The 141,901-nt window shown below is 50.7% G+C and overlaps 4 protein-coding genes across 5 annotated transcripts; 2 read left to right on the top strand and 2 right to left on the bottom strand.

The window, feature by feature from the left end:
• The first annotated feature begins 30,678 nt into the window (after positions 1 to 30,678).
• Positions 30,679 to 40,845, top strand: CCR9 (C-C motif chemokine receptor 9). The gene is made up of 3 exons (XM_080817649.1): positions 30,679 to 30,785; positions 37,604 to 37,709; positions 38,869 to 40,845. Exons 2-3 carry the CDS (start codon positions 37,689 to 37,691, stop codon positions 39,952 to 39,954), a joined length of 1,107 nt encoding a protein of 368 aa, XP_080673775.1. The 5' UTR covers positions 30,679 to 30,785; positions 37,604 to 37,688; the 3' UTR covers positions 39,955 to 40,845.
• Positions 40,846 to 51,158: 10,313 nt separating this feature from the next.
• FYCO1 (FYVE and coiled-coil domain autophagy adaptor 1) lies at positions 51,159 to 122,750 on the bottom strand. Of its 2 annotated transcripts, none has more exons than XM_080827459.1 (18): positions 122,650 to 122,750; positions 112,091 to 112,227; positions 108,708 to 108,814; positions 107,003 to 107,128; positions 103,123 to 103,229; positions 101,625 to 101,768; positions 98,175 to 98,265; positions 94,483 to 96,801; positions 93,275 to 93,367; positions 92,496 to 92,614; positions 89,868 to 90,035; positions 87,226 to 87,375; positions 86,278 to 86,489; positions 83,384 to 83,522; positions 66,062 to 66,157; positions 62,436 to 62,646; positions 56,531 to 56,640; positions 51,159 to 54,873 (listed from the first exon to the last, which is right to left on the bottom strand). In XM_080827459.1, exons 2-18 carry the CDS (start codon positions 112,143 to 112,145, stop codon positions 54,798 to 54,800), a joined length of 4,323 nt encoding a protein of 1,440 aa, XP_080683585.1. In that variant the 5' UTR covers positions 112,146 to 112,227; positions 122,650 to 122,750; the 3' UTR covers positions 51,159 to 54,797. The 2 variants fall into 2 exon arrangements, with proteins under 2 accessions (XP_080683585.1, XP_080683584.1); XM_080827458.1 differs by lacking the exon at positions 122,650 to 122,750 and adding an exon at positions 112,794 to 112,861.
• CXCR6 (C-X-C motif chemokine receptor 6) lies at positions 72,995 to 78,255 on the top strand. The gene is made up of 2 exons (XM_080827485.1): positions 72,995 to 73,093; positions 76,349 to 78,255. The coding sequence occupies exon 2, from the start codon at positions 76,370 to 76,372 to the stop codon at positions 77,390 to 77,392; it is 1,023 nt and encodes a 340-aa protein (XP_080683611.1). The 5' UTR covers positions 72,995 to 73,093; positions 76,349 to 76,369; the 3' UTR covers positions 77,393 to 78,255.
• Positions 122,751 to 130,361: 7,611 nt separating the features above from the next.
• Positions 130,362 to 131,357, bottom strand: XCR1 (X-C motif chemokine receptor 1; the record flags this gene model as incomplete). The annotated part of the gene is made up of 1 exon (XM_080822237.1): positions 130,362 to 131,357. One exon carries the CDS (start codon positions 131,355 to 131,357, stop codon positions 130,362 to 130,364), a length of 996 nt encoding a protein of 331 aa, XP_080678363.1.
• Between the last annotated feature and the right edge of the window lie 10,544 nt (positions 131,358 to 141,901).

Below are 141,901 nucleotides of genomic sequence, written 5' to 3'. Positions count from 1 at the left end.
GAGCCCCGCATTGGGCTCTCTGCTCAGCAGGGAGCCTGCTTCTCCCTCCCCCTCCCTTTCTACCTCTCTGTCAAATTAATAAACAAAATCTTTTAAAAAATGCAATATTTCATTGACTCCTCAAAATAACCCCATGAGATAAATACTATGATTACTCTCATTCCTGAAGGGACAAAATAGAGGCTTAGGGAGTGTACGTAACTTCTGCAAGGTTGTGGGGCTGGTTGGTGGAGAGGCTGGGACATGGATGAATGAATGTGTGGCCAGGAGCATGGTCCCCCAGCCCTCCTCCAGAATGGACAGTTTCAACTGTCTCACTTCACACGTCCGGGCAACAGGGCCAGAGCGGGTAACCAGGACACCTTCACTTGGAAGCTCCAGGTGGACTGTCCCTTCCTTCCATCTAAATTCTGATGCCCTGATTCCTAAACCCCTTGATCCCCATTCAATCATTTCGGGGTCCCTAAAGTGCTCATTGGCTACCCTAATCAACTCTTGCTCCCTCCCCCCTGCTTCCTCTGTGCCCCGTAGAATACACGTGCCATTACCTGATGCCCTCAGAGCAGCAGATTTTTCCCTTGAACATGACTCGTCCAAGAGGGAGCTTCCTCCTTGGACCACCCCTCCCCCAACCCCACACGCCATGGTAGGACAGGTGTGCCACAGTCACCTATCGACCCCTTGACCTAGGCCTTCCTCAACCAGCTTTTGCCTCCAGGGACCTTACCACTGCCTGTCTCCCATCAACCACCTTCCACCAACCTCTGGATCACTCCTCCATTCACGCACATTCCTTGAGGCCCATGACATCTGGCTCCAGCCTGTCTTGCCGTCCCTGGTCCTGCTTTGTGAGCTGCCAGCTGGTGGCCTTTGACTCGATGTCGCCTTAGCACCTGCTCTGCTTCCCACACCTCCTCGGAGCCAGTGGCTGGCCCAGAGAACTGTCCCTCTGTGATCATCACCCGCTGTCTGAGCACCAGCTCCTGTCCTGTCACTGTCCCCCAGCCTTGCCTCAGACCCAAGAATGACCCATCTGTGATCTTTTTTTTTTTTTTTTAAGATTTTATTTATTCCACAGAAAGAGTGAGAGAGCACAAGCAGGAGGGGAGCAGTAAAGGGAGAGGGAGAAGCAGGCTCCCTGCTGAGCAGGGAGCCCAGTGTGGGACTCGATCCCAGGAACCTGGGATCATGACCTGAGCCAAAGGCAGACACCTAATCAACTGAGCCACCCAGGCACTCAACCACCTGTGATCTTTTCAACCTTTGGCTTTTTTCTGCCCTCTCATCCCTCCTCCTTGACTTACTTCTCTCGGTCCCAGCTCTAAAGCTCCAAGTCATGACTCAAGCATGAGAAGTTTCTTTTTCTCACCTATTGACTCACTGTTAATACCAACCCAAGTGATTCCAACGTGAAATTCATCTAGGCTCCTTGTCCCCCACCCCCAATGTCCTCTGGGCAATATAGCTGCTTAGACATTTTGGGTCAGCTCCCATCCCTCTTCATCCAAGGGGCTGTCCCTTAAAGTTTTCCTCGTCCTCAAATATTCTTCCATCTCTCCCTCTTCAGCCCCAACAGATGATTTCCCCTCCTGCTTTTCCAGAAGGGTAAACTCTCCCGATGTCTCTGTATTGCTGTTCGAAGTGAGTTCCTTCATCAATGAGTGAGGAACTATTTCAGGATTATTAACACTCAGTATTGCCTAGGGTACAAGGAAAAAAAAAACCATTAAAAACAAAAGACTTTTCGGTAGGAGGATAAAATAGTATGGCTTTTTTTTTTTTTTTTGAGAGGGCAAACTGGAAATTACTATCAAAACTGAAAATGCACACGCCCTTTGACCCAGTGATTTGCCTTCCCTCCTAAGTGTTTAAGAAAAAACAAGAGTGCAAAGATGTGTGTATGAAGATGTTTACTGTGGTTTTGATGTGGTAACAATCTTGAGGTAGGTGTGAATGTTTCTCTTTTGGCCCAATGACCAAATAAATGATGCTATAGGTAAATGGGATCTTTCTGCAGCTGTCACAAAGCAGGAAGAAGAATCCACGCCCAGTGGTATGGAAAGAGATTCACAATACACAACGAAATGAAAAAATCGAGCTGGAGAAGGATAGTCATGGGGGGAATCCACTTGCTTGTAAATCCACAGACAGAGAAACTCAGAAACTATTGAACTCAGAAACTGCTCGAATGCAGGCAGGGTGATAGAATGATGACAGGCGTTTGGGGGTGTTTGACCTCTGCTTGATACACACCTGTAATTTGGATTTTGTGATTGTGTGGGCATTACTTGTGTAATTCAATGATCAAAGAGAAAATAAAATCGCAGCCCATACAAACACAGTCTTTGCCACATCTGCCATTGTCTTAGCGCTCACCACAACCAAGGCACCCTCCTTCAAAGGCCCGGGCCTCTTTCCTCTTCCCTTGCAGTCAGCAATCTCAGGTCAGAAATTTCAGGTCACCAAGAGCCCCGGATAGAGACCGGCTAAAGGAACATGCCCTTTCTTTTTTATTCTTCGCTCCAAACGTTGTTGCTAATGTTTAGATGTTTTCACTTTGGTTGGTGCCCCCTGCTGTGAGCTTTCTTCCCTTCTCTCCAGATGGCCCCGGAATAGCCCTAGGGTCTCCCACACTGGAGGTGAGGAGGGTGGAACCAAAGGGAGGATTCTACTAGCCCTGGACTGATTGTTGCATAACCTTGTTCGTGACCTCTCTGAGAAGGAATGTCAAATTTCTGTCTGATTTAAATTAGGTTAACTGAGCAGGTCCCATTCAGATATTTTATAGCAAAATTAAGCAAGAAGTTGGCATATATCTTTGGATACAAAGATGTATCTTACGGGAATATTATAATCATTAGGGTCCTTTCCTTTTTTTTTAAACTGCCTTACGGAGGGTATCTTTTATGGGAAGGGTGTATTTCAATTTCGGTGTGACTTACTTTGAGAACAATGATGATCAGTCACGATTTATTATTGTCGACCTTTTTCCAGAAACAGAAGACAAACTTAGGTATGTATGTCAAGTTTCACAGGGGCCACAAAGAGAATCTAAGCTCTCATCCTATCTTCTAGAAACCCCTGTACTTCTCCTGGCTTCACTGGTTCTTGGAGGATCTCCTGTCCAAGGCTAAGCAGGATCCTGTTCTCATGGCCCCAGCCAACCCCTTCTGCTTCCCCGGGAGACCCAGCTCCATCAATGATCCCTTCACTTTTTTTTTGGTAAGCTCCTATACCTTCATTCTCTTCCTCTCTCTTTGCCCCTTCCACTGTTGAAAATCAGGCTCCTTCTCCTCCCTATTAAAAACAAACCAAAACAATGACAAACAACTGAAAACCCACCCTTTCCTTTGTTCAAACTTTACCTAGCATTGGCTGCCCTAACTTGTTCCTTCAGCTTATAGTGGCGGGGGGGGGGGGGGGGGGGAGAAGGGGGGCTTCCTACTAACTGTGCACGCCTCACCTGTCAATCACACCTTAGTCTGGCTTTCCCCCTCTCCTCCCTCCTGACACAGACTTCCCACCAAACCCTCAAATGATCCCCTCCTTCCTGAAACAGATGCCTCATCTGGCGGCTTTGAGACCTTCACCGTGAAACCATGTCCTCCTCGTTGACATGGCTGTTGGCTTGCTTGGCTCGCATGGTTGGTTCCTCTTCTGCTCACCTCTGACTAGCGGTGTCCCTTGGACCTCTGTCCTCAGCGGCTTTGTCTGCCCACTGTACCCTCCCTGTGTATGTCATTTCACTCCTTCCCCGGGTTTCATCTGTCCTATCTGAGGATGACCATGAAACCTTCCCTGTCAGCCCCTGCTTGTCACTTGTGTCCTCAATTCATAGTTCCAGGAGCTGACGGTCTTCAAAGTGACAGGTGAATGACAGGATACACCTGCTTACATTTTTACCTTGTGCCATGGAGATAACTTTCTAATATCCCTACTATCTTTCCTATCCTTTGTTAAAGTCACCATCACATGCCGTATTTTGTAAACTCTACCCGTATGCTATATATATACACCATAGAAGTAAAAATATATGTATTTTTAAAGTCACCTCAATGAAAAGGAAATCTAAACCTGGAGAGAACGAGGATACCGACACTACTTCTTTGAAAGAACCTTTGTTTAGATCCAAAGGAAAAGCCTGGGGAACTTTATTAAATCCTTTTTTATCTCACCATCAAAAGGGTGAGTCAGTCTTTACTCAAAAGGCAAAGAGAGTTCTTGTAATGCTATCATTAAAAAAAAAATTCTAAGAATTGTTGATTTGAGCCTTGAGGTCGAATATGGTTTTCTATGGGATGTTTACTATAGACACCGATGTTTATTCACTCCGAGTTGTAAATTGTGGTTTTCAGATGAGGTCGATTGACTTCGTCATCCCTGAGATGAACCCACTGACTATGAACTATGAGCTGCCAGGACGCTCTCTGAGAAACAGGGACACAGGTGGGAATACTGCTCCTCATAGAGATTATTTGTGGGGACAAATAAACAGTGCTCTAACAGAAAACCAAGCTGAAAGACAAAACACAGAATCTTGCCTCTTGGGACTGACTCAACATGCAGGGCAGAAATGAGAACTGATCTCTTCCTGTGCTATTTTTCTAAATTTTTATTTAAATGCCTGTTAGTTAACATACAGTGTAATATTAGTTTCAGGTGTCTTCCTGTATTTTAGAAGAATATGCTGTGCCGAAAGAATTTTTAATTTTTTAATCAACCTGTAAGTCAAGTCTAATTTTTTTTTTTTTTTTACTCCACTCGCACCCATCAGAAGAAGGACGTGTGACTCAGGCCCCGGGTTTACGTGAATACTTTCATCTTGCACTGACAAAAGACACCACGGGGCTGAGTTCTCCTTCCCAAATGGCAACACTGGTAATGAATGGATGAATGTGGTTCTTTCACAGAACATTACGTGGGATACTTATTAAATAGCGTGCAGGATTGAAATAAAATTCACTTCCTTTTTGAGAAGTAAGAATGTGGGAAAGAATGAAATCTTGCCATTTGCAATGACATGGGTGGGGCTAGAGAGAATAATGCTAATGGAAGAAGGACAAACACCATATGATTTCACTCATATGTGGAATTTAAGAAACGAAGCAGATGAACATGGCTGGGGGTTGGCAAATCATAACACAGTTTCTTTCCCATGGGGAACAAACTGAGGGTTGCTGGTGGGGGATGGGCTATAGGGGTGATGGGCATTCAAGAGGACGCTTGCTGTGAGGAGCACTGGGGTGTTTTAAGAAAGTGATGAATCACTAAATTCCGCACCTGAAACTAATATTAGCCTGTATGTTACCTAAGTGGAATTGAAATAAACACTTGAACAAAAGAAAAGGATTTGGGAAACCTGAAATGGAATGGCATATGAATTGTACGTTAATCACAGAATATGGTGCCAAGAGTCTCCAAGGATCATGGCATGATGAACACTCTTGTTTTAGAACGAGAAAATAAAGATTCAGTATAGATTTAAAAATTTGCACCTACAAGTAAGAATTTATTTGAGAAATTACGCCAAGAATGAAAGATAAGTGTGTGCCTGTGTGTGTATGCGTGTATGTGTGTGCATATATATGTGTGTGTATGTGTGTGTCTCTATAGATGTGTGTACGTGTTGTGCATGAATGTGTGTGTGACTGTGTGGGTGTGAGTGTATGGGTGTGTATGCTTCTGCACGTGTGTGTGTACGTGTCATATATGAATGTGTATGGGGTGTGTCTACATGTGTATGAGTGTGTGTGTTGTATATAGGTGTTTGTATGCATGCATATGTGAACATGTGTGTATGCTGTGCATGAATGTATTGGCGTGTGTGTGTGTGTGTGTGTGTGCGGGTGCATGTGTGTTAGTGGGGAAGAACAAAAGGGAGAAGGAAAGGACTTTGGAACCCTAAAATAAATCAGATGGTGGATGAGAATTTATCAGAATCTTATCTTAATACCTGCCTTTTGTAGGTGAGGAACATAGTCACATTCGTGATCGTAAATAATCTACTTTCCCAATCATAGAGCTGTGGAGTTCTCTTTGGTAGGCAAAGGTTTTCTGTGCCTCGGATTAATCTTTTATTACTTTAGATTTTGGCAACATCCCCAGGCCAGGCTCCAATTCTGTAAAACACCACTCTGCAACATTCAAAGCAAGTGGAACACATGAGCAGTTTTGGAAATGGACCACAAAGGCCAGACGCAGCTCCCAGGGTGCAGGGGGGCCCTCGGGGTGCAGGGAAGCCTGAGCTTTCATCTGTTCTCATAAATGCCGTTTCTCTGTTCGTCTCTGCTTCGGGTGGATTTCTTCCGGGTCTTTTACTGGGGATAATTTTTAGGGAGAAAAGTAACTCTCTTTAGCATGGGGTCCAAGCACACTGGCCTCGCAGGAGGGTACCGAGGCTGGAGAGGTTGACACCCCTTCTGGGAAACCAGAGAGAGTCCAAGGGGAGCATTTATGCCAAACCACTTAATCTCAGTACAGATACCACTTGTGGGTAATACAGTTATTTTGAAAGAATGCAAAGAAGCAAAAAGGGAAAAAAAAAAGCCCTTCATAGGTCAAACCTTCAGAGGGCAAAAGTTCAAGGGAGGATTTATTTTTAATGTGAAAAGGGAAGACAGATCGTGAGTGAATTCGAGAGCACTGGTAAAAATGCGAAAGCTCAGAGAGCCCAGAAGGGCCATTTGGTTTGCTAAGTGTTTGTTTCTTCCGGGGCAATAAGCTAGTCAAACAGATTTGCCTGATTCCTAAAAGGTTTTTCTAACTGGCTGCCAGTCTCAGATAAAAACCATATACTATAACTTCAGGAGTGTGTGTGTGTGTGTGTGTATGTGTGTGTGTGTGTGATGCCCGTTTCTTTGTAGATACAAGGAACAGAATCACAGATGAGTGAGACCCTGGGTGGGACCATAATGCAACATGATCGGCATTTTATGACAAGCTAAAGCAAATAACCGATTTGAGTTCTTCTACTTTCTTAGGTTTCCCTGACTATCCCTCTCAGTGTAACCAACTGGAGGGATTTACTCACCCCTTACCTAAGGAAGACAGAAGTGGAAAGCTGCGAGGGACATTCATGTCATTTATTATGAACCTGTCTTGGGGACAGCAGAGGTCTAGCCCAAGGAACCAAGCCACTGACAAAGCATTTTATTCCCCACTGGTTATTATGATCATCGTTGTTTCGTGCAGCTCATTTTTCATGGGAATATAAAATTATATATGACCAGCTATGGACTTTTGGATGCCAAGTTCATTCATCTGTTCATCAAATGTATATTGAAACCCAGTATGTACGTCAGGCACACCTTAAGGCTCTGGGGTCACAATAGTAGGGAAAACAGATACAGTTTACACTCTTGGGAGGTAAAGTGGGTCTTAACGCTGTGTGAATTGGTTCTAAGGTTTTGCTCTTCCATTGGGGAAGCCTGCAGCTTCATTGGAGGCTCTGTTGCTTCCATTCAGAACGGCTAGGGATGTGAGCAACAGCCTGGGAGATGGTCTCAGCCTCTGCCGAAGGGGACCAAAGCATGGCCGTGCACAAGGTGAGGGTCTGGGATACTTGACTTCTTTTCAGGTGAGTCTGCTCCCCAAAGAAGGGACAAGGAGTGACCCAGGACGAGATGAAAATGCAGACTTGGGAGACCATGCTGGCCGTTGAGGAGAGAGGGTTCCACAACACACCCTCCTCAACAGTTATTTTAACAAAAACAATAACGACATCGCTTGGTTCCCCTCCCCTCCTCATTGTTTCTTTTTCAAACTGTGGTGGGGAAACCATGACTTGGTGAGGGTGGGCTCTGATCCTCTTGTTTCTACCATCTGCTAGATCAGAAAGAAAGACCCTAGACCGGGTGCAAGTAAGAAAAAAATTTTAGTGGTTATTGTGGCTTGGAAGCATCTGTAAGTATGGGTCAGTCAACTAGCTCTTGAATTTGAGTGTCTCTAAGTGAACATAACAGGTATAAGCTTGCAACCCTCCTTCAAGTACACATTTGGAACTCTCCCATATCTTGAAAAGGAGGAGAGAACATACATGTGAATAAAAATGATAACAGTAATTTATTAGGTTATCTTACCACTGTTCTCTTAGAAAGTAGCGCTTCCTCTTTCCAGAATATGTGAAGGTTATATTTGGAATATGTGAAGGTTATATTTGGAACTACCCTTGTTTTGAAACTTAGTCTGGGCTGGGTTGGGTTCTGATGAGAATAGTCTTATCACAGGAGCCAAGAATAGTTCAATAAAAACACACTCAGTGAGTATACGAAAATTCATGAGTCTGTAATGATACTCAGAAGAAAGCCAGCAGAAACTCATTCGAGGCAGCTAGCACTGACTCCTTATTTGGAAACTATGTGATTAAAGGGGAAATACATTTAATGTCTTTTCAGTAGGGACTTTATGTCAGGATAACCTAATAGCTCTCATTGACAAGACACAACTATTTTACAGAAGGATGCCAACTAGATGTAGAAGGATAGACTTAGAAAATCATAGTCCTGCCTTTCCCATGAGACTGCAGATCCAAGAAAAGACTATCAGCTTGTGTGCAGGACATGAGGAGGATAGTTGATGGGACCTGGGCATTTCTATGGATCCAAAGTAATGTCACAATGATGAGGTTCCGGTCATTGGGAAAAAAAGATAATTGTACAATGGATGGCTCAGACTGCCATCACCCTAACCAGTGGTTGATCTAGGATCAGAAATGGTGGGACAACCGGAGAGTCCCTGTTCTCCTGGTACCATGCATTCTGAAGTCACAGAATCCCCCGGGATGCAGTAAAGCCAACAATATGTACCAGGGGTCTAATCAACCCGTAAATGTAACTTCTGGGAAATACAGAGGAGAGAGGAAGAAGCTAAATGACACCACAGGTTAAGCAAGCGGGAGTGGGGGTGGGGCATATAGCAACCACATGGAATGTGTGGTTGGGACTTGGTCCTGATATGAACAAAAAGGCTGTGAAAGACATGTAGGGGGACATTTGGGGAATTTGAATATATATCCACTATTAGAGTATGATTATTAATTTTAGGTGTGATCGTGCTATTTTTTTGTTACTTAGGCCAGTATTACTAATTGATTAGAAACGCATTTTGAAATATTTAGGAGGTCATGTCATGACATCTCTAGTTTATTCTTTTTTTAAAAATATATTTTAATTAATTTTTTTTAAAGATTTTATTTATTTGTCAGAGAGAGAGAGAGTACACACAACCAGGCAGAGAGGCAGGCAGAGAGAGAGGAGGAAGCAGGCTCCCTGCCGAGCAGGGAGCCTGATGCGGGACCCGATCCCAGGATCCCAGGATCATGACCTGAGCCAAAGGCAGCGGCTTAACCAACTGAGCCACCCAGGCGTCCCTAATTTATTCTTTACACACATACTGTTTTATCCTACAAATACACAGACTTGGAACCAACCACTGAGACTGGCAAGTAATGTGTAATGATAAGTTGCTATCAAATAATGAGCAAAAAAATGTTACAACATTTTCTAAAGATTGAAGTCTTTGAAGTGTAACATGTAAAAGACTAACATGAAAATTTATTCAAAATAATAAGGAACGCATAATCATGAGAAGAGAAGTTAAAAAAAAAAAATTCAAGACCTGGTAACTAACTCGGTTTTTAGTACTGCCACAAGAACCTAATTCCCACAGGGTACAATGAAGACTTTTTTATAACTTGTGTTCACTTAGTGCTCCTCAAATTTCTCATCTGCTAGTAAAAATTGATCAGCGGTAAGGGAATAGTTAGATAAATTACAGCATATGCCCTTGTCGGAAATACTGTGAAGTCATTAACAATCAATTTAAATTAATTTAATTTTTATTAATTTAAATTAATTAATTAATTAAATTATTAATGCTCGGAATTCTATTTAATAACATGAACACATTCTTACCATACAATGAGAAGTGGAAGAGCTACAACTCTCTTACCAAACAGTCACGATTTTATGTAAGTGTACATGATTTAGCCCCACATTATTGCTGAAAGAGGATAAAGAGGGAGCATCTCGTGTCACCCTTATACCATCGTGACTGTTGCAGGAAAATAAGAGGAAAAAAACCCACAGAGGAGACGGTAAAAAAAAAAGCCTATAGCGTTTACCAGGCATGGATTACCCTGTTGTCTATTTCAAGCAAGAGCGAGATGTCTCACCACATGCGGCAGATGTGGTAAATTTGCTGTCATGAGAAAAAGAACCCCCTCATTTTACTCATCTCCAAAACTGAAAGTTGAAGAGTTGAAGCCCTTTTGCCCTTCAGAACAACTAAACTCAAGAGAGCCTCCTCGCTGCCCGGCACAGGACCAGACGGCTGACTGGAGAAGACGATTTTGCCCCGACAAACCTGGGAGAAGCAGGCCCATAACACGTGGCAGAGCTGTTGAAACATACGGTCCACCATTTCGTTGTTCTGGATCATTCTCTCACTCTCCAGGGGAACGGCCGATCCTGTGGTGCTGCCAGGAGATCGGGATCAACCGTGAGAAATGGACTTCGTTCTCATGGGTGGTCTTCCCTCTGTTCGGAGAAGAAACAGTGTCAAGTTCATTGGCAATGTTGAGGAGACCCACCTTGTTCATGGGATGGGGAAATAAAAGTCTAACTATGTCAAACAGCCCCTACCAGTCCCAATTATGGAGGTAGGATTCTCTGCAAGAATTCGCAAGTTTGAGGTAAAGCTTCGTGCAAGAATTCGCAAGTTTGAGGTAAAGCTTCGTGCACTGGCGAGGAGAGATCTCTGGGCTTCCCTCTGTATCGCTCGGGTGAAGCCAGAGCCAGAAGGAACGACCTCACCGAATCTCGCTTACACACCCACACCTACAAAGAACAGCCTCTGGATGAACTCACACCAAAATTTTAATAATAAATATGTATGAGGAACTAGGAAAGGAATGGAAGAAAAGAGAACTTGACCTTTTCTTACTCTCTCGATTTCTGAATTAAAATATTTTTTTTTCTGGGGCGCCTGGGTGGCTCAGTGGGTTAAGCCTCTGCCTTCAGCTCAGGTCATGATCTCAGGGTCCTGGGATCGAGCCCCACATCGAGCTCTCTGCTCGGCGGGGAGCCTGCTTCCCTCTCTCTCTGCTTGCCTCTGTGTCTACTTGTGACTTCTCTCTGTCAAATAAATAAATTAAAAAAATCTAAAAAAAAAAATATTTTTTTTTCTTTCTATAACTGCCGGTATTTACTTATTTCTTGTGTACTTTAAAAAAAATAAGCAAAGATGAACTCACATGCCCCTGGTAAAAATATAAAAATGGTACAGTCCCTTGAAAACCGTTTGGCAGTTCCCCAAAAATGATACATAGAGTTACCATGTGACCCAGCCATGCTACTCTGAGGTGTTTACCTGAGAGACAAAGACATCTATGTCGGCAGAAAGATTCGCATGTGTATAGAAGCCCATTCGTCATGGAAAATGGAAGCCACCAAAATGTCCACCACCTGCTGAATGGATTAGCAGACGTGTATGACGTGTGCCTGAATGTTGTCCAACGACTGACACACACAGCAATTTGGATGGATCTCACGATCACGACCCTCAGTCAAAGAAGCCAGACGAAAAAGAGTCCATGCCATGGATTTCAACGGATAGAAAATTCTAGAAATGCAAACCAGACCCTGGTGACAGAAAGCAGATGGGTGGTTGAATGGGGAGGGCGAGGGGGGTGAGGGGAGGAAGTCATTCCAAAGGAGCCCAAGGAAAGTGCTGGATACGCTCACACCCTGCACTGGGCTGATGCTCTCACTGGTGTAGCTACGCCAGCATTTACCCAACTACACACTTTAAACAGGTATGGTCAGTTATGTGCCAATTATACCAATGAATCTGTAAAAAAAAAAAAAAAAGTCATGCATGTTTAACATAGGAAATTTGGAAATAACCTAAGAATGAAGAAGAAAAAGAAATAGCACCTTTACTCCCTTGAGAAGACAACAGCTGACAGGTGGGGCTTTTCCATACCTACCGGACTGTGAGCCCCATGAGGACAAGTCCACGTGATTCGGCAGCTGTATTCCCAGCACTATGCTGGAGGAGTGAGTGTTCCAAAACTATTTTGAATAAATAAGTGAATGAGAAAATAATCTACTCTATTGCATATGATCTCCTTAGAACTTTTTTTTTAAAGAGTTTATTTATTTCACAGAAAGAGAGAGAGAGAGACAGCGAGAGAGGGAATACAAGCAGGGGGAGTGGGAGAGGGAGAAGCGGGCTTCCTGCTGAGCAGGGAGCCCGATGCGGGGCTCGATTTCAGGACCCTGGGATCATGACCTGAGCTGCAGACAGATGCTTAAATGACTGAGCCACCCAGGATCCCCTCCTTAGAACTTTTTCATGTCACTGAAAATTCTTTGAATATATATTTGTGACTCTACACCCTTCCACTGTCTGGATATATATTAAGTTTAATTTTGGACTTGGGTCGTTTACCAGGTTTCAATGTCACCAGTCGCATGCTGTGATATTCTACTCTGTGGGCACCTGCTTGGGTGTGTCATGGAAGGTTCGTCTCTATGGCAGCCAATTCCCAAACCATGAATGGACCCGAGGAAGCGGGCTAAAGGCTTAATTTTACACGGCACAGGCAAAAGTTGAGACAGTTACATTTCCCATCTTTTAAATTCATTTGTTGAGAAACATCTCCTTCCCTCAGTTTCCTCTTCTGTAAAATGGAAATATAATAGTCTCCACCTCTTGTGCATTAAAGGCGAGGGTGCAAAGCCAGTAAGTGCCGGCACTCACGGGTCATTCTTGTTTCAGAATTGTCCACGGTCCCCTCTCGGTTCCTTCAGTTCAAATTCTTTATCTTGGGATCTGCCTGTTTAAGAGCATCTGTCAGCCTGGCTTGAAGAATCGTTGGGGTAGTTTTTTTGTTTCCCTTTAGACCACCTTAGAATACTCATTTTAGCCAAAGATAAACACTGGCCCCAGTGGGATTCCAAATTCTAGAAAGCTCTGGTGATCAGCAGTGAAGCAATTTTCTTTCTCCAGTGGAATCCCCCAGCTTTCTGCTGAATTTCATGGGTAGGTGATTCTTAGTTGAAACCAGTAGCTTCGTAGAGTCATGGTAGCAAACCGTAAATCATTCTGGGTTTCTCAAGCTCTATAAATCTTAGAAAACCAGGTGACTCTTGACAGAGCTGTTTTATTTATTTGTTTGTTTGTTTGTTTATTTATTTATTTATTTGACAGAGAGAGAGAGAGAGATCCCAAGTAGGCAGAGAGGTAGGCAGAGAGAGAGGAGGAAGCAGGTTCCCTGCTGAGCAGAGAGCCCGACTCGGGGCTCTCGATCACGGGACCCTGAGATCATGACCTGAGCCGAAGGCAGAGGCTTAACCCACTGAGCCACTCAGGTGCCCCTTGACAGAGCCATTTGATTGAAGAGCTTTCGTGTGGATTTTTGTGTCAACCTCTGGTTCCAGATCCCCAGCGTTGAGCAGAAATCTTTAGTGAGCTAAACACACACACATGCAGATAAGATTCTTATTCCTTTAGATAAACTCGGAAGAGGAATATGTAAATACATGTTGACTTAGAATATCTGCAAACATATTTTCATTTAAATGATTTTTATTTAAACAATCACCTCCCATTTTATAGCTTAGGACACTGAAGCTTAAGGAAATCGAGTGACTTGTTCAAACTGCCCTTATTAAGTGTCGAGAGGGAGGAAATCCAGCCCTGTCTGAATCCAAAGTAAGTATGTAGTTTACATCATATAAAGTAGCAATAGTCAACATTTTCCTCAAACACCACAGTTTGCAAAACCCTTTAGGGACATTGTCTGTTTGGGTCCTGACAGCTATGCCCTGCCAGGTAGCTGCTGTGATGCCGGGCTTCTCTCTACGTGTCCCGAAGTTAGAAATAAGACCATTCTCTGACTTCGTGCTCCTTAAAGTGTGGTCCTCGCCCGGCAGCACAGACGTCACCCGGAAGCTGGTTAGCAATGCAGACGCTCGGGCTCCATCCAGAATCTGTATTTTAAAAAGCTCCCCAGGGGACTTGTGGGCACATTACAGTTTGAAAAGCCCTCTCCGGTGAGCCATCGTAGGTCTGCCTCCTGAATCTGTCTGGCCAGAGCAGAGACACACAGAGTCATTGAGACAGAGGGTACCCCCAGGCTGGTAGGTCTGGTGTGACACAGGTTTGAAACGCTACAGAAAACATGTGTGTGTTGAATCGGGCCGGTCAGGCAGGGAGGACTAGAAAGGGATGTCACAGAGGTGACCGCGGGCAGGCCAACCCAGCAGTGCTCGTGGATGGAGGCTTCTAGCTGATGGTCAGGGGTAAGGTCAGTCCTGCTGTGCGAGGCACGCACCAGGCATCCAAGCCTGTTGATACCGCACCTCTGTCATGCAGACCTTGGGACCATAGGATAGGGGGGACTCGAATTCATTTTCATTGTTCAAGCTTCATGAAGACCTCCCTGGAAGAAGGGGAAAGAAGATGCCATGTGTGCCTGATACCAGCCTAAAGCTCCTCTTTGCTTACAAACCACATTGACGTACGCTTTTGTGTCTCTCTTGGAGGAATTTGTCCACGTTTCAAGTGACACAGGAGTGGTTGGATGTCACCCTGTGTCCACGAATTCTCTCCTCCCCTGCCTGGGATAGAACACAGCTGCAAGGCGGAGCATACCCTCCGAGCTTCACCTCTCACTTTTTTTTTTTTTTTAAAGATTTTATTTATTTATTTGACAGGCAGAGATCACAAGTAGGCAGAGAGGCAGGCAGAGAGAGGGGGAAGCAGCCTCCCTGCTGAGCAGAGAGCCCGATGTGGGGCTTGATCCCAAGACCCTGGGATCATGACCTGAGCCAAAGGCAGAGGCTTTAACCCACTGAGCCACCCAGGCGCCCCTTCATCTCTCATTTTTAAGGGAACATGGCCAACTCTGAGCTTGGGATTGTTCATACCATTCATGAGCCCCTCCTCTGTGGAAGGGGGTGGGAAGCCTTGTGGGTCGCGTCTGGGGGTGTCTTGGCCACAGTCCTGGTAGGAAATGAAGGTCCCAAGAAGGCTTTGATGGGTCTCTCTTTGGTGCCCTAACATCCCCATCTCATTGAAATCAAAGGAATTCAGATAGGACAGAGAGGGGAGGTCATCCCAAAGTCCGACAGAACACAAGCTGACATTTAGATCACCTTCTTACCTCTTGTCTAAAACCATTTCCTCCAGACTTCTCATTTGGCTTCCCCAGTGGGGCCGCCGGCGGAGAGCACTTACGCCAACCGACATACTCAAGACACTCGGTTTTACATCTTCCTCCAAATTTTCACGTCTTTCCATGAGCCTCACTGAATGGGACATACATTAGAAAGTTATAATGAAGATCTTCCAGAGGCTACTTCTGCCAGACCAGCCGCCACCTAGGACTCCCGTTATCACCCCGGTGCCCGTTCCGCTGCTCAGGCTGGTGCGAGGGATGGGCTAGGATGTTACAAAGATGCTCATGAGGCCACATGGGGAGCCATGTGGTTTGGGGTCAGGAAACCAGGTGCCTGCTGTCAGGCTACACCCACAAACTTAGGCACCACTACCAAGTCAGGTGCTTCTTGATTCTGGCAGCTCAGAAATTATGAGCCGACAGTCAGGTGGCACGGAAATCTGTCAACAAAGTTATCAGCTAATCAGAAAAATGTGCTTGGATGTGGTTTTAGACATCCTGAAAGTTAGCCCAATGTGGCATAGGGTGGAAATTGCTATGCCCAGGATGAGTGATGGGGGATGTGTGTGTGCGTGCATGTGCATTTGTGGTTGAACACAGAGAACCTACCTTTGTTCTTAAATGATCAGATGAATGATGAGAGATTTCGACAAATGGGATGATTTTGTAATAACTCTCTACAGGGAACTAATCATATATTTGCACAAATTCAAAGCGTACATTTAAGACAACTTTTTGTGCTCTTCAACAGATAGAAACACTTATCAGAATCTAAAATGTTTAGTATTAATTATTTAACTATGCGATTTAGTCCTAAATATACTCTCCTAGTAAAATATTCAGTGGTTATAGGCAAAGCGAATTTCTCCCTTGACCACCTCCCACCACCCCCTAATTTCTTTCCGGAGGTAAGCAGTGTGGTCATTTGGGTATGAAAGTTCTTTCTCTGCGATGATAAACACGTACATGCTCCTAGACAAATTGTCATTTCGGTGTTTTGTTTTGTTTCCAACAGAAATACCATTATATTGAGCATGTCGTCTAGAATTTTTTCTGTTCATTCAGAAGCACACCCTGGAGATCTCTCCCTGTGAATACATAGAGATACACCTTGTTCCTTTTTTTTTTTTTTTTTTTTAAGATTTTGTTTATTTGACAGAGAGAGAGAGAGAGAGAGAGAGAGAGAGCGAGCTAGAGCACGGGGAGCCGCAGGCAGAGGGAGAAGCAGGCTCCCCGATGAGCAGGGAGCCTGATGTGGGACTTGATCCCAGGACCCTGGGATCATGACCTGAGCCAAAGGCAGACGCTTAACTGACTGAGCCACCCAAGCTCCCTGACCTCATTCTTTTTAAGTGCTGCATCGTATTCCATAGAATGACTTTACCAGCCTTTGCAAAATCATTATCTTATTAATGGACTTGGAGAATGTTTTCTGTTTGCACCAACACAAGTGCCTTTGTTGCAATACCCTCTCGAGAGCATGCATGATTATTCTCTAAAGCAGACAGCATTGTGGGATGGCTGAGACACAGGGATGCGAGCTTCGTACGTTAACACATCCTTCCCTGATCCGCTGCAATGGCTGAACCAGTTCCCACACCCTCGGGAGCACAAGAGCCGAGCTCCCCTCTCCAGTGCTCAATATTAAACTTACGAAGATTTGTCTTTTGAAGAGTGAAAATACTGCTGTTTCACTTGCATTTCCCTGATGATGAGTTAGAGAGAGCTTCCTTGCAAGATGTTTTGCTTCCCTTCTCTGGGAAAGGCCTGTACACACTTTCGCAAGTTTTAAAAATTGGGGTTATTTGTCTTTTTCTTTGGGGTTTGTAGGAGCAACGCTCCTCTTTGGAGAGATATTGCAAAAAGCAAATAGTGACAGACAGTTTTTTCTCTCTTTCAGAAAGTCATGAAAAGTATCTGCTTGCAGAGAAACAGAGGGAAAAAAAAGCCTGTGGTGTATGTCTTCGTCTGTGTTTTTTTCCATAGCGTGACTTCAACACCCACACACATTTTAGTTAAAACGGAGTGAAGCCCCCAAAGATTGCAACGGCAAAGATGAAAGACAAAGAAAAGTAAGGTCGTTCTACTAGACGCTTAATAACAAGAAGGGCAATTTTCAGTCAACAGGTGAAATGTGGCTTTTTTGTGTTCCGCCCAAGGCTCGCTTTGCTATCCCAGGGCTGGCTCCTTGGGCTCCTTCCCGTAGAAACCTTTTCGCTACCGGTAGCTTAGGATCTGGGTTTGTGCCCGGCAGTTGCCCATCTAAGGAAGTGACGTAAGTCTGTGGCCCCCAGCCGGGGTTATCTGAGAGGCTCATCACCCCTGGCAGTGACAGACACAGAGGAGCGCCAGATGACAACGGGGAGTGGCAGCCCAGGCTTCTTGACTTACCCTCAACCACAAGGGAACTTATCTCCACCAGGCATCTTCCTGGGTGAAAGCTAAAGTATGGGGGCTTGAGGAAGCAGGGCACTTAGGGGGTGCAGAGGGGCTGAGGAGGAAGGGGGCAGGACAGCCATCCTCTCTGCAGTCGGTTCTGATGGGTGTGTGTGGTTGAGGCCCAGGAGCAGATTTAAAGATCATCTCCAGAGATGGGGGTGGTGTGGAGTAGGGTGCTGGGGATGAGTGGCAGAATCCCTTCAGCCCTCTGTTTTATGTATCGTTCAAAAAGACTCTCAAGGGGGGAGGCTCCAGCCATTTTTCAAAACAGGCTTGGGAGAGGTCATGCTTCCAGCCTTTGTGAAAGTGGTTAGTGAGATAAAAGGAAGCCCAGCTGAGGTGCATAGCCAACAGACCCCAGACGGAGCGGGGACAGCTTGGCAAGAGGCAGGACCCCGCTGGACAGCTCCCGGGAGCACGGATTAGGGGACACATCCCTATAGTTTCTGGTTCGGTGATGTACCCCCGCAGCATTAACAAATGTCTGGGTGCTGCTGCTCCTGCTCTGGGGAACTCACTTTGACAACCACTGGGCTAGAGAGAAGTTGCCAGAGAAACCTTTGATCAGGGAGAAAACAGATGCCGAGAGGTATTTTACACGGTTGTGTCTGTGATCTCTTCTTTGCCTGATGGGGGGAGGGAAGTCAGAGGAGAAGGGTCAGTGGACACAAATGCAATATGGCAAAGTCTGCAGATGGCAGATGATGGACCACATCTGCCTGATGAGCTTCTAAAGGCAAGGGAGGGTCAAGTCCCCAGAGGTTACCTGCTATGGGGCTGTGATGTCTTAGAAGGATCACCCTAGTCGAAACCGAGGGCCAGGGCCAGGATTAGACTAAGCTGGGATAGAGACCACATATCACCCAGGAATTTATTATTTTAACCATTAAAATCCTGTAAAATTAAAGTAATAAATACTATGCGTGTGGCCACATAAAGGTCAAGTCATTCTTTGAAGCCTGAAGACAAGAGACTCCTATTCCTGGTTTCTTTTTTCCTGGCTTCCCGTCCTATTCCCCCAACCAACATTTCTGTGCTTCCCAAACTTTACAGAGTGCACAGAGCCTGTGGGAATCTTTAAAATGTCAATTTGACTCAGCGGCTCTGGGGCAGGGCATGAGATCCTACATTTCTAACTAATCCTCAGGTTATGCTGATGTTGGTCTGTGGGCCAGACTTTGTAGTGGAAGGTTTTAAATCTTTCTTTTAATTCTGTATTCTGGTATAATCAATTTTAGTCATTATTCATATGCTTCTTACTATAGTAGATTAGGATTTAAAGGCTTATTTATTTTTCCATCTTTATGATATACTCTTATTCAGTATCTTTACCGATATTAATAGACCACGTTTATTTATAGTGCTGATCTAAAGTTGCGGGGCACCTGGGTGGCTCAGTGGGTTAAGCCTCTGCCTTCGGCTCTGGTCATGATCTCAGGTACCTGGGATCAAGCCCCGCATCAGGCTCTATGCTCAGCAGGGAGCCTGCTTCCCCCTCTGTCTCTGCCTGCCTCTCTGCCTACTTGTGATCGCTATCCATCAAATAAATAAATAAAATCTTTAAAAAAAAAATAAAGTTGCTCAGTGAAGAGCCAAGTAGTGAACGGTTACTGCAGTTCCTTTCTTACAAAGCCTTTTGTTTTACCCAGAGTTTTGAATTGTCTTTCTTTTCTTCTTACAATGTCTTGCTCATCATAATCTTCTGTTTTTCCTCCAAAAGCTCTCAGAGCAGATATTCTATGTAGTCCCCTTTTCTCGAAGACTTCTCTACCTCTATTCACTTTAATTCTTCCCTAAATCTAAAAACAACCACTTTCTGCCCCAGAGCAGCCTTCAAGCCATTCACTCTTAGAAAATCATCCCTTCGCCTAAAATCTTCTACGTGCAACTCATTGCTCAACTGTAACACAACTTTCCACAGCTATTTAGCTTCTTTACCCCCATCAGTAGAGATGTCTCTCTCTGCTTTTCTTTAACTCCCTTAGCCCTCCATTGTTTATCTGCATGTGCCTGAGTTCAGGCACACACACACTAGTATACTTCTATACGTACATGTGTATATACATACGTGTGTATACCTCATGGTGTTTTCTTATTCTGTCTTATGTTAATTACTTGGTATTTGCTTTGTCTCATGTGATAGACAGTGACCACTTTAAGAATTTACCAATGGTTTACCACCTTTGCTTCCTCCTCTCTTTCACGTCGCTCTTTTTTTTTTTTTTTTAAGATTTTATTTATTTGACAGACAGAGATCACAAGTAGGCAGAGAGGCAGGCAGAGAGAGGAAAGAGGAGTAAGCAGCTCCCTGCCGAGCAGAGAGCCCGATGCGGGGTTCGATCCCAAGACCCTGGAATCATGACCGGAGCTGAAGGCAGAGGCTTTAACCCACTGAGCCACCCAGGCGCCCCAAAGATTTTTTATTTATTTATTTGACAGAGATAACAAGTAGGCAGAGAGAGGAAGGGAAGAGAGGAGGAAGCAGCTCCCCGCCGAGCAGAGAGCCCGATGCAGGGCTCGATTCCAGGACTCTGGGATCATGACCTGAGCCGGAGGCAGAGGCTTTAACCTACTGAGCCACCCAGGCGCCTCTCACATTGCTCTTTTAAGAGACATCGTTCTCTATGGAACCAAAACTAATTCATGAAAATAACAGCCACCGGAAAAACTTCCGGCTTTCAGCATCCATGTGGTGGTGGGGGCAGTGAGCATGTTGATGCTGTGTTTGTGCTGTGCCGCTCACCTGTGTGCCGGCTGTTAAGTCCTTCGTTTGCTGTATGTCTATCTAATAGGTCTGTGTATGGGATGTGGACATTTGGTGATAGCGTTTGTATCTTTTATAATAACTTTTTCCTAGAGGAAGCTTCTCCCTGTGTCTTGGAATGGCTCTTCTTTTCATACTTTGACATAAATGTCACTAGCTGGTATCCCCAGTTAATAGTCTCCCTTTATCCACACCCTTTGAAGTGGACTTGGCAGCTGTCCACATGGAGAGGTGGAGTTGATTTCCCCATTGCCCGAATCTGGGCTAAACTTATGACTTGCTTTGACCATTAGGATGTGGATAGAAGTGGCCATGGCCAGCTCTGAACCCAGATCTCGAGAGGTCTTGTGCATGTCTACACTCTCTCTTAGGACCTCATCCTCACCAGGTGTCCAGACCCAGGCTGGCTGGCTGGAGAATGGGGGACCACGTGGGTGAGCACGAAGGCCGTCGTGCACAGCCAACCCCGGTCAACTTGTTTGACTTGTTTGCGGACACAGATATATGAGCAGCCCCAGCTGAGGCTGGCTGTGGTTGGTTGAGACCAGAACTGCTCAGCTGAGCCCAGTTGAAACTGCAACTTCTAGAATCAGGAGATAAATAATAATCATCATGGAGTTGTTCGTTAGGCAGCAATAGCCAACTGATACACCTTGTTTATTTCCTTCAGAGCACTTCTTGGGGAGTTCTGCTAGCTGCTCAAAGACTCTGCTTTCCCATCTTTAGAAAGGACACACTCTATCTTGTAGAATTATTGTGATACTTCATGGGAAGACGTTTGTAAAACTCCTGCGCAGACTAGGTGCCCAGGACATTTATTTATTTTCTCTTGCCCTGGAGCAGAGTGGGGATCACAGTCAGGAGGAAGTCTGAGCTGTTCTCCCTCAGGAACAGGAGAGAAGGTCCTGAGAAATCCCTGAGAGACTTCAGAACCACAAGAAGAAAGGTTGCTGGAAAAGGGGAGCCAGACAAACAAACAAACAGAAAGCAGAAATAGACCCATAAGTACAGAGAGCAAATTGATGGTTGCCATGGGGGAAGGGGGGTTGGGCACAATGGGTGAAGGGGAGTGGGGGAAGACAGGGAAACTCAGGGTGAGAGAACAAAGCAAGCAAGCCTGCTAATTCCCCTGAATTAGAGTCATGTTCTTGCATCGTCATTAATTGGATTTCTCTGTAACGTTGAGAAATGAAGTCTTTTAACAGAAGAAGGACGAGCACTGTTGCTTCTGTACCTGCAGAATGCCAGGCAACCATAGGGCATAGATATTAACGTCCTCTTTTACAAAAGAGTAAACTGAGGCTCTGGGACACAGACCGTGCAGTACATGTAACATTGGACATTCCCAGATATAACTGTAACTCTGTGATGACACCCTCCAACAGCAAACCCTGCTCATGAGCTCTGACCAGGTGCCAGGGTGTTGCCCGTGTTAGCTCTTTTGGCCCTGACAGCAACCCTCTGAGGGGCTGCGATTGCTACATTTTACAGATAAGGGAAGAACTTGCCCGAGACACACAGTAAGCGGCTGTCACCCCAGCACTCTTCTGCCGAGCGTGGACCTTTCAGTCTCTTTCTTGGCCACCCCCAGAGGTGGGGGTGGGGGTTCTAGAAATCATGTAGGTAGTAGGAGCCTTGAAAAGGAAAGAGAAATGAGTGAAATCTTTGAGGGCAACAGGAAGGAAGAAGGGGTCATCTTAGAGGTAGTGTTGGGACTGAGGAGTAGAAGGAGACCTGTTCCCCAGCCTCTCCTCATAGCTCCCTGGATGCAGGACAGCAGATGTGTCCTTCTTATATCACTTGGAATATAGGGAGAAAAGTCTTTACCAATACATGTCAGAGAAGGGGACAAGAAGAGGGGTCCCAAAGTCTTGCAGCTTGAGATAGATTGAATAAAATGTTTAACACCGTGGAAAAACAAATTCCAAGTTTAAAAAATATCAAGCAAATTTCTCTCCTGCAGGACTCCTTAGAATCTTCTCTCCTTTAGGGCCCCTCAGAATCTTCTCTTCTGCAGGACCCCACCCCTCGCAACCTTCAAAACGCTGCTTTGTCTGTTTTGCCAACAGTTGCACCTTTTGCTGAATACCTACGCACACCTTGGGTCATGGGACTCGACCATGTTGTTTTGGGGCATATTTTTCTAAACATGGTTAATATTGAAAACTGGATGACTATTTCTTAGATGGAACCCTGTGAGCAATCGAGGCCCGGGATGGCTCAGTCAGCCCCTGTGTGCCGGGCGGGTGTGCGGCTGAGAAGAAAACAGGAGCCTGGAGGCCTCTGGGTCAACTGCCCCTCCCCCACCCCCAAGAAGCTCTTCTTTGGGCTCCATTATAGGGACGTGAGCCTCTGATGTGGTTGTTTTGATGTGGCCATTTTGAAACTGAGGACATTTTGACACAGCTATTTTAATGCCGTGGAAATTTTCTGACTTTTTAAAAACAACAGCCATTTTGAACTTTCAGCTTGTGAAAAAAAAAAATATCAAGTGTCAGTGCGGCATGGGGTCAGGCACAGGGCGAGGGTCCGCATCGTGGGGAGGACAAGGGACAGGATGAGGCTGTGGGGTGGGGGTCCATTTTTGTTTACATTTCTTACCGGAAAAAAAGACTTGAAAAGTTTAATGGTCTCATTTTTAGGGTCACCAAAAAGTCCCCATGTGTATAAAGCCTGCCGGTCATCAAGATGGTGTGGTATTGGTGAAAAGAATATGCAAAGAGATCACTGGAACAGAATAGAGAGCCTGGTGATCGACCCCCATAAATACAGTCATTTTTGGCAAAGGAAATCCAACGGAGCAGAGACAATCTTTCTTACAACAACCTCTGGGCATCCATGTGCAAAACAAGATGAATGAACGAGTCTAGACTCAGACTTGTGCCTTTAACAAAAATGAACTCAAAATGGATCACAGATCAAAATGTAAAATGCAAAACTCTGGAACTCCTAGAAGGCAACACTAGAGTAAACCCAGGTGACCTTGGGCGTGGTGATGACTTTTTAGACACAACACCAAAGACCCAAACCGTGAAAGAAATCATCTGAGAGCTGGAAACTGACTCAAGTTACCAACTCCCGCTCTGCAAAACACGATGCCGAGAGAAAGAAAATAAGCCACAGCCTGGGAGAAAAGGTTTGCCAAAGATCCAGCTGGTAAAGGACTATGACCCCAAAATATACACAGGACTCATAAAACTCACCAATAAGAAAATAACCTGATTTAAAAAGGGGCCACAGGCCTTAACAGACATCTCCCTGAAAAAGAGAGACGGATGGCAATCCTACAAGAAGATGCTCCGTGTCATACGTCATCAGGAAAATGCAAATTCAAACAACAAGGCATCACTACGCACCTACGAGAGCGGGCAAGATCTGGGACATGGGCGGCACCGGTCGCTGGTGAGTCTGTGGGGGGACGGGACCACCCATTCAGCGCTGCTGGGAAGGCAAAGTGGTACAGGCGTTCCGTAAGACGGTTTGGTGCTTTCTCGAAAAAACCCAAGTAAACATATTCTTACCTCCCGACGGAGCAATCGAGCTCCTTGGTATTGACCCAAAGGAGCTTAACACTTACTCCCACGTAAAAACCTGCACATGGATGTTTATAACAGCCTTTCTCATAATTGCCCAAACTTGGAAGCAACCAAGATGTCGTTTAGTAGGTGAGTGGATAAATGAGCGATGGTCCATCCAGATGGTGGAATAGTTTTCAGTGCTAAAAAGGAAAAAAAAAAAAAATAAAAAGGAGCCATCGAGCCATGAAAAGGCAGGAAGGAAATTTTAATGTGTTTTATTAAGTGGGAGAAGCCAATCTGATAATTCTACACCTGGTAGGGTTCCAACCATAGGACTAGACCGGGATGGGGAAGAGACAAACAACGGAAACAATAAAAGGGGTTGCCAGGGGTTGGGGGTGGGGGAAGGAGGGATGAACTGGGGGGCGGGGCGGGGGGAGCAGAGAGGATTTTTAGGACAGCGAAACGATTCTGTAGGATGAGACAATGGTGCATACACGTCATTACAGTCTGCATTTGTCCAAATGCATAGTGAGTGCAACACCAGGAGTGAACCCTAGGGTGAACTATGGACTTGGGGGATAAGAATGTGTCCGTGTAGGTTCATTGATTGTAGCAAATGTATCGTGGGGGGCAGGCTTCTGATCGTGGTGGGGGTTGCTTCTGCGTGGACACTGGGGATATGTGGGAACTCTGTGTAAATCCTGTTAGTGCATTGGACTGCATCATTGTCATCGTTCACTTCCAAGTTTCCCCAGCAGTTAGCAGGGGCCCTCCCTCCATCTGGGGTGTGGGGAGGGAGGCAGGGAGGAGGTGAGCACTTTGAATTCACCTCACGCCTCCCAGAGGCGGAAGTGGGAGAGGGGAGAGCCTTGATAGAGCCGAGCTCTGGCTCCTGTGGTAGCCCAGCAAAGGGGAAGCTCGAAGGCTTCTGGCCAGTGGGAACTCATGCTGCAAGCCCGCCCAGAAACCTGGTTTTACTGTTTCTCCTGAAGTTTCCCATGCGGCAGCCCATGATCTATTAGAAGTAGAACCTGGGTCATGTCGTTTTGCCTACATGAATCCCTTCGGGGACTTTCCATCACACCTGGCATCAGATCAAAACGACAGCCTCTGGCCTCAAGTCCCCACACGGTCGGGCACTGCCTGTTTCTCTGGCTGCCCCCACATCTCTCTGTCCCCCAGCGGGTTGGTCCTCTCATCCTCTCACCCCTCAGGCTTCTCCCGCCACCTGTTCCCACTGCTGGGAATGGTCATCCCAATCTTCACCTTCGTGGGAGGGTCTTGGGATTCGGATCTTAAATGACACCTCCTGGGCACCTGGATGGCTCAGTCGGTTAAGCCTCTGCCTTCAGCTCAGGTCATGATCTCAGGGTCCTGGGATCAAGTCCCATTGCAGGAAGCCTGTTTCTCCCTCTACCTCTGCCCCTCCCTCCTACTTGTGCTCTCTCTCTTCCTCTTTCTCTCTCTCAAATAAATAAAATCTTTTTTTAACCTGTCTTAGAGGAGTTTTATTTATTTATTTTTGTTTTATTTTATTATGTTATGTTAGTCACCATACGGTCCATCATTAGTTTTTGATGTAGTGTTCCAAGATTCACTGTTCGCATATAATATCCAGAGCGTCATGCAATCTGTGCCCTCCTTAATATCCATCACCTGGCTAACGCATATCTCTGCCCCCTTCCCCTCCGAAACCTTTAGTTTGATTCCTGGAATCCATAGTCTCTCATGGTTTGTCTCCCTCTCTGATTCCACCCCCCTTCATTTTTCCCTTCCTTCTCCTAATGTCCTCCATACTATTCCTTATGTTCTACATATGAGTGAAGCCATATGATAATTCTCTTTCTCTGATTGGCTTATTTCATTTTTCATAATCCCCTCCAGTTCCACCCATGTCGATGTAAATTATAGGTATTCATCCTTTCTGATGGCTGCATAATATTCCATTGTATATATGGACCACATCTTCTTTATCCATTCGTCTGTTGAAGGGCATCTTGGCTCTTTCCACAGTTTGGCAATTGTGGACATTGCTGCTATGAACATTGGGGTGCATGTGCCCCTTCTTTTCATGACATCTGTATATTTGGGGTAAATACCCAGTAGTGCAATTCCTGGGTCATACGGTAGCTCTATTTTTAACTTTTTGAGGAGCCTCCGCATTGTTTTCCAGAGTCACTACGCCAGCTGGCATTCCTACCAACAGTGTGAGAGGGTTCCCCTTTCTCCGCATCCTCACCAACACTTTTTTCCTGCCTTGTTAATTTTTGCCATTCTAACTGGCTTAAGGTGGTATCTCAGTGTGGTTTTGATTTGAATCTCCCTGATGGCTCATGATGTTGAAAAGGAAACAGTCAACAAAACAAAGAAAAGAGGCAACTCACCGAATGGGAGAAGATATTTGCAAATGACACTGCAGATAAAGGGCTGGTATCCAAGATCTATAAAGAACTTGTCAAACTCAACACCCAAAAAGAAATAATCCAGTCAAAAAGTGGGCAGAAGGGGCACCTGGGTGGTTCAGTGGGTTAAGCCTCTGCCTTCAGCTAAGTCATGATTCCAGGATCCTGGGATCGAGCCCCACATCGGGGCTCTCTGCTCAGCGGGGAGCCTGCTTCCCCCTCTCTCTCTGCCTGCCTCTCTGCCTACTTGTGATCTCTCTCTCTGTCAAATAAATAAAATTAAAAAATCTTAAAAAAAATAAAGTGGGCTGAAGACGTGAACAGACACTTCTCCAAAGAACACATATGAACGGCTAACAGACACATGTAAAAATGTGCAATGTCACTAGCCATCAGGGAAATTAAAATAAAATTGTTTAAAAAAGAAAAAAAAGTGACGTCACCTCCTTAGTGAACCCTTCCTAACCACCCAGTGTCAAGAGGTCTCTTAGCCGCTTCGTCACCTCTCTCTTCTTTAATTCCCTGCAATTTTATTTAACATTATCTGTCTTATTTCCTGCCCCATCCCTACCTCTGAGATCAGAGCCAGCAGGCCGTAGGAACTGGACCAATCCGCTTTGAATGAAGGATTGCAGTGAGATCTTCAGGGAGACAGAGAGGGGCAGAATCTATCACTCATAGCTGGTGCAAATAAAATCACCAAGCCCGCAGCTGGTCTCACGATCCACGTTCATATAAGCACCGAATCTCAGGGGGTGTGGATGACCTTTGTTTCTCTTCTACGTAGCTTGTGTCCTGCAAGAGCTTGGCAGCTGCCCCGAGAACCCATAACCTGCCCTTGAGCATCTATACTTCTGCTGCTGACAGGGACGCCCCATGCATCCCCTCTCTGCTGAAACCGACATTTCCTCTCACTCGCCCTCTCTAAGAAAGCTGCCCACGGGTCTCCAGAGCCTCCGAATGATCTTGCTCCCCCCGCTTCTGCAACAGCTCATCATTTGCCGGCTCCCGTGGGTCCCGTGTCTCTCCCATCCCCTCCTTGCTTCTGCTGCTGGGTCCCCTACTTCTTCCTGCCATCTCTCTCTCTTTCTCTCTCTGTCTCCAAGCATCAGCATCATAAAGAATCTCCAGGTGTCCTGGAAAACCAGTGGGACGCAAGCCTGTGCTGGATTTAAGCCTGCTGTGGTAGGAGGGACCTCCGCCTTCTTCAAGCCCCTCTGAGGTCAGGGAGGGGAGAGTGGCTCTACCCTGGGCTGGCTGCCCCGGCTTGTAGCAAAATGAGCCATCCTAAGGTACAGATACTAGCGACAACATAGACCTGTGTGGGTCACTCTGTGGCCCCTAGCCACCTGTAGTTATTTACATGTGAATTGAAACCAGTTGCAAGACAACAAATACGATACAATAAATCAGTTTCTCAGTCCCACGAGCTACGGTTTAGGTCCTCATCCGCCCCCTGTGGCTGGTGGCTGCCCACTGAACTGTACAGATAGAGAACATTTCCACCCCTGCAAAAAGCTCTGTTGTTGGATGGCACTATCCTGGACCCCCAGCGCTGACGGGAGGTGTGTCTTTTCCATTAATATAGTCAAAAGACGATTTGTGAGCTCCTAGAATGGGGTGGTTGGCGGCAACTGTGGCCAAGACCCCACGGTCCCTGTCCTCGTGGAGTGAGTGGACAAAGAGGGGTCATCACCAACTTTGTCCCTTGGAAGTTTGCCCTGAGACTCCTTATACCTGCAATGATCAGACCCTCACCACCAAACCACTTCGAGATGCTTTGGGCTTCCCAAGTTGGCGAGGCTTTCCTTGGTCGATGATAAGGAGAGATCTAGCAAGCCTGCCTCCAAAGACCCCACCGGGCTTTTGGAATACAACTGTCCCACTCTGTATGGAAGGCTCGGGAAGGAGTCAAGATTACGACTCCAGTTTAAGCACGGAGAATCTGGGAAGCAGAGGATGCAAGCAAAATGCATTTCCTCTCTGCTAGAGACTGTGTCAGACACGTGGAAGGGGGGGACCGAAAGGAAGGAACCCAGAAGCGGCTCTCCCGCTGGCCCCCGCCATGAGGTATTTGGGTCCTTCTTCTGCTGCAGGCAGCAGAGCTTGTGGGCAGCAGGATCCGTGCCCCAGGGGCTCCCTCAGTCGGCCCTGGCACCAGGGGACACGCACACATACTGCCCTACCCTCTAGAACTCTCCTTCGTCACATGTGAGAACACAAAGAGAGACATGCCCTCCATCAGAGGACACCTGCAACCTCATAAACACCCAACTCTGACTTCCACCTGCACACGGAGACACATGGCGAGGGGGACAGAAGTCGGAAGTCCTCCCCGTGAGGAACGAACCCACATTGGACCACAGCGAAAGGAATCACGTTGCTCTTGGCTCCTTGGAGAACATCATTTCTCTCTTCTTCACGTCTCCCTGCCTCCCCAGCCTCGAGCTTCCTCTCCGCATCCCTGGGGAGGGGGCTCGGGTGTTCTAGAACTTGGTGCTGCCTGAGCGTCCCTACTTCATCGGGACCACGAGGGACCACACAGCAGAAGACATCACCCCACGACGGTGCATTTATCCTTCTCTTCTTCCCCGACTCCCCTCCCTGACTTCCCTTCCTCCTGCCAGCCTCATCCCATCTCCCTGGGATGCCCTTACCTGGTGAGGCGATGGCTTGGTCCCGAGGAGGTGGGAGCCGAGCGTCCTCCTGGCTGGGGGCTCCCGCACCCATAGCACGTGTCTCAGCGTCCTGAAAGCGTTCCTAGGCCCCAGGCCAGCCCCCGGGGGGAAGAAGCAGGTGCACGGCTCCCCGCTGGCCCGAGGACGGCCAAAAACCAGTTCAGGGAGCATCTCTCCTGTCTATTGCTCCTTCTTTTTTTCTGTCCAGAATTGCCAATGTGGAGGGAGAAATGGAAGACCAGAGCCCTTGGCTAGGGTACCGTTTTAGACACCAACACTCAATGACTCTGGGCTGAGAGCAGGGAATTCACGGCCCCCTCAAGGCTGCTGAATCAACCAGCGCTTTCATTCTTACTGCTCATGGTCTGTAACTTTTGTACGTGCTGTTCTTTGGCCTTTCCCATGGAGACAGTCAGCCGAGCTGCTGATGCCTCACGGTGCTCTGTGTGAACGGACGGTGACCGATGGGCCAAGCATCGGGGGACAGCCACCCTGCCGTCCCGGTGAGCCCACGGGATGAGGAACGTACTGGAGAGAGGAAACCGGTCTCCACGAGAGTGCTGCTGTGATTTTCCCCCAGAACAAAGATAAAAGAGAGGTCTTCTCTGTAATGACAGCAAGGAACTGACTTGGGTCTTTCCTCTGTTAGCAGAGGTCACCGGCTGCAGCTTCTTTTCCACGATTACCCCCTCCCCCATGCGCCTCTCCATTGCCAGGCACAGCCCCTGACCTTGGGACCTGGGAGGGGGGCCTCCACGTCGTGATCGAAGGCCCTACCAGAGCTGGGGGCCGGAGAACATCTGTAGGCCTCATTAAGAACATACCATTTCGTATGTTTAGGTTTTTACAAAACGTCATCAAAACGGCCATTGTTAATCAGATGAAACGTTGTTGTCAGTGTCCGTGTATCTGATGGAGAGTGGTTACATCGAAATGAAAGCTTACAGTATCTGACCCCAACTTTAAGGGGTCTGTGACCCACCCCCCCCCCAATGCTCCCTGGCTTCCTAGACAGGCATCACACGCATGACTTTCTAAAGGAGCGTCATTCAGTAGGATTTTCAGAGACCTGTGCTGTCTGCTGCAGAAGCCACTAGCCCGCGGGGCCATCGAGCGTTTCCAGTGGGGCTGCTGCGACCAAGGAACTAGTTACATTTCAATTAGTTTGATTTTGAAAAGGCTCCTGTGGCCAGTAGCGACTGTGTCTGTGTCTGGTGGGAGGGCTCTGTGGGTTTGGGTCAAGTTGTCAAGGCCAGAAAGGGTGACGTGGTGATGTGCCGTGCTGGGTGGGGGTGCTGGTCGCCGGCAGGTCCGGCCAGACCCCGTCCCCCTCCCCAGCCCAGGGAGACCTTCCAGGTGCACAGCCACGGCAAGCTGGCGAGGCTGAGCGCCCTCAACAGCCCCTCTTTCCCCCTTTCCCTGCAAGCGGTTGTGCTGTCTAGGAAAAGACTGTGTTCTTAGCCTCTCCCGTCCATAGACAAGTCTTCAGAAAAGATGGTTTCCCTTAGCCCAGCGGTTCTTGGTTTTTCACTTCTGGTTGCAAATCATCAGGTCTGCTGATTGCTGGAGCTACAGCTGGTGACTCCCTGTCCCCACCCTCCTGGGCCACCCCACCCGTGACAACACTTAGGCGAGGGGGGGGGGCTGACTTCCTTTATAGTGTTTTTGCAAAGTTGCCTGCACAGAACCCACAGAAGCCTTGTCCCTCATCCCAGGCAGAGAGCAGACTAGCCTTCTTCCTCCACACGGAGCTGGGGGGGCCAGCTTCTCCTGGAGCCTCGCCCGCTGCCCTCCGCAGTGAGTATCACCCTTCTCCTCTGCACGTTCCCAGGTCTCCCGTGCCCTCCCTTGTGCATTGCCTTGATGGCTTTCGCTTATTTGTCCAGTGGTCATGAGCACCAGGCACTTCGCTGGAAGCTTCCAGGGAAGCAAAGGTGAATCAGGTAGAGGCTTGCCCAGGCTTTAAGGATGAGTAATAAAACAACTTCCCACCCACACATGGGAAGGAAAGATTCAAGGCAGTCTGTTCTGTGATTTGTACCCTACAGGAGGGAGAAGCCAGCGCTTGGGACAGGTGACAAGAAGGGGGTCAGGACTAGGAAGGTAAAGTCCCCAGACAGGCCTTGGGTTTGAGAGTCTGCCCCATGGAAAGGATGTCTGGGTCGGCATTCTCTGGAGCAGCGAGAAATTAGAAACAAGCAAACTTTGTACCAAGATGTGACTGGTTAAGTGAACTGTGGTGTAGGCAGACGATGCAACACCCCACAGCTGTCAAGTCTGATGACAGCTCCATGTTAATTGGCAAAAGTGGGCTGGAAAAGAGTGTTCACTAGAAAAGCCGGGTGGGTAATAGTTTGTGCAGCCTGAGTCCCTTCCCATTGTGTGTGTTTGTGTGTGTGTGTGTGTCAGTTTATGTTGCAGAGAAAATGTCTAAAAGGATACATCTCAGAAAGTGACCAAGAGCCAACCCAAGAGAGGGCTGTTGGAGTAGTTTTAATTGTCGTCATCGTCTCGATTTGCTCTGGGGCTGTTGTTGTTGTTATTGTTTGTGTGTTATGAAATGTTGAAATGTACAAAATCTCCTTTAGAATCAGAAAAAAGCAAAGCTCCTTTATTTTTAAGGACTCCTCAGTGACTACGGCTTTGTCCTTTCCAACACACGCACCCTCTCCAGTTTCCCGGCAGCTGAGGCTCTGCAGCTGGCCAGGGCGGCAGGTGAGCTGTCGCCAAGCCCAGAGCTGGACGTGGGGGGCAGCCGCCAGCCTGCCGGAGCCCGTCTCCTCCTCCCCCCAGCTGAATAAGCCCCTGGGGCTAGATGCCTCTTTTCTCCATATCTGTCTGCTCTGAAACCCCCCACCAGGACTCCGGGCTCATAGGCTACTCAGCGCAGCGCCCACAGCAGGGCAGGGGGCGGGCACCCGACCCAGGCTTGGCCTGAAGACGGCCCGGTAGACAGCTCAGAGACCCCGGTTCCAGGCCTACCAAAAAATGCAAGCGATGATTCAATCTCGGTGGAGCAAAGTTAACAGAAATCAAAGCAACACCCACGTTCCTTACATTAGTGTCTGTATCCAGCTCACCCGCGACGGTTGAGCAGGGGGGCTGGGGCTCCATAGTGATGTTTTTCTCAAGTAAACTCTACACCCAACATGGGGGTTGAACTCTTGACCCGGAGATCAAGCATCCCAGTGTTCTACTGAGTTAGCCAGCCAGGAACCCCTCCAGGATGATGTTCATGTCAATTACTTAAGGACAGCAGAGAAAAGAAAAATAATGGTTGGATAGTAATGGATGCCAGCCTAACTTTTCTCAGAGGTACTTTTTTTTTTTTTGGTAAATTAACAGCTCTCTCTTCTTTCTACTACCATCAAAGCTCCTGTACACATGTCCTGTTTTCTGACTTTCACGCCTTTGTGCATACCTTTCCCTGCCCTCGATCAATGTTCTCTCCCCTCATTGCACATGCCGATCCTCTCCAGCCTTCAAGAGTCAGCAAAAAATGCCACCTCCTCAAAGAAGCCTTCCTGGGTTTCCCCCATGCTGGAGTCATGACTTCCTCCTCCTGATTCCCAAAGCAACTGGTAGCATTTAGCACTGCTGGTATTTGCCTCGGTGACGTATCCATCGTACTTGAATGTCAGCTTCTTGAGCACACGGATCAGGTCTTACACAGTGTTTAAGTGGAAGAGGTGCATCCGGTGAATCCAGTGTCGAGACACATTGAAGGAGCAGCTAGAGGATGAAGAATGTTCCCTCCTTCTCCCGTAGCCCTCTGCATTCTGCAAAGAGCGTTGCACTCGCCCCTTGCCACAAACCCTCGCAAGCCAAGGAAATCTAGGCTCGGTGAGGACATGCCCCACCTTGCTAAGGTCCCACATGCAGAAAGGGATGGACCCAGGGACAGCTGGGGATCTGTCGTGCTTCCCCTCACCGCACCCATTATGCTGCAGGATGCGGGCAGGCCTTTCAAATTTGAGCAGTTGTAGCCCCATAACGAGGCCATCCTGAGCACGGTGAGGAGAGACTGGGGCAGTGCTGAGCCAGAAGCTGGGGCCCTCCCAGCAGACCCGAGAGGGGCCCGCTTTCAGTATGTTTTGTTATATGTGGGTGTTTGCCTCCTTCTCAGGGGTGACAAGAAAATGAAAGCGAGCCTGGAGATTTTGCGATTGGTGCAGTAATTCTGATGGGAGAGGGGAATTCTAGCTGGAGGGCCCTCGGCAGTGTCTTTTGACGGTGGCTCTAGGGAGGACTATGTTTCGATTCTACACTTTTTGGCTCTCCCTAAATTTTCCATGAGCCCGAAACACATTGAGAGGCGGCAAGATAAGCTTTCCCAAAATGCTCCTGTAGGAGCTCAAAGTTGCAAAAAGTAGCCATGGAGAATTTAATTACTTTTTTTTTTTTTTTTTAAGATTTTAGTTATTTGACAGAGAGAGGGAGAGATCACAAGTAGGCAGAGAGGCAGGCAGACAGAGAGGAGGAAGCAGGCTCTCCGCGGAGCAGAGAGCCTGATGCAGGGCTTGATCCCAGACTCTGGGATCATGACCTGAGCCGAAGGCAGAGGCTTTAACCCACTGAGCCACCCAGGCGCCCCTAGAGAATTTAATTACTTTTAATTACTAATCGTGGCTACCTTCCAGGCCAAACGGAGCGGGCCGTGAGGGCCTTCTGGGGCCGAGCTTGGCAAACAGGTGTATGGTGTAGGGAACGGAAGCACACTGGGGCTTCTTTAAAAAAAAAAAAAAAAAGGTGACAGGTTATTTTTACAATAGTTCCTAAAATAAAATTTCAAGCACAAAGTAAAATATTTAAATAGTTTACAAAACCTGAAGGGAAGAAAAAATGAAAGTCTCACTTTCCGCTGCTCATGATTGTTCAATCTCCTTCCAGAAAATGTTTCAGTACTGATAAGCAGTGAAGTGTGTAACTGTTACATATATTTTTTTAAAAAAGATCTTGCAACATAGTTTTCTCTCTTGTATTGCTACCTAATACTCTCGGTGACCTCCCTTTATCCGTGTGAGGTCTAGTGCATTCTAGTTATGGACTACTTGTGTGTTATCGAAGGACGGATCAAACCATTACCAATTGCTGGTTATTAAGGTTGTTTCTCTCATCTCCCAAGGTGTATTTTTATGTTCTTTTGTGAGAATAACAATAGGGCATGTTTCCAGGATCAAGGGCAGAGTCAGAGCTGTTGTGCTTTGTAAATTTTGACAAGAGATAGCTTTATCCTCTGAAAAGGTTGTGCAGGGCAAGGACAAGAGGGCAGGAGGGGTGCAAATATCAACCATTCTGTCTCTGTCACCAGAGAAATCTCAGAGGGCTTCACTGAGGGAGGTGACATTTTTTTGCTGGCCCTTAAAGGCTGGAGAGCATGGGGACACATGATTTACACTCCCCACTAACTAGCTATAACTAATCATAACCAATGCCATTCTTTCTTCTTTATGTGATTTTTTTTTCCCTTGGGAGTTTATTTTCTTCCATATTATTTCTTAACATTCAGTCTTCTTCTTCTTTTTTTAATATTTTATTTATTTATTTGAGAGAGAGACAGTGAGAGAGAGCATGAGCGAGGAGAAGGTCAGAGGGAGAAGCGGACTCCCTGTGGAGCTTTGAGCCCGATGCGGGACTCGATCCCGGGACTCCAGGATCATGACCTGAGCTGAAGGCAGTCGCTTAACCAATTGAGCCACCCAGGCGCCCAACATTCGGTCTTCTTATGCAGGTAGAAAGAAACCCAGTACTAGAAATATATAAAGTGTTTTCTGGCTAATGTCTCAAAAAAACCCATTTTCCTCTTTCCCAACCTGTAATAGAATTACATGAGCCGAGTTGGGAATTTCCACACTTAACCGGGCATTTAAAAAAAAGAGAGAGAGAGATTTTCCTTCTTAAGGGCACGATTCAGAAACAAAATAGAGGACAGTAAAGTCAACGGGACAATGTGAAATTTGGGGGAGGGGGCTATCCTCTGAGATGCGGCCAACATCCCAGCTCCCAGCCCAACATCCATCCACTAATTTCAGCAACCATTGGCGAGTTTCCAATCCCAGGATTCCTTCTATATTTAGTAGCTAGCACCTTAAAAAGAGCTTTCTCTCCTCTTCATTTATTTTGTCATTCATTTGTGTCAGTATGGACTCCTGGAGCCTCACAGAGTTGAATGAACTAGAACGATTGCCACCATTACTTAATTTGGTGCCCAAATCACCTTCGATTCGGCTAGTGGGAGCCCAGAAGGTTGGCACCTACGTCCTTTTGACAAGTCCTCATGGTTCTTCAAACACTTGCTTCCTGATGCAATAAATAAATAAATAAATCAGCTCCAGGTTCATCTTGCAGTTTTCCTGCCCCAGCTCTGGAGTTAGACATTTCTCTAGAGTCTGCTTCCTTTTGGTGGAAGAAGGTATTTAGAAACTAAGATCTGAGCGATGACGGCTTATTCTGTTGTGTCATTGTTCTTGGGTTCTCTCAGGAGACAATACACGTGCATCTACACACAAGTTATCTAAGCTTTAAAAACATGAGTCCAGGAGCGCCTGGGTGGCTCAGTGGGTTAAGCATCTGCCTTCAGCTCAGGTCATGATTGTGGGGTCCTGGGATCGAGCCCCGAATTGGGCTCTCTGCTCAGGAGGGAACCTGCTTCTCCCTCTGCCCCTCCTCTCTGCTCATGCTCTCACTTTCATAAATAAATAAAATCTTTATTTTTTATTTTTATTTTTCTAAAGATTTTATTTATTTGACGGACAGACAGAGAGAGAGAGAACACAATCAGGGGAAGTGGGAGAGGGAGAAGCAGGCTTCCCACTGAGCAGGGAGCCTGATGCAGGCTCGATCCCAGGACGCCACGATCATGACCTGAACTGATGGCCAACTCTTAACCGACTGAGCCACCCAGATGCCCCTAAAATCTTAAAAAAAAAAATAAAAACACTGTTCATCTTGAGCCCTCAATTCTAATAAATAGCACAAGGCACTCCAAGGCATACGCTGCTGGCAAGAACGTTGCAAGGAACCAGTTCGGGCCACCTTCCTCCTCGCTTGCTAAAGGCAGGAGAGGACTCTGGGGAGGGAAGAAAGCCAGAAAGCTTTCATGAGGATTTCGCTGTTTTTCCTTTCTTCAGTTGAACCACTGTTTTGGGGTCCAACTACAAAGAAACTGCACATAATCCAAGTGCAGAATGTAAGTCCTGACTTATGTATATGCCCACGAAACCTTCCCACGATGAGCATAGTGAACATCTCCAACACCCCGAAAGGCTTCCTTGTGCACCTTTGCACCTCCCACCCCCACGCTCTCCCCTGCCTCTTCTCTCTCTTACCAGGAAATCACTGGTCTGAGTTCTCTCATGATAGATTACTTTGCATTTTCTAGAATTTCATGTAAGTGAATCACAAAGTATGTGCTGCCATGGTCTGGCTTCTTTACTTAACCTTGTTATTTTGAGAGCCGTCCGTGTTGCTGTGTGTATCCGTTGTTCATTCTGAATGCATTGTGTGGCCATGCCAATGTTCGCTTACCCCTTCCCGAGACTTGACGGACATTTGGGTTGTTTCCAGTAACGGCTCTTATAAATAAAGCTACTAGTGTGTATATCAGTCTTTTGTGGCCACATGCTTGCATTTTTCTTAGGTTTAACTTTGGTTTAACATGGTTACTTGATGATTAGATCACACGGTAAGCGTTTGTTTAACTTTTTAAGAACCTGACAAACGATTTTCCAAAGTGGTCGCATCACACGTCAGGTACTGAAAACCACTATACTTTCAGAAAAGGAGGCTGAGTCACGATGTCGTGTTATGGAAAGGAAACCAACAGGATAGGGTTGGATCTATGAAGGGGAATTGTTTTCTTCTAGAAACTTAGGGTGAGACACTGGACATGGTTCTTTGGAATATACTCGCTTCAGGCGTACAAAGAAATGCCTGGCTCAGGTAGAGAGACCCTTCCTTGAAGAGAGGCAAGCTGGTATTCCCTGAGTCATATCGGGTGGGTTTACAGAGCTTCAAAGCACATGCGAACAACAGCTAAGATTTATTTAAGTCAGCTTGGAGGCCCTTTGTGTTAGGGAACTAACTAGGTTTTCTTTGCTAAACAAAGCCTGGGACCTCCTTTTCCTGCTGGAGTCAGGAGACGGAGAAAATAGGGTCAATTTCCCTATCCTGGGTTTGTAAATAGAGCATGTAGGCAGGTGCTAGGGCTCTGAACCCCTCTGGGAGAGGGACCCAGTCCATGTCCCCCGTGTCCTTGCCACCTGGTTATCCTGCAGAGTCTGGGCCCAGATGGTTCTCAAGTTGACCTCCATCCTGCGATCTTTAGGAGCCCCCTGGTTGATAAAATAAGGGTGGGACATTTAGCAAACCAGACCATGATTGCGAAGTTGCGTCAAGAGAAAAAGAACTAATGTGAAAAGGACGTGCTGGAAAACGTTAAGGCCCCAAAGGGCTCTCAGAGGAGAGGTCACTCTTATTCCTATGTTAATGACCAAGGTCATTTTGAAATCGAGAATATTTGGTTTGACATCAGTGTCAAGTGGACTCTGACTTTTGCTTGGGATTCTTTCTTTTCTTAAGAACAAACGAATTTAACATTCAGTCTTCGTCTTCAGGTGTTTATTGCCGTTCTTTTGCGAGGCAGACCCCTTTTTGATTTGCGTCCTCTCTTTCGAGAAGCGAGCTTGAATCTTATCCATCATGGTGGCCACAGAATTCGCAGTGAGTACATCCCCATTCCTCACGCTCCTTGAAACACACTGTTGTCTTGCCTGTTTGTGGGGGGCGGGGGGAGGTTTGTGGGAAGGAAACTGCTGCGGGGAGCGATTTCTCTGCGTGGTTTCCCTGGGGTGAGATCTCTGCTGAGCTGTGCCCTGGAGGGGCCGTTGACGCCAGCACAGAGGGCTCTGCAAACACGCAAAACCAGAAGAGCTTGGGGGTATGTGGCGAAGTGAGAGGAAAATGCTATTTGCGATTTTATTAACAGGTAAGGGTGTTTACGATCTTTAACTAGATGTGCTTGCTTCTGTGTGTCTGTTCTGAAATTGAGACAAACAAGGGTGAGGGATGATCCATAATTTGGTTCGAAAAAAAACCAAATCCTTGGTGAGCCCATTGCTTAGGCTTCTTGCCTAACAGGACAGAGCCTTTAGAGAGACCACAGAATGATACGTGAGTGCTCAACCTGCACAGCTGTACAGGGCCCATACTTAGAAAGGCCACTTGCTTGACTTCATGCTCTGCTGTCTTGAAATTCTTACCAAATTTTGAGCAAAGGATCTGAAAATGACATTGCTTGTACCAGCACTTGTGTATGTGTGCACACGGGAGAGGGTATGGATGTGAGTTTGCGTGTGAGTGTGTTGGTGATTCATGAGCAGAAGCTACATAGCTCTCAGAAGACTCAGAGGAATCTGGTCTTGGAAAGGTTTAGGAGCCTCTGAGGACCCCTTGGGAGTAGGGAATGGAGAGGAGATATCAGAATCATTCAGAGTTTGATAAAAGTTTTGTGCCCATCATGGGTCCCAAAAGGGTCTGAGCACTTGCCACATGTCCTGTCACTGTTGGTTTGCCTGTGTGTGCCCTTGCTAGGACGTGAGTTCCACAAGCGGGAGCCATGTTTGACTCAGCCGCAGCTGCGGTGTTAGTGTGCACACAGCTCCTGACATAGCTTCAGCGCATGATAACCATTCATTGAATATATAAATCTGTCGGGTGATCCAGACAGATGCTCTCGGAAATGCCTACTTTCCATGCACACATGTCTTTGGCTCATCATAGACTTTTGGGATGGGGAGGACCACGTGGTCCATGCCTCTGTCATCCCGCCATCTTCCAAAGGCTTGTCCTTAACCAAACGGTATCCGATATCTCCTTGCAGACCTTCTTCTCTAACATATCTGACGACTACAGCTACCACTCCACGTCTTCCGTGGATGATGACATGAATGGCCTTGAGAACTATTTCTGTGTGAAAAGCCACGTCAGGCAGTTTGCGAGCTACTTCCTCCCCCCCTTGTACTGGCTCGTGTTCATCGTGGGCGCCGTGGGCAACAGTCTGGTCATCCTCGTCTACTGGTACTGCACACGGGTCAAGACCATGACCGACATGTTCCTCTTGAATCTGGCAATCGCCGACCTTCTCTTCCTCATCACCCTTCCCTTCTGGGCCATCGCCGCCGCCGACCAGTGGCGGTTCCAGCCCTTCCTGTGCAATGTGGTCAACAGCTTGTACAAGATGAACTTCTACAGCTGCGTGCTGTTGATCATGTGCATCAGCGTGGACCGGTACATCGCCATCGCTCAGGCCATGAGAGCCCAGACCTGGAGGCAGAAAAGGCTCCTGTACAGCAAAATGATTTGCCTCACCGTCTGGATAGTGGCGGCCACACTCTGCATCCCAGAAATCCTGTACAGTCGACTCAAGAGACAATCGAACATTACCATCTGCACCATGGTTTACCCCAGTGACGAGAGCACCAGAGTGAAGTCCACGGTCTTGACCCTGAAGGTCCTCCTGGGCTTCTTCCTCCCTTTTGTGGTCATGGCGTGCTGTTACACCATCATCATTCACACTCTGTTACAAGCCAGGAAGTCCTCCAAGCACAAGGCCCTGAAGGTGACCATCACGGTCCTTACGGTCTTCGTCCTGTCTCAGTTCCCCTACAACTGCATTCTGTTGGTGCGGACCATCGATGCCTACACCACGTTCATTTCCGACTGTGCCGTTTCCATCAACATTGACATCTGCTTCCAGGTCACTCAAACCATCGCCTTCTTCCACAGTTGCCTGAACCCCGTCCTCTATGTCTTTGTGGGTGAGAGATTCCGCCGGGATCTCATGAAGACCCTGAAGAACTTGGGTTGCATCAGCCAGGCACAGTGGGTCTCGTTCACGAGGAGAGAGGGAAGCGTGAAGCTGTCATCCATGCTGCTGGAGACGACCTCCGGTGCTCTCTCCTACTGAGGGGTCTCCGCTCTGACATGCATGGCCCTTTTTGGAAGTCACGAGAAATATGGGTACACCTGCGCCAGATGCAACTGGAGGGAAACCAATGAAGAAGAAGAAAAAGGAAGTGGGGAGAAAGAAAAACCTGGAAAGGGATGAATTTGGACAATTACTTTAGTTCGAATTTCCAAGCCAGAGTTTTCCAAACTGACTGGCTGTCCCATGAGACCGTTGCTTGGCTCTTGGCTATAATGGCTGCAATCTTCAAAGGAGGACTGACAGACAGTCCCGAGGACCCCCCTGGCTTTTTGCCACCTGCCGGAGCATTAATGCGGCTGACCTCGGGAGGATTTCTGTAACTCCGCACCTGCCTGCCGGGTTGACCTGCCCAAGGACTCCGCTTGTCCACTTGTGTCACAGGGGTGGGTCAGCCTGCACAGGGACCCCGAGAGCCCAAGATGGCAGAACAGGCTCTGGCTCTGTCTTGGGCTCACTCTGCCGAGTGGCTTTTGGAATGGTCTGCTTTGTCTCCTCCCTATAAAACGGGTTGGTGTAATTGAGCCTTTTTTTCCTGAGCTTGCTGGAAGGATATCTGCCTCCCTGCTGCTTCTCCTTTTCTTATTGTACAGTGCTGACCTGTCCAAAGGCTTCCAATTCCGAGACGAGGCTGAAAAAATAAAGTTATGCAGTTCACTTTTGCTTTGTGTCTTCTATCTGGCCCTCACCTGTGAAAATGTTTTATATACCAGAAAAAGTGCTTTTTGATGACTGTGTAAAATACTCATTACCGGTCACTTTCTTTGTCATTTCTATATTTTAGAAGTGCCCCATGAGAGGTCCCGTAGCCACATTAGAGTGTGAAAAACAGATCAGGATAAGGAAATAAAATCTCTGAAACACTTTAAAGCCATCTGGATTGCCGGTTGTGTTTTGTTTTTGTTTTTGTTTTTTTCTTTTTACTTTTAAAAAATTCAAGCTAATTAGGGGCGCCTGGGTGACTCAGTCAGTTAAGTATCTGACTCTCGATTTTGGTTCAGGTCGTGGTCTCAGGGTGGTGAGATCAAAGCCTGCAGGGGGCTCCCTGCTTGGTGGGGAAGTCCACTTGGGATTCTCTCTCTCCCTCTCCCTCTGCTCCCCCCTCTCAAGTAAATAAATTCTTAAAAAAAATAAAAAAATAATTCAGGTTAGTTAACATGTAGTGTATTACTAGTTTCAGGGCCAGAGTACACTCATCACTTGCCCACAATGCTCAGTGCTCATCACAAGTGTCCTCCTTAATGCCCAACCCCCAGTTACCCTACCCTACCCACACTTCTCTTTGGGTGTTTTTTTTTTTAAGGTTTTATTTATTTATTTGACAGAGAAAGAGAGGGAGAGAGAGAGAGAGTGAGCACAAGCAGGGTAAGCAGCAGACAAAGGGAGAAGACGACTCCCCGCAGAGCAGGGACCCCAATTCAGGCTCGATCCCAGGACCCCAGGATCATGACCTGAGCCAAAGGCAGATGCTTAACTGACTGAGCCACCCAGGGGTCCCTGGGTGCCTGGTTTTCATCTCTTCTCTGGCCAAGCTTATTTCCCAGGTTTGTCCCAATCAGTCCAGTGGAATTTCCAAGGGGGACTATTCTAGGGGGACACAGAGAACTGGGTTTTGACACTTGATCTCAAGGGGGCTTCGCTGGGGTTTCAGTCCCAAGAGTGACTTCCAAAGGGGGCACAGATGCCCTGGACTCTGCCACATCCTCCTTCTCCTCCCTGTCCAAGCAGTAGAGGGAGCACAAAAGGGGCAGCAATGCACAGGCTTTGCTAACCCGTCCTATGTGCAGGCGGCTGGGGGTAAGTAAGCATCTGTCTGGGACCAGCACAGCGACATGGGCCCCTGTGCAACAAACACCACTTACAGTCGAGGGGAGGGTGATGTCCCCAAGGCCAGTGTATGGACAGAGCCATTGCTCGGCTACCATTTCCAGGAGACCCCGGGTGGCTTTTAAGGAACTCAGGAGAATAAGCAACAAGCATGGGACACACCTGAATAACATGGTGCCACGAGGTGGAAAGAACACGACTGGGGTTGGCGTTTCCATTCAGTGCCCTTCCGATAACGCGCTTCTCTGACCACGCATCACGGGGGCCGAGGGGGAGCTGAGGACGTGGGGAGGGGTGGAGGGGGAAGGGGCTGAGTCCTGATCGTGCCTCCTAGGTCTACACTCAGCCTGGAGTTATTTAAGACACATCAGAATGGGTATTTTTTATGAGTTGAGAGGTCGTGTGTTTTTGACCAATGCATGTTAGTTGGGAAAAACAAAACAAAATAGAACAAAACAAAACAAGACGCTAGAGAGAACAAATACCCTGAGAATGACAAACCCTGCATAGCCCCCAACTCACAATGGTCATGCCTGCTTCCAAGGGCTTCCTTTAGGACATGACTGTCCCTACTGTCCCAGACCTAACAGAGCTCCAACCTGGGATTAGACGGGCTGCCATTGAACCCCACGGTGAAGATTTTAAGTACTTTTTATGGCAAATTATCTTGGTTTTTGAATGATTGCATAAACAGAACCATTTTACATTCAGACGAATCTAGGTTTTGGTAGCAGATTTATCCTAAGATAAAAACATTGGAAGAGCCAACACGGGGAAACCCATGAAGAACCATGACTCACCAGACATTTCCAGAAAATACGCCGTGTGAGTGCTTCTTGAAATAAAGATAAAAGAGGGTTTATCGTATCAAATTATGGTTGACGAGAACTTCATCAATGGAAAAAAATCAAGAAACTGAATGAAAGATGGTGTGTTTTCATGATCAAAAAAGAAATCGTCTTGGGATGCCTGGGTGGCTCGGTGAGTTAAAGCCTCTGCCTTCGGCTCAGGTCATGATCTCAGGGTCCTGGGATCGAGCCCCACATGGGGCTCTCTGCTCAGCGGGGAACCTGCTTCCCTTCCTCTCTCTCTGCCTGCCTCTCTCCTTACTTGTGATCTCTGTCTGTCAAATAAATAATTTTTTTAAAAAATCGTCTTTTTTTTTTCCTACCAAAAAATTTTAAAAAACTAATTTTAAGTCCACCCGTCACCACAGGTGCATTCCAGTGGGGTGATTGTTTTGACATAGTCCCCTCGGATGACTGGAGATTTGTTCTGTTGGGGCTGTCTTTCAGGCCTGTGGAACATTCGTTCGTTCAGCAAACACTGGTGTGTACACTGTGAGCCGGACCCTCTCTCCCCACCGAGGCAATAAGAGATTCACGATAGCCGGTTCCCTCAAGATGCTAACCTTCTGGAAATATGGAAGAACCAGGCACTGTGTGGACTCAGACACAGAGGACACCAGGCAAGGCTCTGTCAGCTGCTGTCCCTTGGCTGAGACACGTGAAGAGGCCTCGTATGGCTGACAGACTGGTTTGTAGATCGTTGCGGGGACAAGCTGCACACGGCAGCGCCTCTGGGTGGCCTCTGAACGAGCATCTTTGTGTGTGTTCTGGACCCACGGCAGGGGCCAAACCCCCTCACCCCGCACACGATGCCTGGCGGGAGGCAGATACACTACGTTGAACTTTAACCTTGCTGGAATTTAAAAGTGGTCATTTCTCAAATGTGTAGTTCGAACGTTGGACCTTGGCTGCCAGAGAACTTTGAAGAAAATAGAGCTTGGCAACCTTGAGCGACGCACCTTTATGTCCTTAGGGTAGTAATGGCATCTTGTTCGCTATGAGCAGCCGGACAAGAACGGGTGATCAAGGGAGGGCCGGCTAGAGCGGGACTGGACACAGTGCCTTCCTGTGGCCTGGCGAGAGGCTCGGGTGGCTGCCTGTTGGCTGCCATGGGACAGGAATGTGCTTATAATATCTTCCTTTTGGCCACAGCCAATGTTACAAATGGGTCTGTGCAAGGAAGCCACCAGCCCTGGAGAGCTCCTTCCGTTGCTCTGGTGGCCCTTCTCTGGAAGCCGTCACCGCCGTAGTGTGGTGGTGAAGGACACTGGGTCTACCATGGGCTTCAAGGCCCTGGGAAGGCTGTCATGAAGCATGGAACCTTTGGACACCAACTTCCTGCTATAATAAATGAAAAGCTGTTCCATGTGTCCAGATGGCTCTTTGGTGTTTGTAGTCTTTGAACGGTGGCTTGGCGTCCCAATCCTGACTTGGTCTCATACACTGAAGCTTCCCATGGGGCCAGGTCATGGGATGAGCAAAGTGTCCCCCTCCTCCCCCTACACCCCGGCTCTGGTGCTCTCGTGAGGACCTTTGTCCCACGCTGGCCTCGTCCTCTTCCTTCCACACTCTAGTCGAGGGGCTCTACGCGACTTTGAAGAAAGGGAGACAACCACCGTCCCACACATTTTAGATGCTCAAAAGGAATCTCCTTCTTCGGCAACTCGTTTACCGCGCGCATGATCGCGGAATACCAGGCTGCAGAGTGTGGGCGTGGTCACATCCGCGCTGGCGCGGTGCTCCCGCAGGGTGGTCTCTTTCTCTGCTGTCCCGTCTATTGCCCCTGTTGCGAGTCAGGTCAGTGTCTGCGCCCTTCTGGGACTGGGAATGTTTCTCTCATCCTTTCTATTTTCTTGTGCAGATAACCCCCTAGCTAAGGTCCCCTTCAATGTCTTTCTTTGGCTTTTTATAAAAACCTACAAAAGACACGGAAATGTGTCTCTCTATTTGACTCTTCATGAGTTCTCTCCACGCTTGACATTCTGACTTGTCACACTCGATCCCGGGACTGCGGGCTAAGTGAGAAATCTCTGTGGGCAGATGGAGGCACACCAGCTGGATTTCCCCTCGAGAACGAGCTCCGAGATCGAGTGTCGCCCCCGCAAGGCCCTTTTCTGATCTTATGTGGTCTCCACAGCATCCTTAGGAAGTAGCTACTGTTACATCTCCCACTTAACAGGCGGAGAAACTGAGGCACAGAGCGACTCCCTCCCTTGCCTGAAGCCATAGCTAGGAGGTTTTGGCAGCCGGAATGCATTCATGGTTTCCTGATACTGGAATCTGACCTCTAGGTGCTCTGTTATACTGTCTTCCCCACTGGAGGCCAGGCACTTCCGTCCCAGGGTCAGGTCACACGTTGGAATCCAGGCGTGGCTTTCTTGCCGCAGAGACCCTGAGTCAGGAGTGCGGGGTGACCATGGCCCTGGGCAGGGGAACAAGAGCCCTGTCCCAGGCTTCAATTTCATCCTGGGCCCTCCACTCCCGGCTTCATGCGCTCACTCTTACTGTTGAGTTGTTGCCCCTCTGGGTGACTGTAGAGAAACATTAATTTAACAACGTTGTGATGACTCGAGCTCATAGGAACTGGGCATTTGGTTGTTCACTGGGGAAACTGAGACAGCCATGAGCTGATGTGAATTTTTTTTCAAATTTTAAAGATTCTATTTATTTATTTGTCAGAGAGCACAAGTGGCGGGAGTGGCAGGCAGAGGGAGAGGGAGAAGCAGACTCCCTACTGAGCAAGGAGCCCGATGCAGGACTCGATCCCAGGACCCTGGGATCATGACCCGAGCCAAAGGCAGATGCCTTCATGTAATAAAATAAATAAAATAGGGGCATCTGGGTGGCTCAGTTGGTTAAGCTTCTGCCTTCGGCTCAGGTCAGGATCCTGGAGTCCTGGGTTCGAGTACCACATCGGGCTCTCTGCTTGACAGGGAGTCTGCTTCTCCCGCTGACCTTTCTCCACTTATGCTCTCTCTTTCTCTCATTCTCTCTCTCTCATATAAATAAATAAAATCTTTAAAAAAGTAAAATAATAAAAATAACTCTATGGTATAGAAGATCTACCCTGATACCACCCCCTCCCAAAGCCTGGACAGATCCCGCAGCCTCATTTCCAGGGGGAGCCACTGTGAAGTTTCCAGTGTCCTCTTTCAGAAACATGGGCAACATCGTCCTCTGCATCGTCTTCTGGTGTGCGGGCATGCGCTCCTATGCATGCGCTCCTTCCAGCCACCCCCACAGCCCCCCCCACCCACCTGCTGTGACACCATCTTCCTTGCTGCTGCTGTTGTAGGCGATGCGTGCACGGAGAGTCCTAAGCATGGCGTGGTGTATGTAGTTGGGCGTGTCTGGAGGAGAAGGCAAGTGTTTTCCTGAGGGAGGTGGGACCGGGATGAAAGGGAAGGTACAAGAAGGACAGATCACCAGGCTCCGAGGTGGTCTCTGCCCCCTGTGGTCCCCACACCGCCTTGCCATGCTCCCATTGAGAGCCGTCTCTCTTCCCATGCCTCAAATCTGGGCTGGCCTCGCTGCTTGCTCTGGTCTACAGTGTACGGTCGAAGTGACAGTTCTGAGAGAACACGAGGCTGGGCACGTGCCTTGGCTGTTCTGGAAACCTGCCCAGTCCTCACCTGAACCAGCCTGGCCATCCTGCTGGGGGTGGGGGAGACCATGAGGAACAGGCCACGGTCCCCTGGCCAAGGCCACCGTATGCCAGCCAGCGCCTCCCCTCGCCCCTCCTGCACCCACCACCTCATAGATGCGAGAGGGAGCCCAGCCACCACCAAACGACAGCCAGCCGGCTGCCAGATGATGGGCTGCTGACCTCAGCAATCGGCACGCGTCAGTCCCCAAGAACGCCTGCGTCAACCTGCAGGTCTGGGAAGCTAAATAAGGGCTTCGGGTCTAGGCCACTGGTTTTGAGGTTGCTCGTTACGCAGAATTATTGTGAGAGTAAATAACCCACCCAGCCCTTTGTGTGGAGGATGGTGCCCAGGTAGGGTGTGAAGGTCAAGGACCACCACAGCAAACCCTGCTTTAGGGAAGGGGTATTCTTTCTTTTTTCTTTTTTTTTTTTTTTTTAAATCACTGGATAATCTACATTCTGGTAAAATGAAATGGGTTTAGAGAAAACCACTCCCACAGCCGTCTCAGCACAGTGCGGCGGCTGTGACAAGCTCTATAAATGGTTCAGCCTTCTCAGCCCCTCCCCGGGTCTCGGGGCGACGTATGGCCAGAGCCTGTGAGATTGACTGTACTTCCTACCGACGGTTACTAACTACCCAGTGCTGTGATGAGCTGATCTGCCTCTTTTTTTTGCACAAAGACCTGCCAGTTCCTTGACCTTTTTTATCCCCTCGTCATGTACTCCTTGGGCATCTGATAAAGCCGACTGCCCCCTTCTCAGAATGTTGTAAAATGAATAAAATAAAACATATAAGATTATAAAGAAAATGTCAGTTGAGGTACGATTCTCTAAAATTAGAACAAATGTATGAACTAGTAACGTACATGCCTTTTTCAAAAAAAAATTTTACTTTTAATTTTTTTAAAAATTTATTTGATAGACAGAGATCACAAGTAGGCAGAGAGGCAGGCAGAGAGACAGAGAGAGAGAGATTGGAGGAAGCAGGCTCCCTGCTGAGCAGAGAGCCTGATGCGGGGCTCGATCCCAGGACTCTGGGATCATGACCCGAGCCGAAGGCAGAGGCTTTAACCCAGTGAGGCACCCAGGTGCCCCGTATATGCCTTCTATTATTAATGCATCACGAAGATTCTACCAGCAGGTCTAATGACAACCTTCATTTCAGAGTTGCGATGACATTTTGAGAGTCATAGCTCTCGTTTGGTAGGAAAATATCTGTCCATTTCACTGGTGACAAAGTCACAGGTCTTGCTGACATATACTAGGGCGACACGGTCTTTGTATTCACGATGGAGGGAAGAGCTATATTTTAGTTCTAAGTTGGGGGACAGGTGGCATTCCCCCACCCCATCCACGTTCACGGACCTTCTGAATTCTGGGGATGGGCCCGGTGAGGCGTCTGTGTTTGGCCTGATCTCCTCCAATGTGCATCCATCAGTACCGAACTCCTATTTCTTCCCGTGATCCTTACATTTTGGACAGGAGGGGGACCACTTTGGATTTGGGGAAGGGAATGTTTTTCCGTTTAGAAATGATCTGCCAGTTAGCAGTATGTCCTTGGAGACAGACGCAAGCCATGAGCGAAATCGTGGTCACGGGAGGCTCTGACCTCAGCACAGTTTCCTTTCAGGTATTGGTGGAGAAGCAGCTTCTTCTCCAAGAACGAAATCTCCACCTCTGCCTCCCCCACCCCCACCCCCAGTGCTTGGCCCAGTGGGCGGAGGGAGAATTCCTGGTTCCATATTTAGGGGTCCCTGGTGGAATCAAATCTGGGGACGGATCCATGAGCATGGTTTGCCCCTTTCCTCAAGGTCTAACCAGAGCGGTGACAGGGCAGCGACCCTCAAGGACCCGCTCGGTGACTTGTGAGGGAAGCAGCGTGATGAACCGGACTTGAGATGGGCGTGAATGTGTGATCCTCTCTGAGAACACCCCGCAGTTCTGGGGTGGGGGGGCTTCCCAGCTTGTGGAGAAGGGCCTTCTCTACAAAGACCTTTGGCCCCCCCGCATGGACGCGTCTCTTACGCAGAGGCCTCATGGTGGTGGTGGTGGGGGGGGCGGAGTGGGGATAGCGGCGGCTGCCCTGCCTCAGGACCTTTCTGTGAGAACGTGGCAAGTCCTGAGGCCGACCCCGAGCCAGAGGTACAGGCCCGATGACCTTTGCCATGTCTGCAGCCACCGCCTTCTGTGTTTGGTAAACCGTCCAGGTTTTGCTTCCACTAAAATACTGTTTCACTGGATGTGCTGGTTGGCTTTGGCCACATGGATGCTGCCGTTTTCCACATGGTGCCTTTCCTCCGATGAGAAAGGGGACTTCTGCTAACCCAGACTCCTGCCCGGCCCTCCCTGAGACCTCCGGGAAGGCCCCTCCCACGCATCCTTCTTTCCTCCCCGCCTCTTTGCTCTCCTAGCTTCTGTCCCCCGCACCCCTCCCTCACCCCCTTCCTTCCTCCTGGGGGAGAAGACAGTGCTTGCCTCACTGACCTGGCCCATGGCCATTCCCGCCTCCCCGGGAAGGTTCCTTCTCTCCTCCAGGCTCATTCAGAGACCTCCTTGGCAGCAGAAACCCGGGGACGCTCCCTTCCAACCCCCCAACCTGACATCACCTTCTCTTCGATGATTCTAGGGAGCCCCGGACCCCAAACCAAACCTGGTCTGGCACTGAGGCCTTCCTTTCAGTGAGGACACTCACACGTGTCAGGTTTGCCGACGCCTGACTCCCTTCGCTTGTTTTTGAGCTAAGAGGACAGTCGATTCCAGGTTTCAGGTGGTGCAGCTGCGTCACGGGCAACCGCAGTCAGTCTGTGCCAGGAGGTAGGAGAAAGCCACACCAGGCCCCCTTCTCCCCCCAAGCGTGCGAGGACGGGGGAGGGACGGGGGAGAGACATCAAAGGCCCGAGGTTGGCGATCGCACTCGTGCTCAGCTTCACCATCCTCCAGAAACCACCGGTGTGGGAAACGTAGAAGGCTGACCTTTCTGTCAACCCTAACCCACTTTGAATGGCTTTCATAATAGCTGTGCTCACCCCGTGGTTTCTGATGGCTTTGGCTTCAACTGCTCTCTCAAAAGAAAAGTCCATTTGCTCAGCTCGGGTGACAGGTTTCACCCATCTCTTTGCTTTTCAGAGGTGTGTGGGTGGCAAGCTCCTCTCACCAGATTTTTCCCACGCATCTTCAAACCGAAAGGGCTGACCTGCCGAGAGTTTCCTTCTGGGTCCCCTGGGGAACCTCTACAGCCTTCAGCCCCGTTGGGCAGCATGGCCAGGAGATGCAGGCGTGTCCCAGGGCCACGGAGCCTGCAGACACTGGGCTGGGCCCAGATTCTTGGCATTGAATGTGGGGTCTGGAGAGCCTGGAGCAGACTTTGGTCATCTCTGGTCACTCCGTGGTTTGGCCAGCAGGGTAGGGTGCGGGTGGGGGCTTTGACACGGATGCCCCCAGGTCCTAGCCCCCAGTGCAGCACTCTCAGCCATGAGGGTCTCTGTTGGTTCCTGTTCTAGCCTCCAGCCCGCGCTGCCACCAGTCTCTGGCAGGACGGTTCTGCTACTAAGGAGCTCCCGTTGCTTTGTTCCGGGCCCTGGATAATCCAATCTTCCATTACTTTAACTTTACTTTAACTGGCTCACTGGACAGGAAGAGGCTCGACTTAAGGGCATCATTAGTACATGAGGGGGGTACCGGGTGGGGGGAGGGGCAGGATCGAGAGACCTCTCCCCTCCATCCCGCACCTCCCCCTGCAGGCTTGCCCTTTGCCCTTCTCTGCCATGTGAGTTTTGGGAACTTCTGTGCCTGGCCAAGTTGGCCAATGGGACTATTGGTGGCCTTATAGCTGACCCAGCATGGGGACCGACCAGTATCCTCACTGAGCACTGTTGAGCACATCTGTGTCTGGCATGGTGCTTCACACGGTGGGGGTGAGGGAAGAGGCCACACGAGAATCTGGGCACAGGGAGACGGAGGGAGGAGGAAGGGAGATGGAGGGAAGGGGGGCTGGGGGTGTTCTCTGGGGCGCGAGGCACTCGAGAGAAGGAGTCCCTGTCATCCCTGGATGCAGGGTGTAGGGTGAGTGTGGATGGACCATCTAGGCTGAGCTCAGGCTGACTGGTCCAGGAGTGACTGCGTCATGCCCCTCTGGGTCTGTGTCTGGTCTCTGCTGACCCAGCCGGAGTAGCTAAGTTGCAGCGGCAATGTGACTCCTTCCTCTGCTGGCTGCCTTGGCCCGGTGGTCTTGCTGAGCCTTGTACCCCAGATCGACTGATGGTGGTTTGAGGAAGTCAATGACCTTCCCCCTGACCTCACTGTTCTGGGAAGTCAGCAGTGTGCTCTTTGCTCACGGTGCTCTGTGAGCAGCCCAGGAGAGCCAGGTAGCTCAGGTGGCAGAGGGCAGTAGGTTGAAATGATGATGATACCTTGGCTCTAGTGGGTCTGAACACTGACCTTGGGGTAGACAGGGAAGGATCCAGATCCTGGGCCACATGGCAACCTCTGAGTATCTGCTGGCTTGAGCCCTTCCAAGAAGCCAGAGTACAAGCCAATGCTCTGTCTCGACAGGGCAACTCAACTCCGAGTCTGGCCTAGGTAAAAAAAAATTTTTTTTAATAAAGAGATTCTATTTATTTGATAGAGGGTGGGGAGCAGGGAGGGAGAGAGAGAGGGAGAGAATGAGCAGAGGGTGGGGCAGGCGGAGGCAGAGGGAGAAGCAGGCTCCCCGCTCAGCGATGCGGGACTCGATCCCAGGACCCCAGGATCATGACCTGAGCTGAAGGCAGACGCTTAACGACTGAGCCCCCCAGGCACCCCAGGCCTGGGTGACTCGATCAATGGGCCTTATATCCCGGTGGAATGAAAGACAAGGCTACTCCCAATGTCAGAGTGTTTGCTTTATTTAAATCCTGAGGTTAAAAATAAAACTGTTCCAAACGGTGCAGCAGATGCTTTTATAAAGGACTATGTCTTGGGATACAAAAGTTTCTCACCCCCACTGCGCAGGTGGGTGTTGGCATTTGATGTGCTTTTGGGTAATTCTTTGGCAGGTAAGAATGCAATGGGTCCCCAGACCCACTATCCCCTAAGGCCTTGAGAACTGAGGATTCGTCAAGGAAAGTGCGATTCTGATTCGGAAGCCACCCAAGGGAGGCGTGGATGTTGCTCGGCGGCCCCCCAGAGGCAGGAGCATCTCTGGAGAACATTCACCATGAGGTTCTAACGAAGCCTGTTCATCGGCCATGTCTCCTGAAAGCTAGACTATTATTTTAAAAAAGTGATTAGGAGGGAAAAGGCATGATTAATTCAGTCTTTCCCGTCTCCTAGAAGAATCACAATGCAATGAAAAAAACTCCAGGTTTCCACTAAGAAGCATCTTTTGCTAAGTATTTTGTAAACATGACTGACTGGCTCACTGGTCTCAGCAAGGCGACTCCTGGTTCTCTGAATCACCGACACTTCTCTCTGCTTTCCTTTCAACCCCTCGGAGCCAGGGATAGGGATCTCACTTGTAGCTATGAAGGTGGACTTTAAAAAATGAAACTCCTAAAAAAACTTATAAATCAGCAGACATCTATCTAATCAGTATCCCGTAAAGCACAGACTCTGAGAAGTCAACCCCGCCCCATCGGGATTTTCTTCCAATTGAGTCTAGAATGGCTCACCCACCCAGAGAGTGGTGAACTGAAGAATTTCAGAAAAACCATCCCCTTGATTTTTTAGTTACATTATGTGGCTTTTCCTTTTCTACTTTTCAAACCCTGGAGGGTTTTTCAGTTCTAGATTCCTTCTTGGTTTAGTTGACCTGGAGTACAGCAGGCTCCGGCCACATTCTCGGGCAAGGTCGATTAGTGGCTCCTGAGGCAGAGGTGAACAAAGCAGCGGGATCAGTGCTATAAAGCGAGCGGCTGTTATTCAGAGAGCTGGGTCATCGGGGGCTGCTGGAGTTTTGCTTTGTTGTTTTGTTTTGTGTTGTATAGTGATCTAGGGTCCCATTGATGATTTCTAGTATAATTCTGTCTACTGGCTGGGGCTACTGCATTTAATAGTTGATCTTCATTGTCATCTGCATTTTTTTACATGAGTATCCCAACCCCAAAAAACTCAGTTAAGCCGGGAACCTGTTTAAGATAAAAATAAAGCTATTTGTATGAATCACGCTGAAATAGGCCACCACATTCTCTAGTCACATAATGCACAGCAAACCTGAGCTCGCATGGCAAAATACCGAGGGAAACAGTCTGTCCAGCACAAAAATAAATAGGCTGCAGAGTCAGAACGTGACTGCTGCAGGAGCGGGCAGTCCTCTGAATGACTGTAGTCAATGTTCCAGGGGGTACACACCACGAGGGGCCCCTGCTCTCCAGGAGGAGTGGCTCTGGGCCAGCTTCGCAAGAGCCAAGTGGTTTTTAAGCTGTAGTTGGTCCTCTGCCGGGCTGAGTGACAGAGGTTCACCGGGGGGCTTGGATGGAATGTTCCAGGCCTTTCGCAGGAAACTCAGGAGCAGTTAGCTGCTCAGGATGGTGGTGACACCATCAGCTGGCCGGTCTCCACGGCATCCTGGAAAAGCATTCAAAACAAGACCCCAGACTGCTTTGGGTTCTCTTCTGCTAGTTTCCTTCTTTGGTAAACCACGCATCCCGATTACCCTTCCTAGAGGAGAGGGTGGGCTCCAAGGCAAAGATAACTTGCTCTGGAACAATCCTCAGGCTGTGCGGCACACCTATGAGGACAAGCGTGAGGCCAGGGAGTCTCTGGGAGCCTGGCTGCTTACTGCCTTGGTGCTGAGCACAGTCAAGGCCTTGGCCACTGGGAGATGCAAGGACCCTGGTGGTTTTCTGCCAGAGGTGGCTGGTTGTGCTAAGGAAAGAGCGTGAGAGGTTTGGCTTCTCTCAGTGTTGATCTCTCCGGAAGGTTCTGTTCACTACCCCCTCCCCCCGCTCTGCCTAAGCTGACTGCAAGTGGCCAAGCCCCCTATCTGAGGGAAAGCTCTGAGCCCATCATGGAGGTTACTTCCCTCCACCCCTGCCCCACGAGTCGCCTCTGTTGGGTGGTGGCTGCGGCGTCTGCGCCGGACCCAGCCTGGGAGCCCTGACCTGTACTGGAGCTCTCAACATCAGCCCGACCAGGACTGTGGGGGACAGAATGAAGCTTCCATGTGGTGTGACTTGACTGGTCACCAGAGACCAGCTGGGGAACGGGCTGGGCCTAGCGCTCAGATCCCCAGACACCCTGCCCAGCACGCTCCCTCAGCCCTGGCCGAAGTAGGCCCCGTCATCAGATGGCTGCTCACCTGTGAAGTGTCCGAGCCCTGACTTCAGGCTCCGGCCCCGAGGCCATGGAAGGTGAGCTCCCTACGGTGGGAGGAGAGAAGGGCCACAGACAACAGGAAGTGGGCAAACGGGGTGCCGGGGAACAGATGGGTAGGGAGTGGGGACCAAGAAGTGAACTCAAAGCAGGTCCGTGAATTGTGCCTGTTGTACTCGGGTTACTGACGACTTCTGCTGAGAAGGCCCGGATGTCTGGAAGTGGTTCTTACCCTGATTATGATCATTAGTAAACATGTCTGCGGACGAGGCAGCAGCTCTTATTTTACAAACAGAGACAGCCCAGGAGCTCAGTAGTGAGTCCTAAGGGCCACACTCAGGGCTGCCTTGTGGTCACGGTGTCGCCGTCCGCGCAGACAGCCGCTGCAGGACGTGTCCTCCGTGTGGTGGCTTCGGTTTCCCCAAGCATCTTTGGTTCTGATTTCTAGGCCAATGTTTTCAACTACTGAGAGGCCTACCTGAGAGAAGGGCTTTGCGTGAGGACAGGACGTCTCAGACAGAAGGGCCGGGAAGAAAGTGCACCTAGAGGCCCCTCCAGAGTTGCTGTGCTTTGGAGTAACCCTAAATTTAGCAGGGCAGGAGGGGACAGAGTCCTGACGGAAGAGGCTGGTGGGGGTTTTGGGAGAGCCCCCTTCCCCCCGCCTCAGGCGCCCTGACTCTCCTGCCGGCCCTGTGGCCTCCTCTGCCCGGGAAGAGGGCCTTGCAGCCTGAGGAGTCCCAGGGTCTGGCCAGGACATCCTGGCTCGTGGTCACCCAGGGTCCCTGGGCCCCCGCTGGGCAGAGTGCGGCATTTCTCTCCACGGGCAGAAGCTGGGATCACTGACGCCGGCCTGTGCAATTCTCCATGGGAGGCCGGGAACCAGCGTGGCTCCGGGAGAGGCTGAAGGTTCCTGAGTGTTTAAACCTTTGGCAGAGTGTCCCTTTGGGTGTGAGGACAGTTGGGAAATGTTGCTTGAGCCCTTAAAAGCCATGGGGGCTAAGAGTGACGGTGCACAGTGCCGAGTACACGCGCTCCAGACGGCATAGTGCTGAGGGGCGGCCGGAGGCCTGTCTCCCAGAGTCACACATTGGTCACATACGGAGACGTTGCCTTTTTTTTTTTTTTTTTTAGTGCTTTATGTGACAGGTGAGCAAGAGTAGTGTTTCCTGTGGATAAAGTGAAACTATCAGAATCTAGAAGCCAGGTGCTTGAGGCTACGGGAAGTCACTTCCATCGTAGATCACAGGCCTGTCAACCGTCAAGTGATAAAACACTTTCTTGGAGACAAACCTGAGGAAACAGAAGTGGAAAAGGAGGGTGTCACTGGGAGTGTCGAAAGCCGGGCGGCAGCGGTGGCGGCTAGGGCCTGGCTGGGCGTGTGTGGGGGCTGCGTGCCTGTGGGCTGGTCGGGGAGCCTTTTGGGGGAGCAGAGGCCTGGGCCCCTCGCTCCGTCTCCTGTCTGTCCAGCAGAGCTCTCCCCAGGCGTGGGTCTGGGGAGCCTTCCCTGGGGTTTGGTACACAAACACACAAACACTACTCTGAAGCTGTGGGGGGACCTGGGGGCTGCGGGGGAGCAGTGCAGGGAGCGGACTCTGCGATGAGGTTTCTGGAGGAGGCGAGTATGGATCTCAGCCCCGCTGGGCACCAAAATCCATCCATGGTTTAGAAATCTCCGGCACGGAGTAAGGTCAGGGTGGGTCACAGCACCATGGCTGCCTCTGGTGGGAACTAGGGGCCTGCCTGGGGCCTGGGACTGCTTCTGCCCTGAATGCGCCTCCCCTCGGCCTCTCCGACAGCCCACCGGGAATCTCAGTGACGTGGTGACAGTGCTCACTGCCTCTGCAGAGACAGGGCTCTGGAGGCTTTGGAGCTCTGAGGGCAGCTCTCTGGATACCCTGGGCCTTTGCCCCACGAGTCTAGCAAATTCAAGGTATGTTTGTGCTCATGGGGATAGGCAGGGGAGGAGCGGGAGAGGGGGAAAGTGGGAAGCCCCTTCTCTCAGCCCCTCCTTTGGCAGATGGCCTTGGCCACAATCCCTAGGTGCTCAAGGCCGGGAGGTGCTGAGGGGGGCGGCACAGCTTTCCCCTAGAGCACCCCAGCCAGTTACTCCGCCTAAAGCCAAGTGCCCCGTGTGGGGGGATGTGAGCGCTAGCTCAGGGCCCCACACAGGGAGGATGTGGCTGGGTGCCGGTCAAGCAGGGCTCCTAAAAAAGGCGGCCCCAACAAAGGGCTTATGCTGAAGCCAGAAGACTTGGGTGGATCTTCACCCGAGGGATGGGTCCCTGCAACCTTAACCGCCCCGTCTCCTGTCTCCATGAAGTGGGGGCCCAGGCTGCCGGCAGATCTCAACCAGTGGGTTCCTCTCCCCAGCTTCCTTCCCATGCACCCATCCACTCACCTACCCTTCCTTCCTTCCCCTTCCCTTTCCTACCCTACCCTAGCCTTCTCTTCCTTCTTTCCTTCCACTGTTTCTACTGAGCCCCTCCTTTGGGCTGGGCAGTGGGAGCCTGGACATCCGAGAGAGGCAGGAGGGCGTACTGGTTAAATCCAGAGCCTGGAGGCAGGCCCTCTGGGTTCCAACCTGGCTCTACCACCACCAGCTGTGTGACCCGTGTGACCACCAGCCCCTGGTCCTCAGTCCCTTGGCGGCACCATGAAGAGAACAGTAGTTCCTATCCATGGATGAGCCGTGGGGCTGAAGTGAGTCAGTAAGAGCGGAGGGTCGGGGACTCACGTGACATGTGCTAAGACTCTGTAAGTACTAGCCTGTGTCTCAATAAATCTGTAGCACACACTAGACCACCACAGTATAGGGCTCTAAAAAAAAGAGAAACTATTAATAATAAATTACTGATAATTAAATAGCCTCTTTCAAACGTCCACCCCTGTTCTCGCAGCCAGGTGGCAGGTGAACCCTTCCGGATGCTGACGGGTGAGACGGCCCTACCTGGAAAAGGTGTTGTCGAAGATGAGCATGTAGATGCCCGGCGCACGGACCTTGAGCTGGCCCTGGATGTTCTCCTTGTGGGAGCTGCACCGGGTCGTGGGGATAAGGACCTGGGAGAGAGAGCACATCAGAACAAGTGTCACAGATGCTGAGAGGGCCTGTGGGTCCTCTGGGCAGACCCTTTATTTTGGGGAAGGAACTAGGCCCGTGAGGGTAGAGTTCCTGTCTGAGGTCGCAGCTGAGCAAGGTTGGGGCTGGGGTCAGTCTCCGGACCGGGGTTGGGGGTATGCCTGGGATCAGTCCCAGGAGTGTTGGGGGGTATGTCTGGGATCAGCCCAGGAGTAGGAGTGGTACCTAGGATCAGCCCTAAGACTGGGGAGTGGGGGGACCTTCTACATTCCCTGCATTTGTTGACGACCTGGGGTAGGGGAGGAAGCTGTGGGCATGAATTTCACTCAGAATCATGAACTCGTCAGCGCCCCAAGAGGAGTGGTCCCCAGCCTCCTCTGACCACAGCCCATGCCAGAATGTTCCACCACCTGGAGGAGCAGGCCTTTTTTGACTTCAGGAAGCCGGGGTGTATTTGAGGTAAAATCTGGCTGGCTGGCTCCTGCTGGGCCTTGTGCTGCCCGGGGTAAGGGGTGCTTCACAGGACAGGCAGAACCTCTGCCCATTCCCGTCTCTTCACAAGCGTTTTGTGAAGCCACTGAGCCCTGCCCGCTCTGGCCTAAAGAGACCTGGCCCCACCTGTGGCTTCTCACTTGGCCCCAGCAGGCTGCCTCTCCTGCCGGCCCCCTGCAGGTCCATGGGCCCCACGGCCCTCTCATCTTTCCAGGCATCAGCCTCAGCCTCCTATTTACCCTCTGCCTTCCCCAAGAATGAGAGATTAGTTCCAGGAAATAGCTGTTTTCTCAGGACACGTTCTAAGGGTCTCACTGTCGGGGGGCAAAGCCGAGCACAGGGCGAGCGCTGGACGGGTCCGGGTGTGTGTGCGTGTGTGGGGGGTTGGTCCTCTGGATGGCCAGTCTTTCTCACGAGGGTAACGTCTGCTACCTGCAGACCAACTAAGACATTGTATAAAACTAAAGATATAGTCGGTTGCCTGGCTGATAGGAAATGAGGAAATGAGGAAATGGGAAATAAGACAGAGCCAACTGAAACTCAGAAAGATTTTAGAAGTGATCGATACCCCAGTGGGTCTGGTCTCAGAAAGCATCCTTCAGCCGCCCATGTAGGCTGACTACACGTGAAAGGTCACACAGACAGAGGCTTTGCAGACCATGGCTAATACTGAGCAACTTGGGAGCTCCTAGCGTGGCGGGCTGCCCCAAAAGTGAGCATTTTTATTCTTTACGAAATTAAGTGCTGCCCCCTTCTCAGAAACACAACTTTGTGAAATTCCATTATCTATTCCCTTTAAACATTGTTTTACCCTGAACAAAATGACTGAATCCAAAATGCTTCTAATGATGTGAAGGCTTTTTCAACTTACACTTGAATACAGAGGCACATTTCTGGAAACCCTACACATTGGCCACAGGGTTCCTAATGTGAAGTTAAGTTTCCACAAAAGGTTCTGCCCTCAAAGATCTTGTGGTTTAACAGAGACAGCAGATGAAAAAACCGTTCTGTTACAACAGTGAGCATGTTGTGAGGGGAGAACTGGGAGGGGTGCCCATCCCAGCCCTGGGGGAGGAGGGGAGAGAGGCACAGGGCCAGGGCAGGTATCCTGGAGGAGGGGACGCTCAGCTTGGATGAGGTAGGTAGTTTGAAAGAGGCCTGGCTGTCCCAGGCAAAGGGAAAAACATCTTCAGAGACATGGGAGAAGACCTAAGATTTACTCTCCCAAGAGATAACCAAAAACAGACAGAATGTACAAGACACTGGACATCAGGCAACAGAGGACAGTGATCTCTGAGGGAACAGGTGGACCCCACACCTGCCCCAGCTCACCACTTTCAGATGAGAAGGGAGCAACCACCAGAGGGGACAAACAGAAAACGAACAGTAAGATGACCGACTCAACCCTAACCAATCAATAAACACATTAAATATAAACAGTCTATAATCCCAAATAAAAGGCAAAGGTGATCAGGCTGACCCAACCCTCATCATGCCCACAAGCAGAGACAATTTAAATATAAAGACACAAATAGGTTAAAAGTAAAAGCACGTTAAAAAGATACACTGTGGTAGCACTAATCCAAAGAAAGCTGGATTGACTACATTACTATCAGACAAAACAGACTTTATATCAAGGGATGTGGCCAGGGATAACTTCACGACAAAGGTGTTCATGCACCAGGAAGATGGACCAACCCTTCACACTGATGCCCCTCATGAGAGCTTCAAACACATGAAGCCGAAAGTGGTAGGATTCCAAGGAGAAATAGGTAAATTCACAATTAGTGGTTGTATATTTCAATGCCCCTCAATAATTGATGGAATGACAGACAGGAACTCAGTAAGAAGATGGAAGCTTCGAAGAACAGTATCAACTAACTCAACCCAAGTGACATTTATGGAACATGCCACCTGACTGTGGCAGGACACACCTGCTTTTTGAGTGCACGGGGAACACCCAGTAGGCCATCTTCTTGGCCATCAAAACAAACAAACAAACAAACAAACCCACCTCATAGTTAAAAGGATTCAAGTTATATGGCCTGTTTTCTGAAGACAATGTAGTTAAAATAGGAATAAACACATCTCTGGGCCAAAAATATGTGTAAACTAAATAACACACTCTTAAATAACACATGGGTCAAAGAGAGAACACATATCAAAAGGGAGATCCCACAGGAACGGGAGAGAGCGTAAGAAGTGTGTTCCCGATACCACAGGACATTTGCACTGGCTGGGAGCTGGTGGTGGTGAGGGAGTCGTAAGGGCCGGAGACAAGCCTGGAGGGGAAAAAGATGCCTGAGGACACACTCTGGGTGGGATCTGGGGCTAGCCACTTCTATCCTTGGTCTCAATACATTCCACTAATGTCCTATTGTATTCTAATTCCACCTGGGGCTGAGAATTCTGGGAGGTTCCAAGGTTGGGTCTGCTTCCGGTCTGTAACCTAACAATGCTGAGCCTGGGCACTTCAGCAAGCACAGGTGGGGAGGAGCCGCTGGACAGGAAGGCTTGCTGTTTACACGGGGGTGTCTGGGCACTCCAGCCCTCAACCTTGGTGTTTGCTCCCTTGACTGTGAAGCAACAACCGAGAGCTCGTTAGGCAGGTCGCCTGAAGAGGGTATGTCTAAGACAATGTGCTTCATTTCTTTAGAACATTCTAGACCATAGACTTTTCATTCATCTCAGTTCTGGTATTCTCACTGTGGTCAAAATCTATGAGGTCATCTCTTATGCCAAAGCTCATGCAGCTGAGGTGGTGGGGGGAAGATGGGAGTTCTGGAATAAACCTGAGGCAGGTCTCCGCTGGGTGAGCTCTGGGAGTACCTCCCACCAGCCTCCGGGGCCTCCACGGCTGAGCCCTCATTCATGCCAAGTGTCTGCAAGACAGTCCAAGCTGCTTTTATGGATACGTGGATAGGCTCCCGTGGGCCGGGGCTCTAGTGCAAAGTGAGGTTTCTATGCTGGATTGAAGAAGTGAGTCACAAAAAGCTACACAGACAAAGAGGGGGGTGGTTGCTGGGGGGTGGGGGTTGCAGAGTGACTGCTCGTGGGGATAGTTTCTTTGGGGGGGATGATGAAAATGATCTAAAATTAGAGTGGCGACAGTTATACAACGCTGTGAATACACTGTATGGCTTAAATGGGTCGATTATTTGGTATATGAATTATATCTCAATAAAGCTGTCTAAAAAAAACACAAAGTTAAGGTTCTTGCTCCCGGTCCTGGTTCCTCCTCTGACTCTCTGCAGCCCCAGGTGGGCTGTTGAGTTTCTCTGGCCAAACATGGGTCCTCTGCCCAGAGAGAGGGGAGGGCCTGGGTCCTGTTCCACGCTAGGTCCCCAGGCTTCAGGACAGGGTTGGCACACACGTAGCCTCAAGTCCTGGATGGACCATCTCTTCAGTCAAGGGTTTCCCCAAATTCCCAGCTTCTAATCTCAGTGCCGAGGCACGACCTCGACCAAGGAGGCATTCTGGAGAGGAGGTGGCCCTGGGGGGCTGGGCAGTGTCTGCTGGGTGCGGTTGGGGACAGGGCTGACCTCGTCCGTGCAGCTCCCGCTACGAGTCCTGGTTTGGCCCAAGGCCTCCTCCCCTGATGGCTGCCCCCTGGGTGCCTGCCCACCCTCAGCACGACACTATCTGGAACCGTGGTCATCTGTTCATTGGGGGGCGGCGGGGGGGCTCTCTCTTCAAGGGCAGAGCCACGTTGTCCCTTCTCTTCCTAGCTCTGATAGGTGCCAACAGAGCCCAGGGCTGAGCAGAAGCTCGGCAGGTGACTCTGAGCACAAGGCAAGCCCCCTGTGTCTACACCTCCACAATCACACCCTTGAGCGCTGTCACTTTCTCTGCATGTAAGCCTGTTAAGACCCAGGCTGGTCAGGGGATCCCGGGGGAGTCCCCCAGACAGAGGCTGAGGACGTGGCTCTGGGAACAGGTTCCTAGGCTGATGTCTATCCAGGGCTCCTCAGGCACTAAAAACAGCCACCGCATGGCTGGCTGAAGGCAGACTGCACCTGACCGCCAGGCTCGCTCGCCCTATCTATGGGCGCCTTCTGCCCCCTGGCGGCCACTCTGAGAAACACACTGGCAGTCCTGACCCCCAGAAGCCACCTGAAGGCTGGAGAGGAAGGCTCCTCCTCCAGGTCTCCGAGGCCCAAATCCTGGTAGGAACCACACGGATCTCCCAGGGCCAGGAGTGACTGAGCAAGGGGAGAGGCCCAGGGCTCAGCCACATGTGGGCAGGTGGCCTGGCAAAGGCCCCCGCCTGAGCCCCCTGCAGCTGGCAGCCCACACACCGGAGGGAATCAGGGATATTCTCATGCACACTGCACAGGAGTCTCCTTCCACGTGACTTCAAGTTGTTCTCCCCCACCTTGCTTCTTGCCAAGGTGGACATGGACATTTCTACACGGTACAGCAGCCTGATGTCCACCCTAAGCTCCCGGCTGGCCTCACCGGTCCTTCCACCAATGCTGATTCAAATGGGACTCGGGTTTCCACCCAAACGAGCTCTGCCTCCCCTCGTACTGATTCAGCCACCTGCCAAGTCCTGCTCAACCTTCTGTTCTGGGCTCTGGATGCCACCCCATCCTTTCTGCTCTGGCTCCCAATCCCTTGAGCTAGGCCCGTGGCTCGCAACCTTGGCTGCTCACCAGACTCACCCAGGGGAGCCTGTGTCCCAGCCACAGGGACTCTGACGGAGTGGTGTGGCTGTGGCCTTGGGAGTGGGTGTTTCTAACATGTAGCCAAGACTGGGATCCGCAGTGCGGGCCATCGTCAGCACCCCATGCTTAGACTGTCTTAGGACTTTATGGACTGGGATCCGCCACCACGACTTTGCGCGCCACCGCCCCAGTGCACAGCGGCTAGGTGTCTCTAAGGTGAGAGGCCAAACACCCCAAGCTCATGACACGGTGACCCATTCTTGCTCTGCATGGCTCTGTTAACAAAATGACCCTGAGACTCGGTCGCACGTCTATATCCTCTGGTGATCTGTCCCCAAGTCAGACAGAAGCTGTCTGACACAGGAGCAACCTTCAGACACCTGAAGACAGCACTGTCCAGCCTCTAGGCCTTTCCCTCCTCAAGCCGGCTAAGGCCAGGTGCTTTGCCTGCCCCGTGGGATGCAGCCCAGAGGGCTTGTCCCCTGCTTTCTCCACGTGTCCTTCTCATGGCTGTGGCCCAAACAGTCCAGGTGAGGCCTGCCCAGCAGAAGGCGGGACTGGCTGCGGCCCTGCACTGGGAAAGGTCAGCCCAAGCCCCCTGCGGGGAGCCGGCTTACCTTACACTGATCCAGCGGTGTGTCCTCTGCCTCCTGGAAGACCACGCTGAAGGAGATGCTCTTGGGGTCGGAGGAGAAGACCCAGCTGATGGTGAGGCCTGCCTCGGCCACGGTGATGGGGATGACGCTGTAGGTACTGGACCGCACGAACAGCTCCCTGTTGCTCTCCCCGAAGTTGGCGATCTCGTCCACCGTGAGAGGTAGTTTTATCCTAAAATTCAAATGCAAAGAGGGCCCTGATCAAACTGGCAACGTACCTGAGCCCGCCAGAAAGTTCACCTGCGGCTCAGAGGTTGGGGGGAACATTGCCCGATGTGTTTGATTACGGGAGAAGCCTGGATGTGTAGCTCCCATCCACGGAGAGCGCTGACCAGGTGTTGGGCATGGTGGCCGGCACTGGGGACACAGAAGTCAAACATGGGGATGACCATCCTTGCCTGCGTGGGGCTGGCACGTCCCCAAAGGCGGCCGGAGGTGAAGCCTGGCCTGCGGTGCTCTGTGCCTCCACGCATGGGAAGTGGCTACAGAGGCCTTAGCTTTCAAGAGCCCTCCTGAAGCTTCCAGCTGCCCAGCTGGCCCTCTCCTCTCTCCAGGTCCAGGCTGCCCTCTATGTTAACTGGCACGGGGAGGAAGCACACCCATCACTAGAAACTTCCTGTCCTCTTGGCCGTCCCTCTTTTCAGTGGAAATCTGTGCCTGCTGGAAGTTTCCAAGGGGCACCATGGCTTTTCTTAAATGGGTTCCAGGACCTGCTGCAGGGCTCACCTCCTCGTAAGCCTGAGGTTCCTCCTCTGCCCGTCTGCTCTCAGGTGTTGAGGAGGGCCTCAGAGGATGCGCTGGGAGTGAGTGAACCGGCCGTCCCCGCCGCGGCTGCCTGTTTCTGACTGAGCGGCGCCCCCTCCTGGACAGCGCACGCTAGCGCGGCCTTGGGCGGTGGTGTGGCTTTGGGCTAGTCCCACCTCCTTAGCTCTGAACCGGGAAGGTGGTGGCCCGGGCCTGCCGGGGCCCTCCGCTGGCTTCATGTGCCAGCTCCTCGGCTGCGTCAAGAAGCACAATGTTCCCATCTCACACGAGGAAGCCAAGATCCAAACAGATTAAGAAACTTGTTTCGGGCCCACCCAGGTCGGATCTGAAGCCACTACCTGTTCCCTACACCAAACTGCCTTTTGTGGCCAAAATCTATTACTGTCTCCCTTCATGTAGCAGTGGAAACTAAAGCTCAGAGAGGTTAGGAAACTCGCCCAAGACTGCACAGCAAGTAAGTCATGGGGCTCAGAGATCTGTTTGCCTTTGAAGCTGTGGAGATGGATGGAAATATTCCCCAGGACTATGCTAATGAGAAGCGGAGCCAAGGATGAAAAAACCCAAAATGCTCTACAGAGCAGCCCTGACAAAAATCATTCCACTTTTGTGAACATTTAGTTCGATGTCACGTTTTCCCATGTGTTCACTGAAGCTTCATTTGTGATTATGGTACAAAAAGCCCTGCCCGGTGTTCACAATTCTCAAGAATCTCAGAGTAGGCAGGAGGGTCCATTTTGGAAAAGAGGGCTTTCTTGTAAGATGGAAATCTTCCTGCATGGCCAAGTGAGCAGTCATCCTGACAGAAGTCCCCAGTGATGCTGGGCCATTTTATAATTTTATGTTCCAGAATTCTCCCCTTGCACCCAGTCCCTTAGATTGTGCTTTTAGTCTTTTTTTTTTTTTTTTTAACCTTTCTAGATCTGATCTGTTCACTGGGAGGATGATCCTCAGTCTCCCCAGAGGAGAGGCTAATAAAAATAAATCAAGGGTTTGCCATCTCTGCTCAAATATAATCTTCTTCTTCTTCTTTTTTTTTTTTTTTTTTGAGAGACAGAGAACACGAGTGCAGCAGGGTGGGGTGGGGAAGGAAGCAGGAGGAGGGAAAGAGGGAGAGGGAATATTAAGCAGGCTCCTTGCCCAGCATGAAGCCCAACGTGGGGCTCGAGCTCACCACCTTGAGATCGTGACCTGAGCTGAAACCAAGAGTCGGATGTTGAACCAACAGAGCTACCCAGGCACGCCTCAAATATAATCTTAAATAAAAGGAGTCTGCTGTCTACAGAACTCATATCATAAATGTAAATTCTACTGGTTTCCCTGCTCTGCCCTGTCCCTCCATAGTCATTCTCCACATGGCAACTGGAATGATCTTTTTTCAAATGTAAATTACATTAAGTCATTGTTCTGTTCCAAACCTCATTTTTGGGCTCCCCCTTCTCTCAGATTAAAAGCCAAAGTCCTCACAATGGTCAACAAGGCCTGATGTGACATGGGCCCCCTTCCCTCTCTGATTCAGTTTCTCTCGCTCTCTCTGTTTCAGCTGCGCTGGCTGTTTCCCTGTTCCTTGAACATGGCAGATACCATTCCGCCCCAGGGCCTTTGCACCAACTGTTCCCTCTGCCTGAATGTTGTTCCCTCAAAGAGCTGCATGGCAACTCCCTATGGTCTTACCTTTTTTTTTTTTTTTTTTTTTAAAGATTTTATTTATTTATTTGTCAGAGAGAGTGAGCACAGGCAGACAGAGAGGCAGGCAGAGGCAGAGGGAGAAGCAGGCTCCCCGCTGAGCAAGGAGCCCGATGCGGGACTCGATCCCAGGACGCTGGGATCATGACCCGAGCCGAAGGCAGCTGCTTAACCAACTGAGCCACCCAGGTGTCCCTGGTCTTACCTTCTTAATGCCGCTTTATTCAAGATCACAAATTCCACTCTACTTTGTTTCCTTTCCAGAGCCATAGCACCTTGTAATGCACAATGTAATTCACTTGTTTACTTACATCTATGGTCCACCCCTGCTGGAATATAAACTAAATAGGAGAACAGGGATCTTTGTTTTGCTCACTGATGTACTCCAAGGACCTAGAACAGACCATACCTGCTGCCTCCTAGGTGCTCAGTATCTGTGAATCTACTCAGTGACTATTAAACCATCAAGCAGCCATTAGACACAACCCAGGAGAGAAAGAACAGGATACGTGAAAATACTCACGCAGTCATAAGTCTTAAAAGACTACGAAGTAAGATGCAGAATATTTTCTTTGTATAGAAAATGATGTACATACGTATTTGTAAAAACTGGAGGGCTCTACACTGAAGCAGTTTGCTTGTCTCTCTTTTCTTTTCTTTTCTTTTTTTTTTACAATGAAAAGGTACTGCTCTTACAGTAAGAGAACAAAACAAAGTTATTTTCAAAAAAGCAGCACACAGGGCACAGGCGTGAGGAAGGGATGGCTATGGGGGCACGAGGAGCTTCGGAGGGTGAGGGAACTGCTCTCGGTCTTCACTGTGGTCACATGGGGGCAACACTGTTCTGTTCTGGACCTGGGACCCTCCCGTCTCTGGCAGAACTAGGACTCCAACTCCCAGCTGGGCTGGGAGGTTAACAGGATGATGGGTGATTACACTGTATTATTTGTCAGAATCTAAGCACCATACATGCAAAGGGGGAATTTACCTTACATAAATTGTACTTAAAAAAAAAAAAAAAAAAAAAGGACAGACAGGAAGCCACCATTGGTGCCAAGTCAGAGCCTCTGGGGTGCTTCCAGTTCCTCCTCCCCTAAAGTGACAGCCTGAGGAGTCCTGCTCGGAGACCTGTCACTTACATTAGCTCTCCAGACTTCAGCAAGCAGATTTCAGCATCCTGTCCCGGCGGCATGTCTTCAGTGTCCTCAGGGGTTAGCAAGGTTGACATAGTGTCCCTGAATGTCACACACAAGAACACACAGCCGTTTAGCCATTGGCACACAGAGTCCCACATCCTTGGGGCCCCCAGCCTTGGAGCCCCGTAGCCAAACTCAATGCTCAGGGTCCTTCAGTCCCAGAGGCCATGCAGAGGGGTCAGCAGGTAGGGGCAGAGGGGCCAGGGCTGAGCAGGCAGGACTGGGAGAAGCCAACAGGGCCGCCATGAGGTCTCCAGGGTCTTTCCAGTGGCCATGGGGGAGGGGCTGCCTGCAACTCAGATGGGCCACCCTCCTGTCCCATGCCAGCAGAGCTCCATTAGCAGTGTCCCGGGGTCCTGCCTGGCCGGCGCCTGGCTGGGACTAGCCAAGCCTGCTCTGGCCCATCTCTGGGGAGAAAGACACACACCCAGGAAATGGCATGGGCCAAGAGGGAGCAGGGGGACGAAGCCACCTGGCCTCTCTCGCTCACCACCCATGGTTGGCTGCACTGAGAGCCAGCAGCGGGACCGGCCGGCACCGCAGACGCACCATGCTTCCCACCATGCTCTGAGTGGGAGGTGTTTCAAACGTTTCAAACTGAACTGCTTACTCTGGGAAGGCAGACTGCAGTCCCCCTCCTTCTCTGACGGGGACACGGGTGCCCAGGCAGCTCTGGAGACGCAGGCCGGTGCCCCACGCCTGGACTTGAGCTCACCCCCAACCCGGCTGGAGCCCCACAGTGGCTCGGCCAGTGGGCTTGTGTGATCTCAGGGGCCTCAAGCCCAACCAGCTCGAGTACCCAGGCCTGGTCAGGGGAAACTGAGTCCAGAAAAGAAGAAACATCTGCCTCATGGGCAACTGTTAACAAGGAACATCTCCCACCAGCGTAGCTTTTCCCCAAATGTCACAATAACCCCTTCTCAACCGCCCTAGAGGAATCTCCCCACATGTCTCTTGGAGGAGGTCAATGTGCCTCCCTCCCTCCCCTGACAGGTACCCTTTGGGCTCTCACCAGCTCAGCCCCGGGGATACCCGCCCGACCTCTGAGGCCCCCAAGGGAACTCGAGTGAACGCAGTCCAGCCCCACCCCTCCCACTGTGGTGCCCAGAGATGTCCGCCCAGGTCCGTGCTGGACACTGATGTGGGCATGCCCTCCCGCCACCCAACCCCAGCAAACGCTGTCTCAGTTGGCAACACACACACACACACACACACACACACACACACACACAGCAGCCCAGGAAAGGTCAGTGGCCGGCAACAAGTCTCCAGACCTCGTGCTCAGACGGCTCTGCCTCCGCCCCCTTCACACCCACTTGGGCACCAAGTTCATGGCTCCCCTGGGAGTGCAGCTGTGACTTCTGCTGGAAAATGACAGCGCTGTCTGGGGTGCGTGGCGCACCACGCATGGCCACGCCTGGGACGGGCTCTGTAGGATTCCCGGTGAATTCCTGCGCTCACATGAGCTCAGGACCTAACCTAACACCACCCCTGGGACATGGGAGATTCAGCACAGCCCAGCGGCCACACCCTGCTGCTCACGGAGCTTCTGCCCGGAACAACAGCTGTCACCTCTGCTGGGAAGGGGTCCCGCGGTACCCGCTGCTCGTATTTCACTGCCCTCAACGGGTCAGAGTGTCCAACCTGCCTGCGGGGAGAGGCTACAGATGGTCTACCACAGTCCACATCCTGCGTCTGAGCCCGAGGCTCCCCGCTCAGTCAGGAGAACCCGAACGTCCACCTAAGGCCCCGGGGGCCCTCCATGGGGTGGCAGAAAGCAGGAGAGCAGAGTGGGCAAAATTCAGTGAGTCTCCCCTCAGCCCGTCCCGGCTGTCACTCTGCTGTGGGGGCGGGAAGATCTCCCATGTGTCCCAGTGCGTCACAGTGCCCTGGCAGGTAAGTCCCGTCCCACTAGTCTAGGGCTGCGACTGGGGCCGACACAGGGCCACCTGCAGCCCGCTCCCATCCGGCCTGCTCCTCCCTCCCACTCACCCCTGGAGCCCCAATCTGTCACAGCCCTCCTTACGCCGGGCTGTACTTAGCTCTTTTGGGTGCTGTCTCCCCCAGACTGAGAATCATTTGGAAGTAGGGGCAGGCAGCAGCTGAGCTGTCCCTACCCTGCAGAGGAATGCTGACAAACCAAAGAGAGAATGGAGGCCAGGTCCCTGAAGGTTGAGGACCCCGGAGCCCTGCACGGAGTGGTAGACACGGGGTCAGCAGCGGCACAACCACCATGGACTTACAAGGCCTTTCTGCCCGGAGAGGGACAGGTACTGCCCAGAGAGAGGCCTCTGTCCTCTTGGGAAAGCTCAGAGCACAAGACGGGGTGTCACTGGACTGGGCCCGATGTCATGCCTGCTCTCCGCCAGGCCCAGCAATCTCTCTGCCATTCAGCTCCCCGTCCCTGCCCCGTCCCTGTCTGCTGTGGTGCTGAGGCCACTGAGGGGTGAGACTCTACTCTCAGGGCGCCGCTGCAAGGGGGCAGGGGTGGGGGCCGACACGGGGAGCCGCCAGGGCTTCGGGATCACTAGACACGCACTGGCACCCGGCTGCCTGGCTGGGGCCGTCTGGGCAAGTCCCCGTCAGCCCACGGTAAGTGGGGGAGCCCATCTTCACAAACACCCCGCCATTCGGGGGCTGAGCACAGGGAGCCCCGAGCACTGGGGGCTCCATCTGTCCAGCTGGAGTTCCCTGGGGCTCCCGAGGGCAGGAGAGGTCGTGTGGCTCTTGGTGGTGTCCTCACTCCCAGGTGGTTCCAGTCTTGGGTTTATGGCTAATTGTGACTCTGGGTGCCCATCCCTCCTCCGAGGTTCTCCCTTCTCTACATGGGAGAAGGAGATGGAATCAGATGGACTCCGGGCTCTGCTCCAAGTTCAATGCTTGGCTGGAAAAAAGCAGTAGGTTCCAAAGGATTCTTCCCTCGGCCTTCTCCAGGCTTCCCAAGGAGGGTGCAGCCAGAACACGCCTGACCTGCCTGTTGCCACTGAGAGCAAGGCCGGTCCCTCGTTGTTCCTCTTCCTCCCTGGCCCAGTCCTTGACCGCCTCCCTGCTCACCTCCTCCCATGGCTCTTGAGACCACGGGCTTCCAGATCCCCCATCCGTCTCCCAGGAGAAACACAATCACAGAACGTCAGTGTGAGATGCTGTTCAAGGGATCAACCCACCCCCCCACCCCCAACTTGATGGCCATGGATATGGGAGCCTGAGGAGCCAAGATGTGCCCAAGGTCATTTAGGCCTGCCTCAGGTCATTTGCCTTCATCCTGTGCAAAGTGCAAACACCATATGAGAGGAAGATAAGTAACATTCCACGAAACAGACTCTGAAGCTGTGGTTGGTTCTCTCTCGCCTTCTCCAGCACGGAGGAGAAAAGACATCGGAACCCGTCACTCCCTCTCCTCCTCCAGCTCCCCCTCTCTGGCCATGACGACAGACAAGCCCTCATTACCTCTAAGTAGGTGCTTCCCAGGGTAGGTCCCCAGCCCCTCCCGGCCCTGGCTGAGGCGCTGAGCGAGGCGGGCGTGGGTGGGTGATGCGTGCCGAGGGTAAGGATTAGGGGCACAGGGGTTTCTTCTCAATGGCTTTTCGAATCGTGGGTCACGGCCCATTTAGTGGGTCACAAACCAATTTAGGAAGCCATGACCCACACTAGAAGAAGTCGAATAGAAAATGCCTAAGCAACAGTATACTGTGTGTTGTCAGGGGCAGCGTTGCGTCACAGAGCTCCTGCTATGCCTTCGTGTCCCCATGCACGCCCCTGGGTAGTCAGGTAAAAGGCGTATCTTACCTCGGGGCTCTGCAGACAGAAACTAGCTTGGGAAGGACGGGGAACAAAAGCATGGCCACTAGGGGGCACCCTCTCTCCTGCCAGCACCATTTCCTTCTGCTGGGGGCGGGGGTGGCTTTCCTGCGACGTTGAGACCCATTCGGTGCCCACAGCGCCCTTCCTTCCTCCCCTTGCTCTGGCCATGCGAGCCTCCCGCTGCCAATGGTGACCGCTGATGGCATGTCAGCCTTTCCTGCTGAGCTCCTGTCCCTGAGCCCGGAGTCAGGAGAGCTGACCTTGTCTTGGGGCGCACACGTCTGGGGCTGATCATCCCGGCACCCCCGGAGATCCTGCCCTGCACACTGTCTAGGATCAGTCAACGTCCAGATTACGTACCCGACGGTGAGCTGGCTTTCTGTCCCACATGTCCCCAGACGGAACACATAAACAAGGCTCCACTTGAGAACCACGTGCGGATAAAGTGGTGTCCGCGGACAAGGCGGATGGTGAGCCAGTCCCCGGCAATGCAGTCCAGGGGTCCGTACCTGCCTGGATGAGGAGTCACGGGGGACGGGGCGGGGTCCCTTGGCTTGGTCTCCACGGCTGGAATCTACAACAGCTTCCTCTCACAAATTGAAACGCCTCAGCTACTTCTTCATGTAGTTACGGTACCACCTCAGCCCTGCAGACTGCCTGCGGGGGGGAGGGGGGAGCAGATCCTCGGCTGTTGGGGTCGGCAGAGGAAGAAAGGATGCCTAGGAAGCCCCCACGGCCTGCGCGTCTTGCTGACCGCCTTCCTCGGAGGGCTCCAGCTGCTCCTCGGCCTCGCCAAGCAGCACGGTGAGAAGGGCCACTTCACCCGACTACCCAGGGTCCCCGGGCCAGCGCGGTCAACACACGGCTCTATGTTGACAACACCCTGCCCCGTACAACAGCCACCAGCCTCACGGGGCCGCCCGAACGCAGACCCATCACAGTTTTTTGAAAAGCCAACCATTTGGCTTCTCGGTGGCACCGGCCCCACCGCAGGGACTCAAGGGCCACCGAGTGGGACGGTACAGACCCAGGACAGGTCCGTCCTTGCAGACGGTGCCCATTTAGTGGCACGGGCTCGGAACGTGGTGCTGAGCCCACTCTCTGTGGGCTCTGGGGGCGTTTTCCCATTCGACTCTTAGAAGTAAGTTCCTGGGAGTTTTTCTTTCAGTCATTGGCTTCCTTTTTACCTTTCAAAACCCGAGTGATGAAGAACACTTCTGGTATTTTGATTTCTGATTACTTAGTAACCATGGTCCGACCACAATACCCAAACCCGCGTGCCCAGCCTCAGAACCAAGAGCCAGGCAGCACCAGGCGTGCCTCCCCGGCTCTGGCCAGAGTTGCCTTCTGGTTGGACTCTTTTTCTGAGGCTTTTGGTCCTAACCACGGCCCCCATCAGCCGCCAGCGCTTTGCACCAAGGCTTCTGCCAGCAGCAGGAACTGCCTCCATCCTGGGTCCTGGGACTGACGTCCCGCCTGGGGCTCTGGATCAGGAACATCAGGGCTTCTGGACAAGTGGGCAGGTCAGCGCACTCTGACTTCCAAGATAAACCCGCAACGGGCGTGGCTGCTGCTTCCCATCTAGTCTTTCCCCAGTTCTAGTTAGAAAACATTTAAGTATTCCAGGGGAAATCTAAGACATGTGATTGGGCCTTTGCCCTTGAGAAGTTCAGAGTTTTGTTTCAAAGAAAAGTAATGCCCTTGAAACACCGAGTGCTACAAACTGGCAGATAAGAAGATAACACTGGCACTAGGCGAAGTGGTTGAAATAAGCTTCTGGCTCACCAGAGGGTGAGTGGCTCCCTCCTCCTCCTCCAGTCTGGCTGTAAGCCTTCCACTGGAGAACTTTCCACCAGAGAACAGTGATGCCAAATGCAGCCATGCTTTCTCAGACAAACGAACCTGCCCCCCCACCCCCACCCCGTGAGCCCACACATGATCATGGAGACGGCCAGGGCGACGGCTGTTGCTTCCCACGGAGTACAAGTGCTTGTCCTTCCAAGACAAGGTCCTGGCCATGTGAGCATGTTTGACAAGGCTCAGGCTGTTCTAACTCTGTTCTGGGAACTGACCCCAAATGACACAGTTGGCTTGTCCCTAGGAAAAGCTCATCTCTCGAAGCGCAAGAGGTTCCAAAAGGAAAGGGTGGCTCGCTCCAAAGGGATATCTTGCCTTAGAAGGTCTCTTTCAGAGGATGGGTGCTTTGGCCCACCGCCCTGCAGTATTTGGTTCGGCCCGTTCACTTGTTCGTCATCCGTCAGGCCCTGCGTCCACTCACCACCTGTCCAGAGGTGCACACTCTACAGAGTCTCACAGCTCCTGCCCTCGTCCCTCTAGCTCCTGCCTTCCGGGGCGTTCTTCCCCAGAAGCATCAGCATTCCTGGGGCAGGGAGACCAACAACTAGGACTGTGTTGTCACCTGGTGGTCAGTACCTGGGGTGTTCCAAGAGTGAGGACAGCCTCAGGGAGCCAGAGGACTCCGGGCATGTGGGTTTAGGTGTCTGTCTGGCTGACCCATCCCCTAGGAGCCCTCTGGTGCTCTGGAGACAAGAGAGACCTCAGTCTGTTTCCTGGAAGTGCCAGTTTTTAGCCGTGTGCATGAGGGACTGTCCATTTCGGCTGGAGCCCTCAGTGTTTCCACCTGTAAAATGGGGACAGTACCTACTCTGCAGGGCTGCTGTGAGGTTCCGGGGCTGTCACGCGGGAGCAGCATGCATACCCCGAACCTGGGGCACAACACGGACTTTGCATTGTTCCAGGCTGCAACAGCTCCAAAGAGACATGATTAGTGAAGGAAATGATGTCACGGTACAAATGCCATGAGTCGTCGGTGGGCTGCCTGAGCCAGACCTGCTTCTTGCCCCCCTTCATTTACAAATAAAAACCTTCTGAGGTCCTGACAGGTGATTACGTCCATAGCCAGGCAGCAGGGGGGGCAGGATGTGAGAGCCACTGCTTCCTATCTCTGACCCCCAAATTACACAGATGCAGGCTGGTCATGTGGATTCTGATGAACAAGGCAGGGGTGGGTAGGGCTGGGGCTCTTATGATCACCAACCAAGGGCTCTCAGAAGACAGTCAACGGAAACACGGACCACATCACAGAGAGACAGGCAGACCTTGCTGCTTCAAACGAGCTCACTTCTAGGACAAACTGACAGAGTCTCTTCGCTGGTGAGTCATTTATGTTCTTGTTCAGAGTTAAAAGGCAGGTAGTAACCTCAGGCTGCTGGGGTCCTCTGATCCCTGCCTGCAGGTGCAGTGTGGGGGGAAAATGCCCGGGCTTTAGGGCTCGGCTGCTCTTGGTTCGAATTCCACCTCCACCCCACGACCCGAGAACTGTGAGGTGACTTAGGGAAGTTCTGGGCACAGAGTGAGATGGCATTGGTACTGCCCTCCCAGGGAGACGGGGAGAGTCTAGCCACTCGCCACATCTGTTCACTGAATAATCTCTGATTCTTGGTTTTCATTTCTTTTGCATTATAATTTAGAACAAAGGCTCTCAGATGGTTGTCTCGTTTCTCTTCCCAATGTGAGTCAATAGACCGCTGCAAAAACTTCAGAAAGATAGACAAGCATAAATGGAGAAGGGAAATAAATCCTCACGAATTTATAGCTAGAGGCAAACTGCTGATAAACTCTGGGCATTTTTTTTCATTTTTACTGGCTGGCTCAGCTGGTAGAGCATTCGACTCTTGATCTCAGGGTCATGATTCAAGTGCCACGTTTGGGCATGGAACCTATTTTAAAATATATAAATACAAATGTATATATATCATCAAAATCACAAAATTTGTCGTGCATTCTTTTTTTTTTTAATTTTTGGGGGGAGAGGCAGAGAGAGAAGGGGAGAGAGGGAATGTTAAGCTCCCCACACCCAGCACAGAGCCCGCCATGGGGCTTGATCTCAGGACCCTGAGATCATGACTTGAGCTGAAACCAAGGGTCTGATACTTAACCGACTGAGCCGCCCAGGCGCCCCGCCGTCATGGATTCTTAAACAAGGGTCCACAGGATACGTGGAAGAGGGACTCAAAGGGCTCACCAGCCCTCGGAACAACAGGCAGGTAGGCACGTTACTTCTGAGGAAAAGGTCTGCAGTGTCAGAAGACTCTCGAAGGGTTTGCGATCAAAGTTAAGCACCATGACCACTTTTATACCCTTCTGGTCATCTGTTCATTGTGGCAGTAACAGCCAAGGCTAACGGTGCACGTTGACTTTGTGCCTCTGCTGCTCGGAGTCATGTCCATGTAGTGCTTTCTCCAGAACCATTTAAAGCACTTCCTAAACATCTGAGTCGTGTTCTATTTTATGTCTGAATTGCAATTTGCTAATTTATTTATTATTATTAGACATTTACACTGCTTCCAAAGTTGAATATATGACTTCTTTTTTAAATGAAAAAAACCCTGCATATATCAACATAGGACTTTGGCTATTAAAGATAAAGAAATGAGTGATTTTAACATGTCTAGAAGGAGACTGATTTTTTTAAAAGAAGATTTACCCATTTATTTTAGAGACAGTGAGAAAGAGCACACGAGCGGGGAGAAGGCAGAGGGAGAGAGAATCCCAAGCGGACTCCGTGCTGAGCGGGGAGCCCGACGTGGGGCTCTGGCTCACAACCCTGAGATCACAACCTGAGCCCAAACCAAGAGTCAGATGTTTAACAGATCCAGGCACCCCAAAGGGAAACTAATTTTTAGTAGTCTATCTGCACAGAACTGTGCGGCCTCAATCTGTCCAGCATAACATAACTTAGTACAAATGGACGTGCACGGGCCCTTTGGGAAGCTAGTTAACATCAGTGTAAGTGTGCCAGCAGCAGCCGTAATAGGATTTTCTTATAAACAGGCAAGGGTAAGTCAGGCAGGAATGGAGACTTGATATGACTCTTAAGGAGAGCAAAGCTGCTTGTTTTGTTGTCCAAGCGATGAAGCAGTAACACAAACATGCCCTCATCTGACCTACTTAACCCAGCAGCCCACAGAGCTGGTGGGGCCTGAGGACTCCGGATGGCCTATCACCCTCCCACATCGCACATTCTGCAGTCTAAGAGCAGGGACCTTTCACTGAGCAGTTGCATCCCAGAGGCAAGGTCCTTCCTTGGAGAGAAGGGTGCTCTGTCCCCACGAGCACCGAGGGGGCAGCGTCAAGGCTGATAGCATCTCCAGGCAGGACAAAAAGTCTTCAAGTAGATTAGAAAGGAGAAGGTGATCTCCCCTCGGACAGGCCCTCGTCTGGCCAGTTGACATTCTGACTTTGCTAAATCAAATGCATGTTTTTCTGGAGACTTCTTAAGGTTCTAGCAGGATATGGCCCTGGGTGACCAGTGGTGAGCCGCACTGTGTGCTGAGTCTCTGCAGACCAGTGGCCCGAAGCCCCGCCACAGCTGCCCCTGCTCCCACACCAGAGCACCTCACCCTCATGTCCTGTCTGTGGTCCTCAGCACGGTCTTGGGGGCAGAGGGAAGGGATGGCCTTGAAAGGCTGGGAGCCCCGGGCAGGAAAGGTGGCTCTCTGGTTGTTGCTATAAACCTCGCTGAGAGGTTGGCCCCAGTACCCCCTGCAGGAGCCCATCCATCTGGCATCCCATTTCAACCAGATCTTCCACTGTTAAAGGAGACCCCTTGGGCCTAAGCTGCCAGTCACACCAGCTAAAGTAATGTTCCCTTCTGGGAAAGGGTTCCTTTCAAAAGATTCCCGAAGATGAGGAAATCTTCCAGAAGCCAGGCTCTGGTGGTGGAACGGGGCGTGCCAGGCGTAAGGGGCAGGCTGGGCCGGGCTGCCCGATTCCCTGGCTGTGGCCAGCTCCACCACCACGCCTGGTTTCTTGCACACCTAAATCCAGGCAGTGGAGGGCGAGAAGAGACAGGATGGACTGTCTACCCAGGCAGAGAAGTCCTGGTCATCCCCCAAACCCCTTCTGGTCTCCAGAGGTCTCCTCAATGGACCCTCCCCCCACCGCCATGGGGGGATACACACCTTAGCTTCCACAGAGAGCAGTTTGGGGGTCTAATTTAACAGAAAGCAAGGCACAGCACGGGCAGATGAAGGCAAGCCTGCCCGCCACAAAGTAGTTCTGGACTTCCAGAAGGTCACCATCCCCATCCTACCACATGGGGCCTTTTGCTTTCGAGACCAGCTGGCACCAGATTTTCTGGGCCGTGCATGGGGTCGGTTACATGTTGTCTCCCAGGTGGGTTCGAGCCTTATGATTTTAGGGCTAATTAAGGGTCCCTCATGCTGCTGGAGCAACCACCCCCTCAGCACTGGCTGTCTCTGGTACACAGGACTGTGCTGTTGCTGAGCAGAACATAGGTGGGTTCTGGAAAGGACTATGTGCTCCCTAAAAGTGGGGCAACAGGATCGCAGGAGAACAGGAGTGTCGCGCTGGGCCACGCCCGTAATTGCTGTGTTTGCCTCCCAGGCGTTCACGGGAACGCGCGCCATGGAGGATGACTACGTCGACCCTGTGTTCTTCAACACTTCCAATGACAGCAGCCAAGGGCACAAACGCTTCCTGGAATTCCGCAAGTTCTTTCTGCCCTCCGTGTACCTGGTGGTGTTCATCTGCGGCCTGCTGGGGAACTCGCTGGTGTTGATCGTGTATGTCTCCTACCAGAAGCTGAAGAGCCTGACCGATGTGTTCCTGATGAACCTGCCCTTGGCTGACCTGGTGTTCGTCTGCACTCTGCCCTTCTGGGCCTACGCTAGCATCCATGAGTGGGTCTTCGGCAAGGTCATGTGTAAGACCCTGCTGGGCATCTACACCTTGAACTTCTACACGTCCATGCTCATTCTCACCTGCATCACCATGGACCGCTTCGTTGCGGTGGTTCGGGCCACCAAGGCCTACAACCAGCAGGCCAGGTGGATGGCCTGGGGCAAGGCCATGTGCCTGCTCATCTGGGTGGTCTCCCTGCTGGTTTCCCTGCCGCAGATCATCTACGGCAACGTCCATGACCTCGACAAGCTCGTCTGTGGCTATCACAATGAAGAGATTTCCACCGTAGTTCTCGCCGCCCAGATGACACTGGGGTTCTTCCTGCCCCTGCTCGCCATGATGGTGTGCTACTCGGTCATCATCAAGACCCTGCTTCACGCCCGAGGCTTCCGGAAGCACAAGTCCCTGAAGATCATCTTCCTGGTGGTGGCCGTGTTCCTGCTGACCCAGACGCCCTTCAACCTCGTGAAGCTCATCCGCAGCACGAGCTGGGAGTACTCCACCATGACCAGCTTCCACTACGCCGTCGTCATCACAGAGGCCATCGCCTACCTGCGGGCCTGCCTTAACCCTGTGCTCTATGCCTTTGTTGGCCTGAAGTTTCGGAGGAACTTCTGGAAACTCATGAGGGACATTGGCTGCCTCCCTTACCTGGGGGTCTCAGGTCCATGGAAGTCTTCCGAGGAGGCTTCCAAGACCTGTTCTGCCTCTCACAATGTGGAGGCCACCAGCATGTTCCAGCTGTAGGCCTTGCCCGGGCCCGGAGAGCTGCTCGGGAGCAGGGCTGCGAGCTCTGGGTGCGACGAGGAAGGCTTTGTTTATGGCTCGAGCGTTCTCATGGAGAAGTCACCGAACCCTGCAGCTGGTGTGGGACGCTGCTTTTCGGGCATGAACACATTCCGCTCTCCTTTAGACCCCCAGGCCTGAAGCTCAGTGTGTGTTGGGGGGAAAGCTCTAAAAACCGGAAGGGTTTTCCCTCCTCTATGCCCAAGAATGCTGGCTCCAAGGGAATGATGTGTGAGCCTTAAGACCTCAGGTTTTCCTTCATGGCGACTGGGGCTGAAGGCTGAAGAGGGGACCATTGCCACACAGCTGCTGAGGGCAGGTGATGGTTCGGGCTCCCCAGTTTGGAACACTCCTCTGGCCACTGGGAAGCAGGAAGATTAGGGAGGCCATGAAAACAAGTGCCGGGCCACATGGCTGGGACCTCAGTCAGCAGGCACCGGACACAAATGAGATGGGGCTCTGCCTCCCCTTGGGGTTGGGCTTTATAGAGAGAGATGCCTATGTTCTCTTTGATTAATCCCAGAGGGAAGGACACCAGGCAACATGAATGGGCCCTTAACAAGTGAGTCAGCCGAGGATTCCAGGGGTCCAGAGAAGGTTAGGAAAACGTGCAAAGCGGAGTTTAAGACGATCTTGAGTCTAAGTGGCATTTCTGAAATGGATTCTTTGATGGGTTTGCTCATTTAAAAACTCAAGTAGTCCAACGCCTGATACACTCTCGCACATATAAATCACGTTATCGGTGTATATAGAACACAAACACGCCTGTGTCAAATAGTATATGATTTTCACGACAAAGAAATAAAACCTTTTTAAAAGTCTCTAAACGATGCTTATCCTCAGGCATGTTCTACTTTAACGTGGTATGCGTGGAACACACAGGAAAGTGATTACTCTGGGGGCTCGAAGCACAGGAAACAAATTAAAACTGTACACTTTCAAGGCACTGTTCCATCAAGGAAATGGAATATACCAGTGTTCCCTCCTCTGCTGTGGCTTGCAACCTCCTGACCAAATTGTGAAGTGTGTTCGTGTAACCTCCGTGATACAGTCACAGGATAAGGCCATTCGGAATGTCACACACTTGAGTAAGTATATTAGATCCTAGCAATCTGCTCAGTAGGCAAAGTTGCTTTTTTTTGGCTCATGCTTCCCAAAACCACTCACCAAAATGGAGAGAACCAATCGCCAGCGGTGAAATCAGGTGCACAGGGTGGGGGAGGGGGGCGCGGGCCTGGCTCAGCAGTGTGGCTCTGGGGTCCGGACTGACCAGAGCAGAATTCCAGCTCTGGCTCTCACCCGTTGGCTAGACCGGTCGGCAGTCCCTTTAACCTCTTCTGTTTTGGTGAAATGTGGGCCATCCTGGCGCCTGGTGTGCGGGGGACTTGGGTTTAAGAGCACAAGGTGCACTCAGCACGGTGTGTGCTCGGTGGTGGGAGGGGCCGCAAAGATGGCAACGGCGGCCCGAGAACCAGCGACACACTGAGGCCGCAGGTCGTCCTCTGTGAGCTGGCAAGGCGCGGCAGCGTGTGCTTTGTGCGTCCGGGGCCATGGGGGATGTGTCTCATGGCCTGGTCCAGCAGCACACGGGCCGGGCCTAGCCGGGCCCATGCGACCCTCCCTACTGTCTCCCGCTCACACCTAAATGCACCCACGGGAGCAGCTGCCTCCAGTGTCCACGGGCCACGTGGACCAAGAGCCTTCTTGCTCAACAAAATCTACCCTTTCGATGGTGACAAGGCTGACCTTTATCATCTTTAAATTGGCTTCACAAAAAAACCCCACAAAAAACTAAAACAAAACAACAAACAACAAAAAACCACACAAAAAAACCAACTGGGGACAAAACATAAATGGTCTCCAAGTGGGAGACCTGGTGAGTTCATCCTCGGTTTAGCCCAGCTGAGAGTGGGGCCCCCAGCCCCTGGCTTCCCCAGAATGAGACAGAGGCCCTACCTGGAAAGGAGGACGTGAAGAGGCAGGAAGCCAGGGGCCCTGCAGCCCTTGAGGGAAGCAGTGCAGTGTGACGGGGAGGGCTCTGGGGTCACCCGGACGCTGGCTCGGTGACTGTTCCAGCTCTGTGCATCCTTGGGCATGGCACTCTGCCTCCCCAAGGCCCGTTCACCATCCACACCACCCCTCCCCTCCCTCCCTCCTTCCCTCTAGGAGTGCTCATGAGGCCTGCACAGTCAAGCTGTGGGCTGCCGGTCCAAAGTAACTGAGGGGCAGCTGCGGGGGCTCCTGGCTTCTTTCTAACCAGGGGCCTGCCAGGCTGAGCCAAACAAGACCAGGTGCCCATCAGGCCATGCCCCATCCCGGGCCTGTGTTAATGCCCTCTCCAGGCTCCCTGCAGAAAGGCTGTGCCCCTCCTTCTGTAGCTTAGGAAAACCCAGGACAGCACAGCCATGGAATCTTCCTTTACCTTCTCTGGATCCTCAGTCACTCATCATGCCTGTATCTCTGGGCCCTTATCTGCTACACCCGAGAGTAGAGATTTTCCCAAGCCCTCCACTAGGTACCCAGCACCGCTGCCTACAGAGGCAGGCACAGCCCACATAGCTTACAGATAGAGCACTTTTTATGTCTTGACTGCTCTGTTCACCTAATAGCCCCATGAAGGACAAGTTCCCAGCCTCAACCCTGCTGGACTCCTCCCCTTGACTCTGCTCACACACATACCAGCACATGATGGGGTACGGGGCGGGGGGTACTGCAGAAGGGGGCTGGGCTGCCTTGAGGGTGGCCTCAGGGCCTGAGGGTAAGCTCCTACCCCACCATGTTCCCAGCATTTTGTGGGGCAGTGGGGGTTGGTGGTGGTGGTTAGAGGCCCTGGACAGCCACACACTCTGTCACATGGGGAACATATGGGGCCCCCGATTCCAGGGGTCTGCCTGGGAGCCAGAAGCCCAGGTGATTTCGGTAGGCATTCTGGACGGAGGCACAAAAGGGCTGAAGCTGCCCCTGTGGGCGGCAGGGTGGAGGAAGGGCAGGGAGCACGGGGTCCAGGAGTGGAGGGGGTGCTCGCTCTGACCTTCTCCACCAAGGGACCCTGAAGGCAGCGCCCATTCTGGGAACCCAGTCCTCTGCAGTCTGGGGTAACTCCCAGTGCTGTTCGGGGGGAGGCCTGGTGCTATCATACCCATTTTTCTGGTGAAGACACTAGTTCAGAGAGAGGCCCACCTGCCAGAGCTCCCCCAGCAGAGCGAGGGCTAGGACCCCAGGGAGAGGCCCTCTGTGGGCCAGCAGAGGTTTCCTACAGCTGACGGACTCGATGTACCGCCAGCTCTGTAGTCCTCACCCAGGGGGAGATGCTGGTTTACCCCAAGCACAGACGGCTTTCTAACCGTAACCATCCTTACCATATCCTGTTCTCGTGTTATTTCTGAGATGCAGGCATCACATCTCCTGGCTGGTGACAAACCCACCAGAGCCCCTGCAAAGCCCTGGGACCGAGAATCGCCGCTCACAGGGCAACTACTGGCAAAGGGGCTTGGAGGCACAGGGACAGTCTCTACGAGTTTGGCTCAATATCACTGGGCATCCGAGAGGTCTTCCTTGGGGACAGGGCACAGCTCAGCCCCTGACACCACGATGCACGTGGAGCATGACAGACCCAGTACGTCTCTGTGGAAGGCTTCCCAGGCGCAAGGTCCTGGGCTCAGCGCTTGACGTCACATGGTCTGTTTGTCTGGTAACCAGAAGGAGAGGCCAGGCCTGGATGAAGGCTGAGCAGAAGCCCAGAGACCCAAGGCCCAGCCCTGCTACTGGCCGAGAAGAACTTTCTTTCTGTCTGTCCTGCCACCTGAGTCCCGAGCACAGACGGACCACTTGGTCCATGGAGGCGGCTTGGGGTGAGCCTGGCTGAGCGCGGGGAGCAGCTGCGAACAGGTGTGCCTGGAGGGCTCTGAAGAAAGCCGGCTTTTCTCCCCAGGGGAAGGGCAGTGCTTCTCTTTCTTGCCACCATCCTCACTGGTGGGCGGCTGCTCGGGAGTGTGGGGACCTCTCCCTGTCCCCTCCCTGTGCCGGGAGGGCCGAGGCAGAGAACTTCATTAGCCTAAGAATGTGTCCACGTGGGGAGGAGTGGACACGGGACAAGGGAGGGTGGGCAGGCTTCCGATGTGCAGATGGGGAAGTGGGACCCCGAGAAGAGAAGTGAACTCTTGGGAATGAACCTGCAGTCCCTGGACGGAGGGAGTTGCTCTGGGCTCAAAGCCTAGCCCTGACACTTACAGCCACGTGACCCAGAGTGGCTTATCTGGCCTCCGGAGGCTTCTGGGGCATTACCTCCCCGGCCTGGAAGGTTGGACAGCGACTGAGCGGGACCACATGTAGATGTGGTGGGCACAGGGAAGGAGCCTGACAGTCATTTTCAACAACACTGCTGCCAAGCAGCCTGCTTTCCTTCGGGGATCTGGACACACAGGGTGCTTAATCCCTTCTGGCTCACTTCTTACTTTAGACTTGCTCATTTCTTTCTCGAAGTATCCTGTCGGGGAGGCTTATGCAAACCCAGGGCTCTAGACCACTTGCGCTTTCTCAGCAGTCCCAGTGTTTCCGATTGGTCTTAAACTCACAAAGAAAAGGAACGTACGAGAGACCCGCCAGAAAGCCTGGGGTCTTCTCTAAGGCACAAAGATGGTGTGTGAGGGTGCAGGCCCTTAGCTGACTGGCCCCAGACAGACGGAGTGCAGGCCCTGCGGGCTCCTGTCCGCCAGCCCCAGATCCACTCTGGAGGCCGCAGGCCGGCATGCTGGCAGTTTCCTTTCCCTGGAACACTTCCCGATTTCCCAGCACCAAAACACAGTTATGTGTCAGCGGTCAGAGAGCCTTCTGTGTTTGTTCTTACTAGGAAAGGGGAAGGTGAGGGGTGAGGGAGACAGGGAGCCGCGGGGGGGTCACTGAGGCTCTGGCCCTGCTTCCTTAGCCACTAGCCACCCGGCAGGGAGTACGGTGACCAGGTGATGGTGGCAGACTGACTCGGGGCCGCTGGAACAGAGCAGGCCCCCAGGAGAATGTCGCAGGCTATGTGGTGGGTGGAGGGTCGGGGGTGCTTCAGAAGGGGAGGCAGGGCTTCCGGGAAGGAAAAGGCGAGGTCCAAAGTTCCAGAAGCAACAGTGCACGGGACTGAAGGGCTGGGTGATCGTGCTGGCGCTCTCCGTGAGGCCACAACATGCGGGTTCAGTCACCTCTCGTCAGAGAACAGGGTACAGTGGAGGGATACACTTCAGCCTAAACCCTCTTGCCCTGAGAGCTTCATGAGGATTAAATGTCTCTCCTCCCACACGGCAGAAATCCTGATTAATCCTGGCCCTCCTGAACTCTGGGCAGGAAGAGAGGGACAGAGATCTCAACGTGGGTGTTGGCAAGAGCATCACCAAACTCCCCAGTGGAGGCAAAGTGGGTAAATTCTTTCTTGGCTTTTGAAGAGCCAGTGCTTTGCTGTAGAAGCTGCATTTAAGCCTGAACACCCGGGGCTGAGAGACATTGAGCCAGGCTGCCTTGGGGGGTGGGGGGCTTGGCCTATCCCTACAGGTCCCCGGGCACGAAATCCCAACGTTCCAATGGGGTGGCACTTTGTGTGGTTATTTCATCCCTCGAAAGCCTTGTTGGAAAACGGATGAGACGGCCGGCGGAGGCTAAGTACTAAAGGACGCTCAGGACACGGACAGACGCCAGGGCGCGCACACAACCGGTGACGGGGTGAAGAGGAAGTGAGCGGGTGGCCATCTGCCAGCCGGGGAGAGAGGCGCCAGGAGAAGCCCACCCTGCTCATACCCTGAACTTGGCCTTCCAGTCTCCAGAATGGTCCCGAGCACTGTTCGGAGGCACTTTCCCTTAAACACAGACAGCTGATCCTGCTTCCAAACTCTCACCTTCCTGGTCCTTTAGTCAGAAGGCACAAGGGCCCAGCACTCGGGGAGCACGTAGGAAATAAAGGCGAGGTGTACTCACTGTTCAGGCAAGTTCGGGTCAAGGGAGTCAGTTTCGGTGGGTGTTTCGGGCAAGGAGGAGCCAGACTCCTGGATCTGGCACAGCTCCTCATCTGTGATGATGTCAAACACGGCATCGTCCGGCGGCCTGCAGTCAGCGTCTACACCCGGGCCACGGAGGCAGATGGGGAGAGAAGAGACACATACCATGAAGCACAGGATGGGGAGGGCGCCCTGGGGGGTGAGGGGCTGCGGCTGCGGGGGATGGGCCACCGGGACACACCCTCAGGGCCCACTCAACCTACGGCCATTCTGACTGGGTGGGAGAGAAATGGTGGCAAGGACATTCCAGAAGGTAGTGGGGACTACAGGTGAAACTGCACAGATGAACTACAAGATTTCTCTTAAGCTCCTCAGTTGGGCCTTAAAGAGATTTCAAGCTCTTACATATTCTCTGAGGCCTCTTATTTAGAAGAAAAAAAACCAACCACCTGTCAAATCCTTATCGGGCAGGAACCTAAAAAAAGAGTAAACACACTTCTGTGCTCCTGAGTCTTGCTCCCTAAGACACAGATGTGACTTATCCATCATGCCTGTTTGAACGCAAGATTCTGTCTGACCTGCATTTTCACCTCCATCCAATGGGGGATGGGCGAGAACCCCCATCTGCTCAAGGTGGCAGCAAGCACTGTGATTCTGACCAGGGGCCTGGTGTCTGACTTTGCAGGCCCCTCAGGAGGAAGGAGGCCCTCTGGACACTCTTGTGCTGGTCACCCACTTACAAGTACTTTCCTGCCTGTGTCACGGAAAATGTGATGGCAGGCCTGAGGTAAAAGAAAGGCAGAGAAGGAAGACGGGGAAAAAGGAAAGACAAAGAAATGCAAACAGACAAGGAGACAGGAAATGTCAGAAATCAAAACAAGTGACCTCAGTACTCTGGCACAGTGCCACCCTGTCATTGCTGAACATCTGACGGTGAGTCAGCAAGGGGGAGATTCCTGGACGCTTTACCAAGAGCAGTTCATGCAAGCTACAATCTTTCAGCTGGCCCTGCCATAGGGCTACTGGGACAGGCTGTGCTTTAAATGGAACATCCTTCTTCTTGTCTGAGGCCTGCATAATGGAGGACTTGAGACACAGGTTGAAAAAGGGGACCAAGGGCTGGTTTCTTTTCATTCACCCAGCCACACTTCTGAACCTGCCTTCTGAGGCTGGTGGAAGAAACGAAGGAGGACAAATAAGGAAGGCACAATGAGCATCAGGAGAGAAATCAAAGAAGACTTAAATGGAGAGCTATACCATGTTCATGGATTGGAAGACTCAATTTTGTTAACATGTCAATTCTTCCCGACTTGTTCTAGAGACTCAGCGTGATCCCAATCAAAATTTCACCAGGATATCTTATCAAAATTGACAATTCTAAAATTGCTATGGATAAGCAAAAAAACCAAGCCTGGCCAACACTCTGATAAAGAACAAAATTAAAAGACCTGCTCTACTTGATTTAAAGACTCATTAGAAAACCCTGGTGATCTCAGCAGTCTGGTATCAGTGAGAGAAAACGCACATGGATAAATGGAATAGGACAGCAAGTCTGGATACAAACCCAACTGATTTTTGACAAAGGTGAAAAGGCAATTCTATGAGGAAAGAACACCATTTTCAACCAATGGTATTAGAAGAACTGGACAACCATATGTAAAAAAATGAATCTCTATGCAGAGCTTGTAGCATATATAGAAATTTAACTCAAAATGGATTATAGACCTAAAACTATGAAATTTCTAGAAGAAAACAGAAAATCTTTGTGTCTTTGGGTTAAGCAAAGGTAGATATGACAGCAAAAGAAAAGAAAAGAAGTTGATCCATAAGGGAAAAAAATGGAATGGACTTCATCAAAATTAAAACCATCTGCATTTTAAAGACCCTTTCTGCTCTTTGAAAGAAAGTAAAAAAGAGGTTTTTAGTCAGGAAAAAGGTACTTGTAAAACACATATGTGATAAATAACTTCTATCCAGAACATATAAAGGACCCTCAAAACTTTAAGTTTTTTTTAACTATTTAATAGTTTAAAAAAAGAATTTAAAATGGGTTTGAAAAAGATACAGAAATGCTATGCCCAGTACATTCCACCATCCCTGTTCTTTGTACCAAATATAAATAATGGCATCTGCCAACTTCCTGGATGATCCAGTTAAACAAAAGAGTCACTAACAGGATTTCTGAATGCTGGCTGACCTGCATTCAGGCAGAGGTCAAGGAAAAGTCCATGGGGACCAGCTGCAGGAGGTGGGGATGCTTGAGCAAAGACGAGACCCTGCCATCTTGGCTCTGCCTCCCTGGTATTCTACATCCACAGACTGGTCCATGAGAGGACAGCCTGGCCTGCTCTGCAGGCCTGTGCTGGGAGCAGGAACAACAAGAACCAGATCCCACCTCCTCTTACTGAGCAGAGTGAAAGGATGAGGAGAATACATCTTCCTTGGTCCCTGAGAGATCGTGTGAGCCACAGGGAGAAGGTGAAGGGTGTGGTCACTTCCACACACAACTTTTGGCCTCTGGTTACTCTGGCAGGAGGGTTGGGTATTGGGGTGAGACTCGGGAGACAGTATTTCCCAAGGTGTGGCATACATTCCACTGGCAGCATGTGAGTTAAGAGGTACACAGACCTCATATTAAATAACACTGACTCATACCAGGAGGAAATGAATTCCCTTCTCAATTCTCTTTCACGCCTAATTACATAAAAAAGAAAGTCTCAAACTGGTGTAATACATTTTTAGCTCCTCTTTAATGCCCGTTTGGAAAACCATGAATTCAGCTCATTACAGCTAACTAGCCACACGGGGCTGGTGGGGGGGTGGGGTGGGGCGGGTGGCACCTAAGAACACAGAGGGTAGGAGCGGGAGCCTGACCTTGGCCTCTGGCGGCCTGGGGCCCAGCCTGGGCTGGCAACAGTGCAGGGCTGGGCTCCCCCTGGCTGGTGCCCGAGCTGGTGCTATCGGGGGAGCCAGGGCCATCGCCGAACTTCCGGAAGCAGGCTCGGCAGCAGCGCTCCTTCTTGCCACTGTGCTTGGTCAGGACGTAGTTGTTGCAGCAGTAGTAACAGAAGACGCGGCCACAGATCCTGGGGCGAAACGAGCACAGGCTGTGAGGGTGATGCACCGTGGGTCCTGTGATCTGCACTGGGCTCTAGATGCCATATGGTTCTCGTCAGACCTGGCCCTGCCCTCACTGAGGAGTGTGGCCTTACGGCCAATCTGATAAGATTCCAATAAAGCCATCTTGATAAGGCCCTGGGAGAAGATGTTTTCTTTGCCAAGGTCCTGGGAGGCAGGGGGATAAAGTACGTGGCTGAGCCCACCTTCTCTGCCACTGGAAGGCAGGCATACTGTTCCATGCCTCGGGGGTTGAGGCTCCAAGGGACCCTAGACCCACCTGGGCCCATGCGGATGATATTCCATCTCACTTGGCCCCAACTGAGATTTATTTCTGCTTACCCTTCTTTGGGCCCTAGGAAGGTCTCCACTGTCCGCAGTCCCCCAGCCAAGCCCCCGTCCCTGCTCTCCCGGGGCTCCGGTAACGCTGCATCCCCTTTGGTCCCTGAGGGCTGGGGGAGGCCAAGGGTTGCTGGTCTCTGGGTGCTCCACGGCCCTGTGGGTCCCCTTGACTCTGCCCACACCCCTTTATCAAACCCTCTTCCCCTTCAGGGATCCCTGCATGTCCTGCCAGGACCCTGCCTAATGCGCCCCATCGTTTGGTTCCCTCAGGACCAAACGGCAAAGTGCGTTTCCCAGAAAGACAGCAGCAGGGCCCACGCCTGCCAGTGGCGCCTGCTTCGGTGCTGGGTCCCACCCGCTGACCTGCAGTGGTGCCGCCGCACCATCCAGCTGAACTCTCGCTTGCAGTCGTGACAGTGGCTCGCCTCTGTGTCCCCGAGCCACCTCTCCTCAGCACTGAGCTTCTGTTGGAATTCCAGGGCATCTGACTTCTGCCACAGAGCATCCTTGTCCCTGAGACAGAACCACATTAGAAAAAGAGAAGAATCCGTGAGAACAACCGGATGATCCCTGATTCATTTCCAAAGCCTGATTCCAAAGTTCCCAAGACATGGCAGGAAAATTGACTTTCCTTGGAAACATCCCCACGCTAGGCCTCGTCCGGCCCCTGCATCACTCCTAGACTCAGCTGATGGCACGCAAGTGAGGGCAGAGGACGCCCATGATGTATGTCACACACTGCTCAGGCGTCCAAGGGACAGTGTTTCTTGGTCACCTGGAGCGGCAGCTGTGACATGTTGTCACGGTCACGTGACGGCCAGAGGGCTGTGAGCCCAAGGACCACAGATGCACTGCCCACGCAAATCTTAAATGTATTCAGGAAGCTTTATGGGTTTTGGTTTTAAGTAACAAGTGATCCGTGGAGGAGACCAAAGATTGCCCCACCTGAGAGTTTGATGGGATGTTAACTGCCCCTGCTCCTCAGAGAGACGGTACCTACTCTAAGAGGCAAGACTGAAGGAAGAGGGGGGCTTTTCAGAAAGGTCTGGCAGCGTCAGAATGTGCCCAACGCACCAGCACTGAGGTGTGGAAGCTTCTATGTTGCTGCTCATGGTCATTTTCGAGGCTTATGGCTTCCGACTTGGGAAGGCTTTGTTCTTTCCAAGACGGAGCCCCGGCCACCATCCTAAGATTACTGTAGGCCCAGCAGCACTTCAGTCTCAAAGACCAACACCAGGTTCACTGAAGTCCTATGAGAAACTGATGTCATCACCAGCCGGAGACTCCCAATCCACAGAGCTCTCCCCTTAAATACTAAAAGCCAGGACAGGGCCGCCCAAGTGGCTCTGCTGGTTGAGCATTAGACTCCCAGTTTCAGCTCAGGTCCTGATCTCATGGGTTGTGAGATCGAACCCGTGTTGGACTCTGCGCTCAGCATGGAGTCTGCTTGGGAGTCTCTCCTTTTTCTTCTCCTCCCTCCCCCTCTGCCTTTCCTCCCCCATGCTTTTAGTCTCTCTCTCTCTCTCAAATAAATCAATCTTCAAAAGCCAGGACAGAAGCCAGGAGTTGACTGGCTCTTCAAGGATGCCTGAAGTGGTCAGCAAGCAGGACAACTCACGCCCTGGTCCAGCATCATCCTCCTGGCTGATTCTCAGCCCCTCCCCCCTGTCCCCTGGAGGCCAGGCACCCACACCCTGGAATGTGGGATGCTGTCAGGACCAGGGCCCTTCCATCCCACACCTCAGGAAGAGGTCTGAGTTCAGACGTCATAGATGCCCTGAGTTCCAAATCTAGAAACTGATGACACGTGGGCAGCGGTCTCACACTTGCAAACACCACCATTTTGCAACCCCAAATAAATTAGTGGCTTTAGGCATCACTTATCCATGGCTGCCAACATTGCAGAGAATGGGCTCATCAGATCTTATGTGGCTCTTGAAAGCAAAGCCCAAACTGTAAACCAATTCTATGAAGCATTCTTGAGAAAATGCTGAACTTGGGTCTGAGTCAGCCTTCAGTAGAGCAGCGGATCTCGACGCTGGCTCACTGATGCCCGGGCCTCACTCCAAGAAGTTCCAGCTGGCTTGGTCTGGGTAGGGTCTGGACTTGTGGATATCATTTTAATAGCTCCCCTAAGGATTCTAACATGCAGCTGGGGTGGGGGAACAACTGCTGTGGTTTTAACTAAAAATTTACAAATTAACAATTTATAGACATCCCAAGGTTGGAAGAACATGTTAAATGGCACCACAGGGATGCAATCAGCAAAATCCAAGCTGTGGGAGACTCGGCCAGATGCATGACCTACCTTCCTCGAAAGTAAATTGCAGTAACAACAACAAAAAAAACCAAGTCGGTGAGATGGTGGCCAAATCACAGGCTAAGAGAAACCTAACATATTTCCCCTGCAGCGTATGGATCTGATCTAGAGCCTCATCAGAAAAAATTATATTCTCGCGAGAAGTAAGGCGATCTGGGAAGTTGGGCCCTTCGCCTGTGTGGTGGCAAGTGTCAGGAGCACAGCACGCGTGTCCTCCAGTTCCTGAGTGCCCTCCTGGTCCCGCTCACATGCTGCTACCTGCACTGTCTGCTACCTGTGGGCACTGGAGCGGGGGAGGCCTGGTATCAGGGGAAAGCAGGAGGGAGGAGAAGGGGAAAGGGGCTCATGAAAGAGGGACAAGGGACAAGAGAGCTTCCTAAAGATATGCGACATCACTTACTGTCATGCCTGTGGCTAAGCACACAGAGGTTTTGAAAATAATGCCCCAGCAAGTACGACAACATAAACCCAGATGAGCACTGGTGGGAGCAGTGAAATCCACCCTTCAAGGCGGCCAAGGGCCCGGGCATGCCCCATCTGTGTTGGAGGAGGGCCTCAATGATGTAACACAAGCAGACACGGGGCCCATTTCCCTCGAGAGGCCTTTCAAGGGCAGCTGCATGTCTTTCAAGAGAAATCCCAGCTCTGGGGAGGCCCCGAGCCACCTGCTGGCGCCGGCTCTCACCTGAGCAGCTCAATCAGCCGTTCCTCCAGGTACTGCTTGGTTCTATTCAGGTCATCGAGGTCCGCGAGCATCTTCTGGTCATTCTTCTCCCGGTCTGTCACCTCCTGGCAGAGTCTGTTGTAATACTCTTGGATTTTTGTTGTGGCTTTTTCAAGTTCCTTCTGGGTCCTGGTGGAGAAGTGGGAAGCTTACCGATAAGCCACTGCATCCAGCTTCCCCTGTGCCTCTGGGCTAACTCGGACCTCTGACCAGGGATCCTGCTACCCTCCAAGCCTTTTCCCTCTCACAGTGGGGCGCCCCTCGGCACGACCCACTACCAGGTTGTGCATCCCCAGTCCCAGCCTTCAAAACTCCTCTCACAGCCCCACACTCTTCACACACCACACCCCCCACACCAAATACAGCGGACATTCTGGGAGAGCAGGTGACCTCAGGCCGCTAGGAGCACCCCACGTGAGTTGAACTCTGCACCTTGGTTTTGGGGCAGGGGCTGAGGTTATGGGGGAAGCTGAAGGCTGTAGTGGACAGGCCGATGATGGGGGCGGTTTGCAAGAGGAAACGGAGTTGGGATAGAAAGAACACAGGTGCATCTCCCTGGAGGTGACCACGTGGACGAGGACCTGTCTCCCAAGCGTCTTTGGGGCTCTGTGCACAGGGCGTGGTGCTGGGCTACCCAGTGGGCACTCGATGGGCACTGCCAGGTCCTGACCCGACAGTCCAGAGGCCCAAGGGGCTCTGTTCCCTCGGCTCAGTCTACAGCCAAGGGGCTGCCAGAACGAAGCACAGTCCTCCTGTCCTTGCCCACTCCCCTGTCCGAGGCCAGTGGTGCTCCAGGAATGCTCTATGAACCTCAAGATCCAGCAGGGCATTCGTAAAAGCTCCATTAGACACAGGGCTCTGCGGACACTAAGCCAGATATCTGTGTCTAATCCCGCCTTCCCACACCCAGCATAAAGCTGCCCGAAGGTTGTTTACGAGCCACTGTCTGCCAAAGTGATCTCATGGGTGTACACACAGACACACACACAAACATGCATGCATGCATACCCAATCCAGGGCAGGCAGGTTATGCAACATCGAGCAGCTAAGACTGAGCTGCTAAGACTGAGCTAAGACTGAGCTAAGCTCTGAGATCTTAGAAATAAGCACAGTTGTAGCATGTTTTAAAAAAGATTTTATTTATTTATTTGACAGAGAGAGAGATCATAAGTAGGCAGAAAGGCAGGCAGAGGGGGAGGGGGAAGCAGGCTCCCCGATGAGCAGAGAGCCCAATGCAGGGCTCGATCCCAGGACCCTGTGATCACGACGTGAGCCGAAGGCAGAGGCTTAACCCACTGAGCCACCCAGGCACCCAGTTGTAGCATTAAAAAAAAAAATGCCACCAACTTTTAGGAGGCTCTTGCTACTTATATTGTCACGTGACTATGACCTGGTCAGCCAGAGCCCTACAGCGTCTGAACTCTGGAAGAAATCAGACGAGGAGAAATCTGCACCTGGGTTAGTAGACACCCAGCATGTTCTGGATCTCCTGCTGAGCCTGCACCCACCCTGGAAGCTGGCTGGTAGGAAGCCATGAGGCTTGCACGCAAAAGGTAAAGGCTTGGGACAATCTGGTGTGATAGTCTTTGCTGGGGGCACACACTGGGTCCCAGCACCCCCGGCATGACTGCCTTGGCCTCCTCACTGAATGGTGGGCTCATGCTCATAACTCCATGTGGCCCCCTAGCCCGAAGACGAAGGGTCTCAGGGAGGTCTTGGGGCTGCACAAGCAGGGCCATATTCCAAGGGGAGGGCCGTCGTGGTGAAGGGTGACAACACAAACACGGCGGCAGAGTCTGCAGGCAGACCGGCTGGCCTGGTGCCGGGTACCCTTGCTCACCCATGGCACACACCTCGGAGGCCTCCCCCCACCCCAACCCCCAGCCCTGCGGCCTCCCATTTCACAAAGGAAACCAGGAAGAGCTTGAGTCACAGCTGGTAGTGGGAAAACACACACGCACACATGCGTGCACACACACATGCACACACACACGGGCACCCTAACCCGAGATCAGACAAAGAAGTATCTGTCTGCGCTTTTAGGGGTCATTGTTGAGGAAACAGACTCTGAGCCAAGCGGCCTGGGTAGCACTCCTCCCTCGCATCACCCACGCGCTGTCAAACGCTTAGAAAGCGACTTAACTCCTCTGAGCCCCACTCTCCCCATCTATATGATGGGGACAAGTAATAATTTCCTCAAAGGACAGTTAGGAGGTAAAAAAAAGGACAGATAGATGCCAAGTGTTTAAAACGGTGCCTGGCCCATCTGGGGTACTACTTCAATATTTGCTGTTATCATTACCACTATTCTATTCCAACTTTTATTTCATGTCAGCTCTTCCAAAGCAGAAATGTGCCCCGCCAGAGTCAGGAAAAGGGCATCCAGAAAGGCTCGGCAGCTGCCTGCAGGGGTGTGTGGGGCGGGCTGCCTGCCCTCTGTGGCGTGCTTCTGGTAAGGGGCCTCCCGAGTCTGGCTTTTCTTGCAAGAGGACTTCCTTAACCCGCTATGAGCAGCTGAGTTTCTAAATGACTGTGCCAAATGCCCCCTTCCCCCCTTCCACCCCGTGTGGGTGGAACCGCATCACTAACCTGTCCAGGCTCTCGCGAAGGGTGGCCACCTCCTCATCCTTCTTCTGCATGGCAGCCTGGCTCTCGGCAAGACGCTGGTTGGTGCTGCTCAGCTGCTCTCCCAGATCCGCCTGGGCGGCCTGGCACAGGACGGGGAGAGGATGCTCAGCCGACAAGAGCCCCCACCGCTGCCAGAAAGGGACTGGGGGTGGGGGTGAGGTGGGGGTGCCTCTGCCCACCCTGGCCGGGTCACTTCTAATTGGAGGTGGTTTTAAGTTCAACAGCCTGAGAACCTTTGAGTGACCCGCTCCTGTTTGTCATCCTGTCAAGCTGGCGGTGGAGGTTGGAGGGGCAGCAGGAATCAGAATCTCTGGGTGGGGGTGGAGGTGGGGGTGGCAGAGAGCGGGGTTCCTTGGAGACGGGCAGCACCCCACCCCGCGCCCCCACGGTTCAGGACCACTGGCTCGGGGATCCCAGCGGAGGCAGCTAAGAAGGACACCTTGTATCCTTTCTGCCTGGCTGGCTGAGAAACACATCTGGCGGCCCCAGCCGGGTGTCCGGGAGGCGGGAAGGCCCGAGAGGTGCACTCAAGACGTCCACACAGGGGAACGGATGGACGCTCTGGCTTGGGAACTGGGAGTCTTGCATGCGGCTCTCAAGGGTCCAGCAGAAACCAAACCAGACCCCATTCCCTGACAGGCCCACACCCTGGGGGTGGGAACGACCAGGCAGAGGTGGGCACACCAGTCTTCCCTGCCCAGGCGGCCAGGCCGCCGACCAGCACACCCCCCGGGGCCTACCTTCAGCCTCTCCACGGCCTCCTCAGCGGCCTGCAGCTGCCGGCCTCGCTCCTCAAGCTGGTCCCTGAGGCTCCGGCACTCTTCACTGGCAGTCTGGAGATGAGAGAGGGCTTGTGGGAAGTGGGATCCTTGCACGAACACCCCCCAGCCCCATTCCCCCAGATGGGTAAAAACAAGCTCGCTCTCTCTTTTCCACCAAACTCAATAAGCTCTGGGCTTGACTGGTGACAACATCCTTTCAGATTTCTGAAGAGACTTAACTTGGTCCTCACACTTAGGATTCAATTTCCGCCAAGGAAACGAGGGCCCTACGAGCCACACAGAGCCATGCGGAATGGGGGACACAGTACTGGAGATCCGTCTGTAGAAATGCCATAGTTGTGTGTCCGGGAGCGAGTGCAGACTGCAGTGCTAACAGCCCAGTGGTAAGTCCTGGAAACCAAGGCCCCACAGCCGTCCTGCTCGTGTCCTCACTCTCAGCCATATTACCCCTTTCCCTTTGTGCAGTAGTAAAGGCCCACGGTAAGCACTGCTCCTGTAAGCCTGTCTACCCCAAGGGCTTTGTGGAAACGCACTGAGCCAGTCTCCACAACAGCACCTCCCATCGGGATGGCACCTGAAGGGAGAGAAAACCCACAGACGGGACTCACAGGTGGGGCCTGCTGGTATCTCTAGTAGGTTCTAGAGGCTGGGAGAGGGTCTAGGGCAAACTCACAGGCTCAGAGGTGCTGGGTACGTACATAAAGGAGCATAAGGAAAACACCCGAGAGTGCATGCCTCCTTTGAAGGGGGCCCCCGCCACCCAGCTCCTGGTGACTTCTGCAGGGTGGGAATGAGAGCACAGCCTTTAAGATCTCCTGAGATTTCAAAGGGAGCCCCACACTACTGTGTAAACACCCAGCTCCTTAAGAGCTGGCCACTGATGTGAAATGGCCACTCTGTATGAGCCAAACCTGTCCGCAGTTGCACCGAGTTTAGGCTTCTGGGCTGGGGCCCAGCTCCCGACAGGGGCCCCTGAAGGGTCCCGGGGAAGGGAAGGGCGCTGGAACCGAGAGAGCAGGACCGCCACGTCTGCCTGGCCGCCCAGTACATTCTGGGGTCCTCAGGTGCCACGTGGCTGAAGGCACAGCCTATCCTCTCGTGGACCCGTCAGGCCCCATGGCAGAAGACCACTGCAGCCTGGGGGTGTCAAGGCGAGGGAGAACTACCTTCAGTCGGCTCTGGTGGTCCATGATCTCTGTGCTCAGCTGGAACTTGAGGGCATTGAGTTCCTCGTGTGAGGTCTCCTGGAGGCTCTGGGCCCGCTGCTCGGCCTGGGCCAGCTGGGCCTGCAGGCCGGGCAGGGAGCGGGCTGCCTCCTCGGCCACCTTCAGCCTTTCCTGCAAGCCGTCCCTCTCTCGCTGCAGGCCTGCCACTTGCTCTTCCAGGCCCTCTCGCTCCCTCGAGGCTGCCTCTTTGGCGTCACAGAGCTCCTGCAGGGCGCGGGCCAGGGCCTCCTCGGCCTGTTTTTTCTCGGCGAGCTGCGCACAGGTATGGACACTGGGCTCGTCGGCGTCTGGGCTGGCCCCGTGCAGCTGCTCTGATGGCTCTGCCTGTTCCAGCCGGGCTTCCTGGGAGCCGGATTCTGTCCTGGACCGCTCCTCCTCCTCCTCCTCAGTCCTCTCCTGCTCCAAGCGCCGTGGTGGCTCCTGACCAGAGGCCTTCTTGAGGGCTTCGTTCTGCTCCTTCAGCTGCTGCACCAGGGCCCTGTGCTCCCTCAGAGCAGCCTCGGCTGCGCTCAACTGGCCCTGTACCTTCTCCCGGTCACCCAGGGCTGCCTGGAGCTTGGCCTGAAGGTCCAGCACCCCAGCTGGCGGGCGCCCGGCCTCCCCTTGCTGGGTCTCCACATGGGCCTGACACAGGGCCAGCGGGGTGGCTGGCTCCTGGCGTGCACCGTCATCAGGTGCGCCGAGCCCCTGTTGGCCTTTCTCTGACGTGAGAGCCTGGATCTGCTGGGTCTGCTGGTGGCACTGGCTCTCGAGAGCCCTGAGCTCCCTCTCCCGGGCCTCCGCCAGCTGCCGGCAGCGCCCGACCTCCTCCTGTAGCTGCTGGCACTCAGTCTCCTTGTTCTGCAGGGCGGCCTCCTTCTCGGCCACTTGCGCCCTCATGGTCTCCTTGGCCTTCCTCACAGCCAGGAGGCTTGCCTCCATCTGGTCCCCCATGTGCCGGATGCTGGCCTGCTCAGACTCCAGGGAGGCCAGGGAGCCCTGGATGGCTGCCTCCCGCTGCTGCAGGGCCTGGTAATCAGCCTGCAGGGCCTGCAGCTTGTCCTCAAGGAGCTGGTTGCGCTCCAGCACGTTCTGCAGCTCCTTCTCCAGCTCCCTGTTGGCCTGCTGGAGCTTCTCCTCCTGGCCGCTCCCTCGCATCTGGGTGTCACCTTTCTGGCCCTCCTGGGGGCTTCTGTGCTCCTCCTCCGGCTTCTCAAAGACCTGTTGCAGGCTGGAGTCCAGGGGACCCTTGGGGGCGGGCTTCTCCCCTGCTGTGGGCGGATCTGGGCCTCGCTGCACAGCGAGCCGCTCCAGCATCCCCACCTTTTGGCTGAGGTGGTCTTTGTCCCGGATGAGCTGTTTCTTCTGCTCCTCCAGGTCCCCCACGTGCTGGCTCAGCTGGGCGACCCGGGTCTCCAGGAGCCGCAGCTGCCTCGCCAGGGACCTGGCCTCCTGCTCCAGCAGCTCCTTCTCCTCTCGCTGCTGCCGCTCCTCCTGCCTCACGTCTGCCAGCTCCTGCTCAAGGGAACTCAGGTGGCCTAGGGACTCCCGTAGCTGTCGCCGCAGCTGGGCCGCCTCCTGCCCCTTCCCGGCCAGCTCTTCCCGGAGCGGGGCCATCTCCTCCAGCAGGCGCTCCAGGCTGGCCCGGGCCTCCTCCTTCTGCTGCAGCTCCCCGGCCAGCTGCTCGAGCTGGGCGCTCTGCTGCCTGTGGAGCTCCTGGGCCGAGTCCCCGGGGAGGAGCTCTCGCTGCGCCTCTGTGTTCGGTGCCGTATCTGCCTTCTGCTCAGCCACGCCCGGCCGGTCCGGGACATCAGCCGACTGCTGGTTCTTCCTTCCTGGCCGGTCCCGCGCGGCCTCAAGCTCCTGCACCAGGGGCTCCAGCACGGACTCCAGCTGCCGCAGGGCCGAGCGGTAATCCCCCTCCTTCTCTGCTGCCCCCAGCTCCAGGGCCTGTAGGCATTTCTGGAACTCTTCCACGGCACTCTGGGCGGCCTGCGTGACCTCCCGCTGCTTCTGGAGCTCGGCCACCACGTGGGTGAGGCGGGCATTGTCCTCGGCAGCGGTGCGGCCCCTCTCCCTCTCCGCCTGCAGCTTCTCGGCCTGCAGACTGACCGCCGCCCTCAGCTCCTGGTTCTCTCGGTCCAGCTGCTGCATCTGCTCCTGCAGCCGCTTCTCTCGCACCTCCAGCTGGTCCAGCTCCAGCCGCATCTCGTCAAAGCCCTCGAGCGCCTCGTTGTTTAGGGGGCTGCTCACGTCAAAGCTGGAGGCCATCTCCTGAGTCTGCGGAGGAGAAACAGTACGCAAGTGGGTCTGGGACAGAAGCTACATGGCCTCAGGGAGAAACTTTAGAGTTTAAAGAGAAGTCATTAAATAGCGAGCCTATCGAGCTATTCAAAAGGCTAGAAGCGCCTTGCTGGAGCACCTGCCAAAGGAGGTCAGAACACATCCTAAAGACAGAAGGCCACACACTCGGGCTCCCCGGGCACTCAGAACCCGCACGTCCCATCCAGCCTCCTGGAGTGCTGGGAGCATAACAGACAGTGGCACTTAGATTCATTAAGTTACACTTAAACTCCTGTTCGCCACTGCACTGTACCTACAGCTCCTGCTGTGATTCAACCACAAAGTAGGGTTTCAGCTCAATTTTTTCTCCACTCTTAATGCTTCTACTACTTTTAGTTGCTGTATTTTTATCAATTAACTGCACTGTTCTTACCTTTAAAACTATACGCGCCTATGATACTCTCACATTTGTAACACAATTAACGAAATTTGCCTTTCCCATGAACTTTCCCGAGCACTTACTTGCCTATATCAAGCCCTTAAGGGCTCCTTCACTTGATCTGCACTGTTCCCTTTTGAGCTAGAATGACTTCCAGGACCTCCATTTTTGGATGAGAGCACTGAAGTTTTGAGAAGGTAAGTGGTCTGCCCAGGGTTACATGACAGCGTTTGACTCTGCTGCTTTTAACACAAGAGCTAAATTGCTTCCTTTAAAATACTTGAAAAGCTTCTAATAGAATTTAATTCTTAAAACGCCTAAGTTTTGGGGCACCTGGATGGCTCAGTGGGTTAAAGCCTCTGCCTTCAGCTCAGGTCATGATCCCAGGGTCCTGGAATCGAGCCTTCCTTCCATTGGGCTCTGTGCTCAGCAGAAGCCTGCCTCCCCCTCTCTCTCTGCCTGCCTCTCTGCCTACTTATGATCTCCGTCTGTCAAATAAACAAATAAAATCTTAAAAAAAAAAAAAAGCCGAAGTTCTATTGGGTCATAAGAACCTGGCCTCTAGGAAATAACACAGATAACAGAGGGTTTATATTACTTGAGTTGGAATAAAAGGTGTCTGAGAGGGGTGCCTGGATGGCTCAGTCATTAAGCAACTGCCTTCAGTTCAGGTCCTAATCTCGGGGTCCTGGGATGGAGTCCCGCATAGAGCTCACTGCTCAGCGGGGAGTCCGCTTCTCCCTCTTCCACTTCCCCTGCTTGTGTTCCCTCTCTTGCTGTCTCTCTCTCTGTGTCAAATAAATAAATAAACAAATAAATCTTAAAAAAAAAAAAAAAAAGGCATCTGAGCACATCGCCCCGAGTTGCAAGAGGCCAGGGCGCAGCCCGGTCGGCATTCTGGTGAGGAGACTCCCAGCCTTGCTGGCCTTACCTGCAGGTAGCTGCTCACCAAGCTGCTCATGCTGGAGCTGCGGCTGGGAGGTTTCCACAGGTAAGCCGAAGAGCCAGGGGCGAGCGTCCTCCTGCGGGGCCACAGGACAGACAGACTGCATCAGAGCAGGAAATACGCACTGGTAAGCATGCACAGAGGCCCTGATTATCACAAGGCATTAGGTGGTGGCAGGGGGCACTGCCCTCCCGGAGAGAGTGTACAAAGGCAAAAACCCATCAGCTTCTACCAGAGATCGCATTTACGCTGGTCTGCAGCTGACGGCTCCACTGCTAAGTCTGAATGTAACAGGCCTTTCCACCTGCTGCCCGGGAAGAACTAAGTGGATGTATCATTTCCCCATTGGGGGCAGAAATTTTCCTCACCCCCTCGGGTGCCTGTCACAGTCTGTCTGCTAGCAAGGGAAAAGCAGCAACCAGTCTGGTAAGTCAAGGTGATAGTGGGCTTGGGGGCAGCAGACCCAGCCTAATTAACTCTGTACCACCAGGAAACAGATAAGCTGGCATTCAGTCGTACAACAGAACGCTCTGCATTGGGGGTTAGCAATCTTCTCTTACGAAGGGCCAGATAGGACATATCTTATGCTTGTGCACCTTCTGGTCTTGGTCCCAACACATGCTCCAGTGGCAGCATGACAGCAACCGTGGACAACAGGTAAATGAACGGGTGAAGCTGTCTGATCTACCCCCCAACCTCCACCCCCCACCCCCCAGCCAGCCTGTGGGCTATGGCTGGTCAACTCATTCTCTGCAGCTACAGACATCCATACAAACACTGATAAAAATCTCTAAAACAATGTGCAGCGAGACAAGCAAGTTGCAAAAGGAGAGCTACCTATGATTCGATGTATGCAAAATTTATAAATGCATACAAAATAAAACCACATGTATATAAAATATGCAGGGATACCCACTTGGTAAGACACAAAGATATTCGGGAATGACGTGTGGCAACTACAGGGCTGACATTACTTCTAGACAGGAATTAAAGGGGACAGCGTGACAGTGGGGTGGGTCTTTGTTTGGATTTGTGATCTTTTATTTCCTAAACACACGGTATCAGACATAACAACATCCAAAAAAACAAAAAAACCAACCCAAAAGAACCAGCTCGAAGGGGCTTCCGCTGGCCAAATAAGGAACAACTTAGGCATCAAATTAATGACTACAGTGACAGAATATAACCCACTGAATAAAATAAGAATCCACGAGTCAACTCTGCTATAAGTGAATAAACACACAGGGGTGCCTGGCTGGCTCAGTCAGCAGAGCATGCGACTCTTGATCTTGGGGTTGCGAGTTCAAGCCCCACGCTGGGCATAGAGCTCACAAAAATACATACAAACATGGGTATATAAATATTAAGGAAAAAGCGAGGTAACAACCTAATCTTTTTTCTTTAAGATTTTACTTACGTATTTAAGAGACAGTGCAAGAGAGAGAGCATGAGTAGGGGGTGGGGGGAGCATACTCCCCACTGAGCAAGGAGCCCAATGCGGGGCTCGATCCCAGGATCCCGGGATCATGACCTGAGCCGAAGGCAGATGCTTAACCGACTAAGCCCTAGTCGGTTAACCTAATCTTAAAGTATCTTCCTATAAGAAACCTAATGTTTGGGGCGCCCGAGTGGCTCAGTGGGTTAAAGCCTCTGCCTTCGGCTCAGGTCATGATCCCAGGGTCCTGGGATCGAGCCCCACATCGGGCTCTCTGCTTAGTGAGGAGCCTGCTTCCTCCTCTCTCTCTGCCTGCCTCTTGGCCTACTTGTGATCTCTGTCAAATAAATAAATAAAATCTTAAAAAAAAAGAAAAAAAAGAAACCTAATGATTACAAAGGGAGAGACAGTAACTTTAGAGAAATCTGGCAAACACCACCTTTACCTAATAGCCACGGGCAACTACCCCGGTGATGAGACAAATCACCATGAGGGTCTCCGGACTGTGCTGAACACGGCACAACATCTGGTTCTCCTGTCAGAAATGCTTACCCTGAATCTGACAATGAGGAAGAGCTAGACAAACTCCAACAAAGAACATTTTACAAAGTAACTGGCCTGTGCTTTTCAAAAATGTCTACACCATGAAAGACAAAGACTGAGAAACTGTTCCAAATTCAAGAAGACCGGAGAGACTGGCATTAACTCCTGGGCGGGCTCCTGGAGTACAAAAGACATTACTGGGATAATTCTTAGAATCTGTAAACTGGTGGCATTGTATCCAAGTTAAATCCCTGATCTTCATAACCACACTGAGCTTATACATAAGAGGGTGTCCTTGACTTTGGGAAGTACACAGTGAGTCCTGAGGAGTCAAGGGGAATCAAGTCTGTAACTTTCTCTATAATGGCCTAGGGAGTAAACTAACATGTATTTTTAAAGAGAGAGTAATAAAACAGTTGTAGAAAGTATTGAGAACTGGGGAGTCGGGGTGAAGGCTGGATAAATGCTCTGTGGCATTTTGGGGGCAACTGTGCTGCAATTATGAAATGAATTCAAAATGAACAAGTTTTAAAAAGGACACGTGCAGTAAATATGGCAGCATGTTAGCTTTTCATCTCGGTGGTTGGCTCACGGGCATCATCAGATTCAGGACTTTTTTCCACACGGCAAATATTTTAAATAAAAAATACAAAAATGGACATTGAAAACAACCTGTATTAACAGAAAGCAAAGCAAAGAATGCTGCACTGGTGGACGCCTGGGTGGCTCAGTTGGTTAAGGGACCAACTTCTGATCACGATCGCATCAGGGTCGTGAGATCCATGCTCCGCGCTGGGCATGAAGCCAACTTGAGATTCTCTCTCCCCTTCCCCTCTGCTTCCCCCCTCCCTACGTGTGCACCCATGTGCATGCACACACATGCTCTCACACACACCCATGCACGCCCGCGCGTTCCCCCTCTCTCAAAAAAAAAAGTGCTGAACTGGAGTTGAACTCAAGTCTGGTGCCCTGCAGTACTGGGCAACTGTGGGCAAGTCACCCAATGTCTGAGCCTGTCCCCTCTCACTCCCCTCCTGGAGTGGCAGGAGAGCGCGCTTACCCTTCCATGGGGGGAGCTGTAACTCCCTCTCCCATTGGCCTCAAGGCCTCCGAGGAACTCTGCAAGAACACAACCAGGAAAAAGCCTACTGGCTCCCCCCCATGCCACCCCCAAGTCCCTTAACACACTTAAGAAACCTCCGGATTTGCATACGCATCTCCACTGACTCATACCACCTGGCTGGGGAGGAGGGTTAGGAGAGTTTCGGGTTGGAGCCTTCAGATGTTATCATTAGTCACGACTCAACAAAGCCTAGAAAACTCGCAGGCGTTAAGAGTTGCAAAGCCTTCTGTAATCTACTGAGTGACTGAACCGCTTTGCATCGACTGGTGGCAACCTTCAGAACTCTGAACATCTCTTTCCCCTGTGTTTTCAACCAAGCGATTCTTCAAAATACCTGGCAAACGTTGGCCAGGCAGCATCCAAGTCATAGCCTCTGGACGCCAGGTCGAACTGGACCTCGGTGAGCTCGTAGAGCTGGCCCACGATGTCGGAGCTCAGCTTCGGCTTCAGGAAGGGGCTTCTCGCATAGTACCAGTCACTGCAGGGAAGCAGGAAAAGGGATCGATGACAAGAATAACAAAGGAAAGCAAAGACTGAATTTGATGCGTACAGCTCTGCCTTATCAAATTCTCACTCCTTACTAACGAGTTAAATTCAGACAGATAGACAGAAAGACAGGGACACACACACACACACCCCAATTTGATTTTCACTGTGGGAGCATGTAACTTTCAAATACGCTTGCTCTTCTTCAAGGAAATCACTGAAATGAACTAGATGCTTATTCATGTATTATCGACATCCTATCCAGTCCCTAAAAAGGATATGAGAAAATTTAAATCTCAGTTATGTGCCAGGAAAGGGGCAGTTACAGAGGAAAGCACACTTCCTCTGTGAAACGTTAACCTCGTCTTCTATTCCTTCGAGAGGATTCAATACACGCCGGTGAGCTCATGGCTAAGGACCGTCCACACACCAGTTTTAAAGCCAAGAAACGGAACGGCCGCACTTTGAGCTGCTGGCGGCTACACCACGTGAAGCAGCAAAAGTGGGAGACACCACCGCTGGGTGTGTCAAGAGCTGCTTGGCTGGCACCCCTGAAAGGTGCCACCCTAGACGTCAAGCGGCTGGGGACGGTTCTCACCAAACGTCTAGAACGACGTAACCTTCAGATCAAACGTGCGAAGGTTCTCAGCTCACATGAGTTCACAGAGCCTGCCACACGCACCAGAGATACGTCTTTATGCAAATCAATCTTCAAGGTGACAAAACGAAACAGTGTTTTCCCCGCAAGCGGTTTATTTATTTTTTTTTTTTTCAATCCACAGGGATTTCTTTGATTAACTGGAAGAACACTCCCTGGGGAGGGGGAGGCGGTGCTGGAAAAGGGTGCGGGGAGCCTGAAAGAGGTTTGGCTGCTAGGGGCCTGAGCTGCAGCTCCTTGTGGGATGCCCCGTTTACATTCTCAAGCCCCCCTTTCCTCCCCACCCAGACTTTAGCACCAGCCACACAAATGCTGACCCCACCAACAACTTGGGCTCCAATCTGGCCGCCCACTGCAACATCCAGGGAGCCCCGACACACCCACCAGACGTTGACACGGAGTCTCGGGTGAGGGCCCTGGTGGCCGGCGGGGTCTGTCCCTTCATTAGGGCCAGCACCGAGGGCATGCCACCCGCAAGGGATATCCACCGGCATCAGGAGCTCAGAGCTCTGGATCTAAGCTCCTGCTTTGTGACCCGGCATCAGTGGGGCTACAGAAAGGCACTCGGGCCCCCTGAGCTTCCTGTCTTCCCCGGTGCACAAGACGTGCCACCACCCCACGTGCACCGAGGATGGCTGGGGGCCCCCTCACGCTCACGGGGTCAACCCCACCTCCGCCACGCTCTTACCTGGTCACCTTGGTGTTCATGAAGCACTGCTGTAAGGTGTCCGCCAACCTCTGGTGCACCAGGGAGTAGCGGATAAAGGCCCTTCCTTTCCCCAGAGATGTTCGGAGCTGGAAAAGGCAAGCAATGTTGAAAAGAAGAGCTGTTGGCCTAACGCCAAGGGCAGACGTGGCCTCAGGACGGCGAGGCCTGCAGCAGCCCGACTTGCGGCCATCCCCCATCTGAGAAGAACCTATAGACTCCGGTAAACGTGGCAAGGGGGGACCCATTCACCAGAGGCCCTGAAACTTCTGCGGCTGCTCCAGGGAATATCATTCTCCCGCCCCAGCTCCGTCAGAAGCTCTGGGCTTAGCGTTGCATGTGAAACTGTCTGATTTAATTTGGAATATTTAGAATAAAACTAGGCAGCTCAATGAATGGCTCCTCGCATCAGAAGTGAGCTCGAGCAAGAGGTGGTCTCAGTTTGGCTAATGTCCAGGCTTGTTTTTGAGGTGATGGGAGAAGAGGAGCAGGGCGAGAGGCCAAGAGGCTTGGCTGGAGCCCCAGTGTGGGGGTGGAGGGTGTGGGGGAGGAGAGGGGAGGTCAAGGGCAGGGGTGCATCAGGGGGACTTTTAAGAAGTTCTGATGGATGTATGATAGCCTTCTCAGTGTTCTCCTAAAAACCCTCAGTAAAATCTGTAGGTGTCAGTGCTTTCTGGGTTGGATTCATTTAAGCTATGCCAGCTGGCTGCATTAGTCAGAAGGTGTGGCCCGGTCACCCTGGGGTAAAGAACAAATGGGTGTGGCTGTTTCAGGTGGACAACACAGGAGGGTCCAGATGCAGGCCTGCCATCGAAAACCTCACCTCATCGTGCCAAAACGTGGCTTCTATAGAGGTTTCTGGAAGCTTCTGGGAGGGAGGTGGGGTGTGCTGGCCAGAGACTACCAACCATGGGCCCACAGAGCCAGTTTGCCAAACAGGGCTCATTCCCATGGTTCGGCCCCAGAAGTTCAATGTAAACAGGCAGGAATGTGAAAACTCTCAACCTCCCAGTTCTGTCAGGCTCGGAGTCTGGGTCAGACAAGTAAAGACCCATATACCCTCCTTGCCTCTTCAGAGGTTAGAAATGTTTATCTTGGTGGCGGGGGACTGGGGACTGATGGTCCTAACACCCCACACTATCGAGAAACCAATCATGGCACTGCACTGAGACAGGAAATGTGTGGTACAGACCCGAGCACCGACATATTAATGAAGATGTAAACATCTCGGGCCATAGCACCTTCTAGCTCAGAGCTGTAGGCCTCCTTACTGCTGACTCAAGGAAATGATACCGCAGTATGAAGTCACTTTAAAAAAATAAAAAGGTGTGAAATGTCATGAGTTAAGAGAGAGGCTGTAAGCCGGGTATCCATGTGTGCCCTGTGAGTCTGGGGCATGGTCAGGATACCTAGGAGTGGAAGTGGATGGGTTGGTGGCGGTCTGACACACAGGCCTTAGAAACACCATCATGGCATGTCTGCAGAGAGCTGGTCAGGACACACGTCCTTGGAAGAATCATGAGGACAGCCCACATCCAAATACTTTTTCCACTAATGATCAAGAGCGAACGGAGTGTTCAGTGGTGATGTCCAGCAAACTCAGGGCAGCGCAGAACAGCTGGGCAAGGCGCTGTGGGGCCAAGTGTGTTGGTCAGATGGACACATCCACACACAGGCCCTGCAAAATTCAATAAGACCCTCACACGACAGCCCATGTCCATGAGCTCCCAAGGGATGGGCTTGTCCTTAACAGCAAAACGGCCACTGTAACAGCATTTAGAACATGAAGACTTTCGGTGCCAAACAATTTGGGCCGTGTTTTTAATCAGCCCTATGAGGCAAACTGATCTGACATGTGTACATATAAATGGAGCTGTTCATTATAAGAGGTATCTTGAAACATCCTTGGGGGGAGGGGATCAATAGTTCCTTTGTACTGCAGGTGAAAATACTGCCCAGCTTTTTATTTTTTGCTGTTCTGACATCACGGCTCCAGGTTCATGACCTAATTCATTAAATCTTTAGTATCTGGCCCAAACTCATCTGCACGATACCCAGAAGCTACCCAACAGCCTCGAAGGGCAGGAAGTCTGCAGGGGGCACAGGAGCGGATTCTGCTCTCAGTCAGATCACTGCGCAAAGAGCCGGACATCAAGCCGCACCCTGGTCCAGACCTTGGGTCCATCTGGAGGAAATTCGCACAGTTCAGGCTGGGCTTTTTTTGAACCTTCAGAAGTAGCTGATTATAGCCTTAGGCTATTTTAGCCCAAAGGGCTGCCTCCCACCCCATGAGGGCGTGAGGGGTCCAGCAAGGCTTCTCATCCGTTCACTTTTCCCTTTTGGCTTGGCGGCCTGGACAACGCTTGGTTACTACAGTAGGCCTGAGTACCCAGAAGCCCTGGCGCCCAGGGCCCTTCCAAGTCATTGCACTCAAGAGAGCCCCCGAGAGCAGAGCCTTCCAGGGGGACAAGACAACTGGGGCCTATGGGAAGCAGAGCCCACGCAGCCACCAGGAACCAGGGCCGTCTGGGCAAGCAGTGAGTGCTTTTTGCTTCGAGAAGTCAGTTTCCCTGGCCTCGGATTGTCTAAAGGTCTGTGCATTATGCGAAAAGGAGATTTACACATTTTGTAACCCTGGGCCCTGAGGACTAAGCTAAACTTATTCCAGACTTCAGTCGTCTGAAGCCATAAAGCCTTTGTTGCTCTGAGGAGTGGAAGACAGGACAGTGACATTAAGAATTTCTTCCAGACTTCCGGAGAGGAGATGACACCCCTCTCCAGATGGGTGATGCATGACAACGCTCTACGTCAGGGACCCCATGGTCCCACGAGGCAAGTTCTCACAAGACCGTGGTACTGCACAGACATTAAAGAAATCCAAGGAACTAACTCCTCACAGCCGAGGTCTTTCCTCCTTTTCTCAGATGCCAGAGGGTGGGAAATGCTCGGCCCTCACTGTCAGCATACTTAAGGCTGTCATGCTCTATAAGAAGAAACCCGGCTGACTCCAGCTGGCAGGGAGCGAGAAGGGATCTCAGAGCACCTGACTCGGCAGCCTTCGTGGGAGGCTGGCCAAGGAGCACGGCTGCGGGCTTTAAAGTGACTCCAAACATACTGACAAGATGCTAAAAAGAAAGACGAAATGTAGAAACCCTTTAGTCCTCCTGCCTGAAATCTAGGGGTTTTCTTACTCCTGAGGGTGCACAGTTTTTCCCTCCCAGAGGGACGAGGCTGAAGGGGTGGGGGAAGGGAGGGAGACAGGGAGGAGGAAAGAGGGAAAGAGAGAGGGCAAGAGAGGGAAGGAAGGGGGGAGAAAGGGAGGGAGAGAAAGGAGAGCACGGAGAATGTGTTGTTCTGGAGTTTTCTGAAACAGCAAAGCACTGGCTGTCTGCTCTCAGAGCTCAATGTGGGGAGCTGCTTAGCGTAACCAGTCCCTTGATGGCGCACATTGCTCTCTTCATTATAAACACAAGTTTCCTGCACAAATTATAGGGAAAGCACCCAGTAAACTCTAAGCACTTTATCTAAGGAACAAATTTTCTTGAAAAGGCAGAGGTGTCCCGTGCTGTAGGCCCCCGATGGGCCCCACGAACGGCCTCAACGTGAGCAGTCCGCTCTGAGACGGCGCATGCTCGTGACCTGAAGCACAGTCAGGACTGAGCCATCCGTTGCTTGGCGAGTGCTCACTGGGGTGGCTTCCCTGAGCGAGCACTGGGCACTGAGTGCGCCCGGATTTTCTTACTTCCTCACCAGCCGTCCGCTCCCCACCCTCCTCCTCAAGGAGCGGGCTGCAGCACGGGTCGGGCAAGAGATGCTTAAGGCAGAGAGAGGAAGATGCGAGGAACTTGGCCACTCTGCTCACCTCCGGAATCGACTTGACGAATCGGATCCCGTCATTGGCTCCTTTCACCTTGGCCAGGCAGGCGCAGAAATAATCCCAGTAGTCCTTCCTGTTGCCCAGAAGGGTGGCCTTCTCCTTCTGATCGAACTGTGGAGACCGGGGGACAGAGAGAGGAAGGCCGCCCCTGCAGCTAATCATCCTACCGTTTAAGTGATCAGTAACAGCAACAGCTTCTTAGTCGCCCTGTCCTGGCCGAGGTCCTTTCCTGGCGCCATTTTTATTGGCTGGCAAATAAGGGTGGGTGTTTCAAACCCCAATTTACAGATGAGGAGACTGAGGCTGGGAAAGGTTAAGCAGCCGGCCCAGGGTCACACAGCTAATGGGATGCAGGAGTAATAGCCCCTCAGGAAAGACTATCTCTTGAAAGGACCTCAGTGCACAGAAACGGGTAGAAGACCACCAGAGGTGTTGTTCACACAGGATGAGGACATTTGAGAGAAAAGTCTTGAAGGACAACATGAAGACTGTCAACTTTATCTCAAATCAGGGAAATGAGTTTGAGACATCTTACCCTGGCTACTTAAGTCTCAACACTATAATATACCCAAATACGTAATAAATTCCAATTAATGCCAGCTATGAGTTGTTTCAAATCCAAAACCAAAACGGGCCGACTGAAAACCGAAAAGGTTCATAAATCATGTCCCCGTGTAAGACAGAAGCAGCTGGAAAGGGAAGGGGGAGTCCCTCAACACGTCAGGGCTTCGCCTCCAGCAGGTGCTCATTCTCTAGCCGGGCTTTGCTGGGCTGTGACTGGAGTGTGCTGGGATGCACACGTCGGTGTTCAAAAGGATAAAGGTGTGTCTTTCTACAACGTAACATCTTACAGTGTTTGTTTCTGGTTATGGAAGTTAAGATACATACTTTGTTAGAAAATCCGGACAAAACTAGAAAAGAAAAAAAATTATAATGTGAACAGCCCCTTCCTAAGATAACTTCTGTTAATGTTTCGTTCCATTTCCTTCCTGCCTCCTGTGATTACCTGTATTTTTCCACATCTGCAGAGCTCTCTCTAGATTCGTGCATCTTCAAGCAAGCATACGTCAGCATTACAGGGCAAGCGTGTTCAGACAAAACTTCCTGGGCTAACCTCAGAGATTCTGATTCAGCAGGTCAGGGTGGGCACTGAGAAGACATTTCTCACCCGCGCCCAGGGGATGCTGATGCTGCTGGTCTGTGGACCCCAGCACTCTGAGCAGCAAGGCTCTAAAATGGGAGCTTCTGGATAACCTTCAGAGGGTCCACACACTCCTAGAGAGCGGGCGACGGGGTGTGTACACACACACACACACACACACACACAGGCATGTCTGTTTCGGGAGAGATCCCACAGCTTTCCCCAGACTCTCAAAGGGGGAGGCGACTGCCCCAAAGCTACGATCTCTGCTAGCCCATGACCTTGTGACCTGCCTTAAGATGATCTAAATCTGTAAAGAACATTCTTGATGCCCACAGCCATGCTAAGGGGCAACATTCCGATTCTCCAAAGGATCGCACTCGGGAGGCTCGAGCTCCAAGGGACCCGGGGCTGCTCCGACCTTCAGTCTAACCAGGAGGGCTTCCTGGCTTCCCGGAGCTGTCTGAACCACATCCTGACGCTCATGAGTCACTCGAGAGGGAACCAAGAGAACAGAGCAGAAATCAACATGGTACAGGAGTTACTTACTTGCAGGAGATACTCAAGTTTATAAGAAAACTTGTGCAGGCTGGTGCTGTCATCTGTAATGGGCTCCCCTGCTTCCTTAAACTCTTTGCTTAGCTCCGTCACCGCATCTTTAAGACAACAAACAGGAACACGTAACTGGCTTCAGAGGGAGAAGCAGAATAACCCTGGGATGCACGGGGAGCAAGCGGTCAGTGACGGCAGGGCACCTGGGAAGCAGAAAGTGGGATGTGACCCTAGAAGGAGGGAAGGCTGAGCCTGAAGGTGCTCAGGTGTGCTGAGAGCTCACAGGTATTCTCCCGCGGCCCCCTGATCCGGCACATCTCTCGGTCCTCCCTGCAGGCCCACTGCGCAGGCCGTGTAATATGCATGCAGCCTTTGGTCAAGGAAGGTTCGCCATGTGCACGAACCACTCAGCAGGCCCCTCACACTGATGTCCAGAGAGCTTTACCTTCCTTCTGGCCATGCGGCTTGTTGTTCTTCACTTTAACCCTCCTGCTCAGTACAGGCTACGTCCTGGCTTCAAGAAGACCAGAAGGTACAAATAAGAGGAACGAGAACAATCCCAAGAATGACAACAATGACACCTGCTCCTGTGAGCTGAGTGCCCATCAGGGGCCAGGCTTCTGCGGGTCTTTCTCCTTTAATACAGCACTGGTGAGGAAGGGCATCGTTGTAGTTCCACAAATCCAACACACAGCTGGTTTTAAGATAATCCCAGTTTCAGAGCTGTTAAAATGTGGGGAAGAAAGTACAACCGGAGGCTGGCGAAGGCTGATAACGTCATCCCGTTTGGCAGATAAGGAATTCCGGGAGAGGTCAGGGCACTTGGCCAAAGACCACGGGATGCAAAAGGCAGAGCTGAAATGAGAAGCCTGGTTCCTCCAGGGCTTTCTGACTCTGGAGCCCGCCTCTCCACTTCTAAGACAACCGACCTCCCTGTGCAGAATAGAGGTAAAACCACCTTGACTGTCACTCATAGCCTCTGCTGTGGCACAGAGGGATGGCGAGAAGCTGGGTTTGGTGTAGACACTGGGAAGAGCGCCCCCAGTTGAGATGGCTGGGGCACACTGCCCAAAACCATCCTGCTCTCTGACGGCTCGTAAGGAGAGAAGCACCCATCCTGCGCTCTAGAACCATGGCTGGAAAGCAGACCTGCCCAGCACTGACACTGAACCTGAACTGCTAAAATTCAATCGACACTGACCTCTCCGGCAGAGGTCAGCAAATGGCGAAGACAGGCTCTTGGGACGGATTCTTATACCAAGTGACTGCTGTCCAGTGGCACCCTCTAGAAGTGTTTGCTGCAACTGACATCGAGAGCTGGGGGGGAGGGGGGTGGTCAGGGACCAGGGACGATGCACAGCCTTCCTCCCCCACCCTCAGGTGGGGTTAACCCTCATAACCTGAACTGGGAACTCTTGAAATTTTGTAAGGAGCCTTGCGTATGAAATATCAAGTTTTCAGCTCTAATCTCTGCCAATCCAAATGCATTACTTATGAATAATCTGAGTTTTCTGTGAATTATACATTTGCGTCTGCCAACAATCTTGAGAAGCGGGTGTTACCAAGCTGATCTAGCATGTGAAGGAAGCAATGGGACCTTGGAGAGGTGATGGGACTTGTCCAACATCTTCTAGGGTTAAAAAGTAGAGCCAGGAGCTGACCCCAAGGTCGTCATCACTGCTGTCATCAGGAGGATGAGCGGGCTGCCCTGCAGAGGCTCGAAGGCTAAGCACTGCCCAAGGACACCTCAGTTAGGGATGCGCCATTCCCTTGCTCCATGCCAGAGATTTCTGGTGTGCCCATGAAGACAGTTACCAACAGATGTAAGGGAAGGGCCTTGAGAAAGTGGTGTATCAAAGCGCTCAGTGGGCTGGGTACTGGACACTGAGATGGCTTTGGGATGTCGGGGATGACCAGACCAGCCAGGACGTGGGGTAGAAAAGGGCACCTGAACAATGTCTTCCTTCCTGGATCAGGAGTGCGAGCAGGGGGTCCTCTCTTCCTCTCTCTTCCCTCCCAATAAAGCTCTGTGGGTCCCAAAGTCATCGTGGAGAATCAGAGACTGACAGGCAGGAAAGAGGGCTTACTCTGTGGAGAGATTTCTCAAGGCCAGAGGTGAACTCAGATTGGCAGACTGTCATTTCACTTTCTCGGCGCGCGCGCGTGTGTAGACTTAAGAAAAAAAACCCAGCTGATATTTTAGCTGGAACTAGGCTGGTGTGGTCTAAGAGTATAGACTCTGGCACCTGGTAGGTGTGTAAACCCAAGCTCTGCCTGACTGGGTGTGTGACCTTTGGCAAGTCACTTAATCTCTCTGTGCCTGTTTCTGCCTCTGCAGAACTGGGGTAATGGTTCCTACCTCGTGGACCAAATGTGAGGACCCCATGAGTCGTTATCCAGAAGGCATGTGTAGGATAGGGCCTGGTACCTGGGAAATGCCATGTGATTATCAGCAGGTCAAGGCCCCAGATGCTATATAAATGGGGAGCTAAGCCTGGGAATGATTTTCATCTTGGCGCCTTCTGACCTGCAGAAGGAGAAGCGTCCGGTGGCCCTGACTGTGACAGACCACACCTGAGCAGGTAGGAACCTGGACCTTCAGGCTGTCAGGAAAGTACGCTGTCACCGCTGGAACACGCGAGAGGCGGTCACCTTCACACCGTGTGGTAGCCAACGTGCTGGAGCTCCACAGAGGCCTACAGACCCGCCCTGGTGAGCTGTGGCGCAGGCTGGAAACTTGCCAGAATTCTGACCCCCGGGACATCACCTAGAAGGGTGACCTCGAACCCTGGACTCTCCTCCTGAGTCTCCTCTGCGTCCCGTGCGCCTCCCCTGCCCTGCCCTCCTCCAGCGAGATGAGAGTTCCGAGTGTCGGCGGGTTTGCTGAGCTCAGGGAAGTCCGGGAGGCAGCAGGCCCAGAATCACAGTGCGTCACAGGACAGGCTGTCCGCCTGCCAAGACTAGCGAGGACAGCAAAACAAGAAAGACGGGTGCTGGTCATTCTGCTCAAAGGAAGGAGAACACGCCTCCCCAGATGAGCCAACTCCATTATGGCCCGAGGGCTCAGGATTCAGCTGAAGATATAACAGGTGGCTTGAAAACACACATACGCACAAACACTGAAAGCAGATCCAGACCCCCAAAAGGGCACTGGATCTTGTTTAAAAACTGGTTTCGCAGCGCCCTGAGAGGAGGACCGGCCCAGCTCTCCCAGCCTGACCTGGGGTGGACACTCGAGCCCCAAATGCTTCCACGCGCTGTGTCCCGGGGGCTCCCATTACTTCCCGTGTGACAAGGATGAGAGACCGACAGGAGGAGCACAGCCCCAGCTCCCCCACACCCGAGCCCCGTGTGCCTCCCCTCCCCCCGAACCTCCGCACCTTGCAAATCGCGGATGATTCTCTGGAGCTGGCTCTCTGCCATGGGGGAAGCCATGGCGACGGGTGCAGGTCACCCTTCTCCCCCGTGCACCTCCCGCCTGGGTCCGCTCAGCAGAGGTCAGACTCCATGGTGGCACCTGCACGAGGGGAGAGGGAGACCGTGGAGGAGGCAGTCACAGACACAACACGACAACAGCAGGAAGGGGAGCGCCGCTCTGGGCACAAAGTCGCTCCATCTGGGCGTCCTCCCTCAACGGGCAGGGCTTGACCCTTCCGTGGGGGCCTTGCTGGGTGGGCACTCTCCGGCTGGCTTCTGACACGCTTCTATTCAGACACGATGACCTGGGTTGGGGCTTAAAAAGCAGCAAGTCCAACCAAACAGCATGACTCATTGCTTCTGAGCTTCTCTCCTCTCCCACCCTCTCAGGCAGGACGGCCTCACTCTCCTTCCACCTTTAGAAATGCCTCCCCCCACCCCCTACCACACACACACCAAGGCCAGAACCAGCCCAACCCACACACAGAGGGCCGCTGAGCCCACCATGCCGGCCACCACCAGATCCCTGTCTCCCCCACGCCCGGCCCCATGTCCTGCCCCAGCCTGTTTGCTCTGAGGAACAGTCAGTAACCTCTGGCCAGGTGGCGGGGGAGGGAGGAGGCTGAGGGCCCTTGGGGCTTCGGGATCAAGGAAAGCCGGCCTTGCCTGGTGGGGGAAGCAGATGCCCGGAGTCCAGCTCAGCCTGGCTGTGTAGACACTGCCCAGCTTGCACTGGGGACCTGCACAGCCCTCGGTCCAACAAGGGACATGGCTCTATTTTAAGCTTGGTTACAGTCCTCTTGCAGCTGGTGAGTCCTGAGTTACCGACCCTGCTCGGGCAGCTGCTAAAGTGATCTAAGGACACAGTAGTGGCTGCAGACCAATGGAGGTGATGAGACATGAGTGGCACTGGGGAGAAGTCTGGAGACACACTCGGACACCCCTGTGTCCCCCCTTTAGAACCTCCAGTTCTTTCCTTGGATGGCCAGTGCAAGGTTGTGCAATGCTTGCCGGTGACAGCCACTAGCTAGGCTAAGGGGGCCGCAGGGGGCAGCCACCACTAAATGAGGGCCTACTGTGTGCTGGGTGCTGGGCCCTGTTAGGTTCTTGCCACAAGTGATCATTTTACCCTCACAATCACCCTCGTGCAGTAGATAATGTGCAAAGGAGAACCTGGGGTTCGAGAAGTCCCGCGACTTGTCTAAGGCCACGGGCCAGGAAGTAGAATTGTGGTTTGAACCCTGGGCAGTCTGATTTAAACCCTGTGGATTTCTACCTGAGCCACTGTCACTACTGAAAATGACCAACTACTTCTTCCACTGGCTTCGGAACCACCCCCTCCAGCGTCTCCCAAATAATGTGCCGCCACCCTGAGTGTTTCTAACACATGCAGCCCTCACTTTCTCGCTGCCATATTATCTATCCTTCCTGCTTTAGGAGTCCAGGAGAGAAGACTCTGGGATAGAAATGGTCCCAGGTTTCAAGTTCCTCCAAATATTTACATAAGCATTCCAGCATGGGCCTGAAGCAAGAAGGGCCTGTCCACTGGGCGGATATGCCAAGACCTATTTTTAACTAACAAAGCCGCTCAGCCGTGATTCAGTGTGAACAAGGCCCAAAGGGAAGGCTTCTCTGGTGGAGGGGGAATGACACAGGCACACAACGACACCACACGCCCAGGAATTCCTGACACGGAGCCCCGAGAGATGCAGGGGATCCACCCAGAGCCCTCCAAACCCCACCTCGGAAAGGAGAGCACCCTGCCCAGCACAGACACCAAACTGAGGGTGGGAGTGGTTTTCGAGAAGCAGCCTGCCCGTTCCTGGGCGTCTCTCCAGGTCACCTGCTGAGCACAGAACCTAAGTGGGGACCAGCCAGGGCCTTACAGAGACATCCGCACGGGTTCTACAGAGTGCCCGCCCCCACCCCTCCCGGAGAGGTAGAGAGAGTGGAGGGTCCTCGCTGTCAATGCACAGTTGCCCCAGTTCCACACTCTGTCAAGCGCCAACTCAGGCTGGGGACACAGAGGCACACAAGGCACTGTCCAGCCCTGGAGGAGCCAAGCTGTGGCCAAGGAGAAAGAAAAACATCCAGGTATCTGGACATGGCAGGAGAGGTCCAAACAGAGACAGGAATAAAAAGTGATGGGTACTTGGCCTAGAAAAGGGCTGAGCCGAGGATCCATGCAAGAAATGCTTTCTGCAGAGTGAAAACAGCCAGCCTGAAAGGGTACAAACTTGCTGATTCCATCTGCAGACTACTCTTACAAAGGCAAGACCTGGGGGAGCGATCCCCTGGGTGGCTGGCTGCCAGGGCCGGGGTGGGGGGTGGGGGGGGCGGTGTGGACGCTAAGAGTCTCCAGAAACTGGGAAAGGCAGTTCTGTTCTGTGCCTTGCTTAGGGGCGGTGCTTACGTGACGGTATGTGTCTGACAAACATGGATCTGTCCAACCTCACAGATCATGAATGAGGCCTCAGCAAAAAAGGCAGCACCGTGATGAATTCGGAAAGACGCCATGGGACCTAAGGAAGGGAAAATCAAGGCTGCTTGGGGGATGGAGAAGGTGAGAGACGGTGGCAATGGAGCTATGCAGGCCTGCAGAGTGAGGGTGAAGTCTCAGAAGGGACCCCAGGAGGAAAGGGCACCGGGACGGGGTGGGGGGGTGGGGTAGAGCAAGCAGAGAGAAGCTTCTCTCTCCAGGTTCTCCCATTTAACTGTGGTCAGCAGAGGGCCTTGTTGTTTCTGGGAGAAATAAACTGAGAGGAAGGGGACCCACACCCCCCAAGTCCTCACAAGCTGCCCCCTAGGTCCGTGTGCACACTTCAGAGTTGGGGGAGACCCACACATGTGAAGAGGGCAGGGAGCGACACCAGCAACAGGTCCTGAGCCGCCTCACCCAGGCTCTGGCTGGGGCCCTGCACCAACGGTGGAAACCAGCCCTCTCTGAGGCCGGGCAGGGCGAAAACAAGGTCTGCAGACCAAAGCGGCATCCTGGCCTGATGGGCCTCAACAGGCAGAAACGGGCTCCTCGAGGCTTGCTGGCCTCTGGGGAGGCGGCTGTGTGTCCCCACGCTCCCGGGAGGCCTCCTCCCTCAGGCCTGACCCTCAGAGTCATAAGCTCTGCTTATGCCAAGTTCCCAGGTCACGGGGTGAGCTGGGCCCAGCTGCTGATGACGCAAGCTGGTTTTCCAAAAGGCCTGAGTCACCACCCAGGTAATGTGCCCCAGGAAGCTGGCTGCTGGGGCTGCCGGTCCCGGTGGGCTTCCCCACCGCGGCTGTGGGCCCCACCTCACAGGGCTTAGGGGAGGTAATCCAAGCTTCCTTGGAAGGTCATGGCTACCATCAGGATGCTACTTTCCTGGACGTGAAGGATGGCTCTTGGCATTTTGCACCCCTCCTCCTGGGTCTGAGGTTATTAGTAACCACTGAAAGGCACAGAACGAGGCACACCATGGTCACCGTCCTTGTGTCTCGAGATAAAACTTGTCCTTTGGGTGGGGGATGAGAGATTTTTTTAATCAACAATGCTCCTGACACCAACACTGTGGCTTTCTTCCACACAGATAACCAGTTTGGATACCAACTGGGTGTTCTTTAATTCAATTCCAAGCTGACACTACCTACCTGGAGTTTGGGCAGACCCCACAGGTCAAGGACTCTCTCCACGAGACTGTTCTAGCTTCAGGTGCTGGTCACAAGACCCAGGCTGCTTTTCCCTGTACTTCTGACCAACTGGCTATAAACTGGGGGTCCCCACGATCCCCTCTTCAGGTTCGATAATTTGCTAGAACAGCTCCCCAAACTTGGAAAAACACGACTATGACGAGTTTATTTTAAAGGATACAATTTGGGACCGGCCAAGGGAAAGAGATGCAGAGTTGCGGGGGGGGGGGGGCGCGTTGGTCTGAGGTGTGTGGAGTTTCCCTGCCTTCGGGGGTCCCCACCCTCCAGCACCTCAGCTGTTCGCTAACCCACAAGTCCTCAGAACCCCATCACTTGGGAGTTTTTGATGGAGGTTTCATTACAGGGGAAGGGCTGGATAATCACTGGCCGTTGGAGATTAATTCCATCCTCAGCCCCTCTCTGCTCCCAGAGGTCTGGGTGGGGCTAAAAGGGCCAAATCTCTAACCACGTGGTTGGTTCCTCTGGCAACCAGCCCCATCCCGAAGCTATCCAGGGGCCCACAGAGTTGCCATATTAGCATAAACTCAGGTGCGGTTAAAGGAGGGCACGTATTGCAGGAGCACTGGGTGTGGTGCAAAAACAATGAATACTGTTACTTTGAAAAGATATAAAATAATAATAAAAAAAAGAGGCTTGTTAGGAATAACAAAAGACCCTCCCATTACTCAGGAAATTCCTAGGGTTCCAGAAGCTCTGTAGTGGGAACCTGAGCCAAATACCAAATATCTATTTCTTATTGTATCACAGAGATCACAGACTTCAGGCCGGAAGCAGCCCCATCCAGACAATCCATTAGCAAACAGCTCTCTTAACTCAGGAGACACTTAGAGCTTCTGTCCACAGGGCCTTGGCCACAGCTGCTTCGGCACCAGGGGAATAACTCCAGGACTCCCACACCTCCCAAGACCCCCCAAAGCGCAAATCACCTCCACAAACCCAGGGTCCTTCCTGCAGGACCTGTCGAAACCTCCCTCGCCTGTCTCTGGCAAGCTCTTTCAAATACCAGAGAGATTCATTTTCTAAAAACTTGGGGAACAACTCAGAATTATGTTGCAGCTCATCCAGCATGTCTAAAAGCATCCCATATTCTGATAAAGCACAAAAGGGGCTAAACGCATTTTTAAAAACTCTTATTCGTTACCTGGGACTATCGCCTGAGTTCCTAGTCACAGCTTTAGTCTTAGTTTAGAGGCAAAGAACCTTCCCCAAATGCCAAATTCCTCCTACACCTGCCCAGAGGCCCTAACAATAGAGAGAGCAGTTCAGTCCCAAACTAAGATACAAAGACGCCAACTGACTCCTGTAAACTTATTTACACTCTGGCGCTAATGACTCCGATTTGTAATGTTGCCCAGAAATCGACTTGGCAGGAGCAGCATAGCATCTGACAAGTCCCATTAAGGGAAGAAGGCTCCGAAGGGGAGGAGGAGGCTTGGGGGGTGGAAGACAACCATGTCCTGTCTTCAGAATTTTCTGTACCTGCTCCTAACCTAACAGCTGAGAAGTCCCCCCATACCCCATACCCCCCACCCCCCCCCACGCCATACAGTCGAGCTCCTCCCTGACTCCCAGACAAGGGGAAGCAGACCAGCGACTTCCACCCAGACCAAGAAAGAATGCGAACAAGGACAGTTCCGATCAGCCCAGGGCAGAAAGCCTTTCTGGAAGAGTCCCTTGCCTTTGCCTGGTTCAGCACACCCAACAGCATCTATCCAGTTGTCATCTCCGGGGCGCGGGGTGCCCTTGGCTGGTACCTGCAGCTCCAAGGCCTGGCGGTTCTGCTGGCTCAGCCCTGGAGCGGTCGCCAGGCAGGCTGCCCTCAGCAGAGCCTCCAGACGATGCCCAGGAGAGTGCTCAGGAGTCTATAAGAGGCCAGCTCAGAGGCAGACATCTCAGCACACGTGAACAGAGGCTCGGGAGGTGACCCAACCCCTCAGATGTAATTAAAGTGTCGACCAACTGCATGCCTGGGTCCTTTTTCCCACACACTCCTTGCTTGTGATCTCCTTTCATAAAGGGAGGGGAGAACTTGAGCCTCTGCCATCTTTTCTTGAACCTTCTCTTGGCTCTTGCCCTCTCACCAATGATTCTAGGCTTCTTGGTCACTGCCTCTGGAACACACAGAGAACTGGCTCCAGGTCTAGTCCACCGGCCCACGAAGGCAGGGTCGAGAGACCTGTGGATGGGAGGTGTTGCCTCTGGGGGCCTGAAGCTGTCTTTTTTTAGGAAGCGGAGACAGCTCCTTGGAAGAAGTCACACATCCATACCTGGGGTCTTGCCACTGGAAGGCCCAGAGAAACTATCCAGGAGGTGGCGAGGGGCTGTGTGGAACTCCGGGTAGTTTCTGGAACAGGTATGTGAACACCTGGGAAGTCGGCTGAAGGACCTATTTCTTCCTGCCCCCACACAGCACAAAGCCCAGCCGGATGGAGAAAATTACAGGCTCCAAAACGATATGCTTGGGAGACTCTCCTGCGGATCACAAACTAAATCCCTGACAGAATATGCTTTGGCCACTAAACATGGCCTTAAGGGCACATGCAACCCATATGTGTTAACAGACTGCCAGCCGGGTAAGAAGGATTTGCTAGGAAGTGGCAGGCCTGAGCCAGGGGCTGGGGCTACAGCCACGAGCGAGCAAGGCCGGTGGGCCGTGGCCTTGAAGAAACCCAAGCTCCAGAGGGAAGAACAGACAGCATCCGCCCTACTAAGCTGACAGGCAACTAAGAGATCACTTGATGCCTGAGAAGGGCTTTGATGAAAAGCAAGCGAGCACAGAACGCACCAGATTCTACTCTGCTCATGATTCTAAGCCCCACTGCCTTTCTTCCACGTTTGTGGCCGTTTGCCAGTATGGTAATTTCTTGTTTAACCTGTTCTTCCCACCTGTCTGTAAGCGCCACTGCTACTCACCAGTTCCCCAGCACCCAGCACAGCTCGGACTCACGGAGAGCCCGCGATAAATTATTTGATGAATGAATGAATCGGTCACACAAAACCGAAACAGAGACTCTTGCTCCAACAAACCAAACTAAATTTTAGGCATAGAAATGTACCAACAGGTAAATAGTGCTAACCATCCTTCTATGGTAGAAAACATGGGTAAATTTTCAAAAAATTCGATTTCTCTGATTTTTCAGTTTTCCTTTCCTGCACATAAATTACTTTTATGTTCACTAAAACACCACATTTTTAAAAAATCAGGTTGTAATTACATACAGTCTACCGTCATTATTACGGAATTATTATCCCAAGAAGGAACGGAATACTGTAAGTTAGGGACTGGATAGATTAAGTGTGTCTATGGGAGAAAGTGTGCCCCGCAGCTCCGGCCTGACACAGCCTTACCCAGACACCTCCTTCACCCTATCTGGACAAGGATAACCCCCGGTCACTTCCCCCCATTCACCCAACCCTCGCAAAGCCCTTCCCTCTCTGCATCCCTGGGACTTTGGATCTGGAACCATCCATCAGGAACAGCTCCAGGGTCGGGGAGGTACTGATGGGTCTGAGCTCCGCTGTGCCCTTGGGTGGCAAGAGCAGCATCCGGGTACAGAGCAGGGGGTGGGGCTGTGCCGGCGGACCGGAAGCCCGAGCAAGACCCAGGATGGCTCCGAAGCTGGAGTTTGGCAATGGGCAAGAAAACTGTCCTCTCTTTTACCAACTGGAGCCGAGGCTTGCCTATTTGCACCCTACTCGGATTTTGGAATCAGACTAGTCATGTGAAATGTCCATTCCCTCGCAAGCAATTGGTAATGTGATAAAGATCGTGCCATGACTGGGTGAGACGGGGCTGTATTTAGTTCACCAAACTCTTATCAGGCAATTTAAGGAAATCTGCCTATCTTAGGGAAGTTATTTGACATTTTCCTATCTTGGGTGGGGTTTCTTTTTCCCCTGTTGTTTTGTTTTGGTTTTCCCCCATGTGCAATGTGGGGAGATTACCCTTTATCTTCCTTAAGGAAGAGGCGGGGAAGGAGAGGAGCAGACATTCCCAGTGGCTAACTTTGGCGGAGGCTTCTAAGTGCCCCCTCCCTGCTCTTGACCGAGGCTCCAGGTACCCTGGAAGCAGCCCACGGGGCTATAGGGTCAGCTTGAGGAAATCCTTCTGGCTCCTTGTGAAACCACCACATCTAGTTCAGCTGTCCAGCCCACCCTGGACCTCCCACGGGATGCTCCTCTTGGCCTAACCCCTTGCATACTAATGGCTTGTTTGGATTGCCTTTTCACCTCACGTTTTTCTTCTGGATTCCACAGGCTCCCCTAACTCAGTTTCTTGCCCCAGGCCAAAGACGCAGCACCCCAGGCTCCTGAGGTGGCCAGCCAGACCTGCCCCGGGGCCCCAGAACCAGACCACAGCGTCCCCTCAGAACCACGCTGATGTACACGTCCTCATCCCTGCCAACAGGATCGGGCCAAACTAGAAGCAGGCACTTGGTGTTTTTCAAATGCCACAAAGCCCTTTGTGAACAGGGAGGACCACTGGTGGTCACACAAACCATCAGGCTGACTGGCGCCAACATGTGGAAGAGGGGAAAACACCTCCTGGCCCACTAAGCTCCACCATCCTCCTCTCCTAAAAGCCATGATCCCATGTGCTCAGGGGCTGAAGCTTGTGTTATGGGGCAGTCCGGTGACAAACAGGATGTCTAGAAGCAGCCAAAGGCTAAATACAGGCCCATGGAGACATTTCAATATCCACCCAACTGATTTATTTACTTGTTCAACCACAGGTTCTTATATCAATCAAAAGCTTTAAAAACAAAAACAAACAAACAAACAAAAACTCCAAAAATCTGGCACCGAGATCACAAAGAGGGAATATTGTTCATCCTTGGAGCAACACAGTGACGTTCCGCAGGAGATGAGCAGATGCCGACAAGGCCAAACTCCACTCCTCTCTGCTCACGGGCGGGTCTGGCTCGTTACAAGGCACCAGTCAACGCACCTGACCTGCCGTGCGTGCTGGGGCTACTCCAGGGAACGTGGCCCCAAACTCTGAGCTCCCATCAGTGATTTTCACCTCGAGACCATAGCTAGGCTACATGCTTCCTCTGTCTCGTGTTTAAAGACCTTCCAGTCTTGAGTCACCAAAGTCGTCGTTGGATTCACCAGAAAGTACGGGTTATTCACAGCCAAACCTCTCCCCTAAAGAAAGAGAGGGACTGCCATTCCTCAGGCGCCTACTACGTGTTCTGGAGGCGGCAGCCCACAGCCTCGGTGACTGATACGGGTCATTGTCACCAGCTGCTCTGATCTTATCTGTTCGGGGTGACTCCTCTCATCACAAACATCTGTGGGGGCCATCCTGCCCACCTCAAAGGGCCCTAAAAGCAGCCACAAGAAGCAGAGACCATCCAAGGAGCAGCTAGAGGATAGACTCCAAAGCAACTACAAAAATCATCAAAGTCAAATACAACTTGTGGATTCTAACAGGTGGGCACACGTTCACTACACAATTCTTGCAATGATTATGTTTTCCTAATAAAATACTGAAAACAATTTAAAAGCTAAATGGAGCACTACACAAAGATGAACACTATTAACAGGAGCAGGAAATCTGTTTCCTAAAGCAAGAACCGTTTCAGATCCTTGTAATCACAGAAGGGGCCATGTCCCTTCACTGAGACAATCAACCGTGATTTCCAGAGTGATCACAGCGATGGCCCACGATTGGGCAAGGAATTCAGTAACCGATCAACAGTAGCTGTCACAGAAGGGAGGGTCGAGTGGGGGCCACTCAACATGGGTCCACTTGGGAAGGTGTGAGCCACAGAAAACATTAAACCTCAGCGAGATGGCGTTTTCTGAGCATCAACACATGGGGAAGCCGCATTAGGCAGATGGCAGGAGAGTAAAGCTTGCTACAGAGACCACAGGGCTTGCAGGGGCAGGAGGGCAGTGAGAAGATTACAGCCTGATCCTCTGCCCTCAAAGAGCCCCTGACCCATTTCTCTATGGGAAAGGAAACTGCCGCGGTGAGACAAGCAGAGAGACAGAGGCTGCGGCCAACAGGAGCAGTTTCTTTAAGTGCTCTATTTTTTTCTAGAGGGGGCAACCAGTGGGAGCTGTGAAGAATGAAAAGAGGCATCAGCGGACACATGTGCAGTAACAGGGAGCCACGTGGTTAATGTGTCAACCGCACACGCTTTCCTTACACAGAAGTAAAACCCAGCCCTCCCCCTACAACAACCCCGACCCTAGGCTCTGAATAGGCTCTTATTTAGCCCAAGTCCCATGCGGCCACACCGCACTCCCAAATCCACAGGTGTTTTCAGGAAAGATCACTGGGGGCTATCTCGAGATCCTGCACCTGGACACAAGGTAAAGAGAATGGGCCAAGGGATGAACAAACTGTCCCCTTATGCCTGGAAGGGCGAAATGAGATGGTCTGGGCTGTCCCGGCCCAGCGAAGCCAGGAAGTTCGCTTTTTAAGGTCAGCAGCCTCCCGGACAACGCAAGCAGAAACTCCGGGACCTGTCCTCCTGTGACTAAAGGATCCAAAGCTTGTTCTGAGACTCCCATATGGTGCGCTCCTTGGCGGCCCCTTGGACATCGGAGGTCCTGGAACTGGTGTCTGGGGGGTCTGTCTTTCTAACTGACCACCAGAGGCAGCCTGGGTTCCAGGGTTAGTTTCAGCGCCGGCCCGAGGTGCCTCTCAGGCCTGCTGGGCAAGGGCAGGGGCAAGGGCTCGGGCGGGGTCTCGGGGAGACCCGGGATGGGCGGGGACAGTGAGGGCAACAGGTGAAGAAGCCGCGCACGGAGGGAAGTTCTCAGCTCCGGGGCCGACAGCGGCCCAGGCTCCCCCAAGGTCCGGCCGGCCCCCCGCGGCACTTACGCGCTCGTGGGTCCACCGCTGGGCAGAAGCGAAACTTTCTGGGGCCCAGCGGAAGAGTGCGGTAGCGTGCCGTGGCCCGCCATGATACGCAGAGCCGCCGCAGGCGGGTGCGGACTACAACTCCCGTCATGCTCCGCAGGGCCGATGCCTACAAGTCCCGTCGGACCCCACAGAACCCGGCGGACTACGATTCCCGGTTTGCTCCGTAGGGCTGAGGTTTGCGTCTCCCACTGGGAGCACGGTGCTACCGGCTCTAGCTTAAGGCTTGCAGTTTCCGCGGGCTCATGTGTCCGCAGGTCATCTATGTGGCACCTTGAAAGCAGCGTTGTCCCCGTGCTGCTTTTGAGAACGTAAAACGCGGCTAGTTCGTGTTGAATCGTACATGGGCTGTAAGTGCAAAGTATACCAAACTTTCAAAGACTTAGTATGAAAAACATAATGCGAACTAGCGTGTTACTACTTTTATGCAGATTACATGTTGAAACGATAATATTTTTGATACCTTGGGCAGGCTAAATGGAAAGCATTAATGTATTACTGGGCTTCGCATCTTTTGATCCCCTCATTTCCTAACACCAGGACCTATTGGAATTCAGTGCTCAAAAAGTAAGTGTTTATGAATAAACTACCACCCCTGATTTCTCCCTCACTCTCGGGCTGATTTCTGTTTATACGTTCTATTTTCTATTTGTAAATTGCGAGTCATTCTGAGGCTGGGCTCAAGATAACAAAACGCCTTCTTCACTCATGACGTCTGCTGTGGACACAACGAGACAGAAGAGCGACAGGACCCGGGGTACTTCAGCCTGTGACTGAAGCCCGGGCTCTTGTCTTTCCTTAACTCTGGCTGCCCTTGTTCTACCATTCACTCTAGAAATACCTTCTATCTCCCAGGACTTAGCTAGTGGTATCCAGTCAGCTGCTATGGCCCCAGCATTGCCTAGGTGGGATAATATAGGAAAGCAAATAGATTTCCTACTTAAGGTTAGGGTTTGCCATGTCATTAGTGCTCTTTTATAAATTAACTAGGTATAGATAAGTCAGCGATTAGATGGACGGGCTAGCCGAGTTGTGGGGGTGGCAGGGAAGTGATTTCCATTCTTCCTGTTAAAAAACTATGAAAGGAAGTGGAATGAGGGGGAGGATGGCAAATGGAAAGTCATTGTTCCTACCACAGTCTGAAGGGTTTTGTGACATATTATGGATGGGAGAGATTTTAATGTCGGATTTTAATACCACTTTCTCAGGACTGTGACCTCACATCCTCAGAATTGTGACCCCACATGATTGGGGTTGTAACCGCGCATGTTCAGAGCCGTGGCCCTAGTGAAGAGGTCATGACCCCACATGCCAGAAGACTTGACCCCATGTTCCTGGGACCGTGACCCCACGTGCTTGAGTCCATTGTCCCCACTTGATCAGGGTTGTGAGCTCACATCCTCGGGGCTGTGACAACTCATACTCGGGTCCATGACCCTCTGTCCTCTGAGTAGTGACCCCTGTGCCAGGGGCTGTGACCCCACTGGATTACAGTTGTGACCCTACATCCTCAGGGCTGTGACCCCTTGCCTCAGGCACTGACCCCATGTGACTGGGGCTATGAATGTTGGAGTGTGACCTCTCTGAGCCCTGATACCCTCCTTGGTCTAAGTGGGAACCAAAAACCTTACAAGGTGTTTGTGAGATGTAAGAATGTCTGGGCCTGGCACCGAGCAGATCTCAGTAAAAATCTGTTTCCAGTCTCCAGTGGGTGTCTTCGGTTAGATGCAATATTCTGTGTGGGCAGGGTAACCCTGAAACCTCACAAGGGTCTCTGAGATGCACTAGAATTCCCTGCACACCCACGGAGATCAGTGCCCTGTATTAGCCTGCTCATGCTGCCATCAGAGACTAGGTGGCTTAAAAGGTCTCCAGGCCAGAAGTCTACAGTCAGGGTGTCTGTAGGATTGACTCCTTCTGAGGCTGCGAGGGAGCACCTGTTCCATGCTTCTCCTATCTTCTAGTGCTTGCTGCCTATCTCTGGTGTTCTTGACTTCTGATAGTATAACTCCAGTCTTCACATGGCGTTCTCCCTTTGTCTGGGTCTGTGTCCAAATTTTCACTTTTTATAGGGACGCCAGTCTTAAGGGGTCATGGGCCTGCCCTCACCTATATGGCCTCACTTTACATCATTACATATGTAGTAAGTGCCCTTACAGAGAAGGTCATGTTTAGAGGCACTGAGAATTAGGACTTAAACATAAGAATTTGGTGGAGAGTAAGAGGAGGACACAGTTCAACCCATACGTGCCGGAAGCTGAAGGTTTGTATACCCTAAAGAACCCCATGGAAATGCAACTTATGAAATTATACACCCATACACTTCGTTTTTTTAATCATAGGAAGGGATCTTAGAGATAACTGAGTTTAAACCTCTCCAGTTATGTTGAATAAATAAGGAGGGGAAGTGGTTTGCTAAAGATCCAGCCAGAAAAGTGAGTGTGACTTCCTATAGAGACCAATATTTGTGGGTTTCCTCTAATTTTTAAGTAAACAGAAGATGCTTTGAGAAATTAGTAATGTTCAGTGTTGTTGGTTTTTTTTTTTTTTAACTCATTTTATCCTCACTATTGGAAAAAATCAGAGGCAGATTGTCGAACCAATTGTAACCAAAGTGAGGAGAAAGATACAGGTGGGTACTTCTCCAAACTCTCATAGTTCGTTGTAAAGTGCTTTGAAATAGTTTTAATGACACATTTAAGGTGACGTGTTTAAGGTGTACATTCCCAATTGCATGGACAATTGAGTCTTGTTTTATTTTCTCTGAGTCTAGAAGGTTCATCCAAGTCATCTGGAAAGAGGGCCAGCATTTCCCTGGGCCTAGAGTAATCCTATGGAAATCTTTCCTCAAATAGGCCAAATGACCAGAGGCTGGCCAACTTGAGAATAGGGCTAATTTGTCTTTGTGGTCTTATACCCGTCCACCGGCACAAACATGGGCTTGTGCTGCCTTCACACAGAGTGGGCCTCCACATGTGACAAGGGACATTCTGGAGGTCTGCATACCCTCTCCATTCTCACCCCTGGCCCCATCTCTAATCCTTGCAACTATCCAGTGCCCATCCACTGCCCATGTCCTTTCTCTAACCATGAGTGATGCTCAAGTCTGATTTTCTGATACGGTGAAGATCAAAGAACCAAACGGCCATTGTCCTTCGGTCCTTCTGGCCACACTTTCTTTTGTGGAGGGGATGGGTGTGTGGGAGAGGGGGTTATAGGCAGCTTGGACCTAAAATCTGGGCTGGCCCCAAGGTAGAGAGTGGAGTTCAGGATAACTCTTATCCCCCTTCCCAAACTTCCCCCGAACCAGCAAAATATCTTCTACCAAGTTTTTAGGATACCCGAAATTCCCAGCAGGAAGTGTATCATTCCTTCTGATTGGAAAGCTGATCTCTGAAAAGTCCTTGTTCTGACACAATGGGTCATAAGATAGGTAGAAAAAACCTTGGACTTGAAGATAGCCAACTTAGGTGCCAGGCCAGGGGAGAGATGAGCCATGGAGCACTCTAAGATACACTTGGCCTCCTGGACAATTTTGCCTAAGGCCTAAAGAACCAATTTCCCACCATCCAGAGCCATACAAGGCTTGTTCCATACTTTATCTCCAATCCTCCTCCTGTATTCCTCCCTGCACCCTAAATCCTAACCCAGATCCCCCATAAGCAGAGAATTTTTAGGAGTCTTATACAATGACCTTGGGTAGAAATGAGGGGAACACAGCCAGAGGTGGGTCTGTGCAAATCTTTTATTTGTGCATATGATACAATGATGCTTTCTGTCTTTATGAGATGATTACAATAGTAATTCCTATTTGGAGCTGAATCATTGGCAAAGCAAGTACTTTTACACGTATGACCTCCTGTGTACCTCCATCGTGTGGGTAGTCTGCCTTTGTGTTGTTGGCATTTATACAGTTTTACAGAGGAGGACACTGAGGGTCTGAGAGGCCCAAGGTCACAGTGAGTCAGTAAAGGAGCTTAGATTTGGGGTTTGGGTCCAGGGCTCAGATCCTGAGAGCCTTCTCAGATAGTGTGCTTTGGGGTCTCTTCTGCTGGGCTTTCCCAGACTCGTGGGCCTCCTTGTCCTGTCCCAGGTAGGTTCCACAAATGAAAGCTGTCAGGAGGTCAGCAAACCAGGCAATGTCTGGGGTGATGGGCTCTAGGGAAGAGTTCGTGGGAAGCCATTGGTGGTACCTGGGGTTGACCAGAAGATGTAATGTAAGCAAGTGTGGAAAGAAAAAAAAAAAAAACAGAAGTAGGAAAAAGCCAAAAAGACGGTCTCCAATCCACTTATTCAACCAACCACAAACCCTGTGGGGCACCAAGGGAGGTTCTAGAGCTGCAGCAGGAGGCTTGTGCCCTTGAGGAACTTCCACTCTGGCTGGGGTCATCTGACGCCTGGGGCTGCCCTGGGCTTAAAGTTCCCATTCAGAGACCAGCAAGGTTCCTCCTCCCTTCCTGATTTTGTCCGAGAGAGCAGGGAGGTAGCAATGCCGTGAAGACATCTTTTCTAGGAACCACTGTGGATGTTTCATATGCCAGGAGTGGCAGGAGATCTGCAGCCCAGTATCCAGGGCACTTTGATTGACCACAGGGGGAGAGACAGGCCCACAAGAGTCTAGCTGAGGTCGAACCGTGGTTCTGTGGGTGGAGAGGAGGAAAGCAAGAGGTTGTGGCCAACGAGGGTGTGGTCAAGGTATGTAGAGAGTGGCCACCCATGTGTAGCTCTCTGGCTGTACTTTTCGGCAGTCTTGCTCACCGTTCCCTCTCTGATAGGATGCCCCTCTGTCTTCCCATTCACATCTGTGCTTCTCTGTGCCTCTGCTCTTGGATTCCCAAGGAACTACATTAGGAGAAGAGGCTCCACTTTCTACTCTTGGGGATGACAAAAATCACTAGAGATGTAAGGAGATGGACACGATCGTATTTAGTGACAGGCTCTCAGGGGTGTGGCTGAATGTGTTGAAAGAAATACTTAGCAGAGCAGCTTTTGCTGGGAAGGAGTGGGATGGGGTGAGGAGATGAAGAAGCGAAACTCTCAAAAGGCATGCTCTGTAGTAAGGCAAGACCCCAAAACCTGCCTTCTAGGAAGAGTGGGGTTGAGAACATGCAGCTTTGGTTTTGGTGCTGGAGTCCTCTGCCTTTCCCCTCCCTGGACTCAGCCTGCCCTCTGAATAAAAGTTGAACAAAATTTTAAGAATATTAGGTTTTAAAGGGGCACTGAATGATTATCCTAACCAGAAGTCCATTCGCTTAGCTCTGAGCCCACAACTATTCATTGTCTCCTTCCTTTTGCTGTTTCTTCTATCTGTGCTGAGTGATGTCCTCACCTATTAGTTGGCAAGACCACGAGAGCTTTGTCCTTCACTGGTGCACCACCCAGTCCTCTCCAGCAGGTGTTACTGGCCTAATTTTTAAAACTAGACCTTCAGTCTTCCCCAGCCAGATAAAATGCCTCTAAGGCTGGCCACCCAATTGCAAATGCATCATTAAAACTGTAGCTGGAGCTGAAGGGGTGAATGCTGTACATGCTCTCTATGTGCCAGCCAAAGGCTGTAACAGTAGCTATTTATTCAAAAGGCATAGACTGAGTGACTACTGTGTGCAAAGTCCTGCTGAAGGGACTGTGGGAAGACTCCGGAATTCTCATTTTCAAGGACTTACAGCCAACCATACTGAACTGGGGTGCAGGTCTGAATCACCTAGGGAGCTTTTCCAAAGGCCCCACTCCAGAGCTAAATCAGGTTGGAACCAGATCTGTGTGGTACGGGAACATTTTGAAGATGGGTTTTATCCGTGTCCTGAGATGTGATGCTGTGGGACAGTGTGAGAGGCAGGCACGTGTACCGCTAACTAAAAAGCAAGGTCAGGTATAGACATTGCCAAAGAGAGGGATAAGCATGGTACTCTGAGAACATAGATTAGGGAAGAAGGGTTACTGTCACTCCAGCAGCCTGGGGCAAGAAAGCTCGACTGTGTTCCCTAGGCATGGGTCCCCCAAATGCATACATTAGAAAAATAATGACAGCTGTCATTCTTTGCTCCCACTCGAGATACATGGTGCTAGAACACCAGGGCCCTTGGCAGGGTGCAAGACCTCAGGCACTTTGCATTCCAATGGGGTGGGAAGATAAGACATGCACAAGTGTAACTATGACACATGGTGGGGAGTGACAAATACTATTTCAGAGGGGACAAGCAGAGCGCCACAGCACACCAGAGAGTGCTCTTCTGATTTTCAGATGGGGAAGGTCTTCCTGAGGAGTTGGCCTTTCAGCTGGGGCTTGTAGCCAGTGGAGTAGAAGGACAGGTGTTCCAGGCCCTGGTGACCACGTGATGGGGGCCCAGAGGAGACTGGGGGAAGGGTGTCTGGAAGGATGGGAGAAGGGTGTGGTTTTTTGTGGTTGGATCCTGAGCTGCATGGGGGGGGGGGTGGGAATGGCAGAAGGTGGAATAACAATGGAAAAGTTCATTGGCACCAGATTGCAGGGGCCCTGAAAGACTTGCTGAGGTGTTTGGGCTTTATTTGCATAGTGTGAGGATCCACGAAGGGTTCTGAAGCACCCTGGTGTCCATTCAGAGGACACTTTATGGGGAAAGAGGTGAGGAGTGGGAAGATGCTGAGGAAGTGAGGTCATTTGGGGATGGAACCAAGGGCATTCAATGAACATGGACAGAAACAGCTCTGAGGGACATGGGGAAGGCAGAGGCAACAGGACTTGGCTGTGGGAGTGGAGGGAAGGGAAATGTAGGACTCAGAGATGATGCGGGTTTGGAGTGTCGGTGGCTGGGGGAAGCTGGTGCCATCAACCAAGCAGATGGAGAACATTTGAGGTGGAAACTGATGAATATGAAGTATCAGCTCAATATCCATCCAGAGAGGATGAGATGCAGGAATCTTCACCCTGGTTGCCTTGGCTGAGGTGGGTGTTTAGTTTTCTGGACCTTCAGAGCTGGACTATTGGTACCTAGAGGGTCATGACAGTATCTCCTTATCTTTATGTCCTGCAAAAAAATGCTTCATGCAGAAGGCGGCACTTATTGCATTCATTCTTTCCACAAAAGATTATTTATGGACTGAATATTCAGGTGCTAGTTCATGTGGCATGAACACTATGACATGGAATGTATCTCCTGTCTAGTTGGGTCTTCAGGATCCAGATTGCATTCTGACTTGCTTATTTGAGGATGTGCTTATCTTGGCCCAGTGAAACAGTCTCACCAAGCAGTCACTGAGGAGTGCAGAGCCAACCCCTCCAAAGTCAGCTGGCACAACCCTCCAGGCGAGCGGGGGACTGACCATCTACCATCAGTCTGCATCTATACAATTAGCACACACATGGAGCCTCAGACCCTCAGAAAGCCTTGGAGGGAATCCTTTCTGGGAATCCTTCCAAGTTTCAGAGCCTTCTGGACTAAGCAATGTCTGAAGGAATGAATTAATGAAGGAATTAATGATGAACTCAGAATCCAAGAAATGTTTTTCTGGATGGCAATATACAGTTTTCAGGTGGGAGCCACTATCTGCAGAAGAGGAGACATGAAGGACCTACTTGTGGAAGGTGGCCATGGCATTCCCCAGCATGCCCTCCATGATGCCCTTTCCCGCCCTGCTTCTCCCTGCTCCCACTCCAGCAGCTCTGTCCACCTCCATTGGCACCACCGAACTCCCTTTCAATAGAAGGAGGCACCCTCGTAATTGAAGGAGCCTGCTGCGTGATGAGGAATGCTGGCTGCCTGCTGCCCGCAGATCCGGAAGTGCCGGAGCAGACTTTTGAGATGTCTGCGGAACTTGACCCCGACAAAAACATAGAGCACTGGGTTGAAGCAGCAGTGGGAGAAGGCAAGGTTGCGGCAGATGAGCAAGGCATAATCCATATTCTGGCTGAACTCGCAGCTCTGGATGACCCCGAGTTTCAGCAGTGTCTGCAGAAACAGGAGCAGGTTGTAGGGAGCCCAGCTAAGGAAGTAGGCTGCCACGATGGTGAATATAAGCCTGACTGTCCGAGGACGCCGTTTGGACCGAGAGCGGAACAGGGTCTTGAGAATCTCCACGTAGCAGAATAGGATAATCCCGATGGAGAGCAGGAAGAAGACATTATGCTGGTAGACCGAGGTTAGGAACCACATGTTTTCTGAGTAGACACACTGTGAAGAAATCACCGTGTGGAAGATAGCATCGGGGATGGAGGACAGGATGCTGGTTGCCCACACAGCCATGGTCACCAGCACACGGCACTGGAGGGTGTGGACACGCAGGGATGAGAGGGGCCTCACCACCGACAGGTAGCGGTGGATAGTCATGATGGTCAGGAAGAAGATGCTGCTGTAGAGGCTGATGGAGAAGATCATGCTGAGGAGCTTGCAGAGGAAGTCCCCCAGCAGCCAACCCCGGTGGTACGCCATGATCCACACTGGCAACAAGCAGGAGAACGCCAGATCTGAGAGGCACAGGTTGAAGATGAAGACATTGGTGAGAGATTCCAGGCTCTCATACTTCACTAGGACCCACAACACCAGGCTGTTGCCCACCAGGCTGAGAAGGAACACCAGGAAGTACAGGATGGTGGTGCTGACGGTGGCAAAGGTAAAGGTCTTGCTCTCACACAGTAAGCTCTGAGGATCATATTCATAAGGGGTGGTGGACTCTGGGGTGCCTGAGGGCTCCATCTAGACAAAGAAAGCATCTGAAATGACAGAGATGCAGAGTTTCAGACCATGTGGTTAGGCTAGGATCCATAGGACCCGTATTACAGAAAAAGTGTGTGGTCCATGGTCCAGCTACCTGTGGTCACTTAACTGTAAGGCAACGAGGACCTTTGCCAGAACACGAAGTCACTAAGCTTTCTGTTTAGTTTGGCAGGCTTTTTTTTCTTAGCAAGGCTCTCCTGATGAAGGAAGTGGTGCATTCATTTGCATTCTGTCATACACCCCATTTCTCCTGGGAGACTGGCATTTGAGTAGCACTAAGCTAGACCCTTCTTCCCGTAGGTGTATGAGGAAGAGCAATGGAACTGGATTCAAAGAACTGAGGTCAAATTTGAGCCCCATTACTGTATTTCTGGGAAAGCTATCTAACCTTTCTGAACCTCAGGTCGTCATCTATAAAATAGGGCTAATGACCCCCAAATTGTTCCTTCATTTATTTAGCAAATATCTAGTGAGCATTTACTCTGCCTCCTGGCCTCCTTCCCTTTGTCTCTCCCTTTGTCCCTCCCTTCTTTACTTCCTCTGCTCCCTCCTTTCCTTTCTTCCATAAAGTACAGAAATTCTGATATCAGGATTGTTTCAGGAAACTTGCTGTCTCTTGAAACAGGTCCAAAAAGAAAGGAGGAAGCATCTCTCATGTAAACTCAGGTATGAAATAACCTCAAGACTACGATGAACACTGAGATTCTGGGAGACCAAACTGTCACTAACACAGATGTCCCCTGAAAGGGAAGTATATGCAGAGTGACCTCCAAAGGCCAAAGGAGCCATGAGGCCAAAGAAAAATGGCCAGTAAAGTCCAGCTTGCCAAGAAATGGCTTATTAAAGGGGCTTATGGACAGAGGTATGTCTTGGGTTGCTGCAAGATGAGTGTATCTCTGCACTCCGAGACCTCCTATAACACCTGATTTTGTAGCCCTAGAGGCTGGGGAGTGCATAATGGGTGACTACTGGGAGGAAATGTTTAAGAATATTTGTCTGACATTGTCGTATCTCCAGAGTAGATCAAGGCCTTTAGTTCCAAGCATATACTTAAGGGTAATTTATTATGCAAGTGGTTAGACAAAAGGAAAGAATGGTGGTTGTGGTGGTATGTGGAGGGACTGTGCTCAAGAGGGCTCCAGGTCACAGAGCGGTCATCATGGCAGATTTGTCCAAGATGGCGTCAGGCTGGTTCACACACTTGCTAACACAGAAGATTAACTGTCTGAGCAGAAGGCTGCCTCACTTGGGAGTTTGGTTTACAGAACATCCTATAGAGACAAACAAATGGCAATAACCTAAGTGCCCTGTTGTAGGGGAGTAGCTAAGAGAACTGTATTGAGTTACACTGATTCAATCCTCTGAGTTAGTGAGGTTTGGGAAACTATGAGACTTGAAGGCCAAGAAGAGGAAAGGGAGTGACTTAAGAGCCAGAACTCTGTTTGAAAGAGGTGAGTGAAGATGTCTTGCCTTTGGGAAGGAAGACAGGAGATTGGGTGAAGGAGCTGTCTGCATCAAGTAAGAGCCATCTAATGACCTACTATGTACCAGGCACTGTACTAGCACAGGCTATTCACCTGCTCCTTCCATCCTGCGACTGTCTGTAAGGCACGGCCACCCCTACCTTATAGAAGAGGAAACCAAGGCTCAGACTGGTGAAGTGACCTTTTCAACAGTATAAAGCCAGTAAGCAGGAAGGAGAGCCCAGCCGGGAGCCAAACCTAAGCTCTCCTGTCTTGTACTTGGAGGAGAAGAAAGGGAAAAGTAGCCCGAGTTTCTCACTTACCTAGTTTGGGATGGGAGGAATAAAAGGGGGTGTCTCAGACGTGTCCTATTTTAGGTAGTAAGTCAATTCATGTCTCCAAACACCAAAGTGAAGATGGTTGAAAATATTACATATGGTTGGTTTCTTTTGTATTCTTTTGATTCCCAAAGAGGAATACATAAGCTTTTGTATGTTTACTGTCCACTTATGTTTCTTATTTTGAGAGTATTTATGAATTTTGTTCATTTTTCTGCTTGGACTAATAATGTTTTCCTTATGAATTTTTTTTAATTTTTAAAAAATATTTTATTTATTTATTTGACAGACAGAGATTACAAGTAGGCAGAGGCAGGCAGAGAGAGAGAGGAGGAAGCAGGCTCCCCACAGAGCAGAGAGCCCTATGTGGGGCTCGATCCCAGGACCCTGGGACCATGACCTGAGCCGAAGGCAGAGGCTTTAACCCGCTGAGCCACCCAGGCACCCCTTCCTTATGAATTTTTAAGAGCACTTTTTAGTACTGTCAACCTGTTGTGCTTCTTAGCTTTTAATTCTGTCCATGTCTTTTCATATTTTTTTTTGACATTTAGAAAGTGGGAGTCTACATTTTAAAGAGGAGCTCATCTGATTCAATCCAATTGTGTTTGATGACTTCTGACATATGCCAGGCCCTGTGACAGATGCTGGGCTTTAGGGTGGAAACATAACTATATTATATTATTATGGAAACATAATAAATAGTCTCTGTCTATAAGAGGCTTATAGTTTAGATGGAAATTAGAAATCGTACAAATGTCTGGGATTTCCTGTAGTGTGATGAGTTGGAAATGCAGATATTTTGGGATGGGGCCTTGTAAGCACCCCTCATATCATACAGGTGATCCCCAAAGTCTGCTGCTTGGCTCTTATCTTCTCCTGACCTTGGGCCAGTGTAAGCTGACCCATCTTCTTAATATCATCAGCCCAGCTGTATGGTTAGAAATTTCTCAAAATTAAGTGACTTATCCTGACAAAGAAGGTATCTTGTCCCTCTTTTTTTTTTTTTTTAAAGATTTTATTTACTCATTTGACAGAGACAGAGATCACAAGTAGGCAGAGAGGCAGGCAGAGAGAGAGAGGGAGAAGCAGGCTCCCCACTGAGCAGACCCAATGCGGGGCTCGATCCCAGGACCCTGAGATCATGACCTGAGCCGAAGGCAGAGGCTTTAACCCACTGAGCCACCCAGGCGCCCCTCTTGTCCCTCTTTTATTGCAATTTACTAAAAACAAGTAGCTTGACAAAATCTCAGTGTTGTAACGTTTCTCATGAACACAGAACAAAACAACAGAGAGCTGGTTTGGCTTCCTTGGCTTTGTGTTGGATTTGTGTTGCATCACCAAGATAAGATAATCACAGGTCTCTACGTTGAGTGGAGTTCACATTTTCTCCTCAACTCTCCAGAATAAAAGAAGTCCTCAGGCTGGTCTGGGATGACAGGGAGCCAATGGCCAATCAACTCAACTTCCATTTCTCCCTCTTTACCTAGTTTTTTCCAGATCTGTGGTCCTGAATAATGCAGCTTGAATAGGTTGTTAAGAGGACTTTCTAGTTCCTGCTTTGCCAGGTTATCAAGTACTGAATTATTTACCATGGAAAAGATAACATAAGTGGGTTTCATTTCTCAATAATATTTGAGTAAGCTAAGATTTGACCAACCATTCCACAGATAAGAACTATAAACCCTGGGAAAGAAGCCAAAACCAAACCCCAAAACCTTCGTCTGGGCACTATTGAGCAACCAAAAGATGGTAAATACTGGAAGGGACCAGGCATTTGAAAAAGGAGAGCAACTGAATGGCACAGGTGGGATTCCCATTTTTTGGCTTTGGCCTCAGTGCAGTAGCCAGTCATAAGGGGCAGCTAAAATTCCAGTAGCAAAGTCACAATTTTTTGGTCTTGAAAAACTAGAGGGCTGAGCTTAGGGCAATCACAGCCACTGGAGAGGGGATGAGGTGACATCGCAGAGAGGAAAGGGTTAGATAGTGAGAATCCCAGGATCTGTGTGTTTACTCTGTCCAAATGTTTGGCTGACCTCTGAACCACGAATGACCCTGTGAATGCGGAGGTGGTGAACTGAAATTGAGCTGCTGCCTACTTCATGGGAGGCAGAGTTTAGAGTCTGAGCTGGCCACTTTAATTGGGTGATAGAACAAACAACAAATAAAGCAATGATTACTTTTCAAAAGAATAAAACAGAATCCAGTCTGCACAGCAAGCATCTGTAATGATTAGGCTACAATACATCACTCAGCATGTGGAGAAATAGGAGAACATGGTCACCCTCGAAAGGAAAAAAAAACCCATCAAGAAACTGACCCTGAGATGACCCAGATGTTAGAATTCATGAAATAAGCATGGAAATGCAACTCTCTTCACTGTGCTCAAGGGACTAAAGGACTAAAGGAAAATATATCCCTAATAAATGGAAAGATAGTTCTCAGAAGAGAAAGACAAACTATATGAAAGGCCCAAAAGGAAGTGGAAACAAATAACAATAAGATATCTGGAAAAGCCAAAATAATTTGGAAGTAAAACGACATACTTCTAAAGAATCTGAGTCAAAGGAAAAAAAATCAAAGGCAAATTGTAAAATATTTGGAACCAAATGATAACGAAAATAACACATATCAAAATTCATGGCACACAACCAAAGCATACTCAGAAATGTATACCTTTAAATGCTTATATTGGAAAAAAGAAAGGTCTAAAATTAGTGATCTAAAATCAATGACTCAGAAGCTAGGGGAACAAAAGAACAAATTAAACCCAAAGGAATTAGAAGGAAAGAAATACAGATAAAAGAAGAAATAAAAAATAGGGAATAAAAAGAGAGGAAATGTACATAACTAAAACCGGTTGTTGGAAAAAGTTTTTAAAAATGTAGTAGAACTCTAGTTAGATTGAGAACATAAAGAGAGAGGACACAAATTCTGGGTAGCAAGTATGGAAGAATGGGCATTGCTACAGATCTTGTAGATTTAAGTGACTAACAAAGAAATATGATCAATTTTACATTAGATACAGCAAGTTAAATAAAATGGACACATTTCTTTGAAAATTCAACCTACCAAAGCTGACAAGAGGTGAAACAGCAAATCTGTGAAGTCCTACTTTTATTAGAGAAATTTAATTAACTATAAAAAAAACTTGCTCACAAAGAAAACTCCAGAACTAGATGATTTTTTCTCATGCATTCTGTCAAACTTCTAAGGAAGAAATAATACCAATCTTTTACAAACAATCTGAGGTACAGTACAGAACACTTCTCAAATCATTTCAGGAGACCAGCATCATCCTGATACCAAAACCAGACAAAAACATCACAATAAAGGAACCTACAAACCCAATATCACTCATCAATATAGACACAAAAATTCCTTAACCAAGTGTTAGCATGTCAAATCCAGCAATATACTTTAAAAGGATTATACATCAACGACAAAGTGGTGTTTATCCCAGAAATATGAGAATGGTTTAACATTTGAAAAATCAAGTAATTTGGGGCACCTCGGTGGCTCAGTTGGTTAAGTATCTGCTTTTGGGTCAGGTCATGTTCTCAGGGTTCTGAGGTTGAACCCTGCATCGGAGTCCCTGCTCAGCAGAGAGTCTGCTTATCCCTCTGCTCCTCAATTCACTTGCTCTCTCTCTCTTTCGAATAAAAAATAAAATCTTTTTAAAAATCAAGCGATTTGTCACCATATTGACAGAATAAAGACAAAAGCTACATGACACTTTTTGATCAGTGCAGAAAAGTATTTGACAGAACCCCATACCCATTCATTATGTAAAATCTGAGCAAATCAGAAATTAAAGGGATATTGGACATCTACAAAAGCTATTTCACTATTCCGGTAGTTATTCATTCCTATACACAAAATGTCATAGGCGCTTTTGGTCTGGGGTTGGGAGGTCTCGTGGATGCACAAGGGAAAATGGTGCCAAACCCCAAACTACTGTGAGTTATATTCTGGGAGCCCGGTCCCCTTTTGCCTGTCACTGCCCTCCCTCCCTGTCTCTGCTTGCTCAACCCCAAAAAATCAAAGTTAGCCTTCCAGTCCATAATATGCTTCTGGATCGAGAAACACAGATCTAAATTATCCAACCCCATTATCAATAATGCCTGACCTAAAGGCTAGGCACCACATAACCCCCTATACTTTCTTTCTTCAGCAGAGGGAAAAGAAAAACATGTACATGATAGGTCTACTCAAAGTGCTTGCACCAGGTTTTTAGCAATGCAGATTTAGGGAAATTCTCAGACTTAGGGCCTCAGAGGCTCTGGAAGTAGGGGTCAGGACTCTGCATATTTACTAGCTCTTCCGTTGATTCTCATGCCCACCTGGTACAAGCTATTAACATCAGAGGAAAACATAAGTTAGAAATGTTTGTAAAGGAACTCACCTAGATCTACACCTCTTTAGATGCGTCTTGAGGGAGAAATGCCACTTCTCTGCTGCATATTGTGCTCCAAGAAACTGAAACACTGCCCTGCCCAGAAGGTTAAGTAAGGGAAGACGGTTGCGTAGGGTCTCAGAGGGAGGCAGGGAACCTTGACAAATCCCTCCTCTCCCTCTCTTGGCTTCCCGGATTGACCCACCCTCAACCTCCCGACTCCCACCCAAGCCATCCTGTCAGAAACGGCCCCATTGCTGATCACCTGACCTGTCTCCAAAGGCAGGTGTGGACCACAACTTAAGGGTCATCTGGGCCCCTGGGTCCCCCTGAGAAAAGAGTCAGGTAATTTCGGAGTTGCAAGGAATCGTAAAGGATAAATTTTTTAAAAGTTGCATCTGTATTTTAGTAAAATTTATATTTATTAACATACCAGTTACGTATGATGATGGCGATGACGATTTTATTTTATTATTTTATTATTTATTTATTTGACACAGAGAGAGAGAGAGAGAGAGAGCGCTTGAGCACAAGAGCAGGGGGAGCAGCAGAGGGAGAGAGAGAAGCAGGCTCTCCGATGAGCAGGGAACCGGATGCAGAGCTTGATCCCAGGACCCCGGGACCATGACCTGAGCCAAAGGTAGATGCTTAACTGACTGAGCCACCCAGGACCCCCAATGATGATGATTTTAAATTGAGATAACATTCATGGAGCAAAAAATTTACTACTTTAAATTGTAGAATTCTGTAATGTTTAGCATATTCACAATATCTACAAGCATCATTGCTATTCAATCCTGGAACATTTCCAGCCCCCCCAAGAAAAATCCCATACTTGTTAGCAGTCAATCCCTTTCCCATTTCCCTCCATCCCCCCGGCAACCACTAATCTACTTGCTGTCCTTATGGTTTTGCCTATTCTGGACTTTTCATCTAGGTGAAATCTTATAATATGTGACCTTCGGTGACTGGCCTCTTTCACTGAGTATAATGTTTTGAAGGCTCATCCATATTCTGGGATGTATCACTACTTCCTTCCATTTTGCGGTTGAATACTATTCCACTGTATGGATACACCACATTTCATTTACCCATTCATCAGCTGAGGGACATTTGGGTTGTTTCTACTTTGGGGCTATTATGGATAATGCTGCCCTGAACATTCATTCAAGTTTTTGTGTGGACATGCATTTTCAGTTCTCTTGCCTACAATAGAATTGCAGGGGTATATGGTGACTCTATGTTTAAACTTTCTGGGGGAACTGCCAGACTGCTTTTCACAGAGCTGTACCATTTTGCTTTTCCACCAATAGTGCATGAGGGCCCCAGTTTCCCCCATCTTCACCAACGCTTCTTCATTTTCTCTTTCTTACCTTTTTAAGTTACAGAGTATGAAATGGTAGCTCACCATGATTTTGATGTACATGTCTTTCATGGATAACAATGTTAAGTATCTTTTCATATGCTTATTGGTCCTTTGAGTATTTCCTTGAGAAGTGTCCATGCAGAAACTTTCCCTTTCTCAAGTTTGGGTTATTTGGCTTTTTTATTACAAAATTGTAAGCATTATTTATATACTCTGGGTACTAGAGTCTTCTCAGATATATGATTTGCAAATAACTTTTCCCATTTTGTGAGAACTTTTGAAATTTGTTGAGAGTGTCCTTTCATACACAAAAGTTTTTAATTTTGATGAAGACCCATTTATATATACATTTTTAATTCTTGTGATAAATTATATTAGGATAATGCTGGCCTCACAGGATGAGTTCGGAAGTGTTCCTTCTGCTTCTCTCTTCTGAAAGAGATTATAGGGAATAGATGTAATTTCTTCTTTAAATGTTTGGTAGAATTCACCCACAGGCCCATCTGGTCTGGTGATTTCTGTTTTGGAGAGTTTTTAATTATTGATGCAATTTCTTAGTAGATATAAGCCTATTCACATTGTCTGTTTCTTCTTGTGTGAGTTTTGACAGGTTGTATATTTGAAGGAATTGGTCCATCGGTGATCAAATTTGTGGGCATAGTACTGTTCGTAATATTCCCCTATTACCTTTTAATGTTGATGTAGTTTGTAGTGATGTCTCCTCTTTTGTTTCTGATATTAGTAATTTGAATCCTCTCTTTCTTAGTCTGACTAGACACTTATTGATTATATCAAAATTTTCAAAGAACCACCTTTGGTTTTATTGATTTTCTCTACAAAAATGGGATCATATTATGCCCACTGATATATCCTTTTTCCTTTAAGCAAAGTGGCACGAACATCTTTCCAAGCCTATTTTATTCTAGCAATTGAAAAGGGTTCCACTGCATTGTGGTGCCATATTTTACTTACTTCCCTGTCAGTGGATGCCCGATTTGCTTCCAAGTTTTAAAATTATCCCAATGATACAGGGAACATCCCTGAAGCTATACCTTTAATGCACTGTATTGATATTTCTATAGGATGGATTTTTCAGAAGTGGTGGATTTCTGGGTCATCTGTGAATTTTACATTTTGTGTATGTGAAAATGTATGTGAATTTTACATTTTGGTACACATTGCCAGATTGCCCTCTATGGAGGTGGTATTTATTTACATTTCCACAATAGTGTACAAATGTCCCCATTTCCATGCACCTGGTCAAAATTGGATGTTACTAGCTTTAAAAGTTTTAGTCATTTTGAAAGGAGTAGAAAAGTGTCATGTTGTTTTGATTCAAACTATATATTATTTTTAGCTAGACTTTTTTTCCCCACAGCTTTATTGGCCACTTATGGGTGTGTGTGATTGCTCTTTGCCAAAGTAGGTAATTATCGAGAGGACTCATATAGGAAGTGTTTAACAAATGTTTATTCCCTAAATATGAAGACACAATTTGAAACTAAGGAGTTCACAATTCCTCATGTTTGGTTTCAGTGTGAAAAAGAAGTCACGGTTTTGCCTTAAACAGAAAGTTCTAAAATACTGGTCAGGCTGGATGAAGGTGAAACTGAGTTCCAGCCTCATGCAGACTGGACGGACAGAAGAGGAAGTCCAATCTTGGGTACAGCACAAAGTGGACAAAGGCCTGGTTACCACAGTTCGGGTCTGGACCCATCTGTGGGGAAGTGGGATTCAAGGCAGAGACCAGCCTCGGAGGTCTTTGGCATTAGCATCAGAGTGGGACTCTTGGCAGGAATTAATTTCTGTAACAGGAACTGCTGACTCTAGATCCCCTGGTTCCCATAATCTAACTGGGCCAAGTATAAGATAGATGATTCTGTTTGAGACCATACACATGAGACCAGGCATAAGCGTATGTACATCAAAGGTCTGGAAGCTTTAAGAGCCCTTGGAAGTGCATCCTGGCCTCACTGGTGGTACATTCATGGGGAACATCTTCAGTCATGGAAGTGATGAGGACCACCTTGAGTAGCCACAGAGGCCAAGGATCTCATGGAAGGGTTAGAAGGGAAGAGCACCACAGTTTGTGGATGACAACACAGGAGACCACTTCAGGAACCTCATCATTAACTGAAGTTGGCTTTGGGGGTTGGGGAGGATGGTGCTGAAGTCCTGGGGGGCGGGGGAGTGGAGTGTGTGCCATTGTAATCTGGATTTTGAGGTTAGCATGATCTTATTTGAAGCTGAGGCTGGAGAGCTTGGGGTCCCTCTAGTTATGCCAGAGTCTAAAGCAAAGTTAGATCTTTGGGAGGAAATTAAATAGTGTTAGCTTCAAGAGTTATAGGAAGACATGACTCCATGAAGGTCACGGTATGTCACTGCACAATAGTGCCTCAAAGTTATTTTTAAAAATTAAATTTGTTTTATTATTATCATTGAATAGGTAATAGAGTTACAGGAAATAATGTGGATCACAGATCAAAATCAAAGATCCAGGGGTGCCTGGGTGGCTCAGTCATTGTCTGCCTTCGGCTCAGGTCATGATCCCAGGGTCCTGGGATTGAGCGCTGCATCGGGTTCCCTGCTCAGCGGGAAGCCTGCTTCTCCTTCTCCCACTCCCCCTGCTTGCATCCCTCTCTGGCTGTGTCTCTCTCTGTCAAATAAATAAAATCTTTAAAAAAAATCAAAGATCTATATTGAAAAACACAGGAATTCACACCTCTATATTAATAATAAGTAGGTAAGTAAATAGGTGAGTGGGGAGGGCTCTGCTTACAGGAGAGGTCAGTAGGTAACTGTGGAATTGGAGTTGGGGTTGGAAGATCCCTGTACAGCCATCAGAGAGAAGGCTAATTCAGGGAAGAACCTCCAATGGTTGCTAACTCTAAGATTGGGCATTTTTGATGATGTGCAGGATATCTGCATGGTTCTGAATGGTTTCCACACGGACTACTCATTAG

This window comes from Martes martes, assembly GCF_963455335.1.
Source record: "Martes martes genome assembly, chromosome: 1".
NCBI lineage: Eukaryota > Metazoa > Chordata > Mammalia > Carnivora > Mustelidae > Martes > Martes martes.
This window is presented reverse-complemented; position numbering and strand designations above follow the sequence as displayed.

Excerpts from the sequence above, each read along its gene's own strand:
- CCR9 (XM_080817649.1), top strand. The coding sequence starts at position 37,689 with ATGGTGGCCACAGAATTCGCA. Across the intron at positions 37,710-38,868 it reads TGGTGGCCACAGAATTCGCA|ACCTTCTTCTCTAACATATC; the intron begins GTGAGTACATCC and ends ATCTCCTTGCAG.
- CXCR6 (XM_080827485.1), top strand. The coding sequence starts at position 76,370 with ATGGAGGATGACTACGTCGACCCTGTGTTCTTCAACACTTCCAATGAC.
- FYCO1 (XM_080827459.1), bottom strand. The coding sequence starts at position 112,145 with ATGGCTTCCCCCATGGCAGAGAGCCAGCTCCAGAGAATCATCCGCGAT. Across the intron at positions 107,129-108,707 it reads AACTTGAGTATCTCCTGCAA|TTCGATCAGAAGGAGAAGGC; the intron begins GTAAGTAACTCC and ends CGGTCTCCACAG. Across the intron at positions 83,523-86,277 it reads CCAGGCCGCCAGAGGCCAAG|ACGCTGACTGCAGGCCGCCG; the intron begins GTCAGGCTCCCG and ends GCCCGGGTGTAG.